The sequence below is a fragment of the Calonectris borealis genome, chromosome 4 (genome assembly GCF_964195595.1).
Source record: "Calonectris borealis chromosome 4, bCalBor7.hap1.2, whole genome shotgun sequence".
Classification (NCBI taxonomy): domain Eukaryota; kingdom Metazoa; phylum Chordata; class Aves; order Procellariiformes; family Procellariidae; genus Calonectris; species Calonectris borealis.
The window spans coordinates 48,983,485-49,127,663 of NC_134315.1; the positions used below are offsets into that span (position 1 = coordinate 48,983,485).

The 144,179-nt window shown below is 39.2% G+C and overlaps 6 protein-coding genes across 6 annotated transcripts in view; 2 read left to right on the forward strand and 4 right to left on the reverse strand.

Annotated features, from left to right (window-relative positions):
- Nucleotides 1-5,864: 5,864 nt before the first annotated feature.
- On the reverse strand, nt 5,865-25,785 carry RBM46 (RNA binding motif protein 46). Its single transcript, XM_075149446.1, has 5 exons — nt 25,613-25,785; nt 22,693-22,854; nt 17,176-17,643; nt 14,996-15,778; nt 5,865-7,439 (listed from the first exon to the last, which is right to left on the reverse strand). The coding sequence occupies exons 2-5, from the start codon at nt 22,841-22,843 to the stop codon at nt 7,414-7,416; spliced, it is 1,428 nt and encodes a 475-aa protein (XP_075005547.1). The 5' UTR covers nt 22,844-22,854; nt 25,613-25,785; the 3' UTR covers nt 5,865-7,413.
- A 15,386-nt stretch (nt 25,786-41,171) lies between these two features.
- LRAT (lecithin retinol acyltransferase) lies at nt 41,172-42,666 on the reverse strand. Its single transcript, XM_075150582.1, has 2 exons — nt 42,127-42,666; nt 41,172-41,564 (listed from the first exon to the last, which is right to left on the reverse strand). The coding sequence occupies exons 1-2, from the start codon at nt 42,664-42,666 to the stop codon at nt 41,412-41,414; spliced, it is 693 nt and encodes a 230-aa protein (XP_075006683.1). The 3' UTR covers nt 41,172-41,411.
- A 4,039-nt stretch (nt 42,667-46,705) lies between these two features.
- Nucleotides 46,706-113,389, reverse strand: LOC142081988 (uncharacterized). The gene is made up of 21 exons (XM_075149447.1): nt 113,171-113,389; nt 112,693-112,793; nt 111,678-111,747; nt 110,666-110,791; nt 109,860-109,903; nt 108,865-108,953; nt 106,104-106,203; nt 104,713-104,756; nt 103,435-103,512; nt 93,666-93,862; nt 91,316-91,380; nt 88,074-88,180; nt 84,677-84,788; nt 78,462-78,561; nt 66,581-66,620; nt 65,483-65,534; nt 62,098-62,209; nt 56,882-56,965; nt 55,223-55,346; nt 49,794-49,884; nt 46,706-48,669 (listed from the first exon to the last, which is right to left on the reverse strand). Exons 1-21 carry the CDS (start codon nt 113,334-113,336, stop codon nt 48,595-48,597), a joined length of 1,977 nt encoding a protein of 658 aa, XP_075005548.1. The 5' UTR covers nt 113,337-113,389; the 3' UTR covers nt 46,706-48,594.
- Nucleotides 113,390-121,472: 8,083 nt separating this feature from the next.
- Nucleotides 121,473-126,932, forward strand: FGG (fibrinogen gamma chain). Its single transcript, XM_075149448.1, has 10 exons — nt 121,473-121,603; nt 121,695-121,742; nt 122,201-122,384; nt 122,492-122,585; nt 123,528-123,658; nt 124,323-124,456; nt 124,586-124,770; nt 125,515-125,792; nt 126,155-126,324; nt 126,699-126,932. The coding sequence occupies exons 1-10, from the start codon at nt 121,529-121,531 to the stop codon at nt 126,711-126,713; spliced, it is 1,314 nt and encodes a 437-aa protein (XP_075005549.1). The 5' UTR covers nt 121,473-121,528; the 3' UTR covers nt 126,714-126,932.
- Nucleotides 126,933-133,882: 6,950 nt separating this feature from the next.
- Nucleotides 133,883-140,744, forward strand: FGA (fibrinogen alpha chain). Its single transcript, XM_075149450.1, has 6 exons — nt 133,883-133,969; nt 135,780-135,908; nt 136,939-137,122; nt 137,421-137,566; nt 138,481-139,552; nt 139,933-140,744. Exons 1-6 carry the CDS (start codon nt 133,919-133,921, stop codon nt 140,640-140,642), a joined length of 2,292 nt encoding a protein of 763 aa, XP_075005551.1. The 5' UTR covers nt 133,883-133,918; the 3' UTR covers nt 140,643-140,744.
- Nucleotides 140,745-142,631: 1,887 nt separating this feature from the next.
- Nucleotides 142,632-144,179, reverse strand: part of FGB (fibrinogen beta chain) — a 7,547-nt gene continuing 5,999 nt past the window's right edge. Inside the window, exons 7-8 of the mRNA XM_075149451.1 lie at nt 144,138-144,179; nt 142,632-143,240 (exon numbers count right to left, since the gene is read on the reverse strand). The exon at nt 144,138-144,179 is cut by the window's right edge and continues 244 nt beyond it. Coding sequence (XP_075005552.1) covers nt 143,012-143,240; nt 144,138-144,179 — 271 coding nt within the window. The 3' untranslated portion in view covers nt 142,632-143,011. The remainder of the gene's footprint in view (nt 143,241-144,137) is intronic.

A 144,179-nucleotide genomic window follows, 5' to 3' on the forward strand; every position in this document is an offset into this window, starting at 1 on the left:
AGTATGCACTATACATCCCTTACCCCTAACATTAGAAGAGCCTAAACAAGCGTTAGTAGAATTGTTTACAAAAACGACAAGATCTGATGCTCTTAAAGAATTCCTGTTCTACATTAGGATGAAAATATTCCACGTTGTTAGATTTTTAAATACACATATTTGTCCAGATGGTCCCTGAGGGACTTTCTCTGACAGACAGACATACTGTCCTGTGAATACTTGCATCCGCATTTGCCCCCAAACTCTCCAGTGAAAGCACCTAGCTCCAGCTCCTCTCAGAACTCAAGACCTGCGGTTCACCAGCAGCTCAGCTCCAGGGGCCCTGTGAATTAGAGGCCGTGTCCCTCCTCCAGGTCAGATAAACCAAAATCAGGGGAGCAAGCTCTGCTAACGCACAGCTCTCGCCAGTTCAGCTGCAGAACAGGACCAGCTCGTGAGCTCTGTTGTGCAGGTTCACCAGAGCTAAATACGGTTGAACTCCACATGCTTCACAGCTTGCTGGAGTCCTCCGATAGTGTTATTCACAGTTATTCAGTAGTTACTGAAATATTGGACAAACTTCACATGAGGTTGTGAAAGAGAAGCAGGAAAATATAGCTGACAGCTATTAATAGTGACAAGCTGTTACCAGTATGTAGAGCTGCTAGGTAGCTTTGAAAACTTCCTGAGCTCAAAGCAAGAGGAGATATCAAAAGCTTAGGAAATACCTTCTGTATGTGGGAGAAGTCAAGTATTTTTGCAATAAAGTACTGCATCTGTCCAAAGGTAGGAAACCCTGATCCAATTTATGTTGCAAGAGTTGGCACCTTTGGTGCCTTTCTGGAAGATGTGCTTTCATCAGCTGTTATTAGGCTTGCTCCAAGGGCATGTAATGAAATCCAGTGAGATGTTTGGACTGCTGGACAAACTGGGTGATATGACTGTTTCCTCTGGTCTTAATCTACCACTTTCATAGCTTAAATTCTTGACTAGGATGAATGGATAAAATAAATATTATTTCATGGTAGCTGAAAACCGTATGCTTTTTTTTAAGGAAAAATATGTAGTGAAAGTTTCATCAAAATATATGCCTTACTGTTAAAGAGAATCCACGTAGCTTTCTCTCATGAATGCTGCTTTAGATAGTGGAGGTGGGATTTTTTTGCCTTTTTTTTTTTTGCCTTTTTTTTACATTTTTCTAGTTAAAAAAAAACCAAAAAACCATCAAAATCTTTAATCAGTGTTTCTACGATCACAGTTTTCACCGTAAGACTTCATGTGTGAAAGATGCTCACCACTTCCCCTAAGAAAGCCAGGGCTACAAAATGAGCTGTCATCCATCTTCCGACATACCTCTGTTCCCTGTGTAAAAATAATGTATTAACAACCAAACATCTCCTTGGATTCTATGAAGAATTTGAGCTTTAGCCTTAGTTGTCTAAAGCAAGAGAGAACTGAAATTGAGCAGTTAGACCTTGTTGTGTGGTCCTCAAACCTGTGTCATCCTGCAGGCATCTTGAGTTGATTTTTTTTGCATGCACCCAAGCCCTCCTTTGCTATTTAAGTTTCTGAGGAACCTCAACAACTCCTCCTCAGCCAGAACATCTTAATTCCTGAAAGATTGTGATAGCTTCCTGCTCTGAGCCCAGTCAGACCTTCCCAACAGATGCTATTCTGCCTAATCTTTCTGAGGCTGTTTTACCTATGCTAAAGGTGCATATGTTAAGAGCACATACCTACAAACAACAGAATGATCGTCACCTTTTTGTTTTTTTTAAAAAAAGGGGGGTGTGTGTAAAGGCCTCTTCCCTCATCAGCCTGAATCCAACCTACTACTCTCTATTCTCTAGGAGTGTGTTGCAAAGTCTGGCCTGTGAAAAGGTACCGGGACATCGGAAGAAATGTTCTTGCCTTGCTATTGAATTTGTAAAGCAGAGCAAGGGAGACATCAGGATTTGGGACAGAAGGGCCCTGTTGCTGCAGGGACCAGCTGAGGCACTCAGCACAGGTAGGGAACACGTTGCTTCAGGAATGCTTGCTGACCTCAGGACAGCCCAGGATCCAGGAGTTATGTCCTCTCCTCAAACACAAGAGGCAGAAATCAGTTTTGGCAGAAAAAAGGTACAGAGCTGAGATGGAAGCACACATCCAGGGAAAAATAGGAACCTCCAGGGCCATTCTTTTTAAAATAGTCTTTTTTTTTCTTCTTCATTAGAGTAACAACATCAGTATCGCAGCCCAGAGGTAGACTCCTAACTCATAAAGGGGTACGATTTAAGATGCCTCTTTTGTATTTCCCATTGATTTGATGTTTCCTTTGCTCAGAGTTATTTTATCACTTGAAATGTTTTGACTTCTCCTTAAAAACTGTGTAACTCAGTGAATGCCATTCGTGACATTCTAGACTTTCGCTTTGCTACATATAGAGACATTTCCAGCTTTGACAAAGATCATTTTACTCAATATTTGTTTTTCATATACTAGTAAATACTTCCCTCTGCAGGGAACTGTAAGTCAACAGCAGCCATAGAGTGTGGCAGTGTAGAAAAAATGTCCGAGGCCTGAAGAAGTGGTAACTCATATAGTTAAATTTACTGAAACGGGTACTTGTTTCTTGGCAAGCTGCCCTACTGGTTATGGTCATTTTTTATGTTAAGTTTTCCACCAAGGTATTTCCATTGATTTTCACATAGATTGTTTTTTTTTCCCCAGTGGATTTTGACAGCAAATAAATTATCTTGCCAGTATCCACACAGACTATTCTAACACTGGTACTTACAAATATTACCCTGCATGGATTGCTAGAGGAGAGAGGGTCATCTTTCATGTCAGTCATACTCTGCCATGGCCTTCTAAAGTAATTTGACTTTCTACCTAAAGTGAACTGTACCAAACTGTACCAGCCTCTGCCTTTGTAGATGCTTCTGGTTCCTGCACTACTTAATTTCAATTTCCAATTGTGTCAATTATTTTGTGACAGTCATAAACTCCTGTATCTTAATGCTTTCCCCTCACCACCTAAAAATGGCAGTATCATGCCTTCTTTCTGAAGCACCACGAGTTTTAAAATGCAGAGTACAATCACTACTGTTTGATCTATGAGCCAGTACTGTACTCAGTGGTTATTACCCTGGATTATTCACCTCTTTCAAGTCTAAAACTTTATCTGGTAGCTCAGTTAAAAGTATCACTGCATTCTCAAAATGTAAGACTGGAACAATCTTGTTTTCGCAGGCTTCTTTTTGAAGAAATTTTCCTTGAAATTTCACCCACCTTCAAGCAGTACGTAAGATTTTCTTTCAATTCCCATGAGCAGATATTTGCATTCTAGAGTCCTAAAAACTCTACCTGGTTTGAAAGTGGTTGCGTCGTTTACTTGTTCTATGGCTGTTGTTTACATTTTTGGAGACAGAAAAGCTTCTTTTCAAGAAAAGGACAAGCCTTACAAAAATTAAGCTATTATTGAGGTATACTTAGATAATTCTTGTCAATTAATGCTTCTCCGTGGTAGTTTTGCAGTGCCTGTACCTTTGGAAAAGGCCTGCCCTCATCGTCCCATATCCCTGGTGCCATTCCCGATACCCAGTGCCGCCCTGGTGGCTTGAGCGCTCCTTTCACGAGGCAATATGGGCTCTGCCTCCTGGGGAGGTTACGGGTGTTAGTTATTTTATTACTGACGCAGCCTGCAATGTAGTGAGGAGGGCAATCCTTTGTACTCTTTCTGACTCTTAAGCTGAATGGTTCAGGCACAGACAAATTGGAACAATGATTTCAAGTTGTGGTGGCTCGTAACAGCCTTGTTAGGGTGGTGAAAAACTACGAGGGGTCAAGGAAGGACTGCTCTAAACCTTCCCTTTTCTTGGCTGTTTTGGCGCCTATTAGGGCTCTTTCTAACTGCAGGAAAGTTCTGTTTAATACTGCTGGATCATTACCCGTTTTCCTTCTTCTGGTTGTCCATTAAGTTGAATACTAAATAGTGTGAAGAGATGCTAAACTGGTCATTCTTTGTTATGCACAGTAACTGTGCTAAGAAATTCACTGAAAGAGAAGACTTCTAATAACTGACTTCTTGGGGGTTGCTTTTACCTCAGGAGTGTATGTTAACCTAGTAATTCCCAGATGACTTGCTCTTTAATACTGTTTCCTATTTAAAAGAAATTCCCATTAATTTAGTAACTCTTGTTCATGTTATTAAGTAGGATGCTAGCTCTTGGTGACAAACAGCCTTAGTTCCCCCCACCCCATCTACTGTTTTTTTTCCCCATGAAAAAACAGGGGTTGGAAGATAGAGTCTGCTGCCCACAACCTGCTTGCTCCATAACATTGGCTTTACCATTTGCCACCACCCAGTAATAATAATATTTTTAAAAAAAAAAACCCACCAAGCAAGCAGATGAAAAAGGCAGCTTTAAGAATAAGGACCACCTTTTCTTATTTAGGGCAATTTTTTAATGCAGTGGGTTTAGCGCAAAGGAACAAAACTTTGTTTCACTAAAGTCAGTGACTTCTACTTTCAGAGGGACTTCTAGTTTCTACACCAATTATAGAACAGGATGGTATACAGATTCACTTTTATCAGTTGTACAACAGTACTGTAAAAAACATGCAACACCATGTTCTCCCTTTGTCACAACATTTTTAGAAGAAATACACGGGTTTGTTTTTTTTTTCCAAAGGTTAATAAGCTCCAGTGAGATTTTTGTAAGTATGAAAAATATGTTTGCAATTTTGCACACTGATTAGGGATTTTTAATTATGTGTTCTAAATAAACTTCAAAAACCCTGAATTACAGCTACTGAGTGCTACTGTGCTTCAGCTGCGTATTCCTTACACCTTTGTTCCTATCTGCAAAACAAAGCCAAATTCTGTCTGAGGGCTGTATTTGGCTTGCATCCACCCAGTACTCAATACACTTAAATGTTTGATCATGGTTTTGTACAGTCACACTTCTTGGGAATACTGAAAATAATTGCCAAGGTACATGCTCATGTTAATAATGATGGGAGTTGCTAGTTTGTAGCAAAACTTCTTTTTGCACAAGACTGCTTCAGAGATGGGAGCACGGTTAGAAATCTGAACAAGAAGGATGTTACACACCCAAAAGATACAATCCCATGGCTTTCTACAGTACTGGTCAGTACCTCCTTTTGTTCACTAGGTAAGTCACCTCTCCTACAGGTATTCATTTTAACCCTATGCAATCTTTGTGCAGCTCGTCATACAGTTCCCTTAAGTAGCTAACAATACCAAAGTAGCTAACAATACCAATTCTACCTAGGTTTGGTTGGCCCAGATTTCCATCAGAAGTATTACAGAACATTGTTTTATCAAATCTTTCTTGCACATGCAAAAAGTCTACTGTATTTTCAAGGTGCCTATATAAAAAAACTTGCAAGAAAAAAGTGAGTCTTAATCAAGACACCTGAAAAATAAAAATAAAGCTCATTTTAGCAGTCTGTAGACTGGAATTCTCAGGCTGCCAGGCACAAATACTTTTAAATTTGTTCCCCCATATCTTATCAGCATTGTACTGTATTATTGTATCTCAAACACTGATTTCTGTCTTTGCCTCAGGGACCACTTAGTTTAAACATGAAGTAAAGCAAGCCCTCTCTTCTTTCTTCCCAACAGAGTTTCTTAGGAAATCATAACAGTGTAACAACTTTCAAATGTGATAGACACTACTAAGCAAACTTGCTTTTTAAAAATTACTTTTCTTTTTTCAAGGTTTCACTAAGCCACTTAATTACCCCTCCTCTTGTTCAGCAAAGCACCCGCACTGGAGCCTCTGGCCAAAGCTTGCTAGTGGAGAAAGCAAAGTGAATCCTGCAAAGTAAGTTTGTGAAGGTACCATGTGTAAAATAAATTTTTTACACACACCAAATACTAACAGCATAAATTTAATATAAATGTTAATTCAAGTACAGAAGTCAAACACATGATTTCAACATTAAAAATTACAACACTTAAAACAACTAAGTAGCTAATATCAAATGCAAATAAAATTAAACTGCTCTAACTGCACCTAAATTAACACCAAAAAAAGACTATTTAATATGCTGATGAAACACGTTTAACTAAAATATGTAATGGATCACAATAGTTGACTGCTTTTAAGAAAAATTATTCAACTCTAAATCTTCCCACTGCATTGTTTTCTGTCTACATAATACTCCTTTTTGACAAACGCTTTTCAGACAAAACAGTTTACAACCAATACTTGCATAGGTCAGGCCCTTAGACTCTTAACATATGCCACTTGGCCCATTCCTTGACCAGGAACTGAAACTATAGACCAAATTCAAAAAGAAGGATGATCTACTGTATAAGTTTCAGATTTTAAAAACAAAAAAAGGCCTTTATTTTTTGTCATTCAATAAATAAAGCACTTTACTGAGAAATGCTAAATAGTCACAATAAAAATAAAGATGGCTCACTCAAAATGAATTACATATACCCGATTTAAAAACTTGAAAACTATTTTCAGTTTAATGCTAAATGATGTTTTTTAAGAAGAACATGGCCTGATTAGAAAGTGAGCAAGCTGCTGTTCAACATGGCTACCACGAGCAAGCAGGCGTGCTGGTTACAAGGGATAGCCTGGATAAGAGTAAGGCCTCTGTGAACACAGAAGTGCACACGTGTCCCAGCAGAGAGGTGCTAACAACAGGAAATGCACCTTAGTGAGCTGTACATAAAAGTACATGTAATTTGTATGTGTCAAGATTTTTTTTTTTTGGCCAATTTTTGTCTCAAAGAATTATCTAAGATATTGAACCTCAATGTTCTGACTACAGCAATATATCTCATGTAGCCTGATGGTACGTTGACATAAAGCCCTTCAAAATACCACTCCTCCATTGACGTAATGCTATACCAGAAGCAAAGATTTTATTGGACATGTTATTCCTATAAAATTTTGCATCAAGTTACAGAAACAAATCTGAGTGTGCTATTTAAGTTTCATATTAGGTATGTTTATGTATGAAAAGGCAGGGTTGCCAGGGTGGCGTGGTTTTTGTTTGTGTTTTTTTTTGTTTGTTTGTTTGTTTTTTTAATGTTTGCTTAAGATTTATTACTTACAACAGAAGCTGTAAAAATTCTGCGCGAAACTCAAAATACAAGAGTAGGAATTGTAGCAAATTATTTCAACACTAAAAATCAGCTACTGCTGTATAAACTATTACAGGTAATAAAAATCTTTTAAACAAATTATCTTTTAAAACAAATTTCATCAAGCTAACAAAAATAATTTAACATTCAATTTCACTAATCTTTACAGTGAAATGTTTAATACACACATGCGCTTTGAAGAATTATTTATCAATAAACATGTAATATGAATTTCTGGTAATTACGTATCAGTGTGGTGTTTTTCCTTTCGTGGCAAGATCCAAAGCAACAAATTCTGAACTCTTCTTCTTCAGGGCAATTCAAGCCAAATAGGGCGTACAGTTGGCTGCAGAAAAAGTGGGGGAAGGTGGGAAGAAAGAGACTCTTCATTTCAGCAAGCATACTGCATTACCTATTCTAAGATGGACTTAACTATTAAGGAACTTAAGATGATGGGGTAAAGAAAGCGTTCACAGTCTTATGCCAATGCTGCATTCTTCCCTTTCCTCTGCATCCCTAATACTAACTCAAATCATTAAGAAATTACTTAGTCAACAGTTCAAGCAACATCAGAAAGGACCTAATAAAAAAGAGAAATGAAAAATGAGAACTTATTAATCTCAGGTTTTTTTTTTCCTAAAAGCCTTATACTTTTTAAAAAAAAGGATTCTTCAGTACTGAACATAAGTATTTTCTCACCCTATATATATATTTTTAACCAAACTTTACAATAATGATCCCTTTGTTTCACCTCCACTGAACACACAATATTAATGAAGACAACTTTAATGTGCGCATTAGATCACTGGTTTGAGTTGTATTAATTTGTTACATATATATCATACGTATCATAGCAGCGGTCTTTTGTATTGCATATTTAACAGTTTAGATGGGGTTGTACTATTAACTAAGTACCAAGTTCTGCCAGATACACCCTGATAAATGAAATCCAACTTCACTGTGGTCATCAATGGACTAAAAAAGGGCACTAAATTCAGTCCTGTTTTGAAGTGACTGACTTTACTGAAATCAGCCAAGTTATTTCATGGATAAACATAGTCCAACATTGTTGTATCTTTCTTATTTATTTTTCTCCAAGTTCTTCTACACAGGCCCAGATTTACAAATTTATGTTCCCTGTCCATAAGCAGCAGCAACAGAAAAATAACTGAACCTTCAGGACAAATCCTGGGTGACTCAGATTAGAAGCTTCCAGCAGTAAAGTTAACACCGAGCATGGACTTAATGCTATTTTCAAATTGCCTTATAAGCTTTTAAAAACCAATCTCACAACACTCAGAGAAGATGGTAATCCCCATTTTAAAAAATGAAAGAGGCCTCAGAAATGACAGACATCCACACTTAAATTCATCCACAATAGCATATTCAAAAAAAGACATCATCTACCCTTGTAGCATAAAATGCAGAAAGTTAAAAATAACACTTTTTGCAAATCAGAAGAGACGTTAGTATCTTTCTTTTCCATGAAACTGACTACCCAAAGAAATAGTCCAAGTCACCAGTGTAGTAACAACTCCACTTCTGAACATAAATTTAAACCCAAGCTGGAAATGCAGTAATTCAGAAATGACTGAAAAATTACTCAAGAGTCATTTTAGGAGTAAAAACCATAACCTTCCTTTGTGTTGCACAATCCACGTGAACATCAACATGGGTGATGATCCATCAACAGGTCTACAGCAGTAGAGCTATGGTCTCTTTTGGAAAAAAAAAAAAAAACACCACTGGACAGAGTATTTCTACAAGCCGCCTCAGAGGTGTGGGTGGGGACATAACCTTGAGACCAACTTCTCTAACAAACAGCCCAAACAGTGCCGCTAAGAGAATGTCTTTGAGGGGGCAAAAACCTGCACCAAACACAATCCTGGGAGGTTCACTCACCTCTACTAGCCCACTACACTGCATTCAGGGACAGCAAAGCTATATATACTTGCCCAGGGGCTGTGATAAAAACCATTATGTGTAAGTAACCTGATAAATATTTAAGACTTCTAAATTCATACTATTAAGGAACATCTTATACTACATTCTGAGCCTTTCTAAAAATCACTAAAAAAAAAAAACCCCACAAAATCACCACTTATAATCTATATTTGCTAAACAAAGCCAGCAACTCCTGTATTTTTTTTAAACATCTTACTTTTTATACCAGGCTGTTGCTTGTTCCAACAGCAATATAGTTAATTTTGATAAAGCAAACAAAGGCAGTGCTGAAGTAAAGAAAATCCCTACAACAAAACAGTAAAATGAAAACATTTCACTTGAACTGTGACACCTTTAAGTTTAATGTCCAAAATCTAGGACAGCAGTCTACCTATATGTTTGTTCCGAGACCCAGATGCTGAGTACAGACTCTTGAACTAGTTTATACAAGTTTTATCCTTGACTTGTAAGTTGCTACTGCATGCAGTATTTAAGAATCTTAAACAGGTGAATTCATAGTAGTAAGATATAATGCTTGCTCCACCTGTTTCAGCACAGTTTACCATACACATTCTATGTGGTGAACTGGAATTAAACTGTTATTTATGTGCTTATGTTATAAAAATGCTTTTCCTTGATTCATATTTATCAGTATATCTTTCTTTTAAATACTTTCTGTTAAATACTTTAAAATACTCTCTTCTACCTAAAAATTAATTTCTTCAATTGTGTCTCAGTGAGACATGGAATAGCATGTGTGAGTGAACAAAGAATACCCTATTGTGGAATACATGTCTAAAACCTGGCAGATCCCCAAAAGTGAAGAAACTTGACCGAAACTTCTTCCCCATCACCCTTAAGTCAGAGTCAGTAGGGAGAGAACTCCCCAGGACTCAGCCTTTGCTACAGAGGGTGTTATCTTCAGGACTAGAAAAAGGTTCTGACATCTCTATTTCCTTAAACCAGTGGAATTCCACCAGCAGTGAATGAAAACTCCACCACCACAACCACCTCCACGCGCCACAACCAAATCATTCTCAGAAGAATGTCCTGCCTTTCCAGAGTTCAGATCTTTACTCTTACTAAAGAAAAGGAGGTGGAATTTCTTCTACAGGGAAATTCAGAGTACATCTATGCAACTTCAAGTTCTCTTCTGCCTATACTTTGAAGTCATCTGGATGAGCCAGCTTGATTCCATAAGCTACAAAGCTACACTACTCACGCAAAGGACATGAATGATACATAACATCTCCTGTTTTGGGAGTGACTCTGCAACTAACACTGCTTCTGGACCAGAGGTGGAATATAGAGTCTGTGTTAATTAGCACAACTATATAGTCTCTAAATTGGAGCTGCCTCACATCTAGTCAGCCTCCAGGACAGGCAAGAGTAGGAAGTCTTACGTGTTTTTCTAATTGAATACCACATTTAACAGCCAAGCACCATTTTGCAAACAACACTAAGGTGTTGTGTAACTTCTAAAGACACAGACTTATTTGAGTTGAAATGAGATTCAAACTCATGGAAAGGGTATTAATTTCTTCTACTGCGCATTCAGGTTTTCTCCTATGCTGTTCCCCCCAAACATTCACCTTCTGGAACTTTAACATGTAGCTCTGCTCCCCTTCCCACAAATGGACATCCAGATGTAATTTCCATATATTTAAACAAGCCTGAGTTTGTTCACTTCCTTGATCTGTTCATGATTTACCTACTAACATTAAAATATAGCTTATTCATCTTTCAGTGAAACCATAGCTTTCTGTATTTCCTTCAAGCGTCGTTTTCAAAATATTCAGGTGACACCAAGTGGTTAATCGTTGTACTGCTGCCTGTTCAGGACTACTGTATGCAGTGTGAAAGTAAATACAGAAATAGGTATCACCAAAAAAAAGCCAGAGTGCTTTGAGATTATTAATCATAACAGTCCTATTTTAAAATTCTATTAAAGCAGCCCTTTCTCATTCACTTACCTTATATGCTGCTTATATGCTTTAAAAAGAAAAAAAACCTGTACACATCATCAAAAATTAAGTGGGAAGTTCCTGTAAGAGAAGTTACTTACCAGAAGGAATTATTCCCTATGTCATCTTTGCACACTCATGCTTATACTAAGTTGCTTCCAAGAAGAAACACACTCAGACTTTTCTCAAAATCACTACTTGTAAAAAAAAAAAAACAGAACAAAACCACCACCCACCCACAACACATGCATTCATGCAGCACCATTCAACATGCCAAGCCACACAACACACACCTCAGTGAGAAGGAAGGATCCTCTGTCACATCTAGCAACTCTTCTTTAGCTTCAGATGTTTCTTTCAACATAGTGTGTATCTTAAGTTGGAACAAAACCAACTTCTGTAGATTAGATAGGGAAAATAAATTCTACTTCTAGACTCCTTAGGGCTATGTTTTAGTATCACGACAATGCCAACATCAAAAAGAGGGTTTTTATCAAACATGAAAGAGGTGTATCTTTCAAAAGTCAGCCATGTATGTTTGCTTTGAAATAGGGCTCTGCATGCTCTGTGCAGAGGCAAATCCTCAGAAACAATGCACAGAGGCCATCAAACCAAAAATGTTTTATAGTTCAAAGATAACAAGTCAGCATTACCAGCACTTGGCCATTAGGTGGACAGCTTTTAAAAACCAAACCTGGAATTTGGGAATTCTGCTAAGTAAGAATTCACATTAATCGTGATCATATGACACACTGAAGTGCTAAAAGCTTTAAAATACTGTTAATTTAAATTCACCTTAAAATGTTTTCCCTATAGCACTTGTAACTATAATTGCAGAGATAAAAATCTCAACACATACTTTCTTCATTTTTTTAAACTTGTTCGCATTCTGGATTTGACTACAGCTATGAATAATCATTCTTAGTCTCTTTTTTTTTAATTGTTCTGGTGATTCTTTCCCTAAGAAGTATAGGATAGAAAATATAATCTTTAGGATAATGCTATCTGTAAGCCACAAAATGGGCAGGTATGCATGGTCAAGCATAGAACCTGAAGCTGTCTTCATTCTTCTTTAAAGAAGAGCCTTACACCACTATTTTGAGTTTAGCATCCTTTTTATCTTTTGTGTTCAGGATTACACGGGGTATAAAGGTATGGCCCTAATTTTCATAGCTAGGAAAAAAATGGAAACAGACACTTAACCAGCAAAATGCCCCCCACAGTGTGTACAAAACCAGGCACAGATACTTAGCTGTTTTATTATTAAAAATAAATAATTCTGATCACTGTGGCCATCTGAAAGTATCAAGAGGTGACCTACTAATGCAAACCAAACATCACTGCTGAAGTGGAGACAATATATAAGGCTTTGCATTCGGGAGATTCTTCTTCCTCTAAGGCCTTCTGGGCATGCAAAAACAAAACCAAGGATAAGCAAGATTCTAAGCAAGAAGAAAAAGCTTGTTTACATTTCAGTTATGCATTGCAAAAAAAGGCACCACAGTCAAGCCTGAAATAAGTCTGCTACAAACGGCATCCAAAAGAAAAATCTCACCACAGCCTAAGTATCAAGAGACTTCCAGAACAAGTGCTAAGTAGCAGTACTAGGAAGAGAAGGATGGCAACACTATTTTACCAGTTTGCTATCAGCAGTAGCTTTTCCAATCCACCAAAACAAGAACAGGTGAGGAAAAAAAGAAGAAAAAAAAAGAAACAGAAAAAAAAAAAAAAAAGAGGGGAATAGAAGGGAACGGAAAAGTCTTTCTTAAAGCCTTTCTCAGGAACAGAAGTCATCACTAACACAGGACTCCACTTAACCTTTCAGTTACCATTTCTGCTTCCATTTCCCTGAAAATTTACTTTCACTAGGCCAAAATTATTAAGTAAAAGCATTTTAATAAACACTTCTTTATCTGTTCTCCTTTCTCCTCCTTCCATTCCTAAAGCAAAATCAAGCTTTAAATCTTGTAGATCCAGTCCTGGGCCCTGTATGCATGCACAGCTAATCAGAAAAGGGTTATTTACGGTATTCTACAAACTCATTGTGCTTCTGTCCAGAGCCGCACTATACAGGATCACCAAGTCTGATGCCTCAGACACTGCCTAGCCCACACACGGTAGGCACTATCCACAGAGAATGCCACTCCTTTCAAACCTGGGAGTCCATGGCTTAAGAAGGCCAGTATTTTAAACTAGGATGTGAAAAAACACAGCAGTGTATTAATAAACTGAAATAATACTAATTGAAGTACAACACTGTTTGAACTTCCTAGATGTTGTAAGAAATTTAGAAAGAACTTGCCTACCACCACTCCAAAAACCCAAACTCTCCCTCCCAAACAACTCTGGCATTGCTCCAATTCTGAATTAAAAAAAAAAAAAAAACCAAACAAAACCACCCCAAAAACAAACAAACAAAAAAAAACCCAAAAGGGGAAAAAAAAGAAAAAAAGGAAAAAAAGAAAAAAACACCAAAAACACCACAACAAAAAAACAATCCCAAAAAACCCCAACTTTCTACACACAATTAGATAAGAAACTAGTTTGTCTTATCTGAACAAGCCTATCACCTCCAACACAATTCTTCACAGAAAGAATTCTACACAGAAAGAAGGAAAAAAAAAAAAAACACAAACCTCTGGCTCTAGGATTCATTAGAAACATTTTTTTGTAATGACAAAAAAATATTTACATTGTTCTACAAAAGACTAGCAAGAATTCATTTCATGATACAGCATCTACTGATCTAGTCAATGCTGAAAGAAACCATGCAACAAATACACAAGAACGTTACTCAGCAGATCAGCGAAATTACGTGATGGTTCATAATACTTGCAAAGTTATAAAGATCAGTCCTATCTCATCTTCAAATATACCAGGATGTGAAGGCCAGAAAGAGAAAAAGAGCTAAATAAGCAGAAGAGAAACTGTTCAAAAGAACAAGTGGAATAAATTATACAAAGCTTTGCCTGGACGTATGAGTAGTTTTCAAACCATTGTGATATGGCTCTGTAACACCCTTCAAATCTGAGTACCAAAGAACCAAAATTCTGATTTCTTTGAGGATGAAGTTTGATCAGATGATGACTACAATTACTGATGAAACAACCTGGCACTAGAAATCAGTTCTGTGTTCTGAATGCTGTGTGCTGAATGTTCTGAAAAATGCTGGGCAGGAACTATATGGCAAAAGTGTTAACGTTTTGTACTATTTATGTATTTCACTTTACAGAGCAACAGAGATAACACTGTCAGAACTGCAGTGATCTGTCATCTTAGTTAGGAAAAGAACAGATTTTACCGTAACTTTTTATAATACAAAAACTTCCCTTTTCTAGTAGTTGCATTCTAATTTTAAGAAATAGAATATATATCAGTGAAGATGCTAGACTTAGAAAGTAATTAAGAATAACTGTATCCCTATTTTCTCCCATTTTCTGCTAAAAAAAAAAGAAAGAATGAATGAACAAACACTAATGACAGCACTCTTTACTCAAAGATAATACATTAGAGCCATGTAATGACACTCTGCTATAGCCTTAAGAATGTCTATAGAGGAATCAAAAAAGCTTCCCAAAACTATTTATTCATCTGAATATGGATCTACCATTTCTGTTTTCCCTATTGATAATAAACCAAGAACACAGACAGCCTTTCAAGTAAATTTTCAGCACCATAATCATCACACAGATGACCTTATACGTAAGTCATTTAACATGTCATCTAGTTCTTCCTTATAAATCATTACGGTAGATAAATGAAAGCAAAAACAGCCCTAGCATTGCACTGAATAGATGTTTACAGAGTGTTTCTTCAGTGCTCTCACCTGATGGTCCAGACTCAGCTGACTATACAAGAAACAATTCTTCTGTAGACTAACTTACACTTTAGATAAAGATACACATATAAGCCGAGATATATACACAAAGAACCACTTTAAAGTAACTTTTCTAGCTTCCGTTCTTAAGAACTAATTGAAAGCGTTTATGCTTACCTAGATGTAGAAGTGTGAACTGTGCTGCCAATTCCTTTGCACCTTCAACTGTTGTACAGAGTTTGTCTGGCATGAAATAACTCTGGGAACCATCTGCAATACTAGGAATAAGCACCTTGTACACCAAGAGTATTTTCCCATCCTGACTTGTGGTTGAATACAAGTAGTATTCTGGTGGTGCCCAGTTATTTTTATTGCAAAAATAATCCAGATGCATTGCTGCAGAACTGAAGTGACTGGATTTTAAAGAATACATGCTAATTGGAGTAAGCTTTATTCCTGGAAAAAATGGGTAAGTACATCTTTCAACTTCAGGAGGGCCTGGACTGTGCTGACCATTAAGACGAACTGAAAGACTTGCTGGTTTCCCTAAGGATTTTTGATGACCATCTTCTCTGTGAGGAAACCCTAAGAGATTTTCAGAACCGGGACTTATCTGACCATTAAAATGTTGCTTCCAAGTACTTTCTTTGTTAACTGGCTTTGCCAGTGTTACCTCAATACTAGCTCCATCAATGCACTTTCCATTCATTACAGACATAGCAGCAACTGCATCTTCTCGGTGGAAAAAATGAACAAAAGCATAGTCTCTCAGCTTCTTTACACGTTCAACTACTCCTGGCTTGAACTTGTTGAATTCAGCTTTAATTGTGTCCTCTGTAGTAGATATCATTAAATTTCTTACATATAACACTTTAACTCTCTGCATTGTTTCTTCATCAACTTCTTTCTCTGGGTCTGCCCAGTCTACTTGAATAGTATGACCCCAGAGTTGGAAAGTTCCTACAGCAAAGAAGCATTACACCAGTAAGAAATATGCAAAGGAAAACAAAATCATTCTTATCAACTACCTCTTGAAAAAGCAAACATGATGCATGCCACTTAAAACAGTGTTTTTTGTTGCCTGCATCTACTTAAGCAAAATACATAAAAATATTACTATTTGAAATTATTAAAGAAAATAAGACTCTGCAAAAATTCAAAATGTTCTATCTGTACCCTTTGGGTTCATTAAGCACCATAAGTTGTCAAAACACAGACTTCGTGATTTTGTGTCATGCATACACACGCGTATATAAAGCAACCATAAGCAACATATTATTTTACTAGTTAGTGAACACAGCATCTTCAATAATACTACCACCTTAAAAAGTAAGGTCAACACCAGGAAAAAGTCATCTAAATGTATATTTGTGCACTAGCACAAGCCTTACTCTATGTTGCAGCAGACACCGAAACCATAAACTAAAGAAAACCCCACCTTGTTACTCATTTCAAGTCAACATTTTGAGTATCATACAACTTGTTTATTTTACATTCAGTGATCTGGCCATATTTTTCCCATTACTTTGCAAGGCCTATATAAGTCTTAGGTAACATTCCTTCCTGATGCTCTGTCAGTGATTAACGCAAGACTTGCCTAGATCTTAGCCTTAATAAATACAGGGAGTTTTGCCATTCATTTCAGCAAGGCCAATGCTGTATTATCTGTTTTAATGACTTTGCTTCTCCAACTATATTGTTTCATTTCCTCCCAATTTAATTTCTCTTCCTTTCTCTTCCAGGATTTCCCTTTTTAACTGTATCTTTACTTATTCCCTCCTCTTTCAGTACATTTAATCCCCTCTACTTTCCCTCCCTCAAAGGTATTAAAAAGGGTGCAAAGAAGACATTGTCTTCTACTTGTTAAACTCTTAAAATTATTTTCTAGTAAAAGATTAAAGACTTACTTTCAAACATTTTTAAAATATGAAACATCAACAACATCACTCATGACACTCAACGAAAGTAAGGGACACATTCCAAGCATTATATTTTTTAAGCTCAGCTTTAAGAGAATTCATGTGCAGAGACTAGCGCATGCAAATGAAAACTGGATGTGTGCCCAAGCAAATACATATCTTGGTGTAAATTACAGTAACTTGTGTTTATAAAACAGATGTCTGCTCTTTCATTCTCAGAGCTGCTTAAATTTCAGATTCTTTAAAACAAAACAAACAAACAAAAAAAACCCCACCAACCAAACCAAATAAAAAAAATCCTCTTTAGCTGAAAGGCCATACTGCAGTTTTATAACTCTCACAATACCTTAAAGAAAGGAAAACAGGGACAATCCACCATCCCTCAAAAAACGGAGAGATACTCCCCCAAAACCTCAATTTAATTACGAACAGGCTTACCTGGGATTAACCGCCTTCTAGCCATCGCAGCTGCTCTGTGAGATTCATATTCTACAAAAGCAAAGCCACGATTTTTAGTTTTGTCAGTGGCATTTGGATAAACAATGACATCCACCACTCCTTCTGTAACTTTTTTCATTTCATTCAGTATTTCTTCTTTCTTCTTTTCTTTTGGAATTGCTCCAATAAATAGTCTGCAGTTGTCCAAGCTTACACAGACACCAATAAATTTTCCTGGACGAATTTCGTAATTATTAAGAATCTTGATGGCTAGCTGGGCTTCCTCTTTAGTAGTGTACATCACAAAAGCATAGCCTCGATTCTCACCACTGAATTCCATCATCAGTCTGAACTCATAGATCTTCCCAGCTCTTTCGAAAACAGGAACTAATTCATCTTCATACATATCACGAGGAATCTTACCCACAAAAACTTCACATCCACGAGGTGGTGGAGGACCTTCCCAACCTTAAAAGAAATTGTCCAACAGCAATCTTAGTACAAATGCCAGATGGGTACACCTCCCTCCCTCATAATTTGGAGATGGGAGTTATTTATTTATTTTTAGTTTCAATTTAAAACTGGCATATTCTCATCCATTATTTAATTCTTATTTTTGTTATGTTTAAATATAAATTGTGGGCTTATGGCATTTTTAAATTTCTTTTAATTCTGTCTTCTGTTTCTTTCACTGGAATCTGTATGACAACCCATTGAACCTAGCATTACTTAAAACACTGATAGGTTTGCTGTAAGAGTCTATATTTCAATCATTTTTTGCCCCTTAAAATTATATGTCAATTATTAATACAACTGATAGATGGTAACTGAGAAAGAACCTAAGCTGTATTTTCTACGCTAACATTTTAAAGTTGCAAATGTTTCTCTGTACTTCTTGCCCATATTTTAAGAAATTTTGGTCAGGGTCCCCAGTGCAGTATTTTTTTTTCCCTTGACATCATTAAAAAGGTCCAAAAAAACATTCATTCATACACTCTTTTATATCTCTGCCATATACGCTGAAAGGTATGTTCAACAGATAATGTAAAAATGCATACACACATTTAAAAATATGGAGTTATGGTCTGCAAATATGGCACTCCATTTTCCCAAAATACGCATTTAAAAAAAAAAAAGCTTGGTTGTTTTTGTTTGGTTTTTTTTAAAACAAGTTAGACAAACAAATCAGGCAGAAGTTTCAAAGGCAGACAAACATCTCATAACTAACAGCCTGTTCTGAAGCTTTGACAAGAAAGGTTCTCTGCAGGAGAGAAATCAAGGAGTACAAAGCTGGTAGGAAAAAATAATACAAAATTTGGTAAGTACTAGCATGAAATGACAAAGCATAAGGAGGCAAGGTGAAAAAAAATTACTGTTGACAAGTTAAAACAAGAAGATAATTAAATATTTTACTTTGGCATGACGTTCAGAATAAATTATATTTAGGCAATTTTGTAATTAACTTAAAACTTTTTTCCTCATGTAAGTATCATCAAAGATCATGTAATTTACTCATGAAACATATTTTTAAGAGAATTGGGAAATTTTTGCCTTCTCACAGAAGATATTTTCATCTATAAGCTGTACACTAAGAACTACATGGTACACAAGGAAGCTACCAAGGCATCAGAATTGATATGCATTTGGAGCCACGCTGCCATGGCTTATCTAGGAAAAGGTTTGGCTCCATTTCACACAACATTCAACATCTTTATCATTTTCAGCTTTATAAACATTTATGACCACTTCAGCTGAGGTCTGAAAGGACACGGCAAGTAACACAATTTGCAAGCTAGTACTGCCATCAGTGAGATTGTGCCAGTCAGTTGCCCACATAAAAAAGCATTAACCAACAGTAAACCATTTAGGAGCTCCAAAGACAAAAGCAACTGCACACCTTAATCAGGCAAAAAGGGAGGAGGCTATGCTTGCTTGTGTAAGGAAGTCATGAAATTAAATAACAATGTTCATTTATTAACTAGACAAACTTTTACCATCGTCCTCAGCCTGGTAACTGATTAAACAGTGATTCTCAGTAAGTAAAGCCATTTACGATTCAAAAAGCCCACCTTCCAATTTTAAAGCTTCATACTAACTTAGCATTACAGCACATTACTGCCAACTGGGAGTAAGTTATGACACCTGACTTAAAGAATACCTGGTCTGTGACATATTTGCCAATGAGCAACACACACTGAACAGAGCACACATGGCAACAGTTAACCAAAGGCACCATTCCTCAAGTAGTTACCAACTGAGCAGAGTGTTTCCTTGACTGGGTACTTGATTCATCACTGGACAATAGATTATGGACTATTTTTTTGCAGCAGTTCAAGTAATCAAACTGCAATCAACATTACAGTTCTAATCCTCCCATTGTTAGTGAGATCCATGCCATCTCAAGTTTTCTTCCACGTAATTCTAATGACCTACACACCTAATGACATTATTATGTCTGCAGCAATCTAAGCAGAGGACCCAACCAAAGCAATGAAAATTTGCTTTCTTAACCTTCTCCCCCTCCAGATACATTTTCCATGAGTTGCATAAGTTGAACAAGAACTGTGCTGCTGCCAATTGGGAGGGGGAGGGGATCATTTTTGGGGGTAATTTGGAGCAGATCAGCTGCTTGCTCTGGATAACGTGCCAGTCAGATAAACAAAATGGAAACAGGAAAAAAGAGCTGACAGTGAGACTATCTCCTTTGGCCATAACACAAGCTTATAGAAACCACATCTTGAACAAGCAAAATTCACAGTGAAACTCTTAATTTACAAACAGTAATTGTAATTTATTACAAGCCATCTCAAACATTCAAGTTTCATCTGGCCTAGAAAACCATTTATAGTAACTTACGGTAATTTCTAGCCGAAGCAAGTATGAAAATACATGAAGATTTAACAGAGAGGTATATAATTAATGTCAATGAACAGATTTATGGAAGATATACCTTATCAAACACATCTAGTTTCAGAAAAGATTAACAAATTTCATTAATAAAAGTAACTTTGCCAAACAAATACACTTAATACTGCCTAATGTTCTAATTAAAAATCGTAATTATAATGTAAAAAATGTATTAAATAATTTAAGAACAGGCTGAGCCCTCAGAAAGCAGTCAGTGATGCCCTCCAGTTCTTTTTTGAGTGCCATCTTCAAAATAATTTCACAGGGCTATACTTGCCTATTTTATATAGTATTTATATACTATTTTATAGTAAAAGTATGTACATAATTTTAGACAAGAAAAACTTTCAAAGAGAAATAATTTTGACACAGCTGTATCTTAAACTACATAAGCAATGAGCAATACAGTTCATGCTTATGAGCATGACTTATAAAGATATGGGATCATGGGCCACAAGTGAGAATGAACTGAAACAGCAGCACAAAAATTTTCCTTCTTTCTGATCGTGTAAGTGCATAACTTGACTCAAAAAGAAGAGTTACTGTACTCCATGTGATACAACCAGGACTAATGGCAAAATTCTTGTACACTGCTGATATCAACGATGACACTGGAAAAATTATTCAATGTAAAAGGAATGCTTCATAAAGATTTAAGGCATTTGATTCATTTCATCAGAGCAACAAGAAATGTTAAGATAAAGGTAACTGACACAGCATTATTACAAAGAATTACAGGTGTTTACAGAATTACTAGGTATTTCATCAAGAAAATTTGAAAAAACTATTTCAGACTAGAAATAAAGTCCAAATTCAGCAGGAAAGATGCTAACCATCTTAACTAGCAAAGTGTAAGAGTAGATAATCCCACCTTTTAAAGTTCTCAAAATCAAACCCAGATACTTTTCTGAAAAAGCGTCTTAGCCAAAGTCATCAGGCTCAACACAATAATAACTGAGGAGAAACTAAATGTGCAAGATACACAGAAGTTCAAACTAAATTATCTAGAAGCCACTTATTTTCTTAATGGATTCTTAACATAAGTTTTAACTCTTGAATAGCGGAATAATGACAAAAAAAGATAATTAGGAAAAAAAATTTATGTATCTACTGAAATATTATTCCTCCTCCTCTGTTCAAGTGTCTTCACTCAAAACAGTAACAATCATTTGCGTTTTATCCTTTTATTTCACAAACTTTCAGCCTTTGCAGCACGAGATAAACCCATTAGTTTCCAGCACTCGTACAAGCATGCATTGAAGTTGAATTACCTCACAACATCTTCAAACAAAAACACTCGTCATCAGTCCTACTTAAAACTCAGTGCCATTTATTTTGGAAAGCAGATTTGAAGTGCTGAACAAAGGCTTTTCCTTGCACTACCTGTAAGTGTTACTCATTTTCTATAAAATAAATCCGCAGCAGCAGTTTCAGCAAAAGTATTTTAGCAGGGGATAGGGCTATTTCAGGAGCTTTATTATTGCCAAGTTACTTAATCACATTATCACATATGTTTTTGAAATGGCATTTAATACACAAGAAAAAAAGTAAGTCTTCTAATGCAGTAACATCCTGTGTTTACGAAATCCAATAGTCACTGTTTCCAAATTGCAACGTACATATTCCACATACTGCAGGACTTAATTCTACTTTTTTTTTGTCACTGACTTTAGTGGAAACATAATTGGGCATATAGAAAAACATTTTGGTGACAAAGTTTGTTTTCACTGCATCAATAACTTTCCAGTTCAAGTGTGTAAGTCTCCCGTTTGCACCGTGACAGTAAAACCAAACCACTATAAATTAACCAAGATGATGACTGTAGTTTTTGTAGCATCCATACAATTTCCATTATTTTCTGGGACTTTTATCAACTGTTATTATCTGTTTACACATGAATATATATTCGACAATTTCTGTTTTCCTTCACTTAATAGGAGGAATAGAAGGAACAGTAATACATGAATAAAACTCTGACTGTTGTACTTCACTGTTAAAAATACATCCAATGAATGATAAAAGCTCCAGAAGCTCAGCATTTATCAATTTTTCTTCTCAGAATGAAGGTGGGGGGGCGAGGTTATGTTAGATACGGAGAACAGATTAGTCAACTTTGAAAACAAAATGAGTTAGATTATCTTCACTGGTGCTATCTCACAGAACAGAGGTTTTTTAAAAAAAAAAAGCTTTGGCCAATGCAAGTGGTAAGAAAAGAAATAAAGTAGGTTATGCCTATCACCAACTTGGTTGTCCCTTCTGTGCCACTAAATGTTTTCAAGCATGTTCTCAGTCATGTGGAACACACTCAGTACTTTCAAGTCCACATTTGTTTTGCTGTCAACTTTAGCTGCTTTTAAAGCTGTGACTTCTTGATCCACCAAGAGCCAACGTTCAACATAGTCTAGCACAAGAAATCTTAAACTGCTGGAAGCTGTAAAGCATATCAGGACCCTGTATGTGTTGTGTTTCTTACACTCATTCCCTAAGCATCTACTACTGGTCACTGTCACGATACAGGACATGGGGCTACACAAACGTTCAGCCTGATTCAGTATAGCTCTCCTTACAGAAAATAAACTCCAACTTTGTAATCTCAAAAGAAATGGTTACCTGGTGGAGGACCACCAAATTTTCTTTGCCCATTTTCTTGAACCATGCTGTATCCAGTCTTCTCCATCAGGGCCAGTAAAGCAGCCTCATTCTGAGTGCCGCTCCGGATCTTCCCACATCCATTTGTTGCAGCTTTATTTTCCTCATGCATATCTGCAATAGCTTCAACAGAACATCGCAGATATTTAAATTCAGATAATTCTAAGTTGTTATATGTATACAGAAGCTACCAAAGTACAGAAAACCAACCTATGCTATACTTGCCTACTTACTATGACTTTATTTAGCATAAGGCTTCAATCCTACATCCAACTACTACCATCTATATATTTGCTTTCAAAACATCGTTCTGTAGCTGTGATAATCTTGAACTTTAAACATTAACTATATATTCTATATGCATTTCATAACTGGTATCACAACTATTTTCCAAGCATGCTGCCCTTCAAGTATAATAATGAGTTCTTTCATAAATCATGTTATCACAGTTTTGTAGAGACCTATATGCTACTCAGTGACAAATTCCACTTTATTACTACACTTTATAGAAATACCAATGATTTTAAAACTGTATTTTAGTACAAAAATACTTAAAAATACATTAAGTCCATGCCTAATTAATATAAAGAATTCAAAGAATTCAGGAACAAAAGTAATTTAATTAAAACCAATATATGATAAAACTAGGCAGAACTGTCTGGCAAAAGGGGTTGAAATAATCCCACCTCTGGCGTCCTTATTTTCATGCCGTTATCCATTTTCACAATTTCCAAAACTAAAAACCTTTATCAATACAGTTGTTGCTGCTCTATTCACTATTTCCCTGGCATGCCAAAATCTTGTACAACAGCTTTAGGTTGCTGTCACCTAAGTGATGGGAAACAATCACACCAAGAAGCCCATTTGGTAATTACCAACTTTACTAGTAAAACCTCTAAAAAAAATTAACTTTCAAGTCAGGTTTTTTTTTCCACTGCCTTTTTCCTTCCCCAATGTATATCTTCTTTTCTGCCTTAAGGTCTGCAATAATTAGACAAGCAATCTTCAACACTTCAACCCTTTGCCCAAATGGTATGTCCAAGTGCTATGCCACTCATTCTCCAACAGAAATGCCGCCCAAAAAATCACCACCAGAAAAATAAGCTACAACTCCTGTTTCTTCTTTAACGTCCCTTTTATTTTCAGCCTGCTTTGTCTTTGGGATCAGGCTCCAATAAATAATGTCCTGAGACCTCAGCAGTTTATTTTTTCCAAGAAAAACAGTTAAAAACAGCTTCAATTCCACACAGATGTTTCTTGTCAACTATTATTTGCTGAACAATGAGGCTTCCTAGTTAAGGCCTCAATTAATAAAGCATCTGGAAAGCAGAGGGTAACGGAAACTAGATCAAGGACAGTAAAGAGTGAATACATAAGCATTCACGTCTGTCTCTTCACTAGACTTCCACTACTCAAGGTCCCAAGAAACCAACTATCTCAAGCACTGCCGTAAACTCAAACTTGTTGCACTGAATGGTGCCGAAAGAGAAGGAAGAAGAGTTCAAAAAGTTACAATTGCATCCTTTTTCTAGCCTGAAGCCACCTTCTCTTTAGCTTGTCAATTCTCGTGCTTTTGTACAAACTAAACTATTACTTTTAGCTTGATTATCCAAACGAGCACCGTTATCTACACAGATTATTTATTTTACCTGACAGCTGGCTGTGTAACTCCTTACCACTAGCAGAAACAAGAATTAGTAAAACTAAAGCCATACACAGTAGTTAATGTAGCAAATGTTATCCCACCCATCTTTATATATAAAAGTTTTCAGATTATTGCTGGTCACACTAAGCAAGCTTTTGCCTCTATGCTCAAAACATTAACCATCCCCATGGTTGCTAGTCCTTTTATTCTTCACTTACGTATTCCACTGAAACTACCCCAGTATCTCAAATTAAAACGATTTTGCCTAACTTGAAGTTTTTCAGATTATGCACTACATTTATGGAGTGATTAAGCCCCTTCCATTGCCACATTTATGCACGTTATGCAATGATATTACTGTCCAGAGGTGGACTTTTTTTCCTCCCAACAGCTTAGTCATTTCAAATGTACTTTGAATCAAAGTAATAATGAAACTATTCTTCAGTGCATTCTTTTCACAACGGCCTTCGTATGACATTACAACAGACTCTACACATCCCTTAATTAGAATGGTGATAGAATAAACACAACTGCAATTTCTTCCATCCTAGAAAAAGACGACTTTTGGTGGAGATATATTTTGTCTTTTCCATCAAGCTGATACTCATTTTGGGGCAGGAATCCATGCAAGCAACCACTCTGGAGAAGTTAAGTTTATATGACACCATTGCTGGTCATTAAAAAAGCCAGTCCCCAAACAACTCCTGGCTTCATCAAAATGAGATTCCAGAAAGGAAGCCGGGTAGAGCACAAAAAAATGCCCAACAGACAACAGCAATAACAGCATGATTCCTATCTGCTACAAGTGGTGCCCCATCTCCTTTCAGCAAGTGAATTACATTTACTGCATTTCACAACCCACAAGCTGCGAGGAGATTCGGTGATCAGGAAACCTCTCGGCAGTTTTAGGCCTAACAAGGTATGGAAACAGACAACAACAAAGTTGGGGAAAGGGAGAGAGAAATTATTTTTCCCTTTGCCTCAGTGAGTTCAAACATCCAGCCAAGAAGAACGTAAGAGCAGCAAGGGGACACCAGATTAAAATCGTGGTAGTTGTTGAGTGTGCCCATAGCGCTCCCCGAGAGGTGAAGAGGCACTGAGGAGTCAGGACAAGAGACCACTGGATGAAGCAAGCGGACCTGGAACAGGCTCCAGGCCGAAAACGCCACCTGAGGAAGCAAGACGGACACGTGGGACAGAGAGAGAAACGAGAGAAAAACAGCACCCCGGAAATACCCTGCGCTAATCTCGCCGACTCGCAGGTTGAGGGCGGCCGCCGGGGCCCCTTCTCCTCGCGGCCCCTTCTCCTCACGCCCTCCTCCCTCACGCCGCCTCCGCCTTTCCCCACAGCACAGCACAGCAAGGGCCCGACCCCGCCGCTATCCCCAGGGAGGCGAAACGGCGGCACGACTTCCCGCTCTCCCGTAGGAGCTCTGCGCCACACGGGCAGAACGGGCCGAAGAAAGTAACCCCGCGAACACCTCCGCCAGCCACCTCACTCGCCCGGCCCCGCTGCCACAGTTTTCCCTCGCTCTGCCCGCGCCTAGCCAATCACTAGGCGGCCAGGGTGGGCACGGGCATAATTGACAGGCGACACCAGCCAATCATACCAAGGCAAAGGGCGGTGCCCGGCACGCGAGCTCTTTTAAAACAGGCGACGGTTACACAAAGGAATACTGCCGGTGCGCGTGGTGCCGCGATAGCCGTTGTAACGTTGCGTGTTACCGGTGCCGCGTGACCGTCCTGAGGGCGGGGGTAGCGCCGCCGCCTCAGAGCCCCTCCTGAGGGAGGTCTACTGGCTGCCCGCCGGCGCTGCACCCCTCCCTGTCCGCCTCCCTGCTAAAAGGAGGGCCATTTGTTAGGCTCGCCCTTAGCGCTTCAAAACCTAGCTGGTATAGTTTGCCTCTTTTGGCTTATATCCGCCCTTAAAGGGCACATTTGGGCCTTTAGGATATGCTCCAGTGTGCGCTTGTGTTTCAGGGAGCGTTCATGCTCACGAAGGTCCATGTTGACCTGTAATACCTAAGTGAAATTGGTCCGTTTTCAATCCCTACTGTTCTAGTTAGTATTTCAGTCTCTCAGGAATGAACCTCGTTAGCTTAGAAACAGCTACAGGCACTTCTCAAGCCAGTTGGGCATCTTTAGCACTGCTCCTGAACTCCCATCAAAACTCCTTAGGGGTCACAGGTGTGCAGCTGCAGCACGGTGCTTTGGTGGGCACTGGGGTCAATAAAGAGTATGGGATTAGTTTGCGAGTTCTTCAATTTGTTGTTATCAAAATAATGTGTCCCATTTTCCCCATCTAGCAAATTAAAATCTCCCAAAGCCAAAATACTGTCACTAAAGATGACTTCTCCTCCTTTTTCCTACGATTCAAATGCTCAGCTGTACTTACTAATAAGGCAGAGAATCACAGAAATTTTAACTTAGGGACATGCAAATTCATCTTTATTATGAATATGTTCCAGAGCTTTTAGCAATCTAGTTTTAAATATGTGCTGCCATAAAATTGTCACAACATCATATTAGACATTTAGCTATTCAAGTTTGCTTATTTTTCAAAGGGAAAGCTTATTATCCTTTTATTAGTAATGGCATGATACACTAATCATGTATTTTACAAATGATTATGTCTCCATTTAAAAGTTCTGAGTGGCCAACCTACCAAAGCTATTGCCTTCAAGATTAAATTTCATCACCTTTTCATTTCAGGTGTCCGCTTGTTTTTTGACCACATCTAAATCAGCCACAAAGCCTCTAATAGGAATGAATTTGGGGTATGTTAAATTAAATAAAGTTTGGGGCATTTTGACTGCAGCTCGGTGTCCCTGTTACCTTGGAGACTGCTCACTCCCTGGCAGAGAACTCCATGCGTCTCAGTTGTTATTGCTGGTGGGAAGTACTGAAAGAATGCTGACAATCTCTTCTAAGTGGAAAAAAAAAAACCCCAAACCTCAACTCCTCAGCATTTTCTTTATATTTCATATAAGTGACATCTTACTGGATGAGTTACCATGTACAGCCATTTCTGGAGTACAGATGACTGCTGCTTTAGCATAGAGGAGCTGAACAGATGCTCAGCTGGAAATGTTAACCCGTTCCAACACTTAACAGCAGAAGGTCTCAAGGAAAACATACAAATTTTTCACTTTATGACATTACATGAATAAAAGAGAAAATAAAAATTACCAAAAAGTATTCAATGGCTACATTATTATCTGTTATTAAACATCAAAGTCAGACGCAGGAATTAAAGACTCATTTGGTTTTCTCACTGACCCCTGCCTCTCTAAAAGCAACTATGATCCTTTTCTTCCTTTGCTCCCCACATGCTAATTGGGCATCAGAGTTCTCACTACCCTCTTGCCCACAGGTGCTAGCTGCTTTTTTCTCTCTGACAGTCTAGTTGTTCAGTAGAATTAGGTTTCACTAAGAACAACTGTTTCTAACCTGTATTTGTCTGGGATTTTGCTGTGATAAAGTCTGAGCTGAATATTTTTATTTCTTTTCTAATAAGACAAGATTTACAGGGCAATAGAATATTTTTATTAAATCAAGCAGTATGTCTGATAACTTCAAGTCTTAAAAAAAGAGTTTGCACACCTGAAAGCTTTTCATGGCTAAATCAAAACTATTTATTCATCTCAGCACTCTCTGAAGTGTTGCTTTTCTTGTATTACAACAAGCAGAATCCTCACCAAGCAAACCCTTCAGTCAATCTCCCATTTTAAAAAGTTAGGTTTAGTTACTTTTAACCTTTAGCACAATATGTAATTCTATCAAGTTGGAACAGTTGTAGGGGATAAGCCGCCTCTCCCCTCCTCCAGGTAGGCACTGCCCCCAGTGAATTCCACCTTGTTTTAATTTCTTCCCCTTTCTCTCACATAGTACTTGATTGAATTGTGCATTCAAAAGACATATCACTCATTTATCAGTAGCTGTGTTTGGATACGTGTGGTAGAAGGAGATGGACAATTAACATTTCAATTCCCATTTCAGGAGTGACAACCTTTCACAGCAAAGGAAGAGTTTCTCATAGTTGTAATTTCTTTCTCTCTCCCCATACATATACAAATGCCACTCCTCCAAATTAATGCCATATTTTATTTCACTTATTTTTAATGCAGATTTACTAAGGATGGGAAAGAAGACCAGACCCAGAACAATGTTTGTTATTTATCAGAGTGTTTAGGTTTTTACTGCTTTAGTGAATCAGTACCTTAGTACAGAACTGTTTAACTTTTAAACCTGATAAATAGAAACTTACTTTAGGATTATTTTATGAGAGTTACAGCATAATTTACAAAAAGCATTTGGCACAAATTCTGGTTAGAAAATTACTTTAAATTGCAAATATTATGCTATTTGCCCTAAAGCTTTATACAGTTCCTATTAACACTGAGTTTCTTCACGAATGTCTTTTTGGAACTGTCACAAATCTGATGGATGAGGAATGAGGGCAGAGTCCTGCCAAGATTATGATATTTATTCCTTCGGCTAAATTTGAAAATGTGAAAGAGGTCTTTTTCTTACACGTTTTATTTTATAGCACTGCACCAGACAGTTGCTTTTCTTTTCCATCTAAGTTATTTTAGGTAGCTGTAACGCAGAAGTCCTTGATGTTTTTTAACTTCTGTTTCATTGGAATGCTAGCAAGCCCCAGCATATATAGTCCTGGAGTGGGCTATTACTGCAGTTGTAATATACTTTAATAGAAGCATGAGCTTTTTTTGTCAGTGCAAATTTTACTATGGCCTGGAGCGGGAAAAGAGGGTATGTAGTATTTCTGCATTTGACAGGTTTGATATGTAGGTAGTGGAAATACTTTAAAAGGAAGCAGACGTCCTTTGAAGTTTAGACAAAGGTCTCTGTAGAAAACCTAGACATAATATGATTGTAAATCTAATTATAGTAAGCTGTCTAGAAAGACTTCATTTCAGTCAATATCAGTCCACTTTATTTTGGGTTTTGTTTTATCAAGTAGCTGCAATGCCTGTTTAGTAGGATCCTCCTAACAAGGCATCCAAGTGCCTAAAGGGTCTTTTATTCTTGAAAAGTGCTGTTTGCTCTCGTTCAGCTTTCTGCCTTAAAAGAGTTGGAATCTTTTTTAATTATAAAATTACAAAATCTGATATTGCTGGAATAAGCATTTGAGGGATCAGAGTATTAATTCTAGAGAAAACATCAAACAGAATTGCTTTCTTTTTTTTGTAAACCACTTTGAGGCACACGTGCCACATGACTTTACCATGCAGATATGCAATGAATATGAAAAAATGGATCCTGAAGCATGTTCTGGCTTTACTTAGATATGAATATCAACAATTTCACTGATGTAAATTGAATTAAATCAACTTTAAGCCAACATTGCTGAGTGCAGAGTGATGTAAAATGTGCATAACGAAGTGCATAAAATCTCTTTGCTTGTTTTTCCCCTCATTTCCTCCAGAACTATTGCTTTCTGCTCCCTCTGTATCTCACTCTAAAAACCTGGACCCTGCGCGACAAAGCCATACCTTTAATCACTGAGCGAAACGGCTGTTTTCTGGCAATACAGCTAATCCTCAGAGGGAAGGAGCAGGTGGGAATCGCTGAAAAAAGTAACACCACAAAAGGTTGGTGGAAGAAGAGGTGAATGTCAGGAAATAGGAAGAAAGGACGGGAAGGAGGGAAGGGCCAAGGGAGATGGAGAATCCTGTCCCGCAGTACTGCAGTCTTTTGGTGCTCCACCATTACAGAATGCTTTCCCGTCTGCTTTTTAGGCAGACATTTTAAATGAGTTCTGAAATGGCACTATATCCTCCGCACATCTGTACAGCAGCGATTAAAGAGGTTTGGCGTTTTTAGTGCTTCTGAAAGCGGCTACTGCCCCAACAACCTTGAAACCAAAGTTTTCTTTCCACAAGGATGTGAAGCAAAAAGAGCTATGGAGTGGGCTTCCTTTCGTCACGCCGCTGGTGTCTCAGTCCTCACCGGAGGGCTTAGAAAGATCAGAGACAGTTCCCTCTCAGTCACTGCTCGGTTTTTTATTTCTCTGCAAATATTGCCAGAAAAGACTTGAATTTATGGTAGCTTCTGTGAAAGCCTTAGAGCATGTTTCAGCATTGGAACCAAACAGGCATCAGACATCAAACTGTAAAGTCTTTGGTCATATCTGATCTGACCTAGACATTAACTGGAAGTTTACCAGGGAGGCTAAAGATTTTTATATCACATTACCTTTTGAATATTTAGTAATTCTGGAAATAAATTACATTGAGTGCAACAGTGGAGAACAAGATTTAATTTTTAATTTTCCTAGATTTAACTATTTAAAATACCTTAACTGTAGTTTGAAAAGTGGAAAGAGTCCACTCTTTCTTTAGGCTGTTCATACTTGGCTTTGAATTCCAGCTTATTCTGAGAATCCTAAAAGGCATCAATTTATCAAGCTCACATCCTTTTAATTTATAATCCAGCTGCTGTGAGCTGCTAACTAGTTTTTAAATCAGCACTGTCAATACCAATTATAGTTAAAAACTTACGATGCTTCTGTGTAATTTTCTTTATATTTTTCCTGAGGCTTTAAGGATATAGTGCTATGCTTGGAGACACAATTAAGAAAGTCTGAAGCAATGTAACCTGTGTTTTTGTGTGTTTCTTTCATTTATATTTATAGATATTTATATATATTTGTATATTATACACACATAGAATCCCATGACCTATCTTTGGGGTTTTTTATGGTATTCATTAAGTACAGCTAACAGAATGATTTTTAAATGCTTTTCTGTATCTAGCTATTGTCTTTCCTACAAAGCCTAGTGACATAACCAAAACTGCGATGAAAAACTAAAACCAGAACCACTACATTGTGGGCAACTATAAACAAAATCAGTGTTACGCGGTTTAACTGTTCCTTCCTGATTTCTGGTTAGATGTTACAACACTGAAACAGGAACGCAAAACCAACATTTCTAAACCTACCGAGCAGTTACGTTGACTTAGTAAATACCTGATGTACCCGTTCTTTACATGCGATTTTCATAGTTAACTTCCCAATTTTCTGGAGACAGTGCATTTTCCTGAATGTAAGAGAGCCACTAGGTGGGAGTATGTTATCTTAAAAGAAGGTTTGTCAACGCCGGCTGTTTTTATTTTGAAGGAGCTCTGCACCTCCCTTTTCCCAGCATCCGGGAGATGCTGCGACACTGTCCACACCATGTCGAGCTGGTGACCAATTTGGGAGTTTTTGGTGCTCGTGTCCGCACTGGACGCTGGGGAGACACCGCCCACCTTCCTGCTCCTTCAGCCCAGGAGGACTCGAGCTGGGGCAAAGGCAAAGGCTTACTAGAAGTGCCACCCTTCGAAAAGCGGATCTCTTACCCAAACAAGGAGCACAAGTGCTCTGCATAAACTAGTTACATAGAAAACCCAGGCTAAAATAGATTCAGAGGATCACCTTGCTAACAGAAAAGCTAATGATTATAAAAAAAAAAAAAAGCCTTGTTAAAAGATATCAAAAGCCAGGCATTTGCCAGGGAGAGAACTGACAGACGACATAGAAAAAGCCTTTTGAGGAATTAGGCTACAAGGAAAAAAAAAAAGTTTTTTGTAGCAATATTCAACACGAAAGTGATAGAGAAGTTTTCAAAGTAAGCCAGTTCTTTTATACAGGCAATAGAGCCTCACATTTGTCCTAAACTGAGGGGTCAATAAAAGGCATTTTAGGACAGATAAGTAAACTCAAAGTAACAAACTGACAAGGCTGGGTGTATTCGAGTCTAGAGAAACTCCAGGATGATACTGTTGGACTGAGAGGTGTAATGTGTAATAAATTTCTGAGGGCAGCCATGGCACTAGAAGGATGGTGCCAAATGAGCTGCTTTCTGAAGAATTTCAGCACAAATTTGTGGAAATTGCAAAAACTCTGATTTCCACATCAGGAATATCTGAGTTGTAAGACTGTACGTGGAAAAAATGAACACAAAATGATTATTCATTGTTCCCTGTAGTACAAGAAGGGGAAGGACAGCTAATGTAATCATCAGACAGCCAATTTAAAATAAAGTGCTTTTTCATATGTCATAATTAATCTTGCCGTCGAACCTTTTGGAGGCCAGACAGATAAGCTAAAAAAGGAGTAAGAAAAGTCCACGTAGGGTAAGAGTATTAAACATGATTAAATGAATGCACGCTTTAAAGCTGGAAGGTCACGAATTGTTGCTTACAGAAATTTTTGAAAATATGTCAGGATGCTGCCTGTACCCATACCCTGTCCCTAAGTGCTCACTGTTGCTCATTGGTGGAGAATGATACGGGGCTAAACTGACCTTCAGCTATTGCCAAGTTCATTCCTGAGTTCCTGTGATGCTGAAAAATTTGGCCCTCGTCTATAAGCTCAAGGCTCTCAAAGGCAGCTAAGTTGTTAACAGTGTCTGGTTGTCTTGCTGCAGCTCTGGATTGAGAGTCCAGTTTGCATAAAAATTAATAGAAGTAGTTGCGTTCACAGAAAAGGATCTCAGCAGCCAGCTGAAGAGTGCATTGCCTAGACCAGCAAAAAAAACTAGGTAGAAACACTGGTGGCAGCGCAGAAGCAACAATCTGTAGGCATCTGAATAGATTTGAAAAACTAGAAAAAAATAAAAAAGCTGCACAGTTTAGGACCTGTAAGATTCTTCAAATCATAATTTGGTGTAAAGTTCATAGTGATCAGGAGTTCATTTCTGAACATCGTTACTAAATTTCCGCAGGTACAGGATTTTGGGGAGGTCAGGGAATGGGTGGGAATACTTCATACTTAATCTTGCTCCCTATTGTCCTGGTTTTGGCTGGGATGGAGTTGATTTTCTTCCTATTAACTGGTATAGTGCTGTGTTTTGGATGTAGTGTGAGAATAATGTTGATGACACACTGATGTTTTGGTTGTTGCTAGGTATTGTTTACTCTAGTCAAGGACTTTTCATCTTCCCATGCCCTGCCAGATGTGCAGGGGGCTGGGAGGGAGCGTGGCCAGGACGGCTGGCCCAGCTGGCCAATGGGCTATTCCATACCATATGATGTCATGCTCAGCATATAAGGCTGGGTGAAGAAGAAGGAGGGGGGCATTCGGAGTGATGGCGTTTGTCTTCCCAAGTAACCGTTACGCATGATGGAGCCCTGCTTTCCTGGCGATGGCTGAACACCTGCCTGCCGGTGGGAAGTGGTGAATGAATTCCTTGTTTTGCTTTGCTTGCGTGCGCGGCTTTTGCTTTCCCTATTAAACTGTCTTTATCTCAACCCACGAGTTTTCTCACTTTTACCCTTCTGATTCTCTCCCCCATCCCACCCGGTGGGGGGGGGGGGGGGGTGAGCGAGCGGCTGCGTGGTGCTCAGTGGGCAGCTGGGGTTAAACCACAACACTTATGAAGACAGTGACAAAGCTCCTGTTGATTTTAGCTGGAAGAAACATAACCCAATCATGCTGTTGCAATAAAGAATCTTGGAGTACTACGTATTCAATGGTAGATCTGGTGAATTACTGAGAACCTGTCCTAATGGGATAATTTTTAAATATGCAGTGCTAGCAAAGTTATTTTTTTAAAGTATCTTCTCTTACTATTTTTTTTTATTAGGATCAAATGTTTTTTGTATAAACAGAAGTCTTGCTCACATCTCATGTTCCCTTCCTGCTGAATAATACAGTGAGCTCAGTATTTATGACACAAATCCAGTGTCTTTCCCATAAGAACAGACTGTTGTTGCAAGCAGAAATTTGTATTTAATTGCAGGATTGAGTACTGTCTGTAAGAGAGCTTTTAAGACAAACATTCCCCAAACTGAAAAATGCAAACTAGAAGTTACTGAGGGAAAGTAATTTCTATAACTGGTTTGGGTGGATGTTTTCAGTTTGCTTCTAAAAAAACTCTTTGCAAGTCATAAAAACCTCATTATAATTTTGAAATACATTTCATGACTATGCATCAGGTCCACTGCCAGTGCAATTCTCAATGCTTTAACAGTATTAGAGTATTGGAATTGCTCAAGACACCAGAAATAGAAATGCTCCGTTCCTCACTGGAATTTCAGTACATTGGCCAAGCAGAATTACTGCTTTCTCCAGGCAAGTTTTTGAAACGACATTATTCCCAGTCTACACTCTGTCTGTCAATACGTGATCAAATTGTCATTCTAAAATACTTAGTTGTACAACGGAGTGGTTCTTTCTTACATAGTGTGACCAAACCTACTTGCTGTCAGAAATTGGGAGTAATAACTAAAGGAAAATAAAAACCTGTTTTTACCGTGCGATTATCAGTGCTAAATGGCTGATGTAGTGCATGAAGAGATGATAGTTTTGCCTCTATTTGTCAAGGCCAGGTCCTAGTTTATTACACATTTGGATTTCCAGAGGAGCTGAGTTTTGGGCACGTCCTGAGTTTGATGAAAGACTGAGGAATGGGACATGGCAGCGTGACTGTGGATATCACGGGCTACATCTTCACGTATACTTTAGGCATTGCAGCCCGACACTCTTGCCAATCTGGGTGATTCTCAGCCCTGAGTGAGGCCTTCAGGCTCCTCTTCCAAAGCCTGGGAAGAGTTAGATACCTCGGGAAGGACTCCTCAGGAACCAGCAGAGCTGGAACCTGTGTAAAGTAGCCCGTGAATAAAACAAGGCTTAGGATGGAATTTAGACAGTCTGGGGCATATCTGCATTATTCAAAGCTCTTGCTTCAGGTGAGATCGTGTGACTGCAAAACAGGGCAGGATCATGAGGTGCTATCTGTTCAGGCTCCAAAAGTGACAGAGCCGTGATAGCACGATGCTGAACCAAACAGCCTTCCTCCCCTAGGGCTAAAGGCAGCCTTGCGTTTTTCACAGCTACGCTGTTTCTAGTTCTGGAGGCAACCAAGTCGTCGCTGGCTCCAGGCTACTTATACAGTGCACTAGCACGTTGTTTAGACAGACTCTAAATGAATGTGGTTGAAGCCAGGTGCCTCCCTCCTCCTGAGCATTCACTTGGAGCTATGTACAATCTTGTCTGCAAACAGAAATAGCTAAGGTTACTCTGTTTACTATCTAACTCTAATCTTTCCACCAGGGGTGCAGGAGACCTCTCATTATCTTCACACCCACATTTCTTCACTTTTGATTAGAATTAATTACTAACTTTTTACCTACTGTGTGGCAGTAGCAGACCCACCCCTCCCTGTGTTTCTATACAGGGCTAAATGGAAATGTGCAGGTACTTTCTGCAAAATTGCAAGGAACACAGGTGCAAATCTGAGTCAGGTCTAAGACTATGCAGAAGCAGAAGATAAAGTGGCTTGGCAAGTTTAGCAGAGCATAACCCTTCATTTGCGTGTATTCTTAATTATATAAAATAGTATACCTCCTTAGCCTCACAGAAAACTCTGGTTTCACAGGCAGGGAAGTTGCCTTCTGGTAAGGAACCATGCATTTTATTTATTTGGTATGTCCAATGCAAGGAACCTACAACCTTATGCAAATATTAACCAAGTCTTGCAGCTGGCCATGAAAAGAGAGAGATGATGTCCCAGTTACAGAATTGGGAAAGAATTTAAAAAGACAAACTGTAGACAATAGTTAAAGCAGATACCTCTCTAACTAAAAGCGTTTGCTTTAACTAAAATAACACTGCAGCAAAGCAGCAAACCTTTGATGTAACCTGAGAGCCTCTCCCTTATTTTTACCTGAAAGCTTTCTGAATGGCTGCAGTTTGTGTTGTGTCAAAGTCAGAAATGTCCCAATCTTAGCATTTCTAGTTCCTGGCTGCATCTAGGGATCTGGTTCCTCATGGGGGCCCATAGACCATGAGAAGCAACAACCCCCTCAGAGGGGGCAAATACGCGGAGCCCAAACAGAGCCCGTTCCAACACAGAATGGCCAGAGTGCCATTTTCTCCTTCTAACTCAAAGCCACAGGTGTTGCCCGACTGGATAAAAAAAATTCAGTAATCACTCTTCTAACCATGAGATAAAATTAGAAAAGGTGAGTCTCCTGCAGGATGGACTGAGAAGGTCATAGAATCATAGAATCGTTTATATTGGAAAAGACCTTTAAGATCATCAAGTCCAACTGTTAAGCTAGCACTGCCACGTCTCCCAAATCCCCAGAAATGCTGTAACCATCACAGTTTTGCACTCTTTATAAAATGGTATTGATATTTCCATTCAAAGTGCTGCTCAATCAGGAAGGGACTCAAGGTTTTGGGTAACAAATGGGGATGTCTTACCTTAAAATTCCGGCCGGGTTAATCAGCTAAACAAGGTCACAGAATAGGTTTGTGTGTTTGTGCATGGTCATCCATACTTCTGTTTGCATGATCCCAGATGCAGCCCCTGGTAACTAGTGCTCTCTTGGAGCGTGCCTTGGGACGAGGCAGGCCAGGGAACACTACCAGGAGCCACTAGAAGTGAAGCTGCGCTGTGCCGGTGAGGGAGTTTAGCTCCAACATGAGTCACAGAGTCACCACATAGTCAAAAGGTGGACCCTTGCCCATTTGATTCAATAGATTAGATTACAGCCTGTGACATTAACGGTGTACCTCTCAATTTAAGGGAAGGCGAGTTAATCTGTTTAATCTCAGGCCTGCTAAACCCCCGCTGGGGAGAGGAGAGCAGAGACATCGGTGTGCCCAACTAAGCAGCATCTGCGTCTTCACAGGGACACACCTCTGCGTTCACTGCCTGGTTCTTCAGCACACTTAGCATGTCCTGCCCTTGCAAGTAAAAGAAGCCTACGTTATCTACCTCCCGCACTTTCACTGCCTCATTCAGACCAAGCACCTAGTTGTAGATGTTGTGATACAGTTGTAGGGGACTATGCAGCTGATTTGCTCCAAATCACACTATCACAGAGCGGCCAGTGACTTTTCTCCAATTCAGATATGCTATAGAGAAGAGGCAACTACTAAAACAAGGTCACAGGGCTAAATAAAGTTCCCTAATAAACAGGGAAAACATTAAAAAGCTACAGAACATCTCACAGAAAAGTTTCTACCCTCTGAGACACAGTAAACATAAATCACCAGTTTTGTCAGAGACAGAACTGCGGTACTGCAATCAATGTAATTCTGATTTAAGTCTCCTAAAGATCACGCCACTTTCCCCCCCTTCTCCCACAGTCTCTGAGCACTCAAGACCGTATCCTAACTGTTCCCTTGGCTTCACAAGCGAAGCTATGCCATGAAATGCAGCCCAGAATCAATTTTTAAGAAATTATGTTAAAAAATAGCCCTCAAATACTTTTAGTGATATATTCCTACAGCAGAGGAGATAATATATTTTACCAGCACAGCGTTCTGAAAAATTTCTGTACCGCGTACAGGAGAGTGCAATGGACTACAGCAAAGAGCCTCAAAACTAATAAGCTTTTGTATCTTCATTTCCCATCAGTAAGCCCAGTTCAGTGGCTCGGAGGGGTCAGGTCCTAAGCTATTACAAAGCATAAGGAGCAAATGGCTCCTAGAGACACCTGAGAACTTTTTTAAAAAAAAAAATTTAAATGAAGAAAGGAGATGCTAACTAATGACTGTCTAACACAGTTCTGTATCATTCAGTGGTGTGTGATGCTTTATTTAATGTGAGAACATGCAATAAATAATACAACACCATATCATTTCTAGAGATCACAGTTCTGATGTTTCTTGTTGCTGCAGCTTGCTTTCTAAAACCTGTCTGGACGATGTCAAGTCACACACAAGTTTAATTCCCTCTTCCCCATCCCCTCAGACTTTAACAAGTACTGCTATGATTTTGTTTTCATTAAAAGCCTCCATGGTATTTATACGTAGCATTCTCCTTCAGCACAGGAGGACCCAAAGGTGAAATCAAGAAGCAGATGACTGTTCACCACAAAATGAGTAATCATTTATGTTCCAAGCTAAAATAAATACAAACAGAAAGCGTAGTGTTCTAATGTCTTCATTTAGCAACTTACTTTTTTTTTCTTTTAAACACAGGTTTGTAAAAACATTTCAAGCCTTGTGAATGCTCATTTTATTTTTGTTTTCTTTGGAAAACTTGAAGTGAAACATCTATCCTTTTAACTTGATGTCTTCACTAGTTGCCTTTCCCAGTGGCTCAGGGGTGATGGTTATACTCCTCCATTACATATTCTGGTTTAACCACACAACTTTTCAACACAGCCCCACCACTAAAATGAGCTGCAGCTCTAGATTTATATTCCCCATCACCATCACTTACAGTTACCGATGAACAATTTCACTTCTAAGCACACACATTTCCGAACAGCTGAACTGCTCCACAGTTTTCTGTGTTTTTCTTATTATAACTAGCTTGTTCATTTCAATGGCATCACAGTTGAGCTCGAGTCTGAAATGCAATGCTCCACCTAGGGCAAGTGCTTATTTTTACTCAAGTAATTACAGAAAAAAAGTTGACACTGACATTTACCAAAATATTTCAGAGCACAACCACCACCCCCTGAGCTGAACATGAGAATTCATGCCTGCTAGTCGTGTTTTTCCCCTCAGAGTATGACTGATTTGACTCATGCCTGACTTCAACAAAATTTCCAGATCTCTGCTAGAATTATAGTTGGTAGGAAAAAATCCTAAACACACAGCTGAATTTCTCTTCCTGTGCCCATGTTATTACTTGTCCCTGATGAAAGGATACAGCAGGACCTTCTAGACCATTGCATAAGCTTAAAACTTTACACTTTGAAGGAAAATTCTCTGCTAATACAGCTGGAAGTCTGCAAGGAACTGCTTTCATTTCTTTCGTAGACAACCCCATGAAAATCCCAGCTTAGTCCCCCAGTGTAATCTGGATGCTCCTTGCTCAACAGCATTAGCAAAGCAGGAGCACTGGTCCTTTGATACTGAAGCTAGAGCAGGAACATTTCTCTACCTTCCAACAGTCCCACTTACAACTTGGTTACTGGTCATGACCCCGTTGTTTATTGTATAAGTGAATCATAAGAATTACTGGAATTCTTATAAATCCCAAGTAAATAAAGGGGGAAAGAAAAGCCCACCTGTAATCAGACACCATGTAACTGCATGTTAATGGACTGTTCAGTGCCCTACTGGGATATGTTAGAGAAATGCTATAGCATTATACTCAATTTCAAGAGGCCAGTAGACGTTTTTAAATGAATAAATTCTATTTATATAATTACAGTAATGACTACAGTTCATACCTTATGCACAGCAAGTAAAAAAACCACACTGGAATTTATGTAAATATTACTAATGCATACTATGAAAAGGCAATCCATGTTAATTAAAAAACACCTTAATTTTAAAAGTTTACCAGAAACAGTTACACGGAGCATTGCAATCTTTGAAAGTAGAACAGAAGTTGTTTACAAGGATCCAAGACTAATTGATATCCAGCTGCTTTGGGGCTGGGCTGGAGACTGAACGTGTACTGAAAGCTGGGCCGAAATCCCCTCTCGGTTGATGGCAGCAGCACGCTTGCTGCCGTTTTCTATGAGCCTGGAATTTCACCCCAGTCTTTACATTCTTCGTCGGTTATAGTGGAGCAGCCAGAAAAAAGATGATTAGAGAGCAGCCAAGTAGACTCACAGTTCAAGAATCCAATCTTCAAGCAGCTGTAAGGTCAAGGGGAAGGAGACGGGGTTTATAGCACAGTTAAAATGAGTCTCTCTAACAATGGGAAAAAGTGGCCACATCAGTAGCAGAGCTGATGACAGGATACTGAACACCACTCACAGAAAGAAGTAAATCTGAGGTTCAGTCCTTGGTGAAGACACCATCGTATTCGCCTTTGACTAGAAAGGAAGGCAAGCATAGCACGTGAACGTGTAAGTGCATGTATCACACGCAAGGCATTCCAGGAACTGAACAATTTCTCTGCATACATCAAGATATTGCTAAGAAAAAAAATAGCAAAGGTTTTTAGCATTCAAAAAATTGGCTAGATGAACTTGATTTCAAATCCAGCTTTACACATTCTTGATAAACAGAAAGGCCTCAACATTGAAGATGAAACATTTTTAGCACCAACTGCTGGCTTGCAAGTGAATACTTATTTGCAAGAGACGAGTATAGAAAGACACATCGTCTTTCACAGAGAGGCATCTTGTTTTAAGGCAATATCCAAAGTGACAATATAGCCACCACAGAAACTGCTCCAGTGATCCCTGATGCTTTATGGTACCCACACGGGTCCCAGGGCTGAGGGAAGATCGGAACTAAATTGGCATCCTCCCCAACATGTGCCCTGGTATGCTGGAAATTTCCGACATTTGTATGTGACTAGTTGTCATAAAGCAAGGTAGTTTCCTCCTGTATCCCCCTAAAACGCTCTGTAGCCATTTTTCTTAGCCATACTAACCACTATCAATAGCAAGGAAAATGCCGAGGAATCGCTGTCTTTCCTTACCTCTAACCCAATCAAAAAGGTGTTCAATATGGTAACAAGTGTTTATGCAATTAATACGAATGAGAGATTTGTGAGTGTTTCCCAGAAGGGAACTCAAAGGACTGTAGCCGATCCAGCCAGATGTGCTACTGCAGCACAGAGCACCCAGCCTAGGGGTGGTTTTTCTTTTTTGCTATCGAAAAGAGTCCGTTTACTTACTTGTGTCTCCACTAAAGGGTATTTTAGGAATGGAGACAGTAACTTCTGAACATACACTATTTCTATCAAAGTAAGAGGTAAGCAGTTTGTTCTCAATACCCATCACTTTATGGTACTCCACCATCAATTTTTATCAATAGTTATGGCACCCGGGTATGCAGCTAAGAAATTGAAGAACATGAAGGATATTACCAGAATCACTTATGGCTAAAGGCAAGGAGCAGAACTGCATCGCAACCCTACTTTTTCATGATTTAAAGGTGTGTTAAAATGTACCAACTGAGATTTTCAGGAAATCTATTATTTGGCTTACACAGTAAGCTATGCCTTGTGCACTGTGTTCTAGACAAAGTTGTATTTAAAAAAGGCACACAAAGTTAAGAAACTTTACACAACGCCGATGAGTAATCTGTGCTTTCATAAATACAGTAGTATACATCCTATATACAGATGCTCGCCACGAGCCTCCGGGAGAGCTGTTAGCCCGCCATCCACAGAAAGAAGGGAATAAAGATAGTGGGGAGCGTGGTGGAGGGTGCCAAACCTAGGCAGACTATCGATGCTAATCCCACAAGCACCGAAGCAAGAACACTCCTCTGGTCCCGAATAATCATCTTCACAGTCTCACAGAACTGAAAGAAAAAAAGGAACAGATGAAGGTTAACGAGGAAGGCTTTGGCCGGGCGGCTGGCGATGCCCGCTCTCCCCACTGCACCCCCGCAGCGGCACCCCCGCTCTCACGCGGGCTCTCGGGAGCGCGGCACCGGGCGAAAAGCCACTCGGGCCCGGGCTCACGACCGGTACCGCCTGCGGCTCCGGCAGGAACGAGCAGCTCCGGAGCGTTTGCAGAGCATATTCCTTGCCTTACGCCTTCAGCCTCGCTCTCCTCGCCACTCGAAGCCAGCAGGGGCCGGGCCGCCCGCCCTTCCGCGCAGCTCCGCACCCGCGGCAGTGCCCGCCGCGGGGAGAGCGGCCGTCGCCTCCGGCGGGCGGCACCGGGCAGCAGCTCCGGCGGCGGCTGACCCAGTTCCGGGGAGCGGAGCGGACCGCCCCGCCGGGCCGCCGCCGCCGGCGGGAAGGGCAGCGCCGCCCCAGGCCCCGCCGCCGCCGGCCGCCGCCTCTCCCCGCAGCTGCGCGCCGTCCCGGCGGAGCGGCTCCCCGCGGGGCTCCCCAGCGCCGACGGCCGGGGCGTACCTTGTCGGTCTGGAAGCTGACCGGGGCTCCGTATCGGCAGTAGGTGACGAAGTGCTCGCAGTTGTTCCAGAGCAGGCTGTAGGCCGTGGCGCCCACCAGCTTCTCCGCCCGGCGGGCCGCCTCCTCGCTGCCCAGCACCTGGTCCTGGAAGAGCCGGTCCATGTGGTTGACCAGGATGCTGCCGCCGTAGGCGAAGTCCTCCACCGTGTCCACGCGGATGCTGGCCGTCTTGGTGATGACGCCCAGGATGAGCCGCTTGTTCGTCACCACCTGCTGGATCTGCCGGCGGTCGCCGGTGAAGGCGGGCAGGATGTCGGGCATCAGGTGGGCGACGCGGTTCTCGCCCAGGTAGATGCCGAAGTGGATGAAGAGGGTGCGAGGCACCTCCAGCAGGTCGCCCCGCTTGAAGCAGCTGGTGTCGTAGTAGCCGGGGGCCGGCGGCGGTTCCCCGCCGGAGCCCGCAGACAGCGGCCGGACGTGGACGAGGAGCAGCAGCTTCTCCAGCAGGAGCGAGGCCGCCTGCGGCACCGGGTTCTTCATGGTCGACGGGGGGAGCCCTCGCTGCCGCCGAGCAGCCCCCGCCACCCGGCCCCGCTTTTCTAGGCTACCGGGCGGGGCGGGGCGGGCACCCGGGCCAGCCCACCGGGTGAGCGGCGTGCGGGGAGCGCCCGCCCCGAGGAGCGGCCGGGCTTTATTGGGGAGCGCGGCGGGCGCACTGAGCCGCGCCCGCACCCCCTGACCCGGCCCCGGCTCGGCCGACGGGCAGGCGAGGTGCTCTGCGGCCCGGACCCAGAGCCGGGTGCCAGCCGCAGCTCTCCCCCGCTTCCCCCTGGCGCTGCCCAGGTAGAAGGGCAAGAAAAAGCGCGTTCGAAGCCCCTCATCCGCCCCAGGAGTACAGCGGGGGGCTCCCGGAGCCGCAGCCACTTCGTTCACCTTTCCCCGACGGTGGTCCCATCGCGCCCGCCCCGCTCACGGCGGGGCGAGAGGGGCGAGCGGCACCCGGCTCGGGGGCGGGAGGCTGCCGCGGTGCTCGCCCGGCAGCGAGCGAGGGGAGGGGAGCGGAGCGGTGGCTGCTGAGCGCGCCTTTCTGCCTCGGAAGAAAACAGGTCCCCGAGGAAGAGGGGGGAAGCCACATTTATAAATTAACTCGCTCGAAAGGTCTGCCAGCCGAGAAAGAGTGAGAAAAGGCGGAGAGGCATTCCCGTGCGTTTTGTTTCATGCTAATCCATTATGTAAATGGATAAATCCTGGCAACAGAGCCCACAAAAGAGCAGCGCTCTCAGGTCAACAAAGCCGCCCCGTCTGAGGCTAATAAGTTTCAGCAGCCGAGCAAATTCCCGCCCCCCCGGGTACTGCGGGATGATGGATGGGACAGACATTCATCTTACCTGGAAGATGACAGGGCCCGGAGAGTGGCAGGGACGGGAGCCGCCCGCCCGCCCCCCTCACCCGCCGCCGCGGCGGCTGCAGCCTTTCACCGAGTCCCCGCCGCCGCCTCGCCCCGACCCGCTGCCATTGACTTTTGTTGGTGCCGCAGACACTCCTGCCCCGGCTGCGGGGGAAGCTTTCGCCTCTGTGAGAAACTCGGAGCGGGCGGGGGCAATGCTGGAGAAGTAGTTTGTTAGAGCATCTTCCCTCAAACCCAGGCTCTAAAGCTGCCAACGTGCCTGATCTGTCTTCTTGCAGGTTGTGGATGCTCAGGCAAACACCACAATATTTGCAATGGCAAATACGAAAAAGGGGAGCAAGAAGAGGAGTGCTAGTGCACGGGAAAGATGAGGCTTATGAGCCAAAGCAAGTTTTCCATTCCTCAGTGGAGGACATATTTCAGGGGAGCGCGTTACCTCACTGCTCGCCAACAAGAAATGATGGCTGGTGTTGCCCTCCTATTTGCTCCTGCTCAGAGCAGAGAGCAGCTTCCTGGGGAACTGAAGATAATCCTCACCTTGCTTCACCTGCAAAGAGAAAGGCCCACAGTAACCTGTTGTTTGGCCGCTGATTAGAGGCCAGAGCCCCAGCACTTCTTACCAGAGCGATCAGGCATTTGGGATTTTCTCTGGAGAGCCTCAGCCAAATTTTTACGCAACAGAAGCTTAGCCCTCTCAAGCCTCCTACTTCAAATCACGTCACTTACGAAAGACAAAATACCCTATAGATGTGGCTCATGATGCTGGTAGGAACCTTGTGGATTAGCCACCAGCCACACATAATTATATAATTAAACCAGCATCTTTTCAAATCCAGATGTTTAAATATATTTGGAAGGTTTGAAGCTTTTGCTTACGCTTACTAGTAAATAAAAACGGGGGAGGAGGGGAAGCTTTTCTCATTTCTAACTAGTGCATTATTTTTAAGGGACAGGGGAAAAAGAAAAGATTAAACCCCCTCATCATGATAAAGGGCCTCACCCATGTGGTGATGGTCACAGCAGCCGGTCCAGAGCTGAAGCACAATGCCACAGCCAGAAGGTTATCAAAGGCTCCTCAGAAAGTCCTGGCACAGAAAGGCTCCTGTCACCCTCCTGCGAGGATAAGCACTGGTCCTGCCCTGTGCTGCCATCTGCAGACCCCCCCCCCCCCTTTTCCCAAAGCTGTCAAGGGAGTGTCTGGATGGTCTTTGTTGAAATAGGTGTTAAGAGATGCTTCAGTCCCACAGTTCAGATTTCTCTCCCCTGCCCAAAGGAAGGTAGAGGAATTCAGCTGAACTCCCTGCCAGAAACAGACGTTTCCCAACGGGATCTCTTATTTGGAGGCATCCTTTGTTTGCTTTTCTTAATGCCAGTTACCTTTAATCCCAAAATCACCAGGGTCCATTTCAAGTAAATCCGGAAAGGAAACGGGGATGAAACCTAAGAAGAGGAATTGTAACGAGGAGGTCTTACTGCATGGGAGGGTTTCAAAGAAATAAGGTGAAAGTGTGACATTTCTGCAGTGTAATTTCCTCACACCTGAGGCACTAAGGAGCCTCCTCTCTTCCCCCCTCCCCAAACCACTTGCTCACTCTCAGGCCCGGAAACCCCAACGGAAGCAGCGCAAAAGGCATTACACAGCAGACAGGTCTGTGCAACGGCTTCGCTCCTCCAACCAACGCACATACCCAGTTGCAGCAAGTGAAATCCACCCAGGTAATGCTTCGCCACTACCTTGCAACTCTTGTGAGCATTACTGTCTGCAAAGCGCTTAACACAACATAACAAAGTCATTTCTGAATGAAACCATTCAGATTCTTGAAAGGCAGTCTGCAACCCAACATTTTCTGCTTTCAAACCTTAAGGGCTGCACTCCTATTACTTCCAAACTGCCATGATGCAAAGCAAAATTTAAAAGGTATTCTTACAATTATTTTTCCTCTGCTCTGAAGGGGGAAAAAAATCCTGTATTTTAGTGGAAAAATGGCTTCACTGGAGGTGGCTAAACTGAAAATACACTTCGTGCCTCAAACACTCTGGCACATTCTTTATCTTGGGTCACTTTTGTATAATAACTTTTGTACCTTTAATACACAAATTGCAGTGGGAAAATAGCTTTGAAATACTAAATACAACACAGCAAACATTGAGAAAGTATTTGTTTGGACTGTTAGCTGCTACAGAATAATTTCATGACAAAACTATTTCAAAAGTTAGGTGAGATGCAGTAAGAAATCTGCGAGAGGTAAGAGAATGCAGCCTTTGTTTTGTAGTGCAGATGAGCCACAGCACAAAAACTTGCCAGGTAAGAGGTGTGAGCCAGTTCCCGTTACACTGAAACTCTAGTATAGATGGATCCTTATTTTATATGCTAGGCATTACTATTTCCATCCTGCCCTCACGGCTAACAGTGGGGAAAAAGCAGGAAAGAAAGGCAATTGGAAGGGTAAGTTCTTGCCTCTCTGAGAAACAGCCCCAGTTTAACAAGCAAGCAAAATGCATTTTTTAACTGATTGAAGTTAAACCAATGCTGACTGCATACATGCTCACCTTCGAGTACAATTTACATTTTACGAAATTTTTCTCAATGTCTACCATAGATTAAGAAACAAATGCAGCTTTAACAAGCTTTCAGGTCAGCTGGGATTGCTGGAACAAGTACAGGTTCATGAACTCAAAACATGTTAAGGAGGTCAAGGAGGATAAAATCTTTGGATAGGGATTTCTGGAGGCTATAGTTTGCGAGAAAAGTATCTGGAAAGTAATGCCACTTCATTTAAGCTGGTGCACTGAAAGAAATAATGGACAGGAAACATGTTTGTGAAGGATGGTTTCACAGCATCCAAAAGGGCAATTCCAGAGATAAAAAATAACGCCTTTGTATTCCCATATCCAATCCATTTGAACACTGTACTGTTCTTTTCAGCAAATTACAGCTTCCATTGTAGAGCTGTAAATGACCAGCTCTCTAGAAAATAGTATCATTTACTTTTTCAGTTTTTGTATTTAACAAAGACTAGGGACAGAACAGACAAAATCTGAAGGAAGAAGGGAACCAGCACGACAATGCACGAAATTGCAGGCAAGTGAAACAATCTCAAAACAAAAGAACCTTTGAACTACGTATCACTCTCTTCCAGTAGAAGAAACAACATAAAGGACTAAAACAAATTTATCCTTTATAAATGTTTACTTTTATTCAAAAATTATTGCATACACAATTACAGAGTCACTTAAGCAGCATATTGAGTGAACTGCAAATATTTACTGTAGCCTTTTTATCCTTGTAGGTTTGCTACTGAGGTCTATCACTTTTTTATTTCCTCTCAACACCTTTGTCTGTTTTGCTAAACTAAAGGCTTCCAAATTATTAACAACAGTTTTCTAACGAACAATGACTGTAAACATAATAAAAACAGCATGCCGTTTTCCCTTTAAAGTTATGAAGTTGGATATTCTTCTGCAATGAAGTAAGGACTCATTTTTTGACAACTCGACTGAACCGTGATGTATACACAGATAGTACTTATGACTTAGTAAGAGAATAACATGTTTAGATGGATAAAGCATTCATTTGTGATACCTTCAATTCAAATGAACAAAACCACAGAAAAGGTGGGAATAATTCATTGCATAATCCTCATTAGCAAGCAAGAGGCTAGAAAATTAGTAATAACAGTAGCACAGATTGAGATTTAGGAACAACTAACAGATACGTATTTTGTAATTGTCACCAAAACTATTTTCATAATTTTATCTGATACTAGTAATATCTCATTTTGTCAGCACTGAACAATTAATACAGTCTCCCAAAAATAAAGGAAAGATTAATTTCTGAACATAAAATGCTTGAACATGCAGAGTAATATTTATACATCTTCTGTGGAGGAAATACAGACAGTTATTGGGCCAGAATTTCCACCATGATACTGTCCCAGCAAGTACGCTATGGATTTTTAAGTCTCTGCTTAATCAGATGAAGTAGTTTAGGAGTATCCTAATTTGAACATGCTAATAATATTGTGCAGGAAGGGAGATGGGGAGGTGATAACTGGGAGTCAGAAGAGAAACGGAGCACACTGCATTCAACATAGTATTCCTTCACAGCAAGCGACAGACTTTTCTGTGGAAACTTTGCGGACCGTTCTGTGGGAAGGGCAGTGGAAACGACAGTCAAGTGACCTTAATCCAGGCAGGGCTCTGCTGCACAAGATGAGGACTTAGCAGCCCTGAAACAAAAGGAGGCATCCCTCCACCACCCGGCCCCCCTTCCTCCCTGCCAGGATTGCACCATCACAAGAGAGAGCAGGCGGACTAGCTCACAGCACTCTCCTCTCCTCATCTTCGAATTTATTCCCACGCCAAGATCTGCCATTTACTACTACTCAGTGCTTTCAACCGATGGATTAATTATTAAGAGATGCTGGAAATTGTAATAATAAAGTCTGTCATTAATGGGACAAAGTGCTGGAAGTTTGGTGGATCACCACCAAAGGTCAGCATTTACTACCAGTCACTCTATAACAGTAACAATTATTACTTTTCTTTATTGCCCAACAGGGAAGGCTGTTCCCCAGTACCAGACAGTGCTGGCTTCATAGCGATGCACAGCAGGTTACCCAGCCTCACTCTATGCACAGGACAAACACAGCTGACAGGAGCTCAACTATATCAGTCCATTTAATTTTCAAATAAAGATTGAGAGAAGGAAAAGAGAGATGGACTGAACAGGAGGTAATTTCCATCTTAGAACAAAGATTATCTTGTCTCATAATTAAATGTTATGTTGCAATTTGATTAATTCTATTTTACAGGAAATAAATTAATTCTTCATCCAATGTATTATCTAGACAGGAAATGTTATCAGTCACAGACAAAGCTATTAGTCTGGTATTATGCAAAACATTTGCTAATCTGTGCCATATAGCTAAGCCTCTGAGAGATAACTGTCACTAATTTCTACTCTGACTTTTAAAAAAAAATCTCACTCAAGAAGCCAGTTCTTGTTTATAACATGTTTGGTACCACTCAGTGTTAAAAGCATATGTATTAAACACCTATTATTCTATCAGTGATTTTAAATCAGGAACATTTTTGATCTGGAAATCCAACAGCATTTGTCCAAGTGCTTTGCCCTGCAAGAAAAAAAAAAACAAACCAACATTTCATTTTACTATCTGAATATACCACCTTTGTAAATTAAGTTTTTAAAAATGGCTCAATAGGGTATTTTTCCTATAATCAGTGTAAAAATTCAGTATGTTTTGTAAGTTTTATGAGTATTTATCTCTACATATACTTTGATATAAATTTTGGGTGAGTTTTATCAAGCCTTGGATTGTAGGTTATCCAAAGTTATATTTACCTTTTCCATTTATTTGGCCTTCTCACTCGTGAATCAATATAATTAAGTAAGGAAAACTATACAGTTGAGTTTTCAAGCATCTAAACCTGAACAGATTGAATAGTTTCTTCAATTTATTGGTACCTAGTGCTAAATCAATTTATTTGGGGTTCAATTCTGCTATCTGATTCATACATAGCATCATTTTATGATGAACAGTCTTCTTGACTATGCTGAGATTATTTGTACACTTAAGCATTTCTCAGCCTATAGTGGCAGAACAGTGCTTTGCTGTAGCCACAGGATTGCCACATTAAGGGATCTCATCTTCAGGTTTAGATGTTTCAAATATTTAATACTCAAATTGTACACTTACAAAAAATGTCAATTTCAGATTCACATAATGTGGTCAACACAACAGATCTATCCATCTATTTTTCTCTTTCATTTTTCTATTAATTATCAGTATTTTAACTGTAGGAGTTATAGGCTAAGCTACAGGAGTTGTCGTAGAGTTAATGGTTTCTGTATGTACTAGGAAATACTTAATCAGAATTGTCTAGTAAATCTGCATTCTCCAAAATGTGACAGCCTTTTTGAGAAGCTAATTTTGCTGGTGCATCTAAAAACCACAGGTAACACATCATAAAGAACATAACTGATTTGAAGACTCTCTTAATAGTTTGTTGTGCACGTCTTTTTCACCAAATATTCTAAATCAACTTTCTACTTCCCTATGTTGTTTTCAAACCTTAAAACAGTTAAGTCGATAACGTATATTAACAGGAAATTAAAAGGAACTAAGAAGTCAAAACCAAAAGCTTCCAGTTCCAGCCCAAAAGTTGGTTATAAAGACACTATGTAATACATAGTTATAAAAGATAACTACATTAAAATCAATGCTTTGATACATGCCTGTGGGTCACTTCTTAGGGATGCTATGCCACCACCACCGAGGGAATTCTTCAGAACAAAATTTAATCCATGGATTCCTGGCAACTCGTATCTGTAAAATAAAATCTACACGTTGTTTCTCACGAGATTTTGAAAGAAACACTTGTACAGAACATCAAGCAAAAGACAGCGTGCAGAAACTTCATGCTCATAATGGCATCCCCCACTGCTGAGCGAGGCCTAAAAGCTAACTGAAGATTAACCTATGGCCTTCCCTGGCTTCTCGTTCCTTCCCCTTACTCCAAATCAACAGTCCTTAGTAGTTTTAAAGTAGGACTGTAAAGTAATCATTCTCCTCTCATTCAACTTCAAAACTCATTCATTTCTAGTGAGATTGTTTTCTACATTTTTTCTAAGAGTTAAAGCCCATATAGAAAACTCCGTGGGCATGAGGTTCAAGATCCAATATGAACTCAGAGAACACAGTGGGCAGAGGGAAGTATTTTTAATATTTCCTAGTTCTGATACTGAAAAATACAAATCGCTGAATTCCTGGAACTCACTTTTACTAACAAAGGCTGCCAGCTAATTGGGAAGGCACCCTCTTTATTATTGAGAAATAACTAGATGAAACTCTTTTGACCAACTACAAATAATTTTATAACAAATGAAAAGTAGAGCTACATTTCAATGCTTTCTTGGAGCCACGTACTTTGTTCAGATAAAATTTTTTTTCTTGTGACAGGCCTATTTTTCTGTTCGTTGCCACTGTAAGCATTTTTCCATCCTTGCTTTTGACTGGTGCAGTTCCAATTTGGAAACTTTTGTAGAAGTTTGGCAAACAGCTCTGCGGTTTCCTAACAAAGTTGTTTCAAATTCCATAAATAGGTCTATTTGCCTCTCCTTGCACAGTTTTTCAGTGTTTTGTCATCTTCCTTGTATTCTTCTTGTTTTTCTTTGTTTTTGCTTTCCTCCAATATTTTGTCTAAGGACTCGATAGCTTTCCTTTTTTTCCATAGGAAAGGATTTAATCAGAGCATCAGCAAGACATGAGGAATAATGGAGAAAGATGGTATCGAATTCTTGCTCTCTGTCTCCAGATGTTTGACTGCTGCAATTTAAATCACACTTCTTCCAATGCCACCTATTTTTCTTTAGTCATCTATCTGATCGTCATCTGTTTGGGACAGATTCTTCAAATCTGTCCTCCGAAATAGCTGGAATTTCTTGCAGTGCTCTTGTACTGCTGATTTTGTCACTCTGAGGTTTGTCTTTTTCAGCTCCTTTTTAGCATTGTGAAAGTTACGGCTGATGCTGATATTCACAGCTCTATACGCCCTTGTATCTTGGGCATATGACCCAAACTTTTCATGGAAGGAGATGTCATCAGCCTATGATTCTGCTGAGTGGCCTGGCAAACGCTTTAGTTCTCATTATGCTCTTGCAAGCAGTAGTCATAGAGTGTCTCACAGGCAAGGAGTTTTCACTGTTCCTTCTACTCTTTCATTACCACACTCTACTTTAGTATTAACATTATTAGTTGGTATTAAGAAGAAAACTGCTGTTAGCATTCTGTTGACCTTCCTTGAAAACTAGTTGCCAGGCAACATTATCACGCTTAAAGGCAAATCCATTGGGAAGGCAGGAAAGTTCGATTAATCCAACAGTGCTCTACTAGACAACAGGAATATGAAGAATAAAGCCATTTCCACAATAAGTCATCTACCTAATTTACTAAATTTAATAGCATAATCAACTACATAGCAGGATCAGAGGACCTCACAAAATTTTCAACTAAAAACTCAATATAAATTACCAATAACCATATACCGTGAGAACTAGAGGTCTACCAAAATACTACACTGTAAAGTTTACCCTAAAAAACTGGCAAAGACTTCCAGGCAGCTAACGATTTCACAACTGGCAGATCTCTCCACGAGAACGAGACTAATGGAATATGTATTCCAGAAGCTAATACCTCAGCTCTCAAAAGAAGTTTCATGAAAATCAATCATTTAAAAAAAAATCAGGAGAGAAACTGAAGAGCCTACAAAAGCAGAAGCAAATGACAAAAAGAGTAAAAGAATTTCATTTCACTTTCTCCAGTAATTCTGGCAAAGGGAGTATGTAATACAAGCAACAGATCTTAATTTGGAACACCACAGAATGGCACATTCACTTCAAGTACTTTGAGGAAATATTTACAGTAAAATACTCTAGCTAAAATTAGGATTACAAAATAATATAAAAAGGGCACCATTTTCAGTATTTTAAGGCCATTTGAAGCATCTGAGCATCCAAAATATATCTGCAGAAAAAATACACTCCCACAATAAAAAAAGAAAAACCACTATAACCATCATAATAGTCTTAAGCAGCAACAATACATCAACCAAAATGTTGGCATGCATTTACCAGCATAATTAAACAACTTCAGTTTAATTAACTGAGATCTAAAAAGAATAAAATATTATCTAATTGTACAATTCAATCAGAAGTTTTAAGAGCTGCTTTTAAAAAGCACAGAAAACAAATAAACCCTTCAAAGAATACTAAGGCTGTGACAGAAACCAATAAAACAAGGAAAATTCACTGTTCTAGCTGAACTCCTATGCTTATGCACAATGGGGTGCCTGCTTAACTACTTCCTTTAAAGCGCTGTCTCTACATATTCAAAGAAGTCAGGTTTCCCTGTGAATTTCCTGTTAAAAATGCATGGAAATAATAATGGTACAAAAATTGTTTAGTGCATTTAAATCAAGAAAAAGACAGGATTCCTCCCATCAGAGGAAAGCAGGAACTGAACCCATAGGCTAAAAGAGTATTTGCATATGAGAGAGACTGTAGAGAAGTAATTTTTTTCCCCAGAATAAATATACGTACAAAAAAGCAATCTAGAAGCATCAGTATCCACATTTCTTGTTCTTCAGCTTTTAGTAAAAATATCCCATAAGAAGAAATCAGCTGTCGTATTTTTATTTCCGAGCATTGGAATGCTCTCAAAACATGAAGATAACCATATTTCAGAAGATGAAACCAGCAAATTCTCACAGGATAATTTTACTATCCTTCTTAAATGACTGACCTAATACCACTAAATGAAAAGTTTCTTATTCCATTTCTTAAGATTATCAGATCTCAATTTGTAAGAGTCTTGTATACAAAACACCACACAGAGAACCTAGCAGGAACACACAGGGCAAGATGGCTAAAGGAAAAAAAAAAACCAACCCCAAACCCAAAACCTTTCACATGTAGTATGATCTTCTAGCTACTCATCTTACTACAGCATTGATGCTATTTCTAATGATGGTACCAATCAGAATTCGACAAACTGACATCCTTTTCTAAACTTTGAGCAAATTTCTGTCTGAATACTGTTATCTCTTCTTTACCCTCACTTAGATTGGTCTGACCTTTCCTGTTGACCTTGTGCATCATCCTGTGCCCAAGAAAAACTGTGATGAACTGTTAAGAATGTACTCTACATAGGGGGAGAAGCAATCACATAGGTTTGGGGTTTTGGGGTATAGGGGGAGGGGTTTGAAAGACAATCTTTTGTCTCTGTGTTACCTGAAAATCTGGAAATTTATGAGTTTTCAGTGTTCTCTATCAAAATAATCCCATCTTTTCTCTGTTCAGTACACCTATTTAATAGCTTTAATGAAAAAGAATGAAAGGCAACTGGCTGACAATCTCAGTTCTGCAGTGAGGCAGAGCCATGGTGGGTATGTTTTTAGTAGCAAAACTAATACACATTTTTTAACCACTCACAATTTAAATAAAGGAAATGAAGGAAAATGAAAGAGTAAGATAGCTCTTTTTATGACAGTTAAAGCAAAAAAAAAAAAATTTAAAAAGAAACTATATAATCTGAAGCACATGAGCATAATCCTTATAATCCTAAATATTTCCACAAAAGGATTTGTTCTTTTTCCCCCCGTAGTTTTTCAATTCACTCACAGAGCTCCATTATCACATCACTAAAGAAAGCCAAAACCAGGAACAGATAATCTAATTAATCAAAATAAATTGGCTTCATCCAGACACAGCAAATTTCAACTTTTATTTATGAACATAAACAGCATTAAGGAATGACAATGAATCAATTTCTAAAAGTATCATTAGGAGGCATGACATTTTTTATTTCTTCCTTTCTCTGCTCTGTTTCAGAGGAAATTCAATTACATTCTTTGTATCACAATTAGATACATAGATTTGTTAGCACTTAGGAAACAGTGGGTGAGATCCGCACTGAGCTGCTTAAGAAGAAAAAGAACAGCACTTACAACTCAAAGATCAGGGGTTAAAAAAAACTCCAAGCTCTCTCTGAGCTTTGAGCTACACTTTTCTGACTCAAGCTCTTTGAACAAGCAAAAAGACACTTAATAGTTTATCCATCACCCATGGAAATATATAATGATTTTGGCAGAATCTCCATATTTGCAGAATAATTTACTTTCTATCAAAACAGGTTTTAAAAGACTGAATGGTTGCAATATTAAGCTTTTGTTTGTTTTTAAAGAGAGACAAAGGTTTAAAATCTGTTGACTGTTCTACTGGACATCCTTAGGAGAATGAGCCCTATTACCTCATGCTACAAGAACAGTGTATGTCTCATTTGCCTGTCCCCAGGAAGGACCCTGAGCATCAGCCAAAGATACCATGAAAACAAAAATGTTACATACGCTGTCTGCTAGCAGAGGTTATTCTTTTGTAGATGAATACCAGGTAAAAGTGTCCTGTTTAGCATGTATTCTCTTTCATATCTTAAAAAGGGAAATTAGCTGTGTTTTTTTCTTTAAATTCTGGCTTGGTATATGTGGCAAAAAAAGTGAGCGAGAGTGGGGTACTGAAACGAATACTGTAAACTGAGTGAACTTCATGCAGATTAAAATGTTTTGCAGAGAAGGGATAGGATGAGGCATGTTTCTGATGGAAGATCAGGTAAGTTTGGGCTCCAGTCTATGCTGGCTGTAAATGTATTTCAGGTAGTGTTTTAGGGATTTCAAACTCCCAGACCTACAGTGGCTCTGAGGCTTAGGAGGCTTCAGTTACTAAGGCTCCTGCAGTCTCCAAATGGTTCAAAAAACAATGGAAAGATACATGTCTCAAAGGACATTAGAAGTCATTTCTATTTTGTAGAGACATTCTGTACTGGAACAGAACAAAGAAATAGCCCCAACAGTAATATGCTAATTCTGGGAATTTAAATGCCTTCACTAAACAGATTCACTGCCTTTGTCCGACTTCAGGAGAGGCCCAAGTTCATGTTCTTTTTCAATGACTATTGCTCAAGTTGCTATTTAAAAAGGCAAAGAAAGATACATAAAAAATATTGAAGACAATACACACAGGTTTGCAATATTTATGTTAACATACTTTAAGACAACTTCTGATACCATCATTTATCTACTGTACAACTGTGAACTGAGCAGCAAGCTACTCACCTTGTTACTAGTTGTTCTTCGGGTTTTTCTCGCTCTAAAAGGTGTTGGAAGTAATCCTCCAGGGCTTGAGCTGTTAAAGTTTTCTTTAGGTATGGATAGTAGAGGGGATGCCGTGCTATCACACCTGTTAGGTATAACTGGTGTTAGTTGGAATAGGAGCTGTTCAAACCAATTTGTATTTATTTTTTCAAAACTGATTTGAGATCCTCCTCTTAACTGAAAGTGTACATACGGATCCTCTTTAATGAACTCCTGAATAAAAAACAATAGTATGACAGCTTTCCCTTTGTCAGTAGAGAGGTAGTGTGGAGCATGACATGAAAGAACGCTCCCAGACTAAGTGATTATTGAACTTTTTCTGGCTGCAAATGTCCCTGCCACTGAAAGACAACTAAAGAACAACAACATGGCAACAACCAACCCATACGCAGTTCTCTTCCCCTAAATGGTTTGCAAGACTTAAGACAAGTAATCGCGATTAACCATAACAAGGCATGATCAGTGACTCAAGGTTTGGTCCTTGCCCCACTCCTTGCATAAGATCCTGACGTAAGTGTGAGAAATCACAATTACATTGTTATTGCTGTAAATACACTTTCATAAGCTTCAGGTAACTTTATGCTGAAGCTGAGGTTCCACAGCAGGATCAGGAAAGCAGATTTGTGTCACAGGGATCTTTTTATCTGTGGACTTCAAAGCTAAATTAATCTTAGAGGTCAAGTTTGTTGTTGTTCCTTAATAAAGCAGTAGTGTCTTTATATCTGAGGAAGTCTATTAGCTATGCACCATTATGATTTGGCAACAGTGGTCAACCGTGGGGAAAGGAAAAAAAAAAAAAGAAACAAGGAAAAAAAAACCACCACAACATTCCTTCATTCTTCAACCCAAAAACCAGTTTCACAAACAAGAACAAGAAAACTATATTCCTAAATATAAATGAACAAAATTAATCAGTTTTAGCACGACAGCTAATAGCAAATCAAATCCCAAACGCACCTTTAATTCATACTGAGCTTTGTACACCACACGCTCTCATCTTCCAACAAGTAAGAGAGCCAATTGTTGCATGCAGAAGTAAGGAATAGAAGGAATTATTAAACAATGCAAGCAGCAGCAAAATCAACGTAAAGAGACTGCACACTGAAATATACCTTTTGGATTAACAATGTAATTAAAAACATTCTCTTACATGCAAGAACAACTTTGGTATTTCCTAACACTGTCAATGTTTTAGCCATATACATGTTACAAAATTCATGTGTGGAAATACTATACATGATCAGACAACCAAGAGATTATATTACATAACACATACACATGAAGGAGTAGCAACTAATGTGTAAAGAAAACCTTAAAAAGGCATTTCTTAACTTTGGAGAGCTCAACTTTGAAACCCTAAACAAAGATCTTTCTTTGTAGTATGACATGCAAGAATTTTTTCTTAGTACCTCAGATTTCAACAGCTGCTAACCAGAAAACTACAGATATTTCATTAGTAAAATCCTTGTTTTATACAGATTTTTTTTTGTTTCAGCACAGACACAATTAAAAAAAAAAAGTCATGTGACAGATTTCAAAAAAAATTAAGAACAACACTTGATACGTAACTCTTATTTAAGAATCTTGCATCACTTCAGAAAGCAAGAAAAAGAAAAATACCTATGTTTGCAGAGTTGCCTTTGTCTCCACTTCTAGTATAGGCAAGATCTTCTAAGCGATAAGTATGTGGACCACTTGGCAGATCTATACAATATAAAAATGAATACATTTTAATGACAGCTACAAATAATAGTACGTTTTGAAGAAATAACCGTCACTTTAAGTGTATCATTTCTGCATTGTTTGTAGTACTCCTGAAAACATTTCCAAAGCTTTCTTCTCAAAGGAACACTTAGAGAACAAGAGGTGAGGCTGGGGCCAAAATTACAAAATTGATCCCTCCTGCTCCGTCTCCCAAATCCCTTTTACCTTTTTATAGCCAAATGCTGTGCCAGGCATCCCCTCTTCCACCACCCTTGAATATGAAAATTCACCTTGGTATTAGCAATGTGGTATCTCTGGAGGAGGCAGAGCAGCTACTTGTCATTTCTTGACTAGCTGACAACTTTTGTCCCCTTAACACACACATCCCTCTGTTTCCAGTGCAGGTGGAAAATACATCTAGTTGCTACTGTCTTGATAATTCTGTAATGTCTGTTTATTCTGATAATGTCTGTAGAAAACAGTCACAATTTAAAATTCCTTTTCAAGACAACATGTGTCTCTCACTTTCATATGCACTGTTGTAACAGTTACTTATTCAGCTGCATAAAAGAAACACAAGATTTCTTTTTCAAATTACTAATTTTGTAAATATCTTAGTATTATCTAAGAAAAGGTCATAAATGCATGCTCTATAGGAAGCCAATCTTAATTTTTTAACTTGTCAACGTCTGAGTATTGGACTTTCAAGCCTTTAGGAACATAAAGACTGTTGCACTTCATTGAACAAAGTTCATAGTAAGTATTATTTTTATCCATTTACATATCAAAAAAAGCAAACCCACTCCTGCCCAAATCCAGAAATTCAATCTCACAGTTTATATACGAGGTTTGATGGTTAAGATACATGGCACAGACCTCTTGCAATCATTGATTACTAAGAGTAGTAGGCTGTCACCATCTAGTTTCTGTTCCCCAAAGCGAGAGATGAGGCGCTCACTTTGCCACTGAGTTTCAGTTATTTGCTGACAGCAGCATAATACTGAAACCTGAAGCGTAGATTACATCCCAGTTTTTAGGCGGTGAGAATCTAGTAATATTCAGCCAGTTTTGCTTCTGATCCAATTTCCCTATGGCTCTCCCTGTCAGCCCTATCAGCTCTCCCGGCATTCCTGGCTTTTCAGTCCCAGCATCTCTAACAGACTCCTCTACACCCCTGACTCGCAGTAGTCTTCTCACCCCTCAGTTGCCCTCTCCTCTGTCGCCTTCCTGTCGTTTTCTCATCCTTCTGCCCTCAAGTGGCAGCTCTCCCCCCCTCTGCTCCTTGGACACCAGTAGAGGGAACATTCAGAGCAGGGAAGCAACAGTCTTCCCGCTTCGCCTTCTGTCACAACTGCTGCTGCTACAGCTACTGGTGGCAGCCACAGGAAGCAACTGACAGAAGTCCAAAACTTTTTGTGTGTGTGTGTGTGTGTGTGTGTGTGTGTCTCTGTGTGTGTGTCTGTGTGTCTGTGTGTGTCTGTGTCTGTGTGTGTGCGTGCGTGTGTCTGTGTGTGTGCGTGCGTGTGTCTGTGTGTGTGCGTGCGTGTGTAACACACCAAACAATTCAGCCCTGGGCACATGCTTGTCATAGAAAATTTCAGTCTAACGTGTTAAAAACTGTCAAATTTTAAGGAATTGAAGAGAGGGTCTTGTAAACCAATTATGTTGGACAAACTTCATATTGCAAGATGCAATGCAATTTGAAAATGCAGTCTACCTTTTCTGTATTGTTATTGCTTCTGCTGAGGATATAAAACTACTGGTTTTTTTTATTTTAGGGAGTGAAAGACCCAACACTAAAGATAATATGCTCTAAATGGCCAAAGGCAGACTATATTAAGAAGTCCAATTACACCGATTTAAATTCAACCACAAAATACCAATGAATGTCTAAATTATACTTAAAATCAAAATTAACACTGTGGTAAGTTCCAGTATGATTTAAATTAAAGTGCACCTACTATTAAGGCATGGATAGACAGCACTCTGAACTGTGTCAAGTGATGAGGTAAACCCAACCCCAGCCAAATCGCCATTACCTTCAACTCCTTTCTGTCCACAGAGAATTGCTAATCCTCAGACATGAGCCAGGCTGATATAAAGAGCTTTGGCAAAGCTGGGTAAGAGAGAAACTATGTCCAAGTCCTACTGGCTGCAGTTTTTACTGTCCCTGTAAGAAAGGGAGGTTGCAAGTCTATGGCAGCGGCAGCTGAACCCAAAAGTTCATTTGGGTATAGGGTGGTAGAGACTGTGGATGACAAAAATGCCTCACTACAACATTGACACAGAATTTGTATAGTGTATCTTAGTTCATGGTACTTATTTGGTGGAAACAGGTCAGGCAAGAGTAGCTACTTACAAGAGTAGCTTTACTGGCACATCTGAGTGGCAATACAGGGAAAATAGTAACAAACAACTGAGGGCTCACCACAGCAACCTCTTCTACTGGCACAGCTGGATCAGATCTTTCTGATCCACCTACTCACACCGCAAATAACAACATATCAATGTTAAACTGCTTTAATTAAGACTTAAATTTTAGAATGTAGATCAGGCTGCTGTCAAAGATGAGCTGAAAGAGTGATTACAGTTTAGTCTTCACTGTTAGTCATGGCAGAATGAAATTTGAAATGGTGAAAGCATACAATGAAGGAGTTAACAAAGGAGGTTTGTTTTGAGCTTGATCCTCACAGTCTTTTCCATGTTCACTTCCATGAAAAATGCAAGCAGAAATGTGCCGTGAAAACTGGCAGAAAATATTAAAGGTTGTATTTATTTAATTGGGGAATATTATTTTTGATTAAACAACTCCATCAGAAGAGGATCTGAAAAAGTTCATCTAAAGCTCATTGTTCATTTTGGACAAGACTACCACACTTCATACACCACAGAAATCCCCTTAATTTTAAGAGTTTTTTTTCAATACATGATTCAAGAGAAAAAAATGTAGTGTTTCTTCAAAGGTTGAAGTTTGACAATGTTTAAACTGTATAAGCTGTAGAAGTCTCTTCTCCATCAGACATTTCACACAGACTGTCTTTGACAGTCTCCCTTTAAACAAAACCAGTTAAAGACAGTGTTTCGGTGTTCTCATTTGTTATTACCCTAATTGATTTATCCTTCATGATCTGTTTATCAGGAAATTGTTTTCATTTAATAAACATCTTAAACAAATCTACAAAAGAATTCCCTTCAAAGCTAGGGCAAATGGTAAATTCAAATTCCACGCTCCCAGAACCACATCTAGCAGCATTTTTGAAATCCATTTTCGCATAGTTTTCTTATCTGTTCAAAGACAACTAACAGTCCCTCACACTTGAGATAACCATGAAACTAAGAAAAATACTTTCCTCCTTCCTAAATGCTGACAGAAAATGTTTTTGCAGAAGTTACTCCTTTTACAGTCTAACTCATTTGTCTATTTCTCATCCATGCCACCCATGCATTAAGCCACAGAAGTAGGTATTTACTCACATACAGAAAACATTTCTATTTTCAACTAAGGGCAAAAGTTTAGAGATCCTTCTCAAAGGAAACAACCAGAGGAGCTCTGCTGTCCCTCAGAAGTGGAGTTTTGCCTGAATAAAGCCTGAACAATTCAGTACTTAAATGCTGATGTCAGGCACCTCAGAAAGTTTTCTCAAATGATAAGAAGGCAACGGGGAGTCCGATAGCTTTCTGTTTCTCCAATATTTAGCATTGTAGTCACCTGGGAAAAAAAAAAATACCAGGAGCTTTGCTAACCCCTTTATTAAACAGAAAATTACTTCCTATTCCTTAACTCGCCCAGTCTGATGGTGCAAATCCCCCACTGCCCTCCTGGGAACTCCCAGGTATCAGAGAGATTCTGGTGTGACATTAGGTTTGCAACAGACATAAGAGCTGAAAATACACTTAAGAGTTTAACTTGTTTCTGTGCGACACAAATCATCGCATTGAAGAGATGTTTGAATAGATAGGGAAAATCAGGCATCCAGTACCAGTGACCTTCAAATGGCAATAAACACATAGTCATATGTGTATTTCAAAATTTCTCTACATGATACAGAACATTCCCCACTAACTTATAATTAGTTGTTACGCTATTCTATTACCAGTTTTGAGAAATACTACTCACCTATATCTGGAATCCAGAATAAATCTTAACATATCGGTGCCTTCACAGCATTAATTTTTTGAGTATACACAGACTTAAATATCTGAATTACTCTTTCACCATTAGTATTATTTTTAGAAATATTTCTAACAAGTAATCTTTAAGTACAGTCACCTGATTTAGATTTGAAAATATCTATCCACAGCTTTAAATTAATTCTCTCATTTCTCTGGTGAGCCGGAATAAAGATTCTGTTTAGACAGAGGGAATTATAAAGTGTGCTATACATTAAGAAATACTGTATATAGTTCTGCCATTAGAAAGAATATAAAAATTTTCAAGTATCTAGCACTTTCAATAATCTGTAACCTAGTACCTAGCTTGTACGAAAAACTCTGAACACTTCCTTTTCACTGCAGACATCCTGACCTGCTCCATTCAGCTCACGGGTTTACCCTTCTCTTTTCTTTCTGCAAAGAATTTGGTTAGACAAGTCTAACAGCAACACAGGAATTATCATGCTGGATCATTAGCCTAGTGTGTTTTCTTTAAAAGTCACTAGTTCCAGGTTGATCCCATTCTTGTTCATTTTGTGAAGGCTGCCATATGGAATAGGGCCAAATTTTAATTATCTAAATGATAAGCATTCTGTAAGTCTGTCCTCCATTCTGAACACAAGTATTTTGATGTAAGGTAAAACCAACTATTTACAGGATTAACAAAGTAAGATTGCAGTATACTTTGAAATCATGTTTCAATTTCAAGCCAGTGTTCAACTGTCTTCAGTTGTGTCTAAGGCTTAGGTTTTTTGAATAACAGTTTACTTACATACTTGTTAATAGTCTCAAATACATTTTATACTGTGTGATGCTAACCTCCTTCCTTCCAAGAACAGTAGCTTAAGTGTTTTGCAATGGACTTAAAAAAATATCTAGTATAAAGAGGTTAAAATGTATTTCACAGACAGAATCTAGCACATGATTTTCCAGGACAAAGACAGCAAATGATATATTCACAAATAAAAAGATGAACATACCTTTCAATTCACTGCTAATCTTAGGTGGATCAAACGAAACAACCTCATCTGATGTAAACGTGAGATCCTCCTCAAATGTCTCAACATGCTGCCCATTTAAATATAGGCTGATCTGGAAAAAAATACCCATTTTCAAACCGTCAAAGTAGAAATCCAGTGCGACATGAATAAATAAAGCATATTTCTAATTAAATATTGATGTGGCACATTTTCAGTAACAGCTTTACGGATAAGGTTCTGTCACTCCCTTTTAAAAAGTCACAATAACAATAATGATCCATTATAAACCTAAAAGAAATCTTTGTGTAGGGAAAAAGGCATAAAAATCAAAGAAATGCTCTATCCAGTTGGGTATGTTTTAAAGGAACACAAATCCCTCTCTTGCCATGTCTCTCTATACACAGCAGCACTACATGGAATTTTGTGTCTCAACTCTTGACAGTTGGATCCCAAAACTTGAAAGCTTCCAGCTCTTCCATGATATAACCCCCTTTTCTTCTTAATGTCACTGTCCGTATTAATGACAAAATTCTCTTTGGATCCTATATTCATCTTCAAATAAATTTTGTAAAAGCGACTTATAAAAAATAAGTTACTACTGGATATTTTGGGTTTATGTTGAGATGAAAATATGAAATGAAAAAATGCCATGCTGTTCATCTTGCATGATGAGCTCTCCCTGCCCACCCCCCGCAAAGAAATCTGAAAAAATACATAGTCAAGTGTGCTATTTCATTAGCGGATTGGGCTATTCACTTAAGATGTAAGCAAAGGTTTCTCTGGTCAAATCATACTGCACAATCATGTAGAAAAATCAGCTGCATCCATTTCATCTGCATTGGAGGACTCCCAGTACTAAAGACTCAGACATACAATCAGGTTACACTGCCACAACAAAATATATACCAACTTAGCTGCAGCAGTTATCAGTGCTCAGTTGTCAGCAAATGCAAGATAATTCTACTCAGCCCTCTTCCTTACGATTGTTCTTAGAGAACAGCTAATAGTGACAAAGGCCTCCAATGCTTATGCAAGAGGAAGATTAAAAAAAATAAAAATATTTCACAAAGCTGTTCTTGTCTTCAGTAGGTTTGCTAGAATTTTTCTCCCTAGGGAAAAGTTTTAGGTTACTTTTTAAACATGAAAAAGCACACATGGAAAATAACTATTGTTTGCACTGTGAAACCACTGCTGATCTATGATAAAATCGGGACAATTGCATAAGAGCAGTATTGAGATATTGAATCCAAACTGACACCTTGAAAGGTGTTATCAAACACAAAACAAAAGAACCCACTGTGGCAATGGTATCATATCTGAAAATCTCCTTATGGACTTTTTTTGGTTTTAGGTCAAATGCTGAACTAGAGCAACTACACTCTTTGTAACTGAACTTCAAATCTAGAGAAGTAGTTAATTCATACCTTCCTTACTCTGTAATCTCTAGCTAGACCACTGTTGTTAATACATGGCTAAAACTTTGAATCCAGGGCTTAAATCACTTACACCACACTTTTACATAACCTTTAATATGACTGCAGTACAACAGTGATACGTCACACGGCATTTTGTTAGTAGCGTATCAGTGCATTCATCAGATTAGTTCCTAGAGCAAGGATTTTGATTTTCTGTACTGAAGAGAGTATACGAGACACTGCTTTCTTTCCCTGCTAAATTAGGTTAGTATTTAATCTCAACAGCATTTTACCAAGTCTGGAACACAATGCTAGTTAGTAAGTTTACGTTTAATTTGATGAACAAAACAGGGGTAGGTTAAACTGCCATAAAGATAATAATTTCATATTAAACTTGGCAAAGACAAGCCATTTGTATAAAGCAAAATATAAGTGACCATAAAAATAAGTACTTAAACTTCTTTAAATGACAAGGTGAGGGGTTTTTTTAACGCTTTTCCACTATGCACAGTTTATAAACGTGGCTTTAATAACTAAATAGCATCTCCGCTGTAAAATTAATCTTAAATTATTTCCCACTAATGCAGAGTAGTACTCAAACAAAAATGTAACATTTGGGCTTATTTGTGCTAAGCACTGCATGCACGTTAAAAACGAAAATGAAACAGTCCTTTTCTGAAATGCTTAGAACACTTAAATTGATTATTGATAATTTTTTTACAAAGTTGTTTTTTTAATCAATTGGGTTTTGTTTGTTGGTTTTCTCCCTCCCTCTCCCCCTTCATTTGCTGCCTGTGCTCCTAAGGCTTCCCTTCATCACCCTAAGCAGAAGCCTGTCACAATACCCGTGGTCTAACACAGACCAACGTCCTGGCCTTTGGCTGCTTTCTTGATGGTGAATGAGTGAGAAAGCTCTTATTAAGTGCGAAGCATCATTATTAGGATGCCTTGGCATGAGATGCATGCAATAGCTAAAAGTCAGTTAAAGGCCTCTGAAAAAGAAGGGCATATATGCAGTTTTGTCCGTAGTCTCCAAAGGATAAATTAAGTATCTGATGGCATTCAGAAAAGCAGAGACCAACATTTATAAATCCAAACATTTTACGTTTTCAGTAAAACCAGTTTCTTCAAGTTTATCTTGAAGACTTCAACCTACAGAAGTACATTCATAACAGAAAAGAAGTAGGGTTCTAGCTCAACGTTTCATCTTACACTGTCATTTCTCACCTAGGACTGCCTACTCATCTGAACCATAACTTCTCAGACTGAAAGAAACTATTGTTATGAACTGAATAGGGTCACAAAGATAGATCTCATTCACAAGCTCCTCCATGATGCTCATCACAATACTCTCACAGGCTTTCATAATTTTACAGCTTTTGTAATGTAGGTAAGAGCAGAAATTACTACTCCCATTTTTACAGACAGGGTATTTGGAAGGAAACAGCCCAACTCTCTGTTAAGGTAAAACCTACGTGAATCAGGAAATGCACTGATTTTAACAGTGTATTTCCAGTAGTATACACAAAAAAGTAGATATCCTCCCCCCCCCCAAAGGTCACAAGATGTGTCAGGTTCACAAGATTAATGTTCAACTCTCTGAACACCCAACTGCCTTCTCTTTAAAGAGGAACCATCAACTTTCAACAAATACATAATTTTCATAAGCACTCTTTGCAAACGCAGTAAAAATAATTCAAACCTACAATTCTAGGAACCTGAAAAGAGATATTCTGTTTTGATGCAAGGTATTTCAAAATTCACAGCAATTAAAATGCAAGGTTGGCAAGATCAACTGCTGTAAAACATTCTGTGTGATAACATTAGTCTCTGGGAAAATATTTTTTAATCAAAATTACCATAATACTTTGCAGTTTTAGGACTCGAAGTCACTGAAAAATGCCAGAGTCAGCAGAATTTTTCAAATGACTTCAAAGAGAACAGACCAGGCTTTAAGCAGTAAGTCTTACCTGAACATTGTTTTTGGGATAATAGAAGAAAAATGGCTTCAAAACTGGAGACCTAGACACACAAAACAACAAGCATAAATGCATTTAACCAGAAATCAATGAAAATGTAAGATCATACATCTTTAGATTATTCATACACCAGACACACACTTGGGAAATTAAAAGCTATTTAGCCATGATTAGCAACGGTTTTCCAAACAATTTTGGAAAGCCTGAGAAGTGCAGAAATTCGTTAAATTTCATTATTAAGAAAGTAAGGTTTGTTTTTTTTTTTAAAAAAAAAAAAGGAAGAAAATGGGGGGGGGGGGGGAAGGAAGAGGCCAAAATAGTGAAAATATTTTCTTGAAAAAGTATGCACTTCATGACATTGAAGTCTATTGCACTGTGATTAGCCCCACACTGATATCCAGGCTAGTTACACAGAGCTGCTGGAAATATATCTAGAATTTCTTCCCCCATCTCCACGTGCAAGACAGACATATCGAAGTATTTGCTTAGGGACAGGAAAGTTTTAAACGCTCTCATGAATAAGTATGGGAAGGTGAGCATATAAATCACCAGCAGATTTTAGCCATAGAAAAATACTGAATCAAACCAGGGTATTATTCTGTTCGGCTTGCTCACGTAATGGGTTCATGCTACCAATCTGTGGGATGTTCTGGGACACTTGACCTCACATTTCTAGGCGAAGTGGGCTGGTACAGACATAAATTTGCTGTGCCCATGTGCCAAACTAACAGGTACAAGAGAAATCTGGTCCAGAAATCTGTATGTATTGGCACACGCTTGAGCTACTGTCCTGCCATAAAGTCAAATTTTAAGTTCCCCCTACAGCTCATTAAGCAAAGACATTGTTATAAGCTGATCAGAGACTTATGTAACTCATATTCAATAATTCAATAAAGAATTTTACTATTTGCATGCATATCTTGTAGCACTCACTATTATCTTGTAATCAGTTATTAAGCATAGTGTTCACTGGAAAGACTTTAGTTGCTTCTGTGGTTCCTGTTTCAAGGTGGGGAAGCTTGTGACGGTGAGTGGTAGGAACACCGCCATCACACATTACAAGTAGTTAATGATCAGAAGTTAACTTACACTCTGGGGCGCCCTCCAACAATTCCAGTGAGGCCAGGTGCTGGAAATGGAAATTAAATTCAAAAAAGAACCATTAAAGCCATCTTCAAAACACTACAGCTCATAGCTTACCGTAGCTTGAATCGTTTCCTATCATGCAGATTTAATAAATACCGGGAAATATCTAGCAAATTACATATGTTCTCATAAATTAACAAAACTGAACATTTTATATAACAGTTAAAAAGGCAAAACATGTAAAAGGTACTGTGACTTTTAACAAAAAAAAGAATTTGTTTCAAAATGTGCAAAGTATAAACTAATTGGGAAGAAGAACCTACAGATTATTTCATATACCAATGCCAGTCAGGCAATACATTTGATAGAAAAAGAAGTTAGCTTTGGGTTTTTTGTTGCTGTTGTTTTATTTACTTTTAAAGAGAGCAGAGAAACAATTCTGACCTGAGCCATGGTTTGGTTTAATATTTGTTTAATATGACTTTTCTTATTAGATTAACTGTTTCAGATTAACTTGCATCTTTCTCTTTAGCATTATCACTGGCTAGCTTTGCTTTTTTAAGGTGCTGGGTACTGCAGATCCCATTCTCTGTCTTTGGTACATAGGTAGTTTAGGGGCTTAAGTCATTAGCATGATCCTAGATTTGCAGTAAGTCAGCATTGACTGTGATTAGACTCTTGTTTATTCTCAGTATCAGGTTGCCAGGCTTTACTACCATCAAACCCATCTACCCAGCTCCGTATTTCTGGAAGAAACAGTTCTGCTCTCCTCACCCTGAGCATAGCTTCTCCTTCTTCATACCCTTCCTTCTGGCATGGATAGCATGCACAGACAGTACATCAGGCTCCGTATAGTATTGCAGGGGAAAGAAACTGTAAAGTGCATACATTAAATCAGTCTAGGAATTAACAAGGGTGTTAAGCAGTCCCTTAGAAACAAATGCTGTAGGAAGCTGCCCACATGGTATATTTACCCAAATTAATCTTGGCTAAAAAGGGCTTCATGCTTCCTCCAGATGTGAATTCTCTCTGACCCTGCTCCAAACAGACTAAGAGACACATAACTGCGCTGCTGTGGTACTAAGCTCACACTGATAACCTCTACTTCTCAGCAGACTGTTTTAGCTTGGCTTCAGCGCCTTGGTAATGTGCATGCATACCAGTGGCAGCATAGATGGTACCACATAGCATAGATTAGACAGTCTTGCCATATTCACGTTCATTGGAAGTGATTTCCCTGAAATAGTGGTTAACGAGGTGTTTTAATGAAGTTTTTGAAGAAGGATGCTGTCACATAGTCCTTATCTTGATCACACTGCTCTATAATCGGAGACTTGTTTGGAATCAACAAAACTAAAATTCAGTGCACATCTGAATGACTGATTCAGAGATGGTAATTACAGTAACTAAACCTAAAGGCATGGAAGAGGTCTTTTGCCTAAGGTTAGTCCATAATCACTCTGCCAGCTTGGCCAGTGTGCTACTACACTACTTGCATATTATAACTAATTCACAAGATAAACAGACTTCACTAACTATATTTTTAGCCAGAGGCTGAAACAACAAACCAATCAACCAACCTCAAAAGACAGCAACCTTTAGAAGGTGCCACAGTTGAGAACAATTGGAAGGGCTTAGGGGTGTTAGTATTAAATCCCCCTCCTTCCCCAAAAAGTCTATGATGTTTTTTAGTAGAGGAAAGAAAGAATGCCTTCAACAAAAAAAAAAAGCAGACATGAATAATCACCTCCCTACTCACTAAGTTCTGCTGCAAAAAATGTGGTAGTGGATAGAATGTGAAAGAATCCATTAGTGTTACGCAATTTTAAATGATCTAGTGAAGATTCAGCCCTATACATATTACCCGTGTACTCTTTCAAGCAGAAAACTGCCATTCAACATTAAAACCAACTGCAGTTATTTTATTGAATTATGCGCCTAGTTTGTTTATTTAGGTTGTTGGGGGAGGAGGCTGGATATGGTAAGGTCATGTTGAAAATACAGGTTCATAAAGTTAGTTAATTTAAATTATCTGTGGATTGTCACATGGCTCACTTCCTGCTAGGCAGCTGAACTGCTCATTAAGGATACCAGATTTTGCTCCGACATCAATTTCAACTTCCTGAAAGCTCTCAAAGAAAGCTCTTCACTGGCCTGCTCTCACACAATGGAACTTGGCTCCTACAACAAAGCAGCCCTCCAAACACTGACAAGAAAACAATCTATCTAAGAGCAACCACTGCTCACACCTCGAGGCTACGATAACCGTCTATTGCTGCTTGCTATTGCTGGTCTTGCAAAGCTCTCCAGAATAAGCTACTGTAACAGCAGATCTGTCTCTGGAGATACTACAGCTACCCCTGAACATAAATGCAATTGCAGAACAAAGCTACACCAATATCCCAGGTGCAACGTTATTCATGCCACCTTACGATTATCCAATCCATTGTTTATGTTAACATAAGTAAGATGGGAGCGATTGTGAGTACAATTTAATTTTAACTATATGCAATTCCTATTTAGACTTCAGGCAGAGAAGATGAAGCAAATCTTAAATTGACTATGGCTTATAATCAGTGGTTTGTTATTTGTGTAAACAGCACTAGAGCATACCATCTCACCTCATCCCAGGGCTCAGATCCCCATGACTTTTCTCCAGTAAAACAAAGGCAGCAATGGAAGGTAAAGCGTAACCAGGTAACAGTGGGCTTGTCACTGTGGCCAGACTTACTTCTTTGAAGTTAATTGTGATCTCCTTACATCAATTGTTGTCCCAAGACACCTTCTTTAAAAAGATCTACTCATGCTGTACTTTATGCTTACTTTACATTGCTTGCTTCAGCATCTGCACAGATGCTCTCCCTCCTTCCTTTCTGGAAAAAGACTTATTTTTATCTACAATGACATGAATAATGTGTCATACCTCTATCAATCAAGCTGCAGTATCAAGTTGATACGATTATCAGCTAAATTGAAGCTGTTGATCTCCTTTCCCAGAAACTTTATATGACCACTTTTTGCTATCAGAGCTCTGTTCATTAGTTCCTCAAGGCAGATAAAGTATCACTAAGCACGGTGTCATCCTATCTGCCACCAATCAGCCTCTTGAACAAGTGCTTCACTTCAAGGTGACGAACAACTCGCCACTACTATCTGCCAGCTTCTGTGCCTCAGAATGGCACAAAACTGATGCATTGCAAAATGAGCTGAATGCCTTTAAGTTGGAGACCTTCCTTTCAATCTATTTATATTCTGTTCACGTCCATCTGTAGGTACAACATTTGTCTGGTGTAATCATCACACTGAATATCATGGTATTTACTTTGCTTCAAGTGTGTATGATTCAAAAGCCCACCATTTATGAGAACGTTTTCCCCCGCAGTGCCTGAGGACCTAGCCTGATAACTACAAATTCTCCAGGTGGCTGGGCATTTAAAAGCAAGGAGTCAGTACTGGGGATTACACCACTTGAATTCCACTGATTTCATTAACTCCCAAATACCTGGCATGATTGGAGAAATGTCAGGCACTAAGTCCACTAAATTTACTTCTTTCTAGGTGACTAAGCACTGGTATAGGATCCTTCCTTTGGATTCTGTGCTTAAAGGTTTGAATCTACAAAATAAAGAATCAATTATTATTTAGCAAGTGCTTCTCTTTGGTTAATCTGCACAATTCTTCATACAGTCTTAACCTGTCTTTTCATTTTATGACTCTTTCCTCCTACTTCAGCCTACTTTCAATCTTACCCATTTTCAGCCCAATTATCTTAGGAAAAACAAACCATCATCCTCTGTGTGTACATATATGTATATTTGTATTTGTCACGTTTTTTCCTTTGTGTTCATGATTCTTCCAGCACACCTGCAAGACCCCAAATTCTGGGTCTAACGGCAAATTTCACCCAAATCTGAAGGATGGAGAGGAATCTCAAGAATAGCAAAGCACGCTAACATCCCACGACCACCCACCCCTCCGCAATTTGGCAGCCATGTGGTGACAGATGTGCATGTAGATAATACAAGATGAAGTCCACTCAAGATATACTCCTTGATACAGCAGCTCCACCACTTCTGATCCTCCATGTGTGTTTTCTCTCTCCAGCTGCCTCTAAATCTTTTTTGTTTTCTCACCCTACAAAACTCATCTGGACTTGCAAATACCAATACTTTTAAAGCTTATATATGATATGCTGCAAAAGACAGCAAGTTTCTGATAAATTTCATGAACAGTGGTAGCAGGCAAACAAAAGACTACTGGGAAAACCAATGTTGCTCTCAGCTGGGCTGTCACAGCTCCTCCCTCCTCATCCTTTGTCATTCATTCTTCTCTCCTCCCCTGCACCAGCTCTGGTCTTCACACAAGCATTTCAGGGTGTGGATCCACTGAAAACCAGCCCTGGCAAGAAGAATGCTTAACATCAGCCCGAACAAGCACCTATTTCAATATGTAAAACCACCATGTTCGAATACATTATAATCTATGCCATAGATATGGCACCCTGTAAAACGCCCCACGGCAGGAAAAGCTCCAGTTGGAACGTGCAATCAACCTACGAGATGCAAATTCCCAGCAAAACAAGCTTCATTCCTTCCAGCTCTCGTAATTCCCCACTGGATTTTCTGATGGTGGGAGAGCCTTATGTTTTGCCTCCTTAATAGCTCCTCTATCTTACTCAAATCCTACTTTAATGGCCACACCCCATTTTGGCTTATGACTTCTTAATCTACTTCTGTCAAAAAATAATAAATATTTCTGTACAAATCTGTGTATGTTTCAACAGAATAAACCATTATGCAATATATGAAAGAAAGATGCTAGACTGCATGAAAAATTTTGTAAAATGTTTTGGAATAAAAAAGCATGAAAATGCTCTGACTAGTAGAAATCTAAAAAGCTTTAAGTACTTTAAATTCAACAGGTGACACTATTTTCTTTGAAACTTCACTGCGTTCCAAAATACAATGATGTCTCTTGCTCACCAACTTACAGTTTTTGACCCTAAATGGTTTGTCCCTTATATTTCTGGTGACTGAATTAGCTCAACCAAGAGGTTATTAATCCATTTACTGCATATTCTAAGAAATGATATATTTATATATAAAAAACAGACATCAAAGAAGTCTACTTCTCAAGCATTATTTTAAGTGATCGAACTAGACAAATCTGAAATCCAAGGTTTTATACTCAACAGTTCTTACAATATAGTTAGTAGAAGTACAAAATACATACAATCTTTGTTTACAGAGGTCAATTATACGATCTTAATTATTCTATCTATGTCCTCTGAATACAGCAGATAAACTATCTTCTGCAATATTATTCTCAAAAAATGGGGACTGCAGTAAACTGTTAGAACAAGGACATTTCTGGAAGTATCTTCCAACACACTTAGGAGATCAGTCATAATATTTACATATACTCAAGCACTTTAAAATCTCAAGTTGTATTAACCAGCTGTCATCTTAGTGTCAAACTCCGGTCATTTTAATGTGAAATAAGGGTCAGCACATGATTTCAGCTATTAGTAAAACATTTCTTAGCTACTGAACCCCTATTAAACTATAAATGCCAGTTTCCCACAGCAAGGCTCTTCCTGAGCCTCTTCTACACTGCATTTAATTGAGAATAAAATATCTGAATTAAAGATGACAAAATAAATACATTACGTTAACACAAATTATTTAAATGCTAACCATATGGCTGACCGAACTGTATATAAAGAAGACATTTTCACTGAGTAGTACAAACCTGATCTGTGACTGCTAGCTTTTATGAAGCGAGGGTGAATTTCTATAGACTGGGCAATGCAGAACTGCATTGAACTCCCATAGGCTACTACAGATTTTAAAATCTGAGTCTGTGTGTCTAGGATTCTTCACTGCCAAGTATAGAAAAACTCACTTTATAGAATAGGAAAAGTGCTGCGAAGACCTCACTATTAAGGATGAACATTACAGACACATTCAAAGTGTTTACTTTTTTTCAGGAGACCATATATGCATAAAACCAAACTAACTTGCTAGTTGCTGTTAAAAAAACTTGGCTATTATCAACTTTCAAAGTATTGAGAAATAAACAGAAAGCATACTTTTACCAATTGAAAGTTTTACAAACTCAGGTGTTAATTGTAAAAAAAGATAAAAAGATTGGATTAGGTGTGTTTGGCTTTTTTTTTTTTAATAGCTTGTATCCCTTTAAAGCCATCAGAAAAGCAAAATCCAAATGAAAACTGATTAAGTGTTTGAACTGGCAAACTAAATACCATGCTCAACAGAAGTTTACAGTAAAAGCCTTCCACTCCAAACAGAAAATAAACAACAAATCACTCTCTAATCTATGGCATGTCTATATACAGTAACTTCGAATTCTTCTCCAGGCTTAAGAATCTCATCTGTAGTTTTAATAATACTTCAGAAAATTTCTGTGCACATACACTCATGTGCCCCACTGATCTTCAACAAAAACGATGGGAATTCAAAAAAGCATTAGAAAAAACGTTAGGGAATAGCTATGAAAATCTCAGTCTTTCACTCTCGATTATGGAAGCTTTTTAAAAGATGCCACCTTCCCAAACTTCTGTCTTCCAGGTGTAACTCCTTGTCTACATTGCAGAGCACATACACATGCATGCTTCAGCCCATTCCAACATACAGGTAGCATTCCTTTATCTTTTCTGACACAGAGGATAAGACTTCACAAGAAATAGGAAATTTCAAAGCCGCACAACACCTTGAGATGGTTGTCTTTCTACTGATTATCAGATCTACCATAAATGGGGTGGTGGTGGGGAATCAGCAATCTCAAATTGATCAGAAGTTATACAGTGCTCTCCTTTTGTGAGGCCTAAGTTTTATTATCCTTTACATATAAAAATACATAAAAATGTATCATATCCAAAAATGTTTTGAAATAATCAAAGCTGCAAAATGAGTCAAAAGTCAAGAAATGCTGACATTAAGACTTTAAATTCACTAGAAGAGCTAAAAAGCACATCTCCGACACTCAAGACCTAACATCCTAAGTTTTAAGTCTCTGCTGTGAAGCATTAGGAAGACCACTCCTCAACAAAATTGTTGCAATATGCTTTTTAATCACAGGAAGAAAAAGAAGTTTTTTTGTTGTTCCCTGCAATGTCTGAAAAACTGTAACTGAAAACTCCCTCAAAAAGTTTATCAGGCAAATAGCTCAAAAAATTTTGACTCAAGTGATTTAAATTTAGCCTAAGTGAAAGCCACCAAAACTAGGCTTTTGTAGTACTGACTATTAAAGAAATTAATACCTCTTTTACCTACAATTTATAATTCCCATAATATGATACTATTACCAAAATAAAACTGCCTACCAAATCTAGCTCAGGGCTCCACAAGTAGCCACTAGCAGGCTGAAACAACCTGACGAAACACCAAGAGTGACAGTGCTCCTGGATTTCATCTCAAAAGATGTAGCTGATAAACACAGGTAAATCTAATAGCCTAGGCTCGGTGCTGCCTCCCTCTCGATATACAAGTACTGGAAAATACCATGGACCAGAGCAGGAGCTCTTAGGACTCTCCACCCTTATTCTGAACCATCAAATCTCCTTTCTCTATCCCTCTTCTCCTCTACTCCCCATTCCTAAATTTTAGCCAGCCTGGTCTCCTTAAATATTGGTGGAGTTCCTCTCTAGCATTTCTTACAGGGAAAGCAGAACCAAGGACTCCGATTCAAATTCTTTTGTGGTTATGATTCCTTCCACCATCTCAGGAAACCATCTGTAAAGCAGACAGAATACTTTCCAATGTTACTAGACGTTAGAAAGCTTAGTCGATGGTGTTTACACAGCTTGCTGAAGATTCTTGGACGAAAGGTGCTATATATGAAAATTATTATACCTGTACCACTGTCCACACATCACAAATACCAAACTGCCATTGAGGTGAAAGAAGAATATAGTTAAAAACAATACTTCACAATCACTAGGTACAGCCCAAGCAGAAGAGCAAAACTTTTCCTTTTTTCCTTTTTGTCTGGTACAGACTAAATAAATGTTATTTGTTTCTTACCGGTCACTCTCAAAATGTCCAAAAAATAATGGAATGAAGTGTTCAGTTCAGGTGACATCACCCTACAAGTCAACAACTCCTCCTTTCTCCTTGCTGCTGGTTATGAAGGATTTATAATTTGTTCCTGCTTTTCCTCGGTTTTTCATTAAAAGAATATACAAAATAGGAAAGAAAGGTTATTTGCAATCATTCTCATAGTCATTACCTCTCCTCCTGGAAGAGAACTAACACAGGAGAGCTGCGAGGGGCATGACCAAGCCAGCAATCCTTGAAACGCAGGACTTTGTTGCTTACAGGGTGCCTGTGTTTTCATCAGGAAAAGCCACACATGCTTAAAACCTCACTTGGTGTGCATCCCTGCAACTACCACCATTCTGGCAGAACAAAGCCACACAAGGTTACATCATACACAGACCCATGTGGGATGTGCAAAACAGCTATTTTCGCTCAAAGCCCAGCAAGAAAAAGTGGTGCAGCACTGTACAAAAACAGACCTCGGGCTCACTGCCCAGAGCACTTACTCAGGGCATGGGAGGTTCGAGTTCTGGGTTCTTCTCTGCCTGTGGACACTCCAGCCCTCCCATGAGTGACCAAACTCCCACGGAGCATGCTCTGCTTCTCACTGAAGCTGTTACACTACGGAGAATAGTAATCATTTGCAAAAATGGCCCAGTGAAATAGAGGGGGAGGTAAAAGCCGAGGGAGAAGGGGGCAGGAAATGAACATCAGGTCCTGTTATTCAAGAATTCACCCAGGACAACAACAACCATCTTGGTTCTGGCTGCTGTTCCCAAGACCCCTTACACACCTATCTGACAAGAGTTTTAATTTAAGTCTTGTCTATGGAGCTGTCTGTTTTAAGACAATTAAGCAGTGGGCATTCCTTGTTCTGCTCTTCACAGCAAGTTCTGGCAGCCTGCACCACTGTCAGAAACTAAGCATCATCAAGCTGATTCAGTTATTAATACACTGCTAATTACTGTATGGCAGTATTGCACAATTTTTTTTTTTTTTTGGCTAAGTCTCAGAAGAAAATAAGAAAAGAAAAAAGACTCTTCGTAATCACTGCCTTAAAAGCATTCCACATCAACAAGCAGCCTACTAAGCATTTAGATCCCAAATCTGACCCTTCTCTGCATATACAGAGAGTTTATCTGTGCAGGTAATAAGGAAATCTACCAGATAACAGCAACTGAAAGAAGTGACTGTATGAAGCAGTCTCAATATATCTTCAACAAATTAAAAAAACAAATGACTACTTATGGGGTTGTTCAAGCACTCGGAAGCATACCAGTAAACAGCTCTGATACCCTCTGACCCTAGTAATTTACATCACGGAGGCCAAAAACCTTGTTGCAGTCCTGTACCTGGCAAGCAAAAGTGCTATTTATCACCATATGCCCCAGATGATTCCAGAAATATGCTCTTTCTCATTGCTGCTCATTAGCAGCGGTTCTATGAATTGAAACAGGTTTTTTTGGTTGGGTTTTTCTGGTGGTTTTGGTTTTTTTTTTTTTTGAGAATAAATGCTACAGAATATTGTAAAAAGTTTAAGCTGTTCAAAACCAGCACCCCCACCATCATCCATGCGGCCTGCCTAACCTGATCCTACACTGGAACGCATCTGTTTCATCACAAAGAGCCCTGATAACACGAACTGAAAACTTGGCCAGCTTTCAATATGTGACACAGGTGTTCACATATCCTGGTAACTCAATTTCAATACTGGACATACTCCACCTAAGCCAGGTAGCACAGATTTTTTACTTTTTTCATTCTGTGAAGAAAGGTGGTGAAAGGAAAAAAACCGAAACCGTAATAAACCTAGCACTTTCAAACTTCAAACAAGGTTTATATACATAGCAGTTGCTTTATGAAAGAAGAGGCACAGACTAAGAATTTGGAGAGACAAGTACACATCCATTAGCTTCGGATCTAACAAATAACTAATTGTTCCCAGCTTTCCTTTGTTCAAAAAGATATTTGCTAGGGGATTGTCTATGCATATATAAAATAAAGAGTAAGTATAGATCGTTACTTTCAGGTATGTTACATAGTCTAATTGAATAAAGAAAAAGGAGAAACTACTTCAATTATGAATACTTAACTAATTATAGAAATGGTAGTTTGGTCCAACTGTGAAAATACCATCTTTCATTCAACAGAAAAAACAGTCTTTAGAAGCAACTTACATGTATGCTAAATGCTGACCTCCTAACCAGCCTTCAAAATTGCCAAATCTTTAAAAATTATCTCAATGAATACTCCCCGATTAGTTCTACATGATCATATTCTATCTTCTAGAAAAAAGAAAAGGATGACCACGCACTGACCTTACCTCAATAAAACTTAAAAAAACCCCAACCCAACAAAAAACAACCCACCCTGCATTAACTATATCTCTGCTACCACTGTAAAGACTATAACACAGAATGCGCACACTTCCATACAATTTTGAATCCACTGAAAATAAAATGTTTATTAGTTCCTTACCTGTCAGACAACATCTAACCACCCCTCCATTAATCAGGATTCTAGATTTGCTATGGAAGTTGCGAGATATAATTTAATTTTGAAGACCTATATAAATCCTTGATATATTCTTCCATAAGATATGTAGAAGGCATTGCAAAGTATCTGGGCTCTGGTCCTCAAAATAAGCTGTCCAAATTTTAAATGGATAGTAAAAGTGGGATGAATATCCATAATGTAAGCAGCAAATCACAACATGAATGTGCTATCTACAACTGAGATAGATACAGTGGTGACACTTAGAAGTGACTTGGAAGAAAAAAAAAAGCAAAAAAGAAGAGTTTGCTCAATGTAATCAAACAGTAAGTCCTCCTAGAAAGCGAAGCGAATCTAATGACATTTACAAAGAACAAATGGAAAGGTGTTTTAGAACAAACATTTGGTAAAAAATAGAAGCATAGATCATTTCACACTAGGTGACCCTTATGCAAATGCTTAAAATACACACTCAAAACTAAGACAGACATAATTAAACCCCAGTATTTTGACTTTACCTCACAAGTCAATTAAAAAATAAATCTTGCAATAGTTGCAGTACACCACAAATTCATACAAAATCAAATGTTAAAGACAGATTAATTTGAGGTTAGACTTAATAGTGCAGGATCAGAATTTAAGTTGAGTAGTTAATATACACTGTGAATAAAGAATTAGATGCAGGTCGTCGGCATTCTCACTGCAGTATCATATTAAAAAGTTTTGAATTCTGTCTGAAAGTTATAATTACCTACACAAGCAGCTACACATTAAACAGGTTAGAAGTACAGTAGTATCTATAAAAATCTTCTGCAGTAACATCAGATAACTAAGTGCTAAAGAGAACCTTCAAAACCCTGAAACTGTACAGCTCTTCATAAACTGCAATGTTATAGCCAGACACTCTGATAAATTTTTGACAGCTGAGTAACATTCTTAATGCTTATTGCCAGTGAGGTCTAATAGCATTACTGAGTTGTAATAACACGGTAAAATAGAACAAGACACTGTTGCACATCAGCATAACCATGGGTAGGAAAACAAAGACAAATGAGGAAATGGCAAAGAGGCAGGAAGGGACAGTAGCACCAATGGAAGGATAGAATTTCAAAGGAACAAAAAGGTGGACTTCCAGAACTTTCATTTTATTATTTTGCTAATGTCTGCAGGTGCCATTTCTACACCAAACATAAATACCTTTAAAAAAATTACGATTTCACTATACACAGTGCAATGAAACTGAACATGTCAAAGTCTTTGGGTGCTAGTCATGCTCAGGGGAAAAAAAAAAAGTAACTTTAAAATTCTTAGAAGATGATGTGAATATTTACCCATGCCAGTTCCAGCTGGTGCAATCTCTCTGGAGAAGATTTCTACAGCCTGTTTTTGCTTATGGTGTACAGCAAGCCAAATAACAGCTTCCCGAGGACCCTGCTTCAAAAAAGTAGGAATTAGATTAGCTTAGATGCAGACCATCAGTTAAATTTACCAAACTGAAAAATAACTGTAGCTCAGCATTCAAGTCAAATCTAATGGAAATGTTTAGTGCTCACTGCTACAAACTACGATTTTCATTCAGTGACTTTTCATCCAGCATCACTATAATTTTCTGTTAATGTTTCATTGTATTTTTTATTTTGCCACCATGAAATCAACTATTGGATATTTCAGACTGCTAGGACACTGTGCTGCTTCTCCAGCGTTCTCCAAGATAGATAACTAACAGCACTTGAAAAGAAACTAAATACTTGGCTTCACTCTCAGTGGAACCTGAGCAAATCTCAGCAAACAAACTTCGCTCTTATTTTAAGTGTGCTGAGGTTACTTTGGGGTCAAGTTAGAGAGCCAGGTTTACTTCTCTTAGCATCAAGAAATAAGCGGATCTGCTCACAGAAAAGAATTCAAACACAATCCTTGGGAGTTAAATGGGAGAGCGGAACTTGTAAAAGACAGCACATTTCCAGAGAAGAGAGCAGACACTCCTCTAAAGGTAAACCCAACCAGTACTCTGCTCCCTACTCTGTAGCCAACTAACACACCTGCCCTTGCAGACAAGCACTCTCTCTCACTTAAGATTTTACTTCCCTAAAAATCTCTTTCTGCCACTGAAAGATCTACCACTGGAATCAATACACTGGCAAAAGCCTTAGAGTGAACATTATTAGGTCTGAGGGCAATGACTGTATTTATTCAAGAATTTGCATCCACCAGTAAGAAGCACCTTTCTCTACTTTTGAATCTCTAAAAATGTGAAACCCACTCAAAATACAGGTCTGTCCCTAAGTGTCTCTTACTTGTTCCAAAGCACAAGCACAACCATTTCCATCATACATATGAAATGGGACTGCACAAGGTATCAAAATCTACTGGTTGGGAGTTTCTCACACAGCACTACTGCAAGCATGGAGTTCTGCGGCAGGGTATTTCTTCTCTCTGGTCGTTAGCTCTCTGGAAGTAAGCTCTTTTTGTTAATGAGCACAAAGAGAGTTTCTAAAGGCTCTTTAGTAACCTTACATGAAATTTTTGGCTTTGTTAAATCAGCGTAAAATTCAAACAAGGAGGAGTTTGACTACAAGATACTACAGGATTTCTTCCGGTGTTTATGTCCTTTTTTAAGGACAACAGGAAAGGATGTATTCCATGAAAGCATGAAAAACATACCAAAGTTTGGTGTTTGCTTGTTTGGGGCTTTTTTTTGTTTTTTCTTTTTTCTTTTTTTTTGTTATCCTACAGAGCTCAGAGGACTTCATAACTCTCTAAATGTCCTGTCTAAAAAAATTCTTCTAAATTTGGTAGTTGCTCTACTAAAAATGTAGAAAAGTAAAGGAACATTGAACATATAGCTACTTAGGATATTGAAGAGGGCATTTTCCTGGAAGAAAGGAACAATTGGATTCTGGAAGATCCAAGCCAGATGTTTGCTATACCAGGAAATGAATATACATGACTAAATAACCTGGTTTTAGTTTATTCCAACTTTTTTCCTTACATATAATAATTTCTGAAGCATGTAATAGCTTCCCAATTGTGCACGAAGTCATGAAGAATATTTTAAAATCACATTTTTCCTACTAGTGTAACACTTTTAACAGATTTTACCAAAAGCCTGTTTCTATACAAATACAGAAACCAGTGGCATTTCTAAAAGCATCAGAGATTAAATACTCGGCAGACAGGAAGGATATAGATGATGTTAGAATTCAACAGCCCCCCAACTTCAAAACGCAGGGGTTGAGGTGTGGAGCAGAGGGGACATGTTTTTTTTGGTCAGATGAAAAGAATGGAGCCATGACTCCTTAAAGGAGTCCTCTCTCCTCTGGGCTAAGGAACAGCATCATCCTACACAGCACTGATTTTTTTATGACTTAACAGTGAAAAGACAGAGGAACCTTTCTTCATGCTAATGACATCTTTCCTCTAATACACAGGAACAGGAGAGAAAAGATAACACCTTGAAGTTGTTACTATATGCAGGCAGTTAGATGAACTGAATTAAAGTTGCGATCACACAAAACCACGTCTCGTCCTTCTTGCTGTGTGTTTTGATGTTTATTCACTACCCAAAGTTGAATGGGTGTCCCTGATTTCAAGAACTAGAAGTCATGTCAAAAACAATTCTAAAATTACTTGAAGCAATTGTCAATTTACACATCTGGCAGTGAAAAATGCTAGACTATTATGCCTAACAAAATATAAAGACTTGACTAAACATTTTAAACTTAAAAAAACATATCTTTTTCCTCTTCAAAATAACCTCAGAAACTACATGTTGGATCCGAACTCCTAAATTGCCTGTCTTTTAACATCTCCTAACTCTAGTGCTATTTATTTTAATTGTCCACATTTCTGTAAAGCTGCATTCTTTAAAAACATTATATAAACCAGAAATTTGAATATTAGCTTTTGAAATACTGATGTCTTGTATATTAGTATCATTTTCCTGTGTGTATACAGTACATTTTTCCCAAAAGCAACACTGTTGAACATGTCAACATTTGAAAATCTCAAGTCAATGTCAGGAATTTAAGTAACTTCAGCAATGTAGGAACATGGATGTGCTTCCTAGTGGCAGCTGCGAAAATGGTGTTTATCATAAATGTTGTAATACGCTGCACCAAGCATTCTGACTGCTATAAGAGTATCCCAAAGAGACCGTTATGTTAACGGACTACTAAATTCTCTATTCCAACTCAAATACACGACAAAACCCCAACACGAACAAACTCACCTATGCCAGCTTATACCAAGGGAAGAAAACTTCCTGACTTTATAGCTGATGATCAGCTAAAACCCAGTAACAAAGGGCCTTCTTGTTTTAGTATGTTTAAACCTAAGTCCTAAATATTCATGAAGTTGAAAGATTATTTTTTTCTACTTCCTATTCTAGTGGCATATCCACACAGAGGTACTCTGAGGTACTGTAACAGTAAATATAATTGCTTTCATCTTTCTTAAGTACCCCTGTGTAGTCATACTCACAGGGAGACACACACACAGTTCATTTCTCAACTTCCAAGCTCCCAGCCTGGAAAATACCTGCCACAATATATCATGTAGTAAATCCTACAAACTTGATTCACATTTTTATTAGTTTATCTTGATACTCATGTAGGCAAACCCTAAAATAAAAATTTAGCAAAGCCAAGGTAGGACAGCTTATATTATTCCAGCAGATCATGTATCACTGAAAGGATAGAAATTTCCTTCTACGAATATAGAAACAGATGTCCTGATCAAGGTAATATAAATAAGAAAACAATCAGTTTTCCAATTTAAAAAAGTTTCACTAGATTGTAGTAAAATATTGTTGCTACACAGAAAATATGCAGCCGTGCCACAAACTCAACAAATGCATTTTTTTTAACATTCAGTGTTCCAAAGCTACAAAGAGATTCATTAAATTACCACAAATAATAATTAATAGGAAATACTCTTGCAGAAAATATGCTTATCCATTCATCTCTGCTTCCTGATTCTAATCTGTACCATGTCTTCAATATTCCATTTAATTTCTAGGTTTACTTCCTTGCCCACAGATGCAAGATACAATGGTCTATGAAAATAGTAAGCTGAATCCTGTTCTGAGTGGGTGAATCCAGTATTAAAACTGGATATATAGACTATTGTAAAGTCATTTATCTTACAGCATCATAATTAAAACAAAAAATAGCAAAACGAAGTTATACTTCATCAAGTCTCAAGAATGTGTTGTGAACTGGTTAACAAAGGGTTAGTAGAAAGCCAACAGACACGGCATATACAGTTTTTATATAGCAAACTCTAATACCTGATGTACTATCAATAGATACCTTTCACATGAAACACATCCAGTATTTCTAAACCATGAACTCACTGACGCTGTGACACTGTCATAACCCCTTCTTCCTCCCCAACAGAAAACCACAGAGCAGGAGATACTAAAAATTAAACACCACTAGGGTTTCTCAGTGCTGATTCAGGTCCCTTTCTTGCTCATGCTGGGCTGCTGCTGACAAAGCAAGCTATCAGAGTGACAAGCAACAACCACGTAAACAGGCGGGGAAGAGTGAGAAAGGAAAGGAGGCAAGCATTTCTTGATTTCTCAAGGATACTTTGTGTTGTCAGGAACAGTCAATCCTCAACACAGCAGCTCAGATTACAGTATACAGGCCTACATAAGCCTGGGTTATGCAGTGATTTCACAGTTGCAAAGGCAAACCTTTGCACCCCGTTTGACAGACCTGTGTGAGTATTAGTCCAGCCACACCAGACATCTACACTGAGCTCCAAATATTGCTCAACTTATCCTGACTTGGTATTCATATACATATTTGCTTCTCCTCTTTAATTTTAGATGGTAGAATCTTCAAAGCAGGAACTGTTTTCCTTATGTGTTAATATACCGCCTAACATAACATGGCTCTGGTTTTGAGCACTGTTATTTGCAACCCAAATATCCACGTCTAATTTTGTATGGGAAGACATGGTAGGAAAAAGTGTTTAAGAGACTACATATTCCTACCTGCAGGCCCAAAGGGCATATGGTTTCCTTGGGCTTCTATGACTTTGTATTTTAAATGGAAAAGCAAACCCCACTCCCCACCCCTTTTTCTCAAGCTACTGTGGCTGCTTTCCAGATGAAAACTCCTCTGGTCAGTTTCTTCTAAACTGTTGGAGTAACCAGGTGAAGGGGGGAGGCAATAGAGCCATTTCCTGTATTTCAGCCTCAGCTCTCACATCCTATTTCAGGCATGTATGGGAAGCACACACAATGGAGGTAACGCTCTATTTACTTTTAATATAAGACCTGGGAGTTGAGGCTGGAAATACAGAAAATACTACAAATACTCAATTTCATTTGGAAAATTTCTTTAATGTACCATAAGCAAGGCAAACAACAATAAGGAAGGAGAAACTGCTCTTTTTCAAGTCATTGTTCACTCTGTATGACACAGAAAATTTTCTATGTAACGATCTAATTAAAGAATGTATTACAATGCATAATCATAAAGAGCTGGTACAAACAGAACACAGACAAGCTCAACATCTGGAACATCTGTTCCTATGTTTCAAAATTTTGATTCTGCAATCTCAGTAACACACTTAACATTGCAGTGTTTATGGTCCTAAAAGGAAAAAGACCACATTATAAAGCAGGTTCATCAGGAAGCAATTCTTGCTGCTGTGCAGAATGAAATTGAAGTTCAAGCACTGAAATGAACAGCTGCAGATATAACTTGCCCAATTTCCAAGAACACTTAGTTTCTATAGTAAAAAGTTCACTGTCTTTCTCCACATCACATTCTTCTTTCCTATCATACAAATTTTTGGCTATCTTAAGTATTGGCACTCCTAAGATCAAACTCAGAGCTGAGTTTTGCCACGTGTACCTTAAGAGTTCTGCAAGACTGCCACTGACAAAGAAGAATTAGATACTACTGTTTTGGAACAAACTAAACTGTCTAAATATTTAAAGTGTATCTAAGTGAGGACAAGATTTACCGTCTTTTTCCTTTAAAAAGGACTTTCATATTCTAGATTAGGAAAACAGACCATGGATATCACAGCTGCAGTGGCTATAGCCATCATTCATATTCTTACATATGAATTTAACAAGTCCCAAAATACAATGCAGGATTATATAGTTGAAGATTGTTTCACAAATAGTACTCACAGGCAGTTTTGAAGTTGCACAGGCAACGATAATTCTGCCATTTCCTGACTCTGCAACCTTTATAATGTGGTCTTTTAGAATTATATCTAATGCAATACGTCTACATCATAAGAACTTTTATAAGAAGATATTTCTTCAGATGAACAACATCAGAACAGACTATAACAACATTTTTGTAAGATTTCGTATCAGTGCTTCTGGAAGACCCAATACTGCAAAGACCTTGTCAGTGTTAATTTTGTACACTAAGTAGTGACACAGAGTTCTTTGCAAGATGATGGGGTGAAATTCCCAAGATGATAGTGACTTCCTTTAAAGTTGTGGAAAAGATAACAATATGGAGAGATTAAAAGAGGTCAGTAAAAGGTTAAGAACACTCCACTGAATACTTACACCATCTATACTCCTTCTAGCATGAGGTCCATATGTATCTTCGGACCCTAAAACCTGTATGTTAACTGCACTGTAATCTTCATACCCAAGCTGACTGAAAATAAGACGAGTCCTGCAACAAATGATTTTTTTTTATTAGTAAACTGCCTCAAAATGATTATCTGAAGTAGCCCTGTGTGGTCCACAGGAGTTAGCTCTGTCACGTAAACTGGACTACGAATACTTTACACTAAACAAATATACCCGAATACTACAAATCAAGCGATTACTGACAAGGAAGTTATGCCTCTGAATTTATCCCTAGGTTTCAAACTGAGCCTTTTGTTTATTCAAATTATTTGAAAGATGACAGGGAAAGACAAATAAATGGATTTCATCTCTTATTTTATCTTTAAAACAAAGACAGCTTGAAATGTAATTACAGTATACGTAGTCTTCCTGGTTTTCATACTGGTAATTTAGGTCTTAACTCTGTTTCTGCTATAAGGCATTATGAACTACCAATAAATACATGAAACTACCTCATTACATCACAGGCACCAATGAAGAAAAATTGAACTGAAGAAGGAACTTTTATTCAAACCTTAAAGGTATTCATTTGGGATTAAAGAACGTAAGACTCAAATGCCAAAAAGTAGATAAAGTTTTTAAAGAGAACATTTCTTCATCACTTGTGCCTTTCCAGTCTGGCACTGAAATCCCTCAAACTCTTTCTATAAGGATATTTCCACCAAAAGCACATTTTGTCAAGAGTGCCAAGTTTGTCCAATCACGATTAATAATGGGGATGAACATTACCTTCTTTTTATACACCATGAAAACACACACTGCTTTAAGACAGCCAGGAATTAATACTGGTTTTTGACAAATATTAAATTTGGATTAGACTGTTTGCAACAGCTCTTAGAAAAAACAGCCCAACTCTCAAGCACTAAACCTGAAAATGACTGCTATAGATTTAAAAAAATAATCATATGAAGTCCAAAATTTAAAAAAAAAATCACAGTATAAAAAGTTAGAGAAAAGTTTTAAAAGAATCCAACCGCTAAAAATAGTCCGATTTATTAACATGTTGCAGATTGGAAAAATAAGTTAAATTCTGAAGCACCTGGTTCCCCAATAATCTTGGTCTGGCACCCTTCTAGCTGTATAAAAGATTTTATCATTTGAAACATTGTTACGATGAGAAAAATATTTTGCGTGAGTGGAACATTTTGAAGACACTGTTAATATATCATCATTGTTGTAAATATTAGCATGGTACCTGAAAAATTAAGCAGTGTATAGGACTTAAATACAAAATGTAATTCTCTAATTGTTGTACAGAAATGAAGGCGGTCCATGTACCACAAATAAGGCCATCTTTATTTTGATGACCACAGAAAGACAGATACTTGATTTAAGAAGCCTAAATTTGCAAACCGTGTCTGTAATAAGTTATTTTAAATTATTTATCTACAAACATTACAGTTAGAGATACTAGAGTTCAAAATACATTCTGTGGGTACTTTTTAGACATTTCATGTGTCTTGGTAATGCAACAGAGAACCATCAAAAATAAAAGGACACCGAAGACTACTCCAAAGAGACTTCTTCACACGCATACTACCAAATCTCTCCTGCTTTCAAAAATGAATAAACAAGTGAAGGAGAAGTATGCAAGAAAGAAGTGAAAGAAATCATATTACAAGCTGCCAAAGCTGCTTAATGTCTTAGGCTGCCAGCTAACTTGACCTGTACAATTGAAGCACCTTAAATTTGTGGACCTTATTCTGTACTTGTTGCCATTAGACTACCAGGCAGAATTTACTCTAGAACGGACTGGAAGCTGTCCTTACGACATTCTCTTGCAACAGGAATTGGTGGAACGACTGAAGTCAGAGCTTCCTAAAGAGATGTAGTTGCTGGTAGAGCATTCTCTGACAATGATCAGAACAGCTTAAGTTTTATTCTGTATCTGGGTTGACATACAGAAATCTTTCGAACATGCTGAATAAAAAAATTCCACACATTCAGCTGTTTAAGACTGTGTTTGAGATGGAGAATATATTGATGGGCAATACTGTGTATTGTGATTTTTAATGCACAGAACAAGCCACAGTTGCTCCCGGGATGCCTCATGGGCTAGAAGCCACTTATCAAGCCAGTTAGCCAGCCTTTGGCTATCTCCCATCACCCCTCTTCTGAGGATTACTCAGGACAGCACAGTAGGCAGGCTGAATTAATTTTCTAGTGGTCACAGAGGCAGCAGCACCACAAGCTGTTTCAATCAGACAAAAGATTCAGTCGTCCGGCCTGAAATAATGTCCAAGAACAAACATGAAAGGGAAAATACAGCATTCTATTTCCAAAATAATCACCTAGCTTCCAAAAAGATTGCTTTTCAGGGACTTCTGAGTCCCTGAGTCTTTGTATTTAACAGCTCTTGAAGGGTTTTTTTCCTTCATTGATTTTCTCAGTAGCTCTTGGACACATACACTTTTAGCATTCGCACCACTCCGAAGAAAGGGATTCCATAGCTTAATTACACAGCCCATATCAGCCCGCTCTCATCTGGTATGTCTCTTGAGGGAAGTCACACAGCTCCTCCTTCATCACAGTGCTGTACACGGGCACATGAGCCATAAGTCACTCTAAGACCACAGTAAACCTTGCATTTCTGACAGACGTCTATCCTAGAGTACTTGCTGTGTCTATAATAGCATGGGGGAGAAGTTATATACGCAGAGACATGGCACAAAGATAGATAGATCTCATAACTAGAAAGATTGGGGCTATCAGAGTAAATGCTCAGAGACTTCTGTGACAATATGGAATTATATTTAAGAGGAATATTTAGGAATCCTTGCCCAAATATACTGGCATGACAATGTGACTAAAGGTTTATCAGTCTGTCTTACAATTGTAAAATTGTTCTAGCAAACAAAATCATTAGTCACATTTTACAAGGTACTAAGATAACTTTGTTTAAAACACAAATTTGATGAACTGCCTACATTTCATAGGACTAAGATTTTTGATTAGAACTTTGACTAAGTTCTGTGAAAATCAGTGAAAACTAGTTTCACATGGGTTTCTCTCTAGCACCAAATAAATTTTAATCTGAATCACAGCTTTCCCCTCATTAATTTGGGTTTCTCTCCACTATCCAGCCATCTATTTTCAACAATATTTGAGACCTTTCTCGCTCTGTCAAATGTAGCTGAAATGTAGTTATAGGTTGAAAACATATTTCCTAAACTAAGTAGTTAAGTCTTGAAATGTCCTCCCAGTTGGAAGACTATAATCTTCTAGGGTTCTTATAAGGTTAATATGGTTGCCATTGTATGTTACAGTTCTATTTTCACCGTCTCTGAAAAGAAAAAGCCAAAACCCCTTCCAAGACTCAAATACTAACCTTTGCAGAATACTTTCCGCAGTGCGTTTTCCTTTTTGTACTGCCTTTGGACCTCCCACTGGACAGACAGCAGTAGCTCTGAAGCCATCAAGGTAAGTGGCATTTACCTAACGATAAAGGGATTATGAAATTACATGGGATTCAGTAGTGATATGCTATAAATGCTCTCTGACAATCATTATCCATACATTAAGAGCAAGAAACCATCACCATCACCACAAAAATTTACTCCATTTAAAACTCAAAATTCTATTGGAGGACGATTCAAATCTGCAAAACTGTGAAACTCTGAATCGCTTCTCATTATCATCCTTAAATTCTCCTGTACTTATCTATTCTGGTAGATAGGACACACTGATGTTGAAAAGCTGATTAATCTATCACAGTGAAATAGATCAGACATAAGTTTCCCAGGAGTATTAAAGTAAATGTGGAAAAATATCACACGCACACACAAAAGAACATGCTATACATTGCAAACATTTAACTAGTAAGCATTTTACTAGACTTCCAGTGCTACAGCTGCTTAACAGAGCTCTAATACAGTGAAAGTAATGACCATAATGCATGATCATAAATGGTAGAAAAGCTGTAACAGATATATCTAAACTAAGGGTGATGAGCATTTTCAACATTTCTTACCTAACAGAAAAACAAAACTAGAAATTGAACAACCTGGCAAGACATTCCGGTAGAAAGTTAGGTTGAATGTTTTTCCTACAGTAAACACTTTACCCAGTCTACCTTTAAATGTCGCACAAAACAGTGTTTCAGCTATTTTTTTTGAGAAGCTATTTCACAGGTAATGTATTTTTCATTATTTTCCCTGAAATTTACCTTGTATCTCACTTTCTCTCATCATTGTTTTACTAACCACACTTTATGTTTAATGCAGCAGTTAAATAATTTTCCTCTACACTTACTGTAAAGTTACTGAAAGATGTAACATACCCTTAAAATATTTCTAGCTTGTTACAGTGCCATTCAGTAACTTCCTAGCCAAGTTGAACATACTAAGGTAATTTCCTAAAAATTACTTCTAAAACAGGTGTGCAAAGCATATGTCCATTTATCACTGATAAATTAATTAAACAGTTTCAAAACTGCCAATTAAACAGTTTCAAAACTGCCAATTAAACAGTTTCAAAACTGCCAATTAAACAGTTTCAAAACTGCCAATTAAACAGTTTCAAAACATACAAATTTTTCACAGGATGTCTAACCTACATATTTTAGGGTATCATTACACTGTTTAATATACAAAACCTAAGATATATTAAAAAAAAATTCCTAAACACATACATTTCAAATGCACTATTTAAGACATAATAATAAATAAATAAGAAATAAATTAAAACTTATTTTTATTTTACTGCTATGCAAAAACCAAACTGTCACTCTGTTTTATTTCATTTTATGGTTCATCAGCTGCAAATCTCAAATCTCAGTTATTTCCTTTAGATATACGAAAGTATGGAAATGTAAAGTCAAGAACAAAAACTGCAGGATGACAAGGCTGCTGAACAGAACAGTCGCTGAAAGTTGCTGAGAAGCAGCAAAACATATTCTGCTTCAAACCGCACACTTGGACCAAGGAAAAAAAAAACCATATTTTCTGTTTCGTACATTCACTGCCTTCTGTATTTGCCATATCAAATTCCACTATTTTCTACAGGAATAATAAGAGCATTAGCATAGCTATCATTTGATGGATGGAATTTGATGTTCTGTACAAAAGTATACTCTTCATTCTATGTCATTTTTAGGAATTACTTCTAAATTGATTTCTCCATCAGTTATACAATGACACTGTAAGCCTGATTTTTAAAACTAAACATCTTTTAGAGATGTGTTTATAATTTATGTTTTAAGACTTTTTTGTTGTTGTTTCAACAACAAAAACGTATTTTCAGATTAAAACGACACAGTTATTCCCAGATGCAGATAATGCAGACACAGATCACTCAGAGAAAGGAAATTCGTTGTTCCAGCATTATGTAACTGGAATTCTTGAACTAATAATTAAAATTCTGAGGAAATGCAAACAGCTGACATGACAATATTGTACTGAAACTGTAGGCTGCCTATCAAAAAAACGCCAAACATCAATGCTTCATTATATTAGGTGAAAGTTTAGAAAAATTCATGTTCAGATTACACTCCCACAATACTTCTAAAATATCAAACCCCTTTTTCATAAAGCTGATACAAACATGGTTACTAGAAAGCTGACAGAAGTGAAAAACTAAGGGCATGAGAAAAGTGACCTGTGGTATACTACTCGATCCTAAAAATGCTTTGTCAGTATGCTTCAATGATAGAGCCTTTAGAGAGCTCTTCTATTCTGACTTTACAACTCACCAAAACCAAACCTGCTTTGCTGGTATTATTAATCATCTTTGAAATACCATGTCTTTTAAAAACTGAAACTCTATCCTATATAAAACTAGTTTTAAAAGTGTCAGACATATTTTTAAAATGCAGTAAAAAGTTTCAAAGAAAAATTACGCTCAGACATACATTATATTATTTAAACAGAAATATTAGTACAATTCCCTGCTTAGGTTAACTCACTTTTGATATGGCTCTGCTAAGCAGTTAATTTCTGATCTCGATCTTGCTTCTGTAAAAGTCAGTTTTGCCCCTAGTTTAAACAGGAAAAGGATCCAGCCCTACTGGTACTTCACAAGAACTGTATTACCTTAGCATTCACTCAGGGAATGGAGACCACTAGAACACTATAGTAACAAACATAAAACCTCACAGTTTTACTAGAAACGCGGGTTTCTTTCAACAGAATATTTCAGGAGACTTATCAGTCTCATTCTTAGTTGCTCTCTTGAAAGATGTAGTTACTCATTACCTACCTTTTGAAAACTTCTTGGCAGATAAATTTCACAGTGAAATAGAACAAAATTAACGCGCCAGTATAAAAATCAACAAGTATAATATGTTAGTGGGCTAAGATGTTCTAAAAATTATTATTATTACTACTGTAAAAGAACCATTCCAGCCTTCCCTGAAGGTTTGTGGATAAGCCTGTTATAAAAATTAACACCTTTTTATGTATCAAATAAAGTTTGTCTTTTTTTCTTTTTCCCCTCTTTCTTCTCCTCTTGGGGCAGGGAGGATGAGGATTTTAAAGTGGTAACAGTTTTTGGCAGAAAATATTCAGCATTTTCTCAAAAATATAAAATTTTGTAAATCAAAAATACCTTACACTCCACAGAAAGAGGTAATACCTTATAAAACGTTGAAGGTGGCGATCCTTTTGCTCCATGAACTTTCACTGCCCCACCTTCAAAACCTATAGTGGTTAAAAATCAATATTTAAGCTTCTTCAATATTACTTCAAAACATTCTTTTGTGATACATATTAATCAAATGCACTTAATTAAAAAGCAAATCATTGATAGCTGTACTGCCACAGAAGAGAGAACCCTTCATGAAACAGTCCTCCCTGCCTTAAAAACACAAACAGCAAATTGGTGACTAAATTTAGGACTTCAATGAGCCTTTTAATAGAACGCTTGAAATGTTTATTCATTCAAAATCCTTAACACAGAAAGCAGCCTTAGGACTTCAGACCCAATAGTTATTTTCCACTTAACAGTCAGTTATTGCACACACACACACAGAGCATACAATTTACTGTAGTTGGCCGGAGTGGACTGCAGTCCCTCACTTGGTAAAGAAACAAAACAAGAAAGGTGAGAAACCAGTGACAGCTTATTTGCTGATAGCAATGAAGGGATAACTTAACTTTAGCCTTCTTGTCAGAAACAGAACAGTCTGAATGTATGTTCCAGGGCAACTACCATGTTCAGTATTAGGAATATTAATGCCAAAAAAGAAACTGGAGAAAACTGCTGTCATGGCATCAGGTTCAAGCTTGAACTGGAGAAAACCAGTAGATGCAACTCCTTGAAAATTAGCAGTGCAGGATCAGCACCTCATGTCAGACAGACAGCATTATACTCTAGCTCACCTGTACCTAACCTGTGCTTGCAAATATTTAGGAAGCAGTTCAAAGCTTTACACAAATACTCTGAAGAGATCAAATCAGAACATAGCTGAAAAAGTGAACATGACTAGCAGGAATGTTACATGTCAGTCAAATAACACCATTCTCTCTGCAAGATTGACATAAGGTTAATTTAACTCTCTCAATACAGAACAATATGCCTACAGTCAGGGTTAAGATCTGGAAGAGTTTCATATTCCAAGTGAAGGAGTAACACAAAGAAAAAACCCAGCAGAACAAAATGCATAGCATCCACTGACAAAAAGAAAACAGAAGCACCTCTCAGTTCAAACACTGCAAGTACTCCAGCAGGACAATAAAATCGGCAATGTAAACAGCAAAAATAGATAGCTTGCCTGTTTTTACTGGTGTACGTGTCAAAGCACTTCAAACTAAAAATATTTAAGAAATCTGCCCATTTTCCATCTGTTATATTTCTAAGAAAGAGGGCTAACTGAAAGTTCACGTGAAAGTTCATTTTAAGTTCAAACATGTCATATCGGGTCATTTGCAAGCTAAAAGTTCATAGGAAGGTTAGGGTTTCTTTTTTTTTTTTTAAAAAAAAAAAAAAAGAGTAGTGGCTAAGAGCAGCAAGCTGGCCTTATCAGACTGCCCTCTGGTTATGTTGCATGAGCAGACGTTTCACTGTACAATTTTATAGTACTTTTATTATTGAAGCAAAATATTTTTGATGCTACAGTGTTTTGAGTTTTATCACAGTAAGTTTTTCATTTCAGATTTCAATAGTTCTAAGTTTTGTAAAGACACTCGGCATACTGTCACATATAAGTTCCATTAAATGAAAAAGGATATATAATACAGATGCACTAAAAACCAAACTTCAAATGACTGCAACTAAACATTTTTTTCAAGCTGTCTTATCCAACCTACAGATCTTCAAATCTGTTAAGCCTGAAGTTTTTTACTTGTTTTGCTTTTAAAGTTAAATCCAGAACATAGGTTATATCCATCTTTAGTCTACTGGCTATTGAGACTTTCAAGGATAGTAAATGGACTTTTTCGAACAGAGGTTCTCTGGTGGAAATCCTGTACCTAAGCACACTTCTACCACTTAAGATGACCCAATTAAATGTCTAAGAAAAACACCATTACCAAGTAGTGCTTTGAAAGACACAGCTTTCCATTGTTATTAACATTTCAAATGCCATATGAGAAAACATGTAAAACATATACATTTTTTTGAGCAAAGAAACTGAGCTGCAGTTTAAAAAAAACCACTGAAATCATAGTGGAGCTGTCCCAATGTTGCTCACACAGAATACATAGTTTAAAGACTTGGTAGGTGCAAGGCGTGCATTAAAAAGTAAAGCAAAAGGTACTGATCAAAGATTTAAATTAGTCAGCCAGCAAAATAAGTAAGTATGGTTGAAATTTCTAAAGGAATTTCTAGCAAAAGTCCTTGAAAACAATCAGTTTAATACAGTATCATACTCAAAGAAACTGATTTAACAGGAAATATGCAGAGAAAACATGGAAATTAAAGTAACTGCTTTAGTTTGCTAACCCAGTTCATTGACACAGATCTGTTAACATGTAAGAGGACTAACCTGGAATTTCAGTGATGGAAACTTCAGAAAAGTCGCATGTGACATCTGGTAAAAGATAGCGCTGAGGATTGCCCAATTCATACACCAACTGTTCAGCTACAGTGCCAAAAGAGATTAGCCCCCCTGTGTCTGGTGGTTTGGAAAGAATAAAGTCTCCTTCAGAGGAACATTCTACAATGGGAAAGCCTATCTTGTGCCTAGAATATGAAAAACATTAAAAAAAACCTCTATAAATACAAAGGGAAAGTGAAAGAAAAATGAGTAACAACATACCAGAATTTTATGGTAATGACTAATTAAATAAAACTGATCAAGAGTTAGAACATATCTGGTTGTTTCTGCAGAAACATACACAAGAAAAAGCACTGAACAAACTGCTCAACCAAAATAATATGAGGATGCATTTTATTGCCTGGCAAAGGAGTGCAGATATAACAACAGATACCAACAGTAAACAGAAGTGGGGAAGGGAATGGAGAAGGACACTAACAGAAATGGTTAAAGTAAAAAGAAGCCGAAAGAATTAGAGGACTATGATTAAAGAGGTAAATTCAGAAGAAAAAACATGATTGCTAATTCTAGCCTAGTTTGGTACAGCAGCATACACAGCATGAAGGTGAAGACGTAAATATAGCCTGCACTCTGGATTTGTAAAAAGGCAGTCAAAGCAGGAAAAATAGACTGTGCTGGAAGCCTCAGAGATGAAGGGAAGCAGGAAACAGGAATAATCACACCTATTAAGGACAATTTCACATGTTAATAATAAATTATACACAGAAAAGTTATAATCAGAAAACAGAAAGACATATGAAAGTTACGATATTCAGCCCAGAACAATAATAAGACACAGAATGAACAGAAAATTATGAGGCATAGCACAAAGAAAAGCAGTAAAACAGCAAATTATAGACATGTTTGTAAATTAAAGTATTCCTCCTCCTCAGATTCTCACAAGAGTAATATACAGAAAGTGATCAAGTAACTCATAGTAAGAGGCACATGCTGGTCATTACTGTAGCAGGGCAGAATTCTCAGGGTTATGTGGACAAGGTCTAGATACCTACTTTCCCAGCTAAAAGGCTTTTATTTTATTTCCAGAGAATTTGAGCAAAAGTAATGACTTAAAAAAGTTTTTTTTTTAAATTTATAAGTACCTGAAAATTAAAATAAAGCCTTAATATTCTTCTAAAAAGGCTACCTGGCTCACTCCCCTCTCACAGGAAGCTGGAAATTTGTGCAACTAAAGTGTCCCGGAGACACAAAAAGAACACAAAAAGAGGTATTAAGGAGATACAGCCCCTTGCAAAAGCAAAACTGTTTTAAAAAGGTTCTAATAATGAAAGGTGGTGAACATCAGCATTCTCATTAAAGTCAATGACCTTCAGATGCTTCATACATACTTAAAATCAGTCCATCCCTGAACTTAATTATTTTTGGGTGCTAGTGGGAACGACGTGCTGAACATACAACCAAACTGGTTATCAGCAAAGGTTAGATGAACATAGTTTGTATAACATAAATCCACAAAGTTTTGAAGGAAGGAAGCAAAGAAACCAGTGAACTCTTAAGTGACATTTGTAAAAGTTCATGGGAGTTTGAACAGATTCCTTATCATCGGCAAGCTTCAAACATAACCCTGTTATTTAAAAAAAAGGATTAAGAGACAAGTTCTGTTACCAGAGATCAGCAACTTTAATACTGATAGTGTACGAAACTTGCAAAGTATGGTAGCTGGAGGACACCTAGAAAAGCCCATATCGAATCAGCAAAGGTTACACTTCATTAGACTGGTCTTTGAAACTATTTAAACCACTAACCAGATAAAGGGAAACAACAAAACCCCACCCTGATGAATACAGAGAATTGAATGGAATCAACAATTTTTATACAAGTTATTCTAGATTTTTTTTTGAGGGGAAGAGGAGGGAGAAAAGATGGTGGCAAGAAATATGTAACATGACACAGAAAAAAACAACACCCAAAAACCCTCGGTCTTGAACATTAATGTAGGGTAACAGACTAACATATGTAATTACCCCAATTTTACAGGTAAGGAGATACATACAGGAAGCATCATGATTTGCCCAGTGTTACACAGCAGGATCAGTGACTGAACAAGGCTAGAATTAAGGAGCTTTTACCCCCCTGGTGCCATGCTTGTGTGCTTTGACCCTACCATCTATCCATCTTGTCTTAAGGCAGCAGTACAATGTGTCTTGCTAACAGGCCCAACGCAGCTTATTCGAATCGCTTACCCAAAAATGAAATCACTTCCATCAAGACAGATTATCCAGTGCAGTCTATCCCAGTGCAGTGACAACTGGTATCCTTGCTGCAGCCCACCTTGATCTAAGTCGTCAGCAGATGCAACTCTTAAAACACATTCCTGCACATACTTCCCAGTGATCTTTGTTTTGAAGGAAGAAGAGGTAAACTGTAGACACTCAACTTTCTACTCTGAACCAGTCTACTAACATCGATTAAACTTGTTTGTCCAAGCTCCACTCTCAAAGGCCCGAACCATTAAAAAACAAAACCCAACAATATAGTGAGGCAAAGAGAGAAATTTCACCCCCTAAAATGGTTAAAATCTACCAAACACTTAAGTCATTAAAAGCGGATTAATCATGGAAGACAGCAGATAAACAGTATCAATATAAACACCACTATAATTCAGGTCCCTTAGTATGCAAAAGGAAGGACAGACTCTGATTTTCCTGTTATCTTAGGGCCATCAAAGTCAGAGGATCTTTATGGTGGAATTTTTTATGCTGCCAGAGTAGCTGGAAGGAGACCATGTAGGTATGAATGCACTTTCTGGAACAGCTTCTAAATAGCCTCTAAGGTTGAGACATATTTGCTATATAAAAAAAGACACTCAGCTCTTACCACTTGCAGCTTTGCTGACCCAAAGCTTGTAAGAAAATTGTATGAAGGAAAGAAGACATTCCAACACAAAAAAAAAACCCCAAACAAAAACCAAACACATACCCCCCTCAAAAAAAACCAACATAAACAAAAAAACACCAAAGTGGAAGACCAAAAGTCTTTCTAGCAAAGGCATGCTGACACAGGACACCAGCATGTCTTAGCATGGTAAGAATTTTTAGCTACATTTAAACCACTCTGAAATCCACGACGCAGAAGGTCAATGAAAAGAACACTACAATCAGTGATGTACTCTTTGGTCATCTCTTTCATTATTACTCTGTTTCAACAGTTAGTGAAGGTATCAAGGAAGACTTTTTGCCTTCATCTGAGATAAGCATGAGGGATGCGTCCTCCTCAAGGTCCAACACCACCCAACAAACTTTCCTGAATGCTCAGTTAATTGCAGATGTGTGTTCTCCCAGGTCACATCAGCTCTGAAAGCTTCCCTCACTTTTTAACAATTCAAAATATAGAGATGCAATGAATTGAGCAAGAAGCCCCTGGATTCCATCTGTATTCTAACTGGATGACTGGGAAAATACATACATCCTATACCACCTCGTAGCAGATGCCAATAATAACCTACATTAACATGTGCATGCATAAGAGAAAAATGTATTTTGTATATTGCTAAGAGACATTACTTAAAATGAACTTTCAGCTTGGAATCAAACTGGGCTAAGTCACCCCTACGGCATGATTCAGTCAAATGACAGCTACTTAAACCTGGCATTAGAGCTCACTAGCAGCAATAGCTACCTGGATGGGATATTCTAGCACGTACCACAGGTATTATGATCACACCATCGCCTTGATCAGCACTTCCACTGAACGAAGTAACTCTTTGCCCGATTCACTAGCAGGTTTTGCTGATGACTACAGACCATATGACATCCGCTCTGTAACACGCCAACTTTATGCTGGCCATAATCCACAGCCAAGTTGTAATTTTATACAGTATAGCAGGGAGTTAAACCACAGAACCATGAACTTGAACTTCAGCAGCAACTACAGTCATGGCATCCAGAGTGGCACCCTTCAATAATAAAAGAATTGCATCAGTTTAGTGATAAAATCCCCTAGTAGGATGGGGCAATATCAAGCAATGTAAACAATTCTGAAAGTAAACTACTAAAATGAATTCTAATTAAATTATATGATCATGTAATTAATAAAATACAATACCAGAGATAAATATGAAAGTACTACTTTTAAAACATTTTGAGCAGTTCTTTTAACACAGAGTTAAAATACAGAAGTAATATACATCAGTTTGTGAAAGGAGATGACAGCTACCATTCCTTTATCCAAAATGTCTGTTTCAGGTTGTGTGTTTGGTATTTAACAATTAAATAAATTATATGCATTAGTAAACCAGAGCACTGCATAAATCCAAGCTAAGACTAAACCTCAGAAACTCCCTCCAAGTTGGGGCTGGGTGAGGAGTTTAACAGATAAAGCAGGTCCTCACTGACCACAACACAGGGGTCATGAAGTTCCAAAATTGGTTTTGCTGCTGAAGGCACCTTCTCATCAACCACCTACAGCTGCTCTCCTACTCTAATAGGAATCAGGGCTCTGAAATTGAGTCTCCTGTCAGTTCTCTGCCTGCCTCACTCTTGGATTAATTTTTTCCATGTAATAAATAAAACTGTTTTTAGTTCAGTTTTGGCTCTCAGAACTGTTACAGTTTATGGGCATGTCACAGGTGATAACATGAACTGTCTAAGCAGAGATCTCTGTGTCTACTCCGGGACAATGCATTATTCAACCTCTGTGCAGCTATGAAGATAGCCTTCCTTCTTGTTTTGCCGCATATCTTACATCATTTGCGTTACAAAAAAAGTAAAATCCACGATCAGTACTGGGTCCTGTTTGGCTCAGGGAAAAAGACATTGTCTGAGATAAAACGGGTATTTCTTCCCTCAGAAGGTGCCAAGCCCCTCAAGTATCTCACTCTGGCCACTACTGGTAGACTGAGATTACTGGCAGCAAAAGATGGGACAGTTAGTGTAGTACATTTACTTGCAGGGGAAGATGCTGCAAGAAAACAAAAAACAAAAAAGCCACAGCAACACATGTGACATGGAAGTGAACCAGGGGCCAAGTAGGCTGTGGTATGAACTTTTAGCTTTACAGCTGATGCAGTTTCCCGGGATGTGACTCAATGAATGTCACGCTGAGGAGAGCTCTAAGCCAAGCTTCTCAACTCCCTGGGCATGTATTTTAACTGCAATGCTATTAGGTAAAAAGTAGAAACTGTTACCACTTCTAGCAGTGTTTTTACAACCCATTCAAAACTGCTAACACGTGTCAGGCAAGATCAGCACAAACTTATGGGTAAGGTATATGCATCTCTTTGCATGTAGGTACCAACATGTTTCCTAACTTCTGCTGCAATTCCTATTCAGGCAAAATTTATTGATTGCATCACTTATCTCCTCTGACTAGGGCATTTCAGAGTATGCATTGTATGTAAACTCTTAATGCCTAGACAATTGCAAGCCAATCAAACAGGCTGCCTGGTGTTTTCAGCTGCCTGGAATAGATGGTGCTACAGAGAAAAAGGCACTCCACATTGCTGATTGGGACTCACATGCTGGATTCTGTTCAAGTCCCAAATTAAGCAATCTGGATCCAGCCCTTAGGAGACTACAACTATTGACTTACCCTTTTGGTCATCCCAGGCCAGAGGATTATGCAGTCTCAACCATTGTACACTCTTGGCTTAGGGCAAAATGTCAGTGTTTATCATGTCCTCAAAATGATTACTCTACTGATCAGCATTAGTGTATTCTCTCCTGCATTTCAAAACAAAAAGTAATGTACTAATCACCCACTGGCACTAAATAATAGTAAGAGACAGCAATGTCTGGGGTTAAATGAAATTAAATACAGAGCTGTGCATTATCAATATAGTTCTGGCACCATGGTTCATTTTGACACACTGCGTTGAATTCCCTATTGAGTGCTGTGCACTAGACATTAAATAGGGAGCAGTGATGTATTATCACTTCTTCTGACCATCTGCTGACATATATTACTACATAAATAACAGAAAAGGATTCAGTGCCTTTTTGATAACATTTGCTTAAATCAGCCATTTAAGAATGCACATTAGTCTTCTATAAACTGTGAACTAATGGTTTCTTACATTTTCTCTGCTAAACATCAGAGAATACACACAAGAGGTGAATCAAGCAGCCTTCCTCTCACTGGAAAAGTAAACAGCATTTATCGCCTCTACCTGTCTGCCTGTTTTCATAAAAAGTGGATGAAACTTTACAGCTTCAAGATTCCTGCCTTTAAGTCACATACATTAAGGAGATACACCCAGCACAATCAAAGAAATCCCAGTGCCTTAGGTCAGCAGACAGAAATCAACTAAGTCTGGCTTCTATCAACTAAAGTAACTTGGAGAGTCATGAGTTGGAACATGCGCTTTACTTGTTTTACATTAAAAACTTACTTTACCGAGACAACAAAGAAAAAGAATGAATAGCTTCGGTTTTAATACCTAACCATTCAATGGCCATAATATACCCACATGAACATTCCTGAGACTTAAAGCACCCTTCTGCAGTGGAGTTGAGTTCCCAGAAGTGGTCGACATCAAACATTTCAAGATAATTTAAAAACAAACTAAAAAAATATGTTGGATGAATAAAGTGGGTCCAATCCAGTGCCTCAGTACTCACAGAGACATGATAATATATGCATGGAATGTGAGCTCTAACTTGCCTGGCTTTACTTACTTTAACTTAAAGTGCTCTTGTTTACATAGTTAATTGTTTTTGCTTATGCATAAACAGATACGGTTTATAAGCCTAAAATTTGATAAATTCTTCCTTTTTTGTTTAGGAGTTAGAAAAACTCATACCATCAGTCCTTCTTAGAAGCACACTTACACCTTTTTCAGCAGCCAAAGACAGAAGAGCAACATGGACTCCTGTTCTCAGGGGAAAAAAAAAACCAAAGACAGTCAAAAAACGACCTGAGTCTAATCGTAACCAAACCTACCCACTGCAGCAAGATGTGAGGAAAAGAGACAGATTGCCCTCTAGTGTTTAGTCACCAGAGAACAGTATAAATGCTGTGAAAGGTTTTCTTAAGTTCTAGCGTAAAGGTCCAGTAAATGTTTGCAGAGCTGAATGGCAAGTGATCTTGGCTGCATGAACGCACTCATGGCAGTGAGAAATTCGTATGTAAAAGGCGCTTTAACGACAAACACAGAGATCTGACTTGGCTTCTTCCCCCCACATTTACTGAATTTGTCGGGCTGGTTTGGATTTAACCTTATGCATCACAGATGCTATGATTTACTGATCTAAATTACACACACTTACTTTCAGGAGACTGCTAGAAACATAGCTTTTCCTAAATGAGGGAGAAATCATTAATAGACTCTAGACAAGTAACTTCTGCAAACTCTGTCAGAGCTCTGTTGACCTACTGGCAATATAAGTAATGTTGGTGGCAGCAGGTATTGCCTGGTTTGGTCATTATTGAAACTCTGAATTATCGTATTATTATTGTGTGTTATTATGCAATGCATTAGCTGCATGCATTGAGAACTGATTCAGACTGTCTACATAACAAAAAACCCACCCCACCAAGTTTCTTTACCTTAAGGAATCAATGGCTTACTACTAAGCTATCAAATGGAACACGCATTTTTCTGCAGCCCAAAAGCTTTCATAGTATTTCCCCTTCATGCATTTGGGCCTAAATATAGTAAACAACTATTTATCGGCAGGGGTTGGGGGGGAGGAAGGAGCAGCAAAGCTCTCTAACAAATCTCCTCCCCTCCCTCCTTCCCCCTGTATCCTAAATGGATGTGCTGGACGACAAGTCCACTTTAGTCAGTCTTCTGCTCTGCCTCTCCAAATATAAAATTAAAGCTCACATGTTATTTTGGTTTTATTTTGACTAATTTAGGCGTTTATCATACAGGCTGACATGTAACATGCTTTCATTTCAAGAATTTCATCAATTAAATGCCTAAGACTTTTTCAATCTGCAAACAAAACCAGTAGTTTTAAGGCACCATGATTATTTCTTTAGTAGACTTAACCTGAAGGTAAATAAATTACTGTTATATTAGCACAGATACAATCATGCATGGTTCAGAAGTATGCGTGCAGATCAATAGGGACAAGGTAACAGAGCAGTATTGGGTGCTAACCTTTCTTTAGTAGCGATTCAAGTCAGCAACAGTCAGCTCTAAGCCACAAGACTACTATGATTTTAGACACAGTTATATGATTTTTACACACACACATAAGTATTAGCTATGCATATAGAATGTACATATACTTGTCCGTAAAATTAGCTACTCCGACTCCAGTAGCTCATAGCTTAATATACTCAAACTTCCTTTTTTTTTTTTTTTTTTACCAGACTGCCATTCTCACAGAAAAATCCTTAAAAATAAAGAGCTACCAAGCATTTTAATAAGGAAAGTGGTATTCTGTTTTTTCCTTTGATTCTTTCATAGAACGAGGTCTTTTGGAGTCACAGCTACAGGGAATTTTAAGAAGTTTCATGATACAGCATCATAAAATCATCAGGAGATACATCAGAATAGGAATCAGATTAGCAGTTACAAATTTCCAAACTGAACAGTGTCTTGTTACTATAAAACCTCTCATTTGATTTCCCGTGAATGCAACAGTGAAGAGTAAGTGCAGTTTGTTCAGGGCTAGTAACTCTCTAATAGGTGAAAACAAATGTCTGCCCCTGTTTCTTTCAATGCCATATGTACCTTCACCTGTAAATCAGCAGTGTTTGGAAACTCAGAAAGGCAGAATACATCTTTCAGGATCACGCTCTGAATCAGAAACAGTCACTACAAGTAGCAGAAAAAAGCTTGGCAGCCCTAGGGAACTATCTCAGGAGAGCGGCTCTTCAGATTGCAGGGCACAGTGTCCTGCTGGTTCACCCACCTGGACTACAGGCTGCCACCGGTGGCCTCCTCAACTCGGGAGCGGGAAAGCCACCCTCCTCTCCTCCCACTGCTCTTCAGCCCTTTTCTCCATCAAGTAAAGGAGGCACTGCCTTTCTCACGACACGGTACAGGACAAGGTTCCTCCCTCTCATCCCAAGGAAAATAGGAATAAACTGCAGCCAGAATCACTCATCCTATGCAAAACATGTTCCCTGACTACTTTTAAACTACTCTTAAAAACAAGTTGGTCAAAAGCAAGCTACATTAGTCCTTTCTTGTGGTACTTCTCGGCAAGGCAGAGAGACCTCCCTACGTGAAAGTCTAATTCAGTAAGTCTGAACACAAGATACACACATAACTTTTTGAAAGGATGGACAGCTCAGCACGTTTGTGGAGATCAGGAGATCAGATACAACAGAAGAGGACTGTGGCATACATTCACCCCTACCAAAGCAAATTATATAAAATTTGTGACTGAGCAGTAGGCAACTCTGATCTAACTGAAGACTGATGAAACAGTATCCAAAACATGCATATTCTCTTTTCCATTGCAACCATACCTGAAAGCCACTAACAAATCTTTCCAAAAAGCAGATGATAAAAAAAGAAACAGAAAAAATAATCTAAAAGAAAAAAAAAAATCAAAGGGTGAAATTTTTTTCCAAATCATCTGCTTCTTAACAAAGAAAGCACCCAGTTGACCAGAAAGGAAAACTGCAATAGGGAGAATAGACCTCGTAGAAGAATAACTTTAAGGCAGAAAAATATCAAGAGGCCCATATTGCCTCCCCCAAAAGAATAACGTAGAAGCAGTTTTCACAACACAGATATAGTAGGAAACCTAATCTTTGGTCCACTACAAACATACATGCTGATGTCATGGTTACCTACCAGTCTGGTACTGCATGCCAATCAGTGAATATTCCACCTGTACATTGAGCACCACATTCAATGAGATGACCTGCAAGGCTGGGAAAACGGCATTCAAATAACTAAATATTCTGTAAAATCAAGCTTCACAAATCCAGCTGTAAAATACAATAGTGCAGTTGAAATAAAGCTAAATAACAGAACATGCTATTTTTTTTTCCTCCATAGGCATGTCCTGTAATAATACATTTATAAATTACAGATTAAACATAACAAGGGATACTGAAAGATGAATGTAGGAAGAGTTGAAAGGAGTAAGTTTTACACGAAGAATCAAATTAATTTCCTGAAAAAAAATTAACACCTACAAGATTATCTGACACCAAAAAACAAGTTTCATTGGTCATTTCAAGAAGTCTTGATTAAATTCAGTATCTTAGCAGTCTGTACTGTATGTAACTAAATATGCAAAGCCCATTTTTAAATCAAGAGTTGTAAGATCTCACTTCCAATGTGAAGGACAGAATGCATTATGATTATGTATTATGATTTTCAAATCATTGATTGTGATAGTCCATAAACATTCAATAGAATTACGGGGAAAATCCTCATCTCCCTATCATCCCCAATTCAGTGGGGCTGAAGTTTCTCTCCACATTTATTCTCAAGCAACAGGAGGTCCAAGCACACTACTACTAGGTGTACTCGGGTTACCTAAGTAGTCACTCATTTTTATGGACTTTAACTTTCTGCATCATCTGACTGCATTGAATTAGGTGACAGAATTCTACCCTGTGCTTCCTGCATCAGATTCCTAACCTTAGGACTTACAACTAGGGTTTGCAAATGGGAGTACTGACACTGAGCTTCTGCAAAACCATACAAGGATGCTGACCACTGACTGAATATCCTTCTGTGCATCTTTGAGGGTAAGACCTGCTACCATCTCAACTATCAACAGTGATGGCCAAACAGAAAAAGCTGGGAATCACTGGTCTGTACTGTAAGATTTCATCTCTGGACACAAAATGGACAGGAAGAGAAAGTTAAATAAAATCATTCACTCCTTTCCTCATTTTGTTATTTTAAGTTGGTTCCAGAATGAAGTTTCTATAATTTCAATTCCAAACGGAAGAGTATTAAGTGAGCCTTAAAAAAGAACCCAAAACCTAACAAAAACATTCAGCTAGATGAAGTCAATAGTAATATGCAAAACCCCTAAGTGCTTTAAAAGTTCTGTTGTCCTGACATTGTATGATATGAAATATAAATTTACCCATTTCTTCTTATATCATTTACCTTCCCGCAGCTAGCAAGTCAAAGTCATCCCTATTCCAGCCAAACTAGAAGAAAAATACAAATATGTTACATACATAAAAGTTTCATACAGTACAGAAAACTGCACATAGTATGTTCACTGCTTTGAATACCAATGCATTGGATAGATTTTTACTTAACTGGAGAAATCTAAAGAACAGTAATTGGCAGGCGCTGTGCGTGGATTTGAGTTGCTATACAGTAAATTAGCAAAACAGCTCTGAAATATTTCCGTTTACCTCTTATAAATACACCTAAACAAATATAAATTCCCAAAGTCATACCCTCTTCAAAAAAATTGGGAGTGCAATATTCATATTATTCAAAATTTGCATAACCCAGACATCTAAAAGTCTAGCACCTATTTTGTGTCCTGTAAACAAACCACTATGTTTTTTCAACTTTTGGAAATTATCAGTTCCTGGAGTACTACCAGCCATCCTTAAAAACTGGAAGTATGTTTTCTGTTTAACTAGAAATTATTTTTGCCAAGTTCAACAGAGTGCAAGCAATATATTCATTGTTTCTTACTTAGAAACCTTTCAGTAAATTAGGTAAGGCCTCTCTGGAGTAGATAATACACACTGACATCTATTTTGAGAATGTAACCAGGTAGGAATAAAATAACAAGTCATAATGGCAGTTATAAATGCGAAAGTTTAATTCTAGATTAGGCAGTGTTTGACATGCATGAAGTCAGAAGAGCATGAAGTTTTAGAAAGGATGTTTGTAACTAGACACTAACACATACCCTCATGGTTTTTTTTTTTTAATATGCACCAAAAGAAAGCTTCCATACTTCACCGTGTGTGGTCATTCACAAAAATGTATAACCTATTCAAAATACTTCAGAAAACCACATATCCTGCTTGTACGGTTTGTTGAAATTCAAGGAATTTGAGAAATGTTGCATTGAAACTCAATTACTTAAAATAAAAACCGCTTACCCATTGAAAAAGACCAGTGTTTCAGACCACATCATGTGCCTGCCCCCCCGGCCCCGCAAACCAAAGTGAGCTCTACTATCGCCACCTTGTGGTAAAGGAAAATATACTTGTTTCTTAACCTAACGAAATTTTAAAGTGGGGGGGAAAGTAAGAGTGAAATACTGGTGAAACATGACAAGACTTCCTAACTTCAACAAAACGCTTTCCAGCTTCATGATACACAAGTTCATAAATATCCCTGCTATAAGTTTAGCAGAAGTGAACTTTTCATACATGTAAGGAAAAAAAAAATTAAAAAAAATTAAGGTGCTCATTATTTTTAACTTAGTATCTACATTCTCATAAGGAGCAAAAATTGTCTGACAATGATTGCTGAATATTCATTCACACATGTTCATAATCATATGGAAATTAACTTGTACTTACAGAATGAATGAGTGGTCCTAATACAATCCCACTGTCAACGCATCTACCCGTCACAACAATATCGGCTCCAAGGTCAAGAGCCCTGCTTATTGGTCTTGCGCTAAAGATGACAAAACACAACAGTAAGTACTTTCACGTTTTAAAGCATCATTTAAAAAAATCAGTTCCCTGCCACACACAGGATAAAAATCACCTAAAAATCCCGTAGGAAATCAATAAAATCAGCTTTAACAGCCAATTTGTCATTTTGTATATACAACAAGAATATTTTAAAAAGCAATCATTAGAACACCTTATCAAATTCAGGTACCTAAATGACACAATTGAAACACTTACCTTGATGCTTACAGAAACTGTCTTGAACATAGTGCATAGAGGGTCACTTCTATTATCAGTAACAGAAAATAGTAAGTGTTTTTCAGCGATTCCTTACTCTTATTTAATTTGTAGATGACTGTATAAAGACCAATATTCTTCACAGAGAAAGCTTGGTGACTTTGCCCTCCAATTTTAAACCTTTCAGGTCAATTGCCATAAGTGTTTTCAGAACATGCAATATCAACCAACTTCAAGAAGAGCACCGTGGAGTCATTATTTTCAAAGAAATTCAGGCAACAGATTTTCCAGATTGGTCAGGTAACATTTGGCCCAGTCAAAATTAGTCAGGCTTGAAAATATTCACCTAGGTGAACCGCTCGAGTTTATACACTTTAGCGAGCAAGCTTTGACCAGAGTGCATGGCTCCTGCCTTCTAAACCCATGCTATCTGCTGTATCCTTCTATTCTTCATGAAATAGGCAGCTTGAAAACACAAACCATATAAACCATATGCCCTGAAGAACAAAACGAAGAGCAGTGTTTTTCTACAGTTTCTATAGACTTAGTCCTGTTTTTGTCAAGAAGTAAGTTAGAAGACAGAAGTTTTCTTAGTGATGTAAACATAAAATATAAGTATGTACTTTTTTTTCCCCAATACTACATGAGCCAAAGGATACTAACTAGAACAACAAGCAAACATACAGCATATAGAAACAATTTACACCTCCGGGCATAGCGTTCAGTAACAGTCACAGGTAAAAAGCACAAATGGGGTTTCTGCATACATACATACAGGATACTGATAGAAAAACTGTTAACTACCTTTAAAAAGCAGTAAATAAAGCCATTTGGCTTTTATTGTTAAAAATGCATGTGAACTCAGTCCACAGAACTCCTAATAGCCCAAATCAGGAGGGACAGAAGAAACACTTCAGGATTGATACCCCAATGCAAACTTTTCAGATGGAGTTTACACACTTGAATCAAGAATCAAACTGTAAACATCATCGGATTTGGGGAATCAATAGTGAACTATCTACAGGACCTACAGATTTTACCCAATATACACTGATGTTGACTTGTTTTACAGGCATATATAAATTTATCATTTGCTTTACGAATAAGCACTGCTGATGCTGTCAAAGAAAAATGTAGCTTATGAAACAACTAATTTAAGAGGCTGGTAATAGCTTCACATTTCAATGCAACTGAGATTAAGGGGCCCATAAAGAAATACTGCTTTTTGAGGTAATGGATTTTTAAAATGCCTCATGTTCATACTAGCCTGCTTTTGTCCTCTCTGCTTTGATTTGCATTGCTTTTTTAATTCGTGAATAAATCATGAATCACCAGAATTGGAATGAACACTTTCTCACAATTACAAATCTTAAACATTATTTCTTAGATTTCATTTACAGTTACTCATGATCTGCAAATGTTGCAAGTCGAAGTTTAACAAACAGGAAATCCAGCAACAACATAAAACATTAAAGATGAATTTAAAAAGACTCATCTATTAAAAGGTTCTTATTTTACAGAGAAAAAAAATACATGCTTTGTCAGGTATAGCCATACCCTGCTATCTGCCAGTGATGCATTTTTGGAAAGTGCAATGATAATGATAAAAGAGAAAGCACAGCAGTTTTTCCATAAAGATTAACGTAAAAGAGGGGGCACTGTGTGCACAGACTTTAGAAATACACCAAGCAGAAATACAGGACAGATGATATATATGACATGCAGGATGGAAAAGCAAAACCAGGATCATCAACTGGAAGAGATGCTGGCTTTTGGGAACACCTGACCATTGTCCCATTTCTCAGTCCTTCCCCTTTGATAGACCTGATTGACATTGATTCATCTGAAGAAGTTGATGGTGACAATGAAAATGCAACTGTTCACAAACAGGTAGCTGCAACACCTGCATTTAGAGATTTATGGGAGGCCTTTAGTATCATAAAGGAGGCAAGGGAGATCTTTCAAAACAGTGACCCGTCCTGGAAAGCCAGCTTCCAAAATTTCAACGGTACAAAGCCTGACACAGAATTCAGCGCAGCCTGATGGAACCTCCTACAGCACTCACGAGCGTGTCCCAGTACTTCCATTGCTTGGTTGCACTTTCCTAGTGACAACATCCTAAACAACTGCTCCATGCAGCAACAGGATACTCTGCATATGAAAAAGGATTTTTGCGATTGTTATAATTAAACTAAAACCTAAGGATTCACAGGAGATGTAATGCTAAGAAGTCACAAATAGCAAAGTTCTAAATTAAGAGTTTATTTACAAGTTACAAACAAATTTTTTTTTTCTGGTTGCCTGAATAACGCAAAGGTGAACTTCACATACTAGGTGGTTCTACTTACCAAACAAAATAATTTCATGTAGTCAATGTGTTAAAATTATTTTTCCATAATAAAAACAACTTGTTAAAATAACTCACCCAAGATACACATTCATGCTATGAATGCTCTCTGGAAACTGTTTGCCACTCTCTAAATCAGTGATACCAGCTCCTTTTAGGTTCTCTTTCTGTTAGAAAACAAAACACCAAATCTGTGAGTATTTTGTAGTATCTACTGTAAGCCTTTTATTAGTATCAGACAATAGATCCACTTCATAGCAACGCTAAGCAAAGTATAATCATTAAAATTAGCAACAGTACAAATCAGTTGAATGGCTAAAAGCCTTAGACATGCTTTTAACCACAGTTAAAACCAACCAGCACACAGGAAAATAAGTCAGTCTTTAAAGAATGCTAGTCCATTCACAGATAATCAACTACAATGAACTGGTAAATTCCCTAGGCTTTTAAACTGTCTTTAATTGCTGTAGGACTGAATAAATCAAACCCTGCAAACAGAAATGTGTCTGCCATAACGGCAATGGCAGCGTGGCCACCAAACAAGGCTAATTTTGCAGCTCCAGGTGCTACTTAGAACACACGGTGTTTCCAGAGAGGTAGGTAGGGGGGTGGGTGTTTTTGACCATGCATTAGACAGCTCAGGAATCCAGTGGATCCAGGGGCCAGTGACTGCATAGGCTCAATGTCTAATGCTAGTTACAGGGGAGACCTATAGTGTGGAAAAAAACCTTCCACTTTGAATTAATTTGGTATTCTATGGTAAGGATTGAAATCCTCCAAACCACAAATACCATTTCCTAGTGTAATTTATGATTTGGTATCAACAGCGGACGTTGTCTGTAGACAGTAAAAGCTGCCTCTTTTTTGTTCCTATAAGTTATGTATTGACAATAGCATAGAAAACAATCCATTTCAGATCAGAAACGTCCATACCAAGCTCAAATAATGACCACTTCACTGTCGTACCAGTAATGAAATTCTGGACCACTGATGCTAATGTAATTTCAGTAGGGCAGAAGTTTCTTGAAAGGAAGTTCAAGCACTGCACATAATTAGCAAATAAAGAATCTTACTTGACCATCTTCCACATTCAATAGCATGCAAGGAGTAACAGAGCCTACACAGATAAATAATTTTCCAAGTTACAGGCAGAGATTTAACCATAGTGCAAACCTATCCCCTCTTAATCACTATCAACATATAAACTGTTTTCACAGTATCTTTTCAGGTATGGCTAACGCTTTTTGCAGAACCAGACTTCATACATAAAGCGTCATCCTTTAAGTCAAAAAAGCCATTTATTTCATCTCTAGATTTCAAGGGTTTTTTTAAATATTAAAATTTCAATCCTCTCACTTAACATTACCTTACTAGCCATAAATTAATTATTTAAAAACAGAAAAACAGCTATCTCTAAACAAAATAGTGACAGGAAATGCCTGTATACTACTAAAAACAGCTAGAAGGGATGAACATTTCAACACATGGTAATTATACCACATTTAAATTTAAGAAATTTAACACTCAGGATTATTTAGTTTAGACAGAAACAGTAAGTAACAGCAGCATCCTAGCTTCTCCTGAAGAGCAAGCAGACCTTAGATCAGATTCACAGTTTGCTTCAAAAAGATAAACAGCAGATCCACAGTCTTACAGATCACACACCAAACATAAGATGTGCCAAGAATTGTTTTCATGCATAAAAAAAAAATAAAGAAAATGAAGCAACAATTTTTAGATGCTTTTAACAGTAGAAGGCTACTGCATAAAGATACACAAAATAAGTTCCTACAGGACAGTAAATGCCACCTTCATGCTATATAGACTAAAATAATTTCCACAATGCCACTAAGCCTTAAGACAAAGTAAAATACCTCACTCATTAAGTCATCTCCAGCAACAACAGCTATTTTCAAATCAACATCTGCTTTCTTTGCCACCTCCTGAAGGGCAGCTGCACAAGCCAGTGGATTAATTCCACCAGCATTACTGATGACACGAACACCTAAACAAAAAAGACAAATCAAGTTCGGCAGCGTCAACAATCACTTGTATTTTAAAAACTTAAAGCATGCTGAAACACAAGCAAGATACCATCTTTGCAAGGTGTCACACATCCAGAGTACTAAAATCACATTAAAATATGAACACTATTTAATCTGTGAAAGAATCAGAATAAGCCAATGCAAAATTGTTTACAGAAAAATAATTGTTATAGATACTTCTCATCTTTCTTTTATGCATGGAAGGAGAAAGTGACCAAAAAGACATACACAATGAGGCAGACAGACGGTGTCAAAACAACTCCAACAGGAACAATATTTGACACCAGTCATTCAAGCATCCATGCTCTTCAAACAACTCATTTTAGCAGAAATATGCATTTATCTCTATAAATTCCAGACTGTGTTAGCAAGGTATGGGGTACTTAGAAGTAATTCCCTTTCATCTCTCAAGCTCACAAAGCTGCAAAGCTATACTAATGTAAACAGAAAAAAGTGATCAGAAAATACATGATATTCTAGAACTATATGGGAATGTTGACAGACTTTTAGAGTGCATTGAAAACATCTAGATCTCACGTTTTAACAAAGATCTGTGAAGTGATCTTCCATTCACAGGTTAAAGCTACAATAAGAAATACATGGAGATATATGTATATATTTATAATTACAGCAAGCATTTCAAATTAACCCAATTTAAATGTCACCGTCAGATCTGCACTTCACATCTATTACAATGGGATTTTTGCTGATGTTTAAATCATTATTCCCAGAGGACAGCAGAACACCACGGTGAAAAACAGCTGTTTATAGGAATAGTAACCATATGAAACCCACCTAAGCAATTTAACTTATTTAAGACACAAATTCACATGAAAAGTAGCATACCTTTCCTGTGAATATCTTTTATATAGGGAGCCATGGCAGCGGAGACAAAATCCGGAGTATAACCTAAAACCTGAAATAATTAAAAGCTGTAACCATTTGTTACGGTTCAGTGCTGGTTTTGGCTGGGTTAGAATTAATTTTCTCCACAGTAGCTAATACAGGGCTACGTTTTGGATTTGTGCTGGAAACAGTGCTGATGTTTCAGTTACTGCTGAGCAGTGCTTACACAGAACCAAAACCTGTTCTGCTTCTCATCCCCCTCCACCACCGAGGAGGCTGGGGGTGCACAAGAAGCTGGGAGGGGCCACAGCTGGGACAGCTGACCTCAACTGCCCAAGGGGATATTCCATACCATATGACGTCATGCTCAGCATATAAAGCTGGGGGAAGAAGGGAGGGACATTCAGAGTGATGGCGTTTGTCTTCCCAAGCAACCGTTACACATGATGGAGCCCTGGAGAGGGCTGAACACCTGCCTGCCGATGGGAAGCAGTGAATTAATTCCTCATTTTGCTTTGCTTGCGTACGCGGCTTTTGCTTTACTTATTAAACTGTCTTTATCTCAACCCACGAGTTTTCTCACTTTTGCCCTTCTGATTCTCTCCCCCATCCCACCGGCAGGGCGTGAGTGAGCGGCTGCATGGTGCTCAGTTGCCAGCTGGGGTTAATACATGACACAACTCAATCCCTTTTCTTGGTTAACAGAAAAGAGAAAACAGGGAAGAACAACTAGCTCTCAAAATGTCTGGATAATGCTATAAAAAAGGACGTGAACGCTTTTACTAGATGAAACGGAATATATGAAAATAAATAAATACATGCAAGTAAGAAGTATACAAAAGCAATTGTGTCCCCATAACCTGACATGTTTTAAACAGACTCCGAGCGTGATTTGGGTCGGGGGAGAGCTCGGGAGGTACCGGAGCCCACCCGCCTCACCGTGGGGCTATACCCCTCCCGCCTGAGCCCAGCCGGGCACGCTGGGGCTGGGCAGCGGCTCCCGGCGGCTACTTACAGGAGACCGGGCTTTGGCGGCCGTCAGCAGAGACATGGTGATCTCGGAGAGGTAATCGAAGACGAGGAAATCCAGCTTCCCTCCGTACAGCAGCTGCGGCACTGGCGGGGCAGGGGAGAACCCGCCGTTAGCAACGCGGTACCCCCACCCCGCCCGACCTGGCCACAGCCCGGGTCCCGGCCCGCCTCAGCCGCAGCGGGGCAGGGCTGAGGCGAGCCGGGCCGTCCCGTCCCGCCCCTGCCCTTGGTGACGGCCTTGCGGGCGGGCGGCCCGCCCGGGCGTGCGGCGGCAGCCCCGGCCCGGCCGCTTACGCAACGGGGCTGTTTGCGGCGCTAGCAGCCGCCGCTCGCCAGCGCGCCCGCCCGCCGGCCTCGCCAGGCCGCCGCCCCAACGACCGCCCCCGCCGCCCGCCCCGCCGGGTCTCTCCGCTGCCCCCGCGGGCAGCCGCCACCGCCGCCGGCCCCACGCCGCCGCCTACCTGCGGCCGCCGTGTCCCCCCAGAAGCCGGAGGCGCAGCCGATGCGTACCGCGGCGCCCGCCGGGGGCTCGCAGCCCTCGCTCCGCTGCCTGCTCCAGCGGGGCGGGCGGGCGGCAGCCCCCAGGAGCCGCGGCCCCCGGAGCCCCAGCAGCGCGGCGCAGCTCATGGTGGCGGCGGGCGGGCTCGTGGGCGCCGCCTCTGGCTGAGGCCCGGTCCGGGCCCGCCCCGCGGCCCGCCCCGGCCCGGCCCAACCCGCGGCAGCGGCCTAACAGACTGCGGGGTGTGCGCTCCTCGGGCCTGCGGAGGTGGTCGGGAACGGGGACGGGGACGGGAGGAAGTTTTGCTGGGGAAAAATGAGGGGAGCTCTGGGAGTTGTCGCTCGGCCCGGCCGTCCCGCTGTGTTCAAGGCGTAGCGCCAGGCAGCTGCACGGCTGTGGTGGCTGCGCTCCAGGACCTGCCTGAACTGGTTTGATCCTGGTTTTATTCTGGCCCAAGCGGGACGTGGATCAGCGGCAGGCGGGTTTGGGGCTGCCGCATCCCCGAGGTGCTGCGGGGGTGGCGAGGGCACGCGTGTCACTGCTGAAGCACCACGCGTGGGGTGGGGGGGTTAACCCTAAAAGTGGAAACCATGTTCAGGGTCGTCAAAAGCATGTCAGGTTATGACATTTTAATGAACAACCCCTCCCTCCCCCGGCCCAACAAAAAGGTTCCTAATTAAAAAATGCGTTTATTAAAAAATAAGACTTTCTGTGGGAGTACATATTTCGGTTTTGACAGGAAGGGTTTCTCAGGTCCCAGACTAAATTTCTAGTGGGTGGACATGAGGTAACCCTCACCAAACCAGCCAATTCCCCAGTATATAGTGGGGAACTATGTCCCAGTCCTGAAATCAGAATGGAGGGCTGTCTTTGGACATCTCCACAGAGAGCTAATCATGTAGAGGTACTTCAGAGTGACCCCCTGTCTACAGAAAATCCACATCGTTCGTCTGATACGACAAGGACTGTGAGTGAATCAATCTTGCCTGCTAATCTGATGCAGTAACTGCTAGGCCTCCCCTAACACATACACTTTGATTCTGAGTGGTTTTGAATTATCTCTTGCAAATGAAGCAATAATAAAACTTGGGGTATTTGCAGGAACGCTGAAAAACACAACATTCAGTGCGGTATTGGCAATGCTAAGTATATGATGACGAGAGGTGGTTTTACCGATGTAAAAAGTAGCCATGTTGAAAATATTTAAATACGTACTTCTGAAAATTGTTGATAAAAATTGCAGTTAGAAATGATGCAGTTGAGAGACAACAGAAAATAATCATGCTGTGATCTTAGAATTCGGTTCTTTGTTTAAAGAGGTGCAATGTCTTCCTGTTGCAAAAAGGCCATAAAGCACCATCTTCGAACTTTCTCAGGGCCTAAAAAGTGATGAACAATTACTGTCCTAAGTTATTAAACAGGCAGAACCAAGGAGGTCACAGAGAAAGAAAAGCTGGTTCCCTATGCATAGAGAGGACCTAACTTTTGATTATTAAATTATTGAAGTATTTGATTATTATTTTGAAAGCTTGTAGGTTTTGAGTCCCTATAAACTAGTAAACATCCAAATAATCGCAGTGGGAAAAAAACCCCATGTTTTATATATGTAGCTGACTCCAGATAGCTTTGCCCTAAATACACCAATGTATATTTATTGTAGCTCCTTAAAGTAAACTTTGAAGCAAGACCCAGAAAGAGCATTTGTCTGGTACAAAATACACAGCTATCAGAATAGCCATAAAGACAAACGCTTTCTGCAGTTAAATTTTAAAGTGTCTCTCCCATGTGCGTTTCAATATGGAGTACACTGCAGTAAGATTCCAACATATTGTAACATAGCAGGCAACATGGCTAATCCTCGGCAAGTCTTGCAATGGGCTTAAATCCTGTAGTGAAATTCAAATGCAGTTTGCCTCGGCTGAGACTCCATAATCAACATGCTGCAGTCCTCACTCACTTCTGTGTTTAAACATACCCAAGATAAATGCCAATCACTAACAAACCTAATCATTTATAACCCATTAATGTAAGTAAAACTCCTGCTGAAATGGGTTAGGCTAAAGTTTCATGCTACCAAACTGAATTTCTGGAGGTGGAGAGACAAGGCTGCCCAAACAAAGCGAACCAGAGGCCGGTAGGTGGCTGTGTTTCACCACCGTGTGCACCCGCCTCTCTTGCAAAACGATCCCTGGACCCAAAAAGTGTCATCTACTCCCGCCATCACCCCTTGCGCTGCCTGCGCTATGCAGAGAGGCAAATGTGTGCATTTTCCCCCAGATAAACAAATGCATTTTATCCATATTAAGATATAAATATTCACAGGCACATGTGTACATGGTAGAAATTGGAATCTAGAAGGTGCTTTTTTCTTTTAAGTTCTTTCAAATATTTTCATAGCATGGATTTTGACAGCGACTGCTCATGGTTCTGGATGGGCTGGATCTTGCTTTGTCAGAAACCATTTTAAAGCCCTTATGGAGCATGAATACAATTTTAGCAAATTTCCATATGGATGTTTACATGTGTGTGAGGGAATTAATATCCAACACGTTTAAGATACTAAGACAGTGCTGCAGTAATGATTAGTTCAGAGGCCATCATTTCATATGCAAGGTTAGGATTGTTTTGATGAAAACAGAGGCAAGTTATTTGCAGGCTCTTTTCCAGGTAGGCTTGGGAAGCAATGTTCTGTGATGGTCAAGTTGTAATTTTGAGATTTTGGCCTTTATGTGGTTTAACAGATTTTGGAAACAGTGTATTGCTCTTTGGGGCCATCAGATGGCACTGTGTGGCTGTCGGTGAAGCCCAGAAGAAGCTACAGTCAGTAACAAGCCTATGTGAAATTCATACACGGAGCTGCTAGTAAAAAACTTGACTGTATTTGTGGCCTATATAGGGGATACGGGTCAACAATAATAGATGCCATAACTCTGCCGCATGGTAGGAATCCACATCCACTGGCTCCATTGCTTAATGTACAACTTTCAAGAGTAAGCCAGATTTTGAATTCCTCTCATAAATTGTGAGAAGGAAGGGGGAAAAAAATCTTCCGGCTTTAATTTTTATGCTGGATAAAGAAAAAAGTTACCGAGTGAAAAACTCAATTAAACAAGATAATTATTTTCCTGTTCATGGTTCAAATGTAGGTCAGTCTGAGATTCAGTTTCCTTCAGTGACCTTAAATACTTAGATTTACTTTCATTATGCTAGTGCCATTGATGGTTCAAATGTAGGCCTGTGCTTCCCTCCCTGTAAACAGATTTGTGGACCAGCATGGAGCACAGATGATGTGTAAAAGAAATGTGAAATTCATTCTTCTACTACCATCACCCTGAATTAACAGCATTCAGAACTAATCCTGGAAGTCAGGGATGAAAATGCAGAGTACATTTTTCCAAAGCAAATACAATTTCCATTATTTTTCTAGGATTTTTCTGATAGTCAGCTTCCTCTGATTGCTTAAAAAAGTACAAGCAAAGTATTTCACAGACCAGGGTTTTATTGTGAAATATATTACATTTTTGCTGTGTTTCCTTTAATGTCACTGTAAATAAGTTCCTGTCCAAACCAATATTATCAGCAGATACTGACAAATATTTTAGTTTATTGAGGAGACTCTGTTTAGTTTATTGAGGCTCTGTCCTCTCAACTAATTACAAAATATTCAGCAAATATTTGAATTTATTACTTATCTCATTCCCACAAATTAGTGCATCTCTTTCTTTGTTTAACAAATGGAGTTCACTGCTCTTGCCCTCAAGGTAAAGCATACATTGCAATCTCTCCTTTGCAGACAGTCTGAAAACCAGCCTTTCCTAGGTGAATCAACAGTTGAAAATGATCTCTGTAAATCAGTAAGGGGAGAGAATTTGCCATATTGCATCTAATACCCCTATATAAGGCACAAACAACTCAAAGCTCAATAATGATGTTTAACTGATCCCAAGTCATGGCTTGGGGGTTTGTAGTATTTTAGTAGATTTTTAGCATGTTGAAGTATAACATTCTGTGCTCTGGGACACAGAAAAACCTCAGTTGTGAAAATGCAATAATATATGTAATCTTCTGCACTGTATTGATTTTGTTCCTTTATAACACATTTCTGTTGTTTTTAGGAAATATGTTCTCTCTTAATTCCTTAACATTTGAACGAAGTTTAAATAAAATCTGAAATGTATCAAAGTAAGTAAGCATTAAAAAGAAAGACTATAGGATTTTCTAAAGATAAGATAATAGCTCATTCAAACCATCAAACATCTGGCTCACGGACATGAGGTATTTTCAGAAGTACTGTAAAGATGAGGTGTCTTGATTTTTGGCCTTTTTGATTGTTAAATTTTGAAAATTTGTTTGTAATAATATTTGAAATCAAAATAAGAACTATGTATTAAAGCAAGGATGCATTAGCTACAAAAAAACCTTGGTTATTCTTTGCAGAAATCAAAGGGTCTTTTACATTGCTATATGCTGTAGAAAAAGTACTGGAAAAAGCGACCACCAGAACATGACTCACAAACCAAATGACTTTAGCAATCACGCATCAGTGTAGTTTCCCTGCTTAGATTTAAGAAACCCCAATATCCCATCATTAATTAAGAATACATTCTAAAGTGAGTGAATTTTCTGTATTCACAGTGTGCATGCAGCAAAATATCCCATGAATTCTTTCCAAAATGGAAAGCCATAGCTGACATGAAATACATAAATTTCATACTTTTCCTCAGAAACAGAACCATTTCCAGCCTGTATTTGAACTGAAGCATAGCGAGTATCCGTACTGGTTTCGTAAGTGACAAGAAACAAAAGCCTCTCCCACGCAGAGCAACTGAGAGCTGATTTTTGCTGACTCACGAATCCTCCAGGCATTTCACTTCAGGAAGGGTGAGGAAGACGTCTGTTGCACAGAGTGGACTATCGGCTTGGCAAAAATGTTGCCATTTACCTTTTGCCCAAGTTTTGAATATTGAAAGAGAAAGAGAAAGATGAGTTACAAAACTTTTTTTTTCATTTTCACTTTTTGCTTCTGTTTGTAAACCAGTTGGTTTCATAGCACACTAGCAGCATAACTTCAATACTAGACAGCTTTTTAGTCATCTCTATTTCTCAGCCTAATTGTCACTCACTCATTGATTGACCTAGCGAAGGGGATTTTGCCCACTAATCTGTATAGCTTACTAGTAGTACAAGCAGGGTAATGCATATTAATGATGGATAGCAAAGCAATGTAGGCAATTTTTTTCAATATTTACTTTTTGGGGGGTTTCAACATTTATTTTTGGCATTTATTTTTACATAAGAAAATCAACTTCTGGAGTATCTGAAAAAAAAAAAAACAAGTTCAAGTCAAGTCCACTGAACACTTTCAGTTAAAACAATAACAAAACCCCATTGGAAATGTTAAAATGGATCACTGTAGCATTTCCAAAATGGTATACACTGCTTTTTTAAGTTAGATTCTTAAGGCATGTAAGTATGAGTCATAAGTTTAAAAAACAGTTGTTTTTCCAAGACAGCCGTAAGAATACTCTGATATTCAGGAACTAATTTACAAACACAAGCATATTTCTTCTGATTTGTATTTCTGAGGGAAGATTTACTATGGGAAGGTGTTGGATAGTCTCCCAGCGGCTGTTTGACAAAAATACTAATCAAAATTGAGTTGAAGCAGACTCTTTAAAACAAATAATGATTCACCTTTACTGTCTACTCAAAAATAAACTGCAAGAAAAAAGTAAACTGACTTTAAGAACTCTTCCTTCTGCCTGTGCTACACAAATCGTTCCTCATTTGTTACCAAATCAGCAAACAGACTTACTGGAAAGGAAAAAACTGGCCAGAAAATCAACACATTCAAATGATGTTGGACACGTCTCAGGGTACAACTAGGTCTCTAGCACATTTGTTTGGTAAATGGGTCAGCTATTTTGCAGCCAGGACCAACAAAGACAAAGTGGTATGTAAGGGAGGAAAACAACTACATAGCCATTCCACTAAGAATACATGTTGTTTTCAACTTAATGAAAAGCAGGAATAAGTTATCTCTAAGTCATGTGAGGTGAAAACATAGAAGAAAAGAGAAGGAAGCAAAGATACGAAAGGACTAATTATTCAAGGCTAAATCATGACCATGCAATCAGTAAAGTGAGTTTTAAATATTTACATCTTCTGCTAAGGAGTACAAGAGCTTGCAATCAGAAATACAACTATAAATGCAGTGTACAGATAATTGGTAATCATCAAAGCAATGTTTAATACCGATTCCTTCATTAAAGTAAATCTATACAGTGACAATTTTGTGTTATCACTGTTAACTCTGAAAGAGTTTCAAACCTATACGTACTACTATTAGTGGTAAAAGGGGAGGGCATATTCTTTACTCTGTTAAAGGATGAGGGATACCTGGATTGCGTTATGTGGTTCACCTGTCATGTCATGAACATTACGTGCCCATCTGCACTCTTGAGTGTACATCTGTGGTTGAAGCTGGGCCAGTTATTTTACAAAGTTCATACCAGCAACCTACTCACGCTATATAATCGTATCTAAGGGAATCCTGGTGGTGCATAGCCACTGAAGTTGTACCTCCAGGATCCTCTGGACCCCGTGTCATGACCTGAAGCAGCAAAGCAAGCTCAAGCAATGTGTGAGCAGCAGTGGCACGGAGATTCACTGAGTTTCCTGAATCCATGTTAACAGCAATAGTGAAGCAAAAATAGAAAACACAAGAGCAGGTAGACTTTTACCTAGTTTTATTTACTTTATTTTCACTCATTAGGAAACAGAACTAACCCTGTAAAAGGTAGAGCCATGTCCTTTTTGTATCAGTAAGGACAACAGAAGCACGTTCAGAACATGACTCTTGAAGGTTATTAATGTCAGATTTGGAAGGGTAAACTTCTAGCATTGGTCATCCTTTAGAAAGGACTTGTGGCAGCCTGCAGCTGACTCACTGGTCATCAGTACAGTTACTGGAAAGCTGACTCTCCCATGAACAGTGCTTCAGCTTCGCATAAGTGTCCCATAAATTTGATTTTTAGTATCATAAATGCTCAGATTTCCTTCTGGCAATATGTGGCTGGATCCTCAAACATGATAGGAACCTTCTGGTTGACCAGATGTGACCAGATGAAAAGACGATATACAGGTCAGGAACTCTCCATGTTTCAGGGCATAATCATATCTAACTTTGTAATAATATGCATCTAGCTTCTATAGAGTGCTTTGGTCCATGGATTTTAAATACCTATTAAGCAAAATTGAAGCATGCTGTACAGAGGTGAGTCATTTGCCTGAAATCACAAAGCCGACCCCAGTAACAACAGACCTAGCAGTGAGCCCCAGTCCCACCATTCTTTTCATCATTTAGTCAAACATGTATTGAAGCCAAAAGCCTCATTCAGCTCCCCATCACACGGGATATTGTACAGACACAAAGGACGGTTTTCTCTGGAGAAGCCACAGCGTAAAGATCAGGTGCAGGGCATGAGTGGAAAGCTATTAATGCTATTAATACAGATAGTAAGCAGAAGCACATACATAAAATAATTTGGCTGGGATAAAACCCGCAGTAGAAGAGGGAACCTGTCACCAGTCTTGTAGATGTATTGAATAAGGCAGATACCGACCACATTAGTTCCCCAGCAAGGAAGCTTTGATCAAAGTCGTTCAAATGGACTCCTGGAGTTGATGGATAGGGAAGGTTCATGCTTTCATTGCCTGTGAGAAATACCACAGGCTTCTTTTCGAGATATGCCACTGCCCAACGTGACCTCATTCTGCCTCAGTTTTGTAATGTGCAGAAGAGGGAGAATGAAGTCGATTCTCTTTGCAAAGCACACTGAGATCTGTGGTGGGAAAGTGCTACATAACCACGAAATAGTATTTATTGTTCGGCTATTGGTAGTTGTTAGACATAATTCAGATAGCTACTGTGGCTTTCCCTTGTGTTGTTTGAGTGAAACTCCTGCTAGTCCCCATCCCGAAACCATGGAGGAGTTTTCTTAACACTCGTGTTATTAGAAGTAGTGTCTCCATGCCTTGTCTCACCTTCCCATCTCCCCTGTGACCTCCTCCTGGCTGGAGCAGAGATCAAGAGGGTAAGTGGGAAGCAGGTTCTGAAACTGGGAGGAGTAAGAGATATGTGCAAATTCTGGGAATCCACCTCAAACCCCTACCCCACCTCTTCCCGCCACCTCCCGGTGCCCGCCCCCAGCTTCAGCCTGCTCCCTTAAACCGCTGCCGCCCCGTGCTGGGTTGAACATTTTCGGCTGCTGACTGCACGACTCGCACCGAGCAGTCGGCAGCGCCCGGTGGGACAGACATGGTGGTGCTGAGGTTAGGCAGCTGGGCTCCCCTGGGGCCTCTCCTCTCCCTGCTCTTCTCTACCAGCATGGCGGTAAGTGAAGAGACGGTGTTAGAAAACACGTCGGCGTGGAAAGCGCTGTCGGGGAAAATTCACTGAAAATGGTCTTCTTTCTTCTCTTCAGTACATCCCTGCTACCAGAGAAAACTGCTGCATATTAGATGAACGATTTGTAAGTACCTGAACAATTTTCTTTTATCTATCTTAGGAGCCTAATTAAAGCTTTCCTACGCTGATTATTAACTACCATTATCACTTGTAGCTTTATTTGATCTTCATTGTTATTTTCGATACTTACTAAATGCACTGTGCTTAAACCCGTCATCTATTAATAGAGGAATACGCTTGGTAAAAATGTAGAGGAAGCTGCACTGTTGACAAAAACATATATCCAGGAGAAGCTACAAGTAACAGCATGCACCATTTTCTTGCTATGTGTGTATATGTACACACGGTGTGAAACTAAACTGCCTCTGTAAATTCAAATACTGCAGACAAAGTGGCAAACGCCTGCCCTTTTTTATGCACAGTCGTTGGTATAAGTGGTGCCTGAAAGTTCCCCTGCCCAAATATTCTGCTCTCCTTTTTTTGCCCCTGAAACATTGCCAATTATTATTCTTTCCTCTTTAGGGTAGCTATTGCCCAACGACCTGTGGCATTGCAGATTTCTTTAATAAATACCATCTCACTATGGATAATGAACTGCAGGAAATGGAGAGAATTTTGCGGCAAATTACTAACTCCACAGGAACAGTAGAACATTTGATTCAACACATCCAAAGCCTCTATCCTCCAGAGAAGCAGACACTACCAAGTGAGAATATAAAAATAACTACACAACTGAAAAATATAATTTATGTAGTTTTCTTGGTTTTTAATTTGCCTAATTGCAATAATTTTATACCTTTGTCTGTTTTACAGATTCAATTGATGATTTTACTCAAAAGTCCAAGAAAATAATTGAAGAAATTATCAGATACGAAAACACTATTTTGTCTCATGAAAGTACTATACAGTAGGTATCTTCCACCTTTTATATCACTTGACCATCCAAATTGTTTTCTTTCTGTTCTTTTATCAAGAGCAGCTAAGGCGCCCTCAGAAAGATTTTTTGTGCTCATGTGGACCATTGTGCCCACACTGTCATTAGTAGCTGCCTAGCAAGACACAGAAGGATCATAAGGATCTGATATTGCATTCTCTGCTCATCTGCATGAGCCATTAATTGTGCAAGAAGTGCAAGATAAGAATGTCAGGAAGCATGGAGATATTTTTATTTATGTTTCTTTTGCTGTGCCAGCTGCTCCTAAATTTTTTTTCATGACCTTTGGAGATTTTATTAGTATGAGTTTGTGTTGTAAAGCAGTGTGTGTGGAATATTTGTACAATCATTCACTCTGGCTAGTTTTGCTGCATATATCCATGAAAATCAGCTCAGTTACATTGATATAAATCATCAGTTACTATAAACTCAGTGGTAGTCTTTTGTAAATTGACATTGAAAATAAAATTGAAAACATCATTAACTTTTCTAAATCTTAAGGATATGTTTTTTGACCTGAATGTAGAAAAATCTCCGCTTCTATAACATTATATCAAAGACGGTTTAGGCATTCTGACACATTTATGTTTTACAAATCCATAATTAAAGAGGAATAATTTAGCATTTACTTCAGGAGAACAAAGAAAAGCTTCCCGTGGAGTTATATTCATACATTAATTACTGGTTTGAGTTTTGCTGATTAGAGTCAAGTCAAGTTTTGCATAAGATTAAGTGTGTGCTTTCCTGTTTTGGCTAGTTTTCTCAACTTAAATATCAGTGCTGATAGAGGCACCCCCTTTTACAGGGATGTGTGTAGTAGCATCCTACATGGGTGAGGCATGTGTGCAGGGAAATGCCTATTACATATTCAGAAACAGCTGAAACAACAAGTCATTTTTATGTCTCTCTGTCCAGACAGTTGACAGATACACATATATTGAACAGCAACAGGATTACACTGCTGAAACAGAAGATTGCCCAGCTTGAGTCACACTGTCAGGAGCCATGCAGAGACACGGCTGAAATACAGGAGACAACTGGAAGAGGTGCGCAAAATGCTTCTTGTATGGTGGAGGGTTAATTCAGTTACAAGTATCACCAGTTGGCATCACAGCGATGAGTTATTTGTGATCTTACGGGCCATAGATTACTGCAAAGGTATATAAGATTGCAAGTTATGAACCCAGTGCTTGGATCAATATAAGTTCTAGGTAGATCCTCTGCAAACAGGGCATTCAGATGGAACAGAGATCTCGCTTGCTCCTTTGGCCTTTTTAGCCAAAATATGATTATCCCAAAATGTATGCTAACACAAGGGATAGCAGGAGAGTTTCTATGGACATAAGACAAACAGAAGGTAATTCATTATGACATTTCTACCGAGTCACCTGAAAAAAGTTTGATTATTCCATTAGCTCCGAAAATGCCATTTTTGTTGCTGTAGAAATTAATGCAATGACTGTATTTTACATTTAAGTTGCCTAAGCTGTATGTGAGACTAAATTCCTCCTCATCTTAACACAAGCCCTGTGACCTTTAGTAGGATTTTATGGCAATTACATTAAAGTCTGTGGATTAAATAGCTAACTTTGCAACAATGACATTTAGATGAATTGTATTTCTTGCACTAAGAAAGTTACAATATCAAATAAATGTGAGGATAGAGCTGTAGCTAGATTAATAATGATTCTCTGAATATCTTTACTTCAGATTGTCAAGACGTTGCAAATAAAGGTGCCAGAAAAAGTGGTCTTTATTTCATCAAGCCTCAAAAAGCCAAGCAGTCATTCCTAGTCTACTGTGAGATTGACTCATACGGCAACGGCTGGACAGTATTACAGAGGGTATGCCACTTATGTATTATTACCATGAGCAAGCTTGTTGCATCAGCACTGTTTTTATTTACCCACATAAGATACATAACTTGTTGATTGAGGTTTTTGGTTTTGGTTTTGGTTTTGTTTTTTCCCCAGAGACTGGACGGGAGTGAGGACTTCAGGAAAAATTGGGTTCAGTACAAGGAAGGATTTGGACATCTGTCTCCAGATGACACCACTGAGTTCTGGCTGGGAAATGAAAAGATTCATTTAATAACTACGCAGTCCACTCTGCCATACACCTTACGAATAGAACTGGAGGACTGGAGTGGCAAAAAAGGGTACTTGCTCATGATGCTTCTGAAAATGACAGCTTAAAACCTTCTGCTCCCATTTCTGTGTCAGTTTGTACAGCTCTCTGAAAAAATGATGAGCCCTTAGACCTGCTAACATGCACAGGACACTGCATTGGCACCTTGTGTGACTTGCTGCCAGGCACACGTGCGTGTCTGAAGGCCACGTGCTGGCAGCTCTAGTTTATTTGGCAGAAGGAATCCGTTTCTTCTCTTCAAGTTTCTTCACATCTTATGCATCTTATGGATTAGATGATCATTGTAGGTCCCTTCCAACTCAACTATGCTATTCTATTCTATTCTATTCTATTCTATTCTATTCTATTCTATTCTATTCTATTCTATTCTATGTATTCCATTCTCCAGGAGGGCTTACTATCCTTGCTGTTTCTTGAGACATCCGCTCCTTCCTCCTACCAAGAATTTCCTCATGACCTAAGTAAGCCTAAGCATTATGAACCTGGGAGATATATATATGTGTGTTTATGTAACATAGATCTTTCATACATCACTGAAGACTAGTAGTTAGAAAACATGTCTGATGTTGGAGCACAAAAGTTGGTTGGATGTATGCCTTTGAACTGAGGCACACAATCATGCAAAACCAATTCCTTTTCAAATGCTAGGATGCCATAAATGCCTTTTCTGCAGTGCAAACACCTATGTATTTTTCACTTGTGCATGTACTGGGGATGCAGCATGCTCATATGCACCGTTATCCTTTGTTAACAGCACTGCTGACTATGCTGTATTCAAAGTGGGAAGTGAAGACGACAAGTATCGACTGACTTATGCCTATTTTATCGGTGGTGAAGCCGGGGATGCTTTTGATGGCTTTGATTTTGGAGACGATCCAAGTGACAAATCCTTTACCTATCATAATGGCATGCGGTTCAGTACCTATGATAACGACAATGATAACTTCGCTGGCAACTGTGCTGAGCAAGATGGATCTGGATGGTGGATGAACAGGTGTCATGCTGGCCACCTCAATGGCAAATATTATATAGGTAGAGTATCTTCTAAATACCTATAAACCAGGACACCACGTTTCAGTGGCAAAGAAAAATGGGTAGCTTTCATTGAGGATGTTTTGCCATCTGGTTTTTCCAAAGCTGGCGTAGCTCATTCTTTGCAATAACTGAAAACACCAGCAGTAGGAACTTGTGTCTGCTCTCCAGCCCAAAGTGGGAGAATTTGTCCTGAGAGAAGCAAATTAGGGGGAGAGGGGCAGTGAGCGGGGCCTGTCAGCACGCCCAGGGATGCTATGGAGGTGTTAGTACCAGAAAAATGTATGTGCACATTTACTACTTTACTACACACTACTACTACTTTAGAAAGCAACTATTTTGCTCCAACTGATATTTTTTAGATGGTGTGTACTCATCGAAAGATGCTGGTCCATCTGGATATGACAATGGCATTATCTGGGCAACCTGGCATGACCGGTGGTACTCCATGAAGAAAACTGCAATGAAAATCATCCCATTCAACAGACTGTCAGTAGATGGACAGCAGCACAACTTAGGCAGCGCCAAACAGGTTTGACCACAGGGCCGAGGAGATATTTAAAATGACAACAGAACATAGTTATTTCAAATGCTGAGCATGGGCACCTGAAGTGTTAAGCCCACTGCATCTTAGAGAAGTTGGCTTTGTTTACTGTTTTGTCACAGAAATATTTTTACTTTGATTTTAGTATACCTTCCACATTACTCTTTCTTTTAACAGATAGATAAATGGATAGTCTCATGATCAGAAATAATTCCTTGCCTTCACGTGTTTTAAATGCTACATTTTTAATTTCCAAGTATAACTGGTATAACTATGTATGAACACTATCAACATGTCGTCATAGCCTTATGTACTTCTTTCTTTAGAAGAACATTAAAATGCTCTTTTTTTTTCTGTTGTAGGTTGGAGACTCGTAAAGGGACAATTTCACAAAGACTGATCTGAACAGGGAAAACAAGTCTTTTACCTCTTGGACACTGAACTTACCTAACATTACACAGTTCAGTTTTGACTATAAAACACCATTGACTGTAAAATGCCCGAGCCTCTTCCCTGAGCAGTGCTTACCTTTGTACATGGTTATTATTTTCTGTACAAATCCTCAATAAATTTTTGGTTATTACAAAAAATCTGAACTTGTTATCTGTGCTCTACTGTTGGCCAAGCAAAACAAAGTAAACTTTATGATGGTTGAAAGGTTACTGTGATCAAACCTGTTTGATTCAGTCATTCCTGAATTGCATGCCAGTAGTTTCTGCTGTTTGTTTAGAGGCAAGTGTTGGAGCTATTTCTCCATAAAATGGAGATAATTGGCTTGTTTCCAAAAGTTTTCATTCTGTTTTCTAATGAAATTGATTTGTGACATAGATCAAAGTACATAGCAACTTGAAAGAGGCCTAGTTTACTGCTGAAGGCTACTTAACTGAGCTTATCATGAAGTAATGAATACATTTTCAATCAGGATGTGTTAGGAAGTATACTATCAATGACAAAGAACAGATATTTTACTCCAGAGCATACATATTAACAAGTTTCTTAAATATTACTCAGAATAAAAATTTTGTTTGCTATATAGCACATAGTATTACGCTGTACAACTATTATTCCTGAATACCCCCTTTCGATTCATAAATATTTTAAAATTAATCTAATGTATTTATTGCCATTGTCGGACCATAAAATGTTAACATTTGCAGCATAAATACATTGTATTTTACTTGCATTTTCTTTTTCCATGTGATCCACATGAGCAAACTCACAGCACAGATCAAGAACAGCAAAGAGTTTGCAATGCTGTCTGAATGTACTCAGTCAGAATATCTGATGAGTGCATTTGTGGGGTGCATTAGCAGATCAGTTTAGGTTTGTGGATAAATTGCTCATCAAAAAATTCACGCAGAGCTAGAATAGAAATATATTTTTATATAGAGAGAGATATATATCAAGTTGATATATTGAGAAGTGAAATATTAAAGGTGTCTTGGTCTTTATTTTTAGCTACTATTGTGAGGCCAGAAGTTCACCTGGTATTTCTGAATAGCACATTCAAATGCTTTATTTTGAAGACAGAGAGACATTACACTAATAATACAGATCTTAAAGGCAGTTTATGCTGCCTCAACGTTTTCCCAGTTTCAGTGCCCAGGTCTCTGGTGAGGCTGCTGCTGAGCCTCTTTCCCTGGGCCTGAGTCTCCATAGCGTAACAAGCTGCTGTTCCTCTGTCATTTTTACTGAGGTTGTTTTGACTTAGGTCAAGTTTTACCCTTAAGCCAAAGTGTAAGAGGAAGGCAGGTTTCTTAGGAGTAGGGGAGAAGCAGCCATCATTAGCATTGGGTTATCATGGGGTTAACAACTGTTTGGGATGAGGGACAACCCCTCCATGCCGCTGAACCAGTATATATGCACGGCCTTGTTGCACCCATGCAACCAGCCATGCTGCGCGGCTCACCGCCAGCCTTGACGCCCAATTCTTCACCATTTTCCTGAACAGTTTTGTGCAGTGAGGCCTCTCCCGTGGTTCCTTGTAGCTGAAGCAGTACGCATAGAGAGGCCTGTGGGGAGGATGCGAGCTGAGGGTTGACAAGCCCAGTCTGATCCTGGTTCTGCAAACAGCCACTTGAGTGGCATTGGCCAAGTCCCTTCTGCTTTCTGTTTTCAGTTTACCCCACCTACGACGTGACTTTAAGGTTGTTATTATTTATATATTTGCAACATGGAATTAAAAAATATTCCTTTCATCTCTGTCACTTTGACTTCTGTATCCACTCTCCTCTAGGTCTGAACTGTGATCTGCCTCTCCCAGTTTAGCTTTTGACTGCAATGATTTGTTTGATGACAATCATCTGCTGTAACTACACACAATTCACTGGTGTGAGCTGGCATTTTATGGGTTGCTCACCAGAACTAAGATTGGCTTATTATTCCAGTTGATTTGTTGATTGGTGTCCTAAGGTCTCACAAATAATTTTGAACCTCTTTGGAGAGGAGTATCTGCTCAAGCGGTCGGGAGGGTCACAGCTATGCAATCCAAGAAGCCTGATCTTTCACAGAAGTCCTATGCCAGAGCTCATCAGGGCGCCTGCAGGATCCCAGCCCGCAGTGATATTCTCTGGGTCCTGAAAGAAGACTGGCAAGATTCAAGCCCTTTGGAGATCCTTTCTACTGTTCCCAACCCTCTAACTATCAGAAAGGGGTCTGAAAAGATCTCCTATTTCTTCTCCTAGAGAGAGAGTAATAGTCTCAGCATTATTTTTTGCAAGCAAATACATTGCAATTTGACTCAATGCCCTTTTTTTGTATACTGAGAGGTCGTATTTCTTTTTTCTAAATCAGTCTTTATCGTACATGACCCTCAGACCATAGCCTGTAGTGAAAGTCGTCTGTGTTTAGGCAAGCCTGTCCCCCTCCGAATTTATAAAAGTTCATTATAGGATTTGATGACTACAATGAGTTTGCCTTTCTTTCATACCTTGTGCTTGCAGACACTCTTCCAAAGACCACTGTAGCACAGAACAGAGGAACTGGGAACAGAAATACTTTCTTTTTTGCATGCTCCCTCCAAAGCAAAAAAAAAAAAAAGAAGTAGTGGATGGCGAAGGGATAGAGGTAGAATGAGGCAAATAAGGTGGGCAGACTGGAGGACTTGCTGGGTACTTCAGTCACTGGGACATTGTGAAAATGTGGGACCAGATGCTAGTAACGAATTCAAAAGAGTTAAGTAGTCTGAGGAGCATATGAAGAGAAAGTGGAGCCGAGAGCTGGGGCTGAAGGAGAACGGAGTCTAAGCCAAGGTATCCAGAGGAGGGACAGGAATGAGCAGGTAAGAGGAGGAGAAGGCACCGCTTGGAAACTGGTGGTGGGGACTGGTGGTAGGACAGGAGACAAGGGCAGTGCTGCGCAAACAAGAGCTGGCTCACATCTAGGGCACAAAAACCGGGATTAAATCCCAGGCTCCCCAACTATTGCTGTGGCAGCCTGCCAAGAGCAGGGCAGCTGAAGCAATAAACTGCACTTCTGTCCTTTGATCATGAATTAAAGTTAAATCCAAAGTTTATCTAGCTCTTGGCCTTTAGCCTTTCAAACAAACACAGGGAGAAGTGACTGGATGATTGCAACATGAAAGCAAAGGTACAGGCTGAAGGTCAGGCCCCGATTCAGCCCTCAACGGGAAAGCCTGAGGAGCTCCTCCTTCACCCCAGCTTCACCTAGCAATCCTCTTCGTATGAAGCAGGAAACCCCTCTTATCTTACCTCATGTTTGTGATCGGTTATTGGCTTTTTCCAGTCCCTCTAGCCTTGGTGGCCGAGTGTTACTTGGACCAGAGCTTAAGTTTTCTGTGTTTGAAGGTCACCAGAGAGCTGCACTCTTCATCAGGGTGAGAGGAGGCCTGGCCCATGCCGCTGCCATGCCCAGTGTTACACTGGTAACCAGTGCCTGGGACGCCACCCAGCAAATTGTCGCATCCTCTGTTAGCATGGTTGAGAAGGCAGACATTCTTCTGCTTGATGTGCTCTGACTGCTCTTGATTTTTAAGGCCTATTAAATTAGGCCTTAAATTAGAAATAATGTTCAGGGATTATTGAAGATCACAAAATCAAGCTCTTACAAATTGGGAAAAGCCGGAACTAAGGTGACATAGAATCATAGAATCATAGAATCATTAAGGCTGGAAAAGACCTCTAAGATCATCGAGTCCAACCGTCAGCCCAACACCACCATGCCCACTAAACCATGTCCCTAAGCGCCACATCTACACGTCTTTTAAATACTTCCCTGGGCAGCCTGTTCCAAGGCCTGACCACTCTTTCAGTAAAGAAATTTCTCCTAATGTCCAATCTAAACCTCCCTTGGGGCAACTTGAGGCCATTTCCTCTCGTCCTATCGCTCGTTACTTGGGAGAAGAGACAGACCCCCACCTTACTACAACCTCCTGTCAGGTAGTTGTAGAGTGCAATGAGGTCTCCCCCCAGCCTCCTCTTCTCCAGACTAAACAGTCCCAGTTCCCTCAGCCGCTCCTCATCAGACTTGTGCTCCAGGCCCTTCACCAGCCTCGTTGCCCTCCTCTGGACACGCTCCAGCACCTCCCTGTCCTTCTTGTAGTGAGGGGCCCAAAACTGAACACAGTATTCGAGGTGCGGCCTCACCAGTGCCGAGTACAGGGGCACGATCACCTCCCTGCTCCTGCTGGCCACACTATTTCTGATACAGGCCAGGATGCCGTTGGCCTTCTTGGCCACCTGGGCACACTGCCGGCTCCTGTTCAGCCGGCTGTCAGCCAGCACCCCCAGGTAACTACTTCACATCTGAATTACGAAGGATGCTTTAGTTGTTGCATAGGTTGTAATGCATGTAGTGAGTAAGACCGGGTGGGGCACAGATGCCTCTTAGTTACAGCTGATACCCTGCAGAATTAGGCACTATTCCTGCCCTCATCACCCGGTTCCTGTGAGACCAGAGGCAAGACACTCAGGTGCCTCCGAGCTGGCTGCTGGATGTTCCTCCTGAGCCCCAGTGCAGGCACAGGGCTACAGCTGCCATCAGTGGGATCTGCACTATGGTGCGCTCTGAAGACTCAGACTATCAAAATGGATCCCCCAAATTAATAACTACTTTTTGACTTAACCTTCTCACCTGCCTTCTGCAGCTGTGAAAAGGGAAAAGTTGTGACCAGGGAATGACTGTTTGTAAAGCACTGGGGCAGCTGAGTGATGAGCACCATAGGAGAACCCTTGAATCTTTAAACAGTCTGCAGAGCATCATCATACGATGAAAAGAGTGTACAGCTCTGGGCAGCTGCTTGCCTGCGGAGCACCATCCATGCTCAATGTGAGGAGGAAGGGGTTTGGTGGAAGAAACATCACACGTGATCCTGCGGTAAAGCAGAGTCCACGAGTGTACACACAAGGAGAGCACATGAAGGTTGTACCTGCAATTCTGGTGTTCCCGAGCACGGAGGTCCTAAGGTTGTGATCTTTGAGCAGAGTTTTGTATCTATCGCGGAGGCTAAATTAAAATGGAGGCTAAATCATGGAGGTCCTAAAGTTATGATCTTTGAGCAGAGTTTTGTATCTATTGTGGAGGCTAAATTAGAGCTTGTTGGTTTGAGTGGGACACTATCCATGGAAAGTCCATATTTTGGATGAAGCCCATTTTACTCTGTTCTGTAAAATAATTAATCCTAATCCTGCAAGACTTCCTCTCATTGTGGTCTTCCCCTCCTTTAAGCATTTTATTGTCCTCTGTCCCCTTATTTTTATAATTCTTTCACAGAACTGCTGCAACAGAGTGAACAAAACTGTGTAGGGCTTGAAGTGGGGAAGCATCACCAATCTTATCCCTGCTGAAGTTAGCAGCTGAGCATTTTGGTGTGTAAGTATATTTATTATCTGCTTTGAGTTCAGGAGCTGCCTTACAGACATTTATCAACCAAACAACACAGCCATGGCTGGCTGATCTTCAAACTGAGCAAAGGTAATTTGTGGTCTGTTTGGACATTTGTTGCTGAAGTTAGTTGGGGTCTCTTGTTGCTTAAATCAGAAGTTTGTTGCATCATAGTATTACTGGCACTGCATGGGATTCAACAGAAGACTTTACAAAGCATGTTGCAGGGAATTGAAATAAACAAAACATCTGTTTCAGAATGTGCACAGATAAGATAAGATTAAACCTTAAATATAACAGAAACCCTTTGTCATGCAAAACCAGATCCTGATGGTGTAGGTGTTAATCAATGTAGCACCATCTTATTGAGCTCTTCTGCTATCTGAGGATATGACTCGTTTAAGAGGGTTTTCCTATTTAAGAGAGGCATGAAATGCAAGGCCAGAAATGGGAGGAAAAATGGGAAATAAAGGGTCCAGTTCAACTGCAGTGAACTTTATGTGGAGGGGGTTCAAGCCTCCTGAAGGCAGAAACAAGAGGAAAAGCAGAGGAAAGGAGGATAAGACAAAACCTGAGAGCCTGCTGGAATGGATCCAAAGCTAAAATCAGCTATTTTGAATTAAATATGTTGTAAAATGCCAGAGTCAAGCTTAAACATGTCCCTCTAAAGCAGAATATGATAAGATGTTGCAACCTGTAGATGATGGAGAGTTTTGTGAACGTCAAGCCAAGAGAGAATTTCGTTCTTCCAACTGATTAGGCCCACATTTGCTCAAGCAAGGGTTTTCTTGCTCATTCCTGCTCACTACGGTGGCAACTTTTGAGATGGGCAGCATCTCTCAAATGTCTGACAGCCACGTACAACACTCCCAACAGTAAGGCTTGTTATAGAGCTCACAGCAGCAGCACATTATCATCAATTGCCACACACAAACTATACCCATTATACAAACATTTAAGGAGACATGACTCCTTAGGAAGGTTTAATTATGCTTAACATCTGTGCTGGGACATTTTCAATGTCCCAGACTCTGCTCTTCATAAATATGTGTTCATTTCAAGTAAATCCCACTTGATAAAAAATTATAATATACCATTTGTGTAAGAGACAGCATAATGTCAAACACATCATGCATTGTATGAACACCAGTAAGGTCCAGCTGTAAAAACTGATGTAAACTGGGCTCTGCACCCTTCAGAAATTAATTTCAGTTGATGACCACATGGTCACAGATGGACTGTATCAACCTTTCTCAGGCTAGTACTTGCTTTGGAAAGGCCAGTGGATTTCACAGCAGTGGAACACAGTCACACAGAAAGGGCAAACCAATGACTTCCTTCTCCAAATATCAACTCTCTGATTATGCTAGCTAAATACCCATTGCACAGAGTATGTGTCTTCCAGCAGGTAAGTGTTGCTGGATCCCGCTAGGTCCTGCATACACATTAGTTGAACATCCAGTTACAAGAAACTAAGCTTTAGACAGATTTTTTCCTGGAATAAATGGTGTTGCCCACATATTGTTGTTGTACAAACTTACCTGGAGCAAATAACATCAGAAACTTGTGCAAGAGGCATTAGGTAATCACCTAAGGGGGAGGGGAGCATTTGGCATGTTTTGTCTCCAAACAGAAGGGAGCATAATGATTAATCTCAGCTTCGCATTAAGGTTTAAATTGCACCAAAAGTCCCCTGAAGAGCATCGTCTCAGTCAGACTTCTGCTTGCTCTTCTCCTGAAGATGATAGCAGTGAGGATCCTCTGTGTGTTGCTGTGCCTCAACTTAGCCTGGGTATGAGTTTGCTTACTTGATTCTTTTAATATCTTGCTGTTTTGAAGAGTGAGCATTAATTTAATGTTCATTCATTAGACAGATACATTGTGGCTGCCACCTAGCTTGTAAAATTCAATGCACACATGTATGCACAAACTTACTGTAACCACTTCACTGCTGGACTTTCATCAGTAGTTCCTGAGTATCCAGCTCTCTAGTTTTGCTTAATTCAGTTTTGCTGAATCTGCCCTGCTTCAGGACCAGCAAAGCAGATACATTAAAATGAATTCATAGTGATTCACATGATTCATGTGATGCTGTAAGTCTTAAACCTAACTGACTGGATGCTAGTGGCTCCAGCCAGTCAGGAATTTTCATGTTTATTAGGGTGAATTCTATCTCCTTTGGATGGTACTTCAGCAGGATTTTCCACTTACAAATGACACACAATACCTTTATTATAAAATACACATTAAAAAAAAATATTCCTGTGGCAGCAGCATCAGGTTAAACTACAGCTAAGTGAGAATCAATTTTTAGATAAGGAAAGTGATAGACTTGATTTTCAGCTATGCTAATATAACCTTGCTCTTTTCTCATTTAGGTCTCAGCCCATAATCTTATGTTAGATTCTTTATGTTTCTTTTTGTGGCTGTTTTTTGAAGAGTGTGAATGTTTTAACAAATGACACAAACAATAGGGAGCAGATGTGACAAAACAGAAGCACTAATATTGGAGCTGTCGATGCTGAAAGGGAACAGACCACCTAAAAGTAAATTTTTTCTTTGTTACTTTTAGGAGGCACTCAGGATGAATCAAACCAGCATGAATTTGCTGATTTGAATAATGACATTCCAGTTCCCCAGGGCTGAGGTTCTGGCACTGGAGGCTAGAATTAGGAAAACTTTCTCTGCCTCAGAATTAATCATTAGTCATAATAATAATTAATCATTAATCTTTTCAAGCATTAATTATGCTGCTTGAAAAGAACTTAAGGTGTGCAGAGGAACCCAGTCAGACCTAATTACATCTTAAGTCCTAAAACAGGGCTTTCTTTTATGAAAAAGAATTATTTTCCAGTCCCTTACTGAGTGATAACACGGTAGGAAACCTTACAGTGTTCTGGCTTAGAATTAGCTTGTGTATGTGCACTTTTGCTTCTCAGGTTTGAAGAAAATCTCAGTATATTTATTTCTCTTCTTTCCATTAGCACAGTGGAATCCATCCATCGCTGACATTGTAATTTTTATTACAATGTTATTAGCTTCCTTGCTCTTTTTGCCAGGCAAAACAGTGCTACAAGTTTACAGTTAGCAACCGTGATTAAAATCAGAAATGCTAATGGCAAAACTCTATTCATCTATATCTTTAAGCCAGTTTTGTGTAGACTAAAGGTGGTAGAATGAAATTAGAAATTTAGGAATATTGCAGCAAATGGAAATAGAACATATGATTTTTAAAATATTTGCTTTCATTTAACCAGTTCCAATCTAATTTTAAGTTAATTTTATATTTACACACAGAACACAAGATTTCTGTGGAATAATATTATCATAATACATCTTGAGCATCACCAGCTCCCTCCGTAGCAGCATTAATTTTAAGAGATGAAAAACTTTATTCCGACAAAACAAACAAAATCGTATCTTACAAGAAGTATCAGGAATAAAATCCTTGCACTGTTTGGTGTGATGCTTTCCAGATGGCTGCAATTGCCACACATCAGCTATGCCACTGAGTGTTTGAGGACGTCAGCATTATGTTTCCGTTCTCTTGGCAGCTGTTTAGTTAATCTCGATTTTGTTTTTCCCCTTTTTCCTCCTGGCAGGCACAAGATGGAGAGAGTATCTTTGAAAAGGAGGGTGCAGGGGTGCGTGGTCCCAGGATTGTGGAGCACATGTCCCAGTCCACCTGCCAGTATGAGAAGAACTGGCCCATCTGTGCGGACGACGACTGGGTGAGCAATGAGCTCTGGGGGCAAAAGCGGGGCCCGTCAGTAGGGCACTCACGGACCTCAGCCGGACCGCTACGACGGTTGCGAGGCAGCCAGCATGCGGCTGGGCTTTAGGTCTGAGGGAGGGCAGGTAACGCTTCACGTCGGGGCAGCCGGAGAGATCTCCTGTGGGAAAGAAAGAAAGAAAAAAATGAGGAGAAATAAAGAGGGAGAAGAAAAGTTCGCAGGGGTGCAGAACCAGAAGAGAAAGTAAGTCTGGAAGAGAAAGATGAAATAAAAGAAGGCTATTCCTAGAAAAAAATTCTTTTCAGAATTTGGATCTTGCCACTTGGGGAGTTGGTTAGAGAAAGGCACGGGAAAGATGGATGTGCGACAAAGAAAAGAAATAACTAGAAATAACTTACTTTTTAGGAAGTCTGATGACAAAATGTTCAGTAAAAGACTCATAACGATTGGCTGCATGTCTTTGTGTATAAGCTGTTAATTTGTCTCCCTCTCGCCTCTTGCATCTCAGCCCATCTCTATGCTACATTTATCTGATGAAATCTTGGCAAAGAGCTTTAGTCTGTAAGAACATTAAGCTTTTCAGAGGAAAATTTTGCTTAAATAAGTTGGCCTCTGACATTCTTGCTCAAACTGGACAACAAACTTTGCCTTACAACAGCCCTTTGGGAAATATATAGAGAGAGATATAATTTCACCACTGAGGAACAGAGGAGAGAGAAAATTAAGGGTTTACTTGATCCTCCCTTTATGGCAGGTTTCTGAGGATGCGCTTCACTGATTCCGTCACACCAGTGTCAGAGGCATAGGAAGTAAAGGGTCGGCCCCCAGGTGGCTTGCTCTAAGTCACACAAGTCCTTGGTGAAGCCGTTGGATGAATAGGACAGGACATCTGAAGAGAACTAGGAGAATCTTGCCCTAATTTTTTCTAATGTGTTTTCAGCATTGGCCAAAAGTCTGCAAACGTAATGTTAAAAAAAGGTTTACTCATGAAGATTTTAACACAGTTATTTCCCTCTTCCAATCTTAGGGTACAAAATGTCCATCAGGCTGCAGAATGCAGGGACTGATTGATGAAACAGACCAGGATTATAGTCACAGAATAGACAAAATCAAGAAGCTGCTCGCAGAAAATCAAAACAACTATAAAAAATCCAATCGGATAATTGTGGAAACCATAAATGTACTAAAACCAAACCTGGACAGTGCTCAGCGTGAGTATCTCGCATCCAGTTTTATTATTCATTGCTGAATTTTTTTTTTGTGTGTGCATAAGCAATATGTAGTGAAAATATATGCTGCACTGGACCTTATTATCAAGAGCCAGAATAAACATAGTAATACAAGACTCTCAACTGCTAACTAGTAAAAACTAATGTAATTTTTACCTGCTCAATACTATGAGAAATATGTTCTTAATTATACGTTTTAATTACATATTTTAAAATATGCTACTCTTTTAGGAAAGAAAATCACACATGCATAGGTGACTGTGATGCATTTCTGTTACAGAGACTGATGAGACTTATGGTCACGTGTCAGGAGAACTGAGGCGAAGAATTGTGACATTAAAGCATAGAGTTGTCACTCAAGTAAACAGAATTAAAGCTCTGCAGAGCAGCATCCAGGAACAGGTGCTGGAGATGAAGCGCTTGGAGGTAGGTAGCTGCTACCTCATTTCCATTCTTTCCAGGGCTTGGCTACAGAAAGAGGGTCTATCCATTACATGGCAAGCAGTGCTCCCTCTGGAAAGAAAACATGATGCAACTCTCACAGGATCTGACCTGCTGAGGCAAATCCCCAAATGAGATGCTTTCTGGGCATGTTTTTCATTCCTGCTGTGTGGGAACCAGCGTGAGCTCAGGAGGAGTCCTAGTCCCACCTGCCGCTTCTGCTCTCAGACAGGCAGCAAGGATGTTGTATCTGCTGATAACTGGCTCTGCATGAGGCGTTTCTCCTCCTGTAAGGAGTTGCTGAGCAGCTAGGATGAGAGGGACGTGCCCTGTCCTTCCCCAGTGCTGCCACCGCTGCCCACAGCCCGTGCTGTCATTAGAGCCTGTGTTCCCAGGTTGCAGCTGATTCCTCTGATGGTGATGCAAGGAAAAGTCCTGGCACAAACAGCAGTTTTGCTCAAAAGTCCATTTTGATCTCTGGATCAGCGATGCGGCTTTTGGATCATTTGGGAAAGCGATGTTACCCCTAGGATGGCAGGCCTCACAGCAGGGCCACGACAAGCTCTGGGACAAGTCCAGTATCTTCCCCCCTCCTTGGAGGACCTGTTTTTGCCCTGGTCCCCAGGGAATGTGCCCAGCTCTGTAGCACTCCCGCCAAACCCAGGAAGACACCCCTATACCCCAAGAATAAAGGGAGCAGAGATTGGGAACGTGCTACAACATACTTCGTGGAGCTCATGTGCACTGTGCTATTGGAAATAAACCCAGGGATGATTTCATCAGCTGTAGGCGGGAGGTACAGGGCAGCTCCCACCTTTCCCCAGTCCAGTTAAAGGATCCACTTGCTTCAGAAAGTCAGCAAAGCTCCCTAACCAAATTATTTCTCTCTGTTTATGTAGGTGGACATTGATATTAAGTTACGAGCTTGCAAAGGAACCTGTGCTAGAAGTTTTGATTACCAGCTGGACAAAGAAAGCTACGACAACATCCAGAAGCAGCTTACCCAAGCCAACTCCATCAACTTGCACCCAGAGCTTCAAACAGTCACCCTGAGCACACTGAAAATGAGGCCACTTAAGGACTCAAATGTTCCTGATCATTTTAAGCACAAGCCTCTGCCAGAAATGCAAGCTCTGAACATAGTTAATAACATCAGGCAGATGCAAGCGGTATTAGAAAGATCAGAAACAGACACGAACCCCTCCCGAGGCGACAGCTTGTATCACGTGGCAGAATCGAGGGGGGATGGACCTTCACACACCAGCAAATTAGTTGCTCCTACTTATGGGAGAGAAACCCTTAGTCTGGGAGACAAAACCTCCTCCACTGTTCGTAGATGCACCAAAACTACCACCACAAAATTTGTCACTGGCCCTGATGGCCGTAGAGAAGAAGTAGTTGAAAAAATGGTTTCTTCTGATGGCTCAGACTGCTCCTATTTACAAGGAGCTGGAAATGCTGGAGGGGAAGGGAGCAGGTACCATGTTGGTGGGACAGATGGCTTCCACAAGCTATACCCTGAGCTAGAGTCATTTTTTACCCCTGACTCTCCATCCACTGCTAATAGGCACTTTGGTGGATCTAGCAGCATTTCAACTAGCAGCCACGTAGCTGGCACAGGCAGTAGTCACTTAAGTACTGGAGTATCCAGTCATTCAGGGACTTACGGGGGGAAGGACAGATTTGCAGACTTAGGAGAGGAGGAAGAAGATGACTTTGGAGGACTTCACCTTCAGCCATCTGGATTCCCATCGGGCAGTGCAAGTCACTCCAAGACTGTAGTGACCAGCGCCTCTTCTAGTTTCAATAAGGGAGGCTCCACTTTCGAAACCAAATCACTAAAGACCCGTGAAATAACTGAGCAGCTAGGTGGGGTGCAACATGATCAGAGTGCAGAGGATACCCCAGACTTTCAGGCACGCAGCTTCAGACCGTCAGGAGTGAAGCAAAGGACAGCCAACACTGGGAAAGGTACACAGGCATCACAGAAGTAGTTACTGAGGTAGTGGAGCCAAACTCCATCCGTAGCCAAACTGACACATTGGTTTTAGATACCGCAGTACAACAGTGTGATGTTAAAATGCAAGCACTGTGTCTGTTTGTTGCCAGCTCGGAAAGAAAAAGGAAAATATTTCGTTAATACTCGGGTATTACATAGACAATTCACAATTTAAGAAGTATGTAAAGTTTTCTTTTCTGAATTCTTTTTAATGTTGCCTGTCGCTATACCTGGTGTAGTCCAAGACATGTTTAACAATTTTCCTCAGACCTATTGGTACTTGGATTCCTCTGAACCTTTTATTAAATTTTGCTGATAACTCCTGTCAAACCAGATCAACTTTTTTTTTTAGACTGTGATGATATCCGCCAGAAACACACTTTTGGTGCCAAAAGTGGCATTTTCAAAATCAAGCCAGCGGGATCCAATAAGGTTTTGTCAGTTTATTGCGACCAAGAGACCACTTTGGGAGGATGGCTATTGGTCCAACAGAGAATGGATGGATCAGTGAATTTTAACCGGACCTGGCAAGACTACAAGAGAGGTTTCGGCAGCGTGGATGGCAGAGGGCGAGGAGAGTTCTGGCTGGGCAATGAAAACATACACTTGCTGACTCAGAACGACACTCTCCTTCGGGTGGAGTTAGAGGACTGGGATGGAAATGCTGTGTATGCAGAGTATATCGTACAGGTAGGGTCTGAAGCAGAAGGGTACGCCCTTGCCGTGTCCTCCTACGAGGGGACCGCCGGGGATGCGCTGATCGCCGGCTGGCTGGAAGAGGGCACCGAATACACGTCCCATGCCCAGATGCGGTTCAGCACCTTCGACCGGGACCAGGACCGCTGGGAGGAGAGCTGCGCGGAGATGTACGGGGGTGGCTGGTGGTACAACAGCTGCCAGGCGGCCAACCTCAATGGCATTTACTACCTGGGGGGCCACTACGACCCCAGGTACAACATTCCTTATGAGATCGAAAACGGTGTGGTCTGGCTGCCATTTAGAGCCTCTGACTATTCCCTCAAAACTGTTAGAATGAAAATCAGGCCCGTAGAAACCCTGTAGAAAGACAGGCTTTTAACATATATGTTACGACTACAAGTTGAAAAGATTTTGTTTTATATACATGTGCATGATGTACCTCTACCCTGTGAATTTGAAGGCAACTGGGCACATCTGTGGCTTAAAAAATAAACACTGATTGATTATCAACAAAATAGTTCTTTCATCTTATTTATAACTGACAAACCTTTTCAAGGAAATACTGATTTTAAAACCCTTTTTATATAAACTTTGTTTATGCCTTTGTCTATGTCTTTGTCTATGTCTATGTCTTTGGCAGCTCACACCTTGACTGGAGATAAAAATATTTATAATTTGAATTATTTACTTTGTTTAAGAGTGCTAAAGAAGTTAAAGAATTTAGAAGTACGTTCACCACGAACTCCTGCCTCCACTAACATGAACTGTCAAAGTCTGATCGAGTTCGACAGTCACGCTCTGGGCCATCTCCTCTCATTTCCATTTCAAGGGGAGCACAACAGCGGCGGGAGTCAGTTCTCAGGCAGAGCCATGGGGGGGTTGGGTTCTCACTTTTGCCACACGCCTAACATGGTGTACACTTCGATAAGTGATGCATACATCTTAGGACTGACTTTTAAGGATCTCCTGAGCTTTGATTTCACAAATATGGAGGTAGACCTTCCATCCCATTGATGAATTCTAGGTAGTTTACCATGCATACTGTAGCTTCAGAATAAGACAGTTCGTGATAATTTACCAAAATACAACTCCCAAAACAAGCTATTATTTTCTAGCGACCACTAAAAGGTTATGACTGTAACCAGCACAAGCAAGATGAGGAGCATCTGAATGGCTATAGTATATATTTCCTTGGTTTAGAATGTTTCTCGGCACATGTCAAGCAAGGATTCTTCTACACATAAGGGGTTTAAATCAGCAACTTGCTGACAGCGTGCGGTAAGGATTTTTTGGCAAAAAGCTGGCTGCATGGAAAAACAGTTATATTGGTTAGACAATTACACAAGAACATGCTGTATATATCTTTATATCTTATGACATAAAATTACACAAGTATTTACTTTGTTTAATATTTCTGTGCTTCTATTGAGAAACAAGCATGAGCAAACTTCCTTGCCTCCAATCTCACAGGCCAGCATGTTTCATACCATTTAGCAATATCATCAAATACTGGCAAAGCATCTCATTTTTAGCCTTTTTTCAGTGCTTCTCAAACACAGTCACTGTCTAACATTTTTGGAGAGTTTGGTGAAGAGCAAAGACGTCTTTACAGACATGTGCGGAGAAGCGTCTGTGCTTCGGAAAAGGTGCTTCTGCTTTACACCTTGTGTTTTTGTTCCCCAGCCTCAATGGAAGCCTGCCTGTGGAGATGCTGAACATTTGTGCTCATGTGGTGAGATGCTGCTGTGATGTCTCCTCCTTGTCCTGCTGGGCTCCCACATTAAATCAACATGGGAATCCATCTACCGCTAGTGATCTGGGTCCCCTCCTTTGTGGAGGAAGGCAGTCCCCACTGAGAGATGGTTGATTCTGCCTACTAGGGTTGGGAAGTCCTGTCTTTGGGACAACCTCTGCTCCTGGCTACAGAGGGAGCCTAGACCACTAGCCTTGATGAAATACCTAACCTCCACCTACCCTGTGATTGGAGTCACTAATTGCTCTAGTTCCACGATAGCGATTGTGTGAAAGACATACCAGCCAGGTCTTCTAATACTGTATTTTATTCTATGATAAAAGGATGTGGGATAGTGGAAAGGATATTAACAGCCACAGTATGTGAGCCAGGCCCCAGGAAAGGGCATATTTTAGCCAGTGTGCAGGATTTGAACTAAGTGACTGGTGACCTGCCCATTTATTAGATGCTATCTTTTCACTTTATTCCTTCTCAACTTGTTACACAGGTAGTTACCACACATTTATGATATAAAAGAAAATGACCATCCCTTATTTGGTGGAATGTGTTTGCTTCTCCCTGGATAATGCGTAAACACTTAGGAATCATGTGAAGAAAACTTTAGTTTTAAGGCTTTATTTAATTTTTAGAAAACATTTTAAAATAATCCTCTCCCTCTTCAAATGTGGTATAGAAGTCCTTTGTAAAAGAGTAAAACAAGCTGGGTTCTTAGGGGGTTTTTATCAACATTATTTTAGAGTAGTTACTTCTGTCTTGTGAACAAATGAAAAATGGAACAAAATACACTTGTGAGTTAGTCGCAAAAAATCAGTCAGGTTTTGATTTACAGTTGACATAGCTTTTCACTTCAGGTCACAATATGCTCATACATACATATTTGGTTCTCATATGTAAAGACAAGCCTGAGTACCGTGCCTAAAAAGAGAACCATGTACAAATATTAAAAGAAAATCCCTGATTCTGTACATTTTGATAATAGTTAATGTGGAAAGTATGGCCTGATTTTCATGCTCATCTTCTTCATTGAATACCATGACCCTTTCCAGTTCATCCATACAACACCGTCATCTGTACCATGTTTTGCCATATCCCAGCTATAGGTCCCTCCCCAGTAGTATCTGCCATTGGGGTTGGCTGAGTGGCAGCGGTTGTACCACCATCCACCACCATCTTCTTTGGAGCACTGTTTTCTTGGATCTGCAGTTAACCTGATGAGGGAAAAGAAGGTGTTAAGAGTGACAGCTGAACTGTAAGCAACAGAGTACATACGTCTGCCCCTGTACTGAACTTTTCAAACCATAATAAATGTCTAAAATCCTCCCTGAACTTTCTGTAAAAGACTGACCATCACAAGTGTGTGCTACACAGTGCACTTGGAAGGTGAAGCAGCTAAGAAAAACAAGTCAAATTTTAGCTGCATCTCTTTCGGAATGTCATTTTAGTCTACCAATTGATAACTACAATTACTTGCAGTTCATAATGAAACTGCAATATCAATGCAATTTAAAGATATAAACCAATGAAAACTGTACATCTTCCCCAATCTAAACAATTCCTTTATTCATAAATATGTAATCAGGTAGTAAGATAAAGACATAGCACATAGTTTAGAGATACAGTGCTAAATCAAGTACTTTACAATCGAGCTCCTGTCTTCTGAGTAGGCAGAACTTTATTTTTTAAATAGGATATATTACCTGTCTCTTTCCTCAGGACCCATTATGTGTTACTGGAGTGAGTACCAATATTCCTACTTAAGCAAGACAGTGGTCCTCAGCACTGCCACCATCAGTCTCTGACAATGAATATATTGCATCCAGATTTGCCGATTTGTCTATGGTAACGTCATTCATGGCATCAATAAAACTCAGCGTGCTTGCTTCTTATGTGGCTGTGGAGCAGCACTGACCTAATACATAGTTTTACCTGCCCTTGGCTACATCAGGGGAACTGCATGGACATTCGGCTGGTAACTTGCAAGGATAAAACATATTTTAAGATACTACGACATGCTGTGAAAACTTACAGCAAATTAGAGAAATAGTCTATATTCAGCTCTATTTTAAGCTCTGCTTTTATTTTAAATGTCTAATGCAAGTACGTACCATCCATCATTGTCTCTGTCATAAGTACTGAAGAACATGCCA

Bases quoted from the DNA above. Each gene is read 5' to 3' on its own strand.
- RBM46 (XM_075149446.1), bottom strand. From the start codon at position 22,843: ATGCATGAGGAAAATAAAGCTGCAACAAATGGATGTGGGAAGATCCGG. The intron at 17,644-22,692 runs GTAACCATTTCT...ATTTCTTTTAAG, and splicing joins ATTTGGTGGTCCTCCACCAG to GTTGGGAAGGTCCTCCACCA. The intron at 15,779-17,175 runs GTAAGCCTGTTC...TCTTTGCTGTAG, and splicing joins TAGAAGGCGGTTAATCCCAG to GAACTTTCCAACTCTGGGGT.
- LRAT (XM_075150582.1), bottom strand. From the start codon at position 42,666: ATGAAGAACCCGGTGCCGCAGGCGGCCTCGCTCCTGCTGGAGAAGCTG. The intron at 41,565-42,126 runs GTACGCCCCGGC...TTTTTCTTTCAG, and splicing joins TCAGCTTCCAGACCGACAAG to TTCTGTGAGACTGTGAAGAT.
- LOC142081988 (XM_075149447.1), bottom strand. From the start codon at position 113,336: ATGAGCTGCGCCGCGCTGCTGGGGCTCCGGGGGCCGCGGCTCCTGGGG. The intron at 110,792-111,677 runs GTATGCTACTTT...TTTTTTGTTTAG, and splicing joins AAAAGATATTCACAGGAAAG to GTGTTCGTGTCATCAGTAAT. The intron at 84,789-88,073 runs GTTAGTATTTGA...CATTTGTTGCAG, and splicing joins GCGGAAAGTATTCTGCAAAG to GACTCGTCTTATTTTCAGTC.
- FGG (XM_075149448.1), top strand. From the start codon at position 121,529: ATGGTGGTGCTGAGGTTAGGCAGCTGGGCTCCCCTGGGGCCTCTCCTC. The intron at 122,385-122,491 runs GTGAGAATATAA...TCTGTTTTACAG, and splicing joins AGAGAAGCAGACACTACCAA to ATTCAATTGATGATTTTACT. The intron at 123,659-124,322 runs GTGCGCAAAATG...TCTTTACTTCAG, and splicing joins ACAGGAGACAACTGGAAGAG to ATTGTCAAGACGTTGCAAAT.
- FGA (XM_075149450.1), top strand. From the start codon at position 133,919: ATGATAGCAGTGAGGATCCTCTGTGTGTTGCTGTGCCTCAACTTAGCC. The intron at 135,909-136,938 runs GTGAGCAATGAG...TTCCAATCTTAG, and splicing joins TCTGTGCGGACGACGACTGG to GGTACAAAATGTCCATCAGG. The intron at 139,553-139,932 runs GTACACAGGCAT...TTTTTTTTTTAG, and splicing joins GACAGCCAACACTGGGAAAG to ACTGTGATGATATCCGCCAG.